This window comes from Pyrus communis, chromosome 6 (assembly GCF_963583255.1).
Source record: "Pyrus communis chromosome 6, drPyrComm1.1, whole genome shotgun sequence".
NCBI lineage: Eukaryota > Viridiplantae > Streptophyta > Magnoliopsida > Rosales > Rosaceae > Pyrus > Pyrus communis.
Window position 1 is genome coordinate 27,543,525 of NC_084808.1, and position 141,533 is coordinate 27,685,057.

The following is a 141,533-nucleotide window of genomic DNA, read 5'->3' on the forward strand; positions in this document are numbered from 1 at the left end:
TCTCTCCTCCCCAAAAGTGCAGATGAGCTGCCTTCGCTGTTTTGATGCTCTGTAAAAGCGCCGGTTGTGGGGCACGCACTCACGCCCCAATTATTTCTTGCGCTTTTCACTTATATAAAAGTGCATTTTTATCGGATAGTTGCTACTCTCGAATTCGCACTATTTAAATTTACTTTCTCAGAAAAAGCTTTTGGGATTTCAGATTTTGTTTCGAATTTTGTTTTCTTCGATGAATTCTAGCAAGAGAGTGGCAAACGCCGTCGGCGGTAAAACTGCCCGGGTGTGTGACAGCTGCATTAAAAAGAGAGCTCGTTGGTACTGCGCTGCCGACGACGCTTTCTTATGCCAAGCCTGCGACTCCGCTGTGCACTCCGCCAACCAGTTGGCCCATCGGCACAAAAGGGTTCTCTTGAAGACGGCGTCGTCGCTCAAACCTAGCAACAAGGATGATCGAGCTGTGCAATAACTCTGGTAATTCTAAAAAATTATATACATAAGACAAATATATATAACAAAATTATAGATTATCACCATGGCAAATTTCAAGAAAGGTTTAATGTACCCTTCCAAAGAGGGAAAATGGAGGAGAAATAAATATAAGATACTTTTATCCGATTGGTTGAAAAAAAATATATTATAATATAAGGTCTTGAGAAGTATTAAGAAGGTTCTCTCAAGGTGGTAATTGTCACATCTCGACCCGGGGAGACCATTTTCCAAGCCCGCTCCACCACCGTAACACGATATTGTCCGCTTTGGGCCCCGATCACGCCCTCACAGTTTTGTTTCTGGGAACTCACACGAGAACTTCCTGATGGGTCACCCATCCTGGGAGTGCTCTCGCACGCTACTCGCTTAACTTCGGAGTTTCCATGGAACCTGAAGCCAGTGAGCTCCCAAAAGGGCTCGTGCTAGGTAGAGATGGGAATATACATATAAGGATCACTCCCCTGGAGCGATGTGGGATGTCACAATCCACCCCCCTTAGGGGCCCGACGTCCTCGTCGGCACACCACGACCAGGGTTAGGCTCTGATACCAAATTGTCACATCCCTGCCCAGGGGGACCACTTCCCGGGCCCGCTCCACCACCGTAGCACGATATTATCCGCTTTGGACCCCGACCACGCCCTCACGGTTTTGTTTCTGGGAACTCACACGAGAACTTCCCGATGGGTCACCCATCCTGGAAGTGCTCTCGCGCGCTACTCGCTTAACTTTAGAGTTCCATGGAACCCGAAGCCAGTAAGCTCCCAAAATGTCTCGTGCTAGGTAGAGATGAGAATATACATATAAGAATCACTCGTCTGGCGCGATGTGGGATGTCACAGTAATCTTCATGGACTCTCTACCAACATTATAAAACATTCCGCTGAAAACATGAGATGACATATGATTTATAAAGAATCTCACTTTTGAAAGTTTCCTTCGCATTTCTTGTAAGTCTTTTATTCCTTCTAAAATTGTTTTTTAATTCAAATAAATAACAACTAACAACCACATTAATTAGGAACCGGAAATTAATTTCCGTAACTATAATGGCTGACTCAAGTTGACTTCATTTTCAATATTTTTTTTTTTTTGTTCCGAATTTTATATATACTTTTAGGCATATGGTTTGAAGTCAAATTCATAACATCATCGTCATGTAGTTGAGAATACACATCAAATTAAATTCTGTTTAGTTTGTATACCTAAACCACCCCTTAATATGACACAACCAAAAATTTCTCTTTTCGTTTTGTATGATCGTATCAATAAATTAGATTATAAAGATTGCACATATGAAACTAATTATTTAGTTTCAAATAAAACATATGTGGTAATGCATTTAAAACAATTTTCACAATAAGTGAAAATAGCATGAGGCCGATTATAACTAAAACACAAACGGTCTCAAGCTATTATGAAACGAGTCGTACAATAACATGGCCAGACACCTCTTTTTTTTTTTTTTTTTTTTTTTTTTTTTTCTTAAAGAGGGGATTCACAACATATAATTATATATTTATCTCTGTAACATTATCCAACTTGTTAATGTTTGACAAATTACAGGTGGGGAAGCTCATGATTAGTGGAACCAAAAAAGAAACATGTGCATGTAAAGTTTTAAAGCCCAAAACTGGTAGTAGCTATAGCTATAGCTATATATGTTAGGGCATGGGTTTAGTTACACGTGGAAAAGAAATGTATGCGAAAAATATAATTAATACCAAAGTAAAGTGAGCGTTGAGTGACGTGAAGTTCCCCATTTAATCGCCATCTGCCACCTGCATTGCCCCGGTCCCGTTGCCTTTAAATCCCCACGCCCCCCTTCCCACCTAATACCACGCCCCCTCAACTCTCACCACCATTACTGCTCGTCATCTCTTCTCAACTCTCTCCTTCTTTGCCGAAAACCTAGCATCCAACCATGCCTCCAATCTTGCCGGACTTCTCCAACTCCGTCAAGCTCAAGTATGTCAAGCTCGGCTACCAGTACCTCGTCAACCACATTCTTACCCTCACTCTCATCCCCATCATGGCCGGAATCCTACTGGAGGTCCTCCGCCTCGGCCCCGACGAGCTTCTCAAGCTCTGGGACTCACTCCACTTCGACCTCGTCCAAATCCTCTGCTCCTCATTCCTCATCATTTTCATCGCCACCGTCTACTTTATGTCCAAACCCCGATCCGTCTACCTCGTCGACTACGCCTGTTTCAAGCCTCCGGTCACCTGCCGCGTCCCCTTCTCCACCTTCATGGAGCACTCCCGCCTCAACCTCAGCAACAACCCCAAGAGCGTCGAGTTCCAGATGAGGATCCTCGAGCGCTCGGGCCTCGGGGAGGAGACCTGCCTCCCTCCGGCGATTCACTACATTCCGCCCAACCCCACCATGGAGACCGCTAGGGGCGAGGCGGAGCTCGTCATCTTCTCCGCCATGGACTCTCTGTTGGAGAAGACTGGGCTCAAGCCCAAAGACATCGATATTCTCATTGTTAACTGTAGCCTCTTCTCGCCGACGCCGTCGCTCTCGGCGATGGTGGTCAACAAGTACAAGCTCCGAAGCAACATCAAGAGCTTCAACCTCTCCGGCATGGGCTGCAGCGCCGGCCTCATTTCGATCGATTTGGCGCGCGACCTCCTCCAGGTGCATCCCAACTCTAACGCGGTGGTCGTCAGCACCGAGATCATCACCCCGAACTATTACCAAGGCAACGAGAGGGCGATGCTCCTCCCCAACTGCCTCTTCCGGATGGGTGGCGCCGCCTTGCTTTTATCAAACAGGAAGTCCGAGCACCGCCGCGCAAAATACCGATTGGTCCACGTTGTAAGGACACACAAGGGAGCCGATGACAAGGCGTATAGGTGCGTGTTCGAGGAAGAAGACAAGGAAGGCAAAGTTGGAATTTCACTCTCTAAAGATCTGATGGCGATTGCCGGGGAAGCGTTGAAATCGAACATCACGACGATCGGCCCGCTGGTGCTGCCGGCGTCGGAGCAGTTGCTGTTTCTCTTCACGCTGATCGGCCGGAAAATCTTGAACCCGAAATGGAAGCCGTACATTCCTGATTTCCGAGAGGCGTTCGAGCACTTCTGCATCCACGCGGGCGGAAGGGCGGTGATCGACGAGCTGCAGAAGAATTTACAGCTGTCGGCGGAGCACTGCGAGGCGTCGAGGATGACACTGCACAGGTTCGGCAATACGTCGTCGTCGTCGCTGTGGTACGAGTTGGGGTACATCGAGGCGAAGGGTAGGATGAAAAAAGGTGATAGGGTTTGGCAGATTGCGTTCGGGAGCGGGTTTAAGTGCAACAGCGCCGTCTGGAAGTGCAATCGGACCATCACAATAACGTCGGATGGGCCCTGGGCTGATTGCATCGATAAGTACCCGGTTCATATTCCTGAGGTGGTCAAGCTCTAAAGTCAAAGCAAACAACAAACAAACAAAGCTGAGAATGAAATGGTGAATGGGATTGGTGGTTGCTTTTTTTTTGGTGGTGCCTTTTCTTTGATCCAGTTAAAAACTATAACTAATTGAGTAATGCTATTGATACCATGTTTTTATACCACAGCCACATCATTTGAAAGATTTGCAAAACTCAAGAAAATAAAGGAGAAATACTGTATAAGTGCAAAAATCATTTCAAGCTGTTTAAATATGTGTCATAGCAAAACCCTATTTTCTTTTCTTTATCTTTATTGGCATATCTTCTTTCTATATGAATTTGTAACCTTGGCTCGAGTATGGTTTTGATCGATGTAATACTGTCTTTCATGTAAGGAAAACACAATACAACTTATTGTTACCGGATTTTTAAATTATTAACAGATTACAGATCTCAACTCAGTTAACATCGCTAAATTTTAGGGTAACTTTTATATACAAAATTAACATGAGATGGTTTTGATATGATTGATTATACACCGAAAGAAATGTTAGGAAGGAAGTGGTATCGTATCCTCAATTATTAATGATTTTTTCTTCTTTTGTAAATGTACGAGATCAAATCTTCAGCATTGCAGTCTTCACCGTTGATTGACATGTTAAGTTTATGAAAATAGAGTTAAGGAAGCTTAATTTTATTAACACATGTCAATCACTAATAAAGGTCACAGTGAAGCCACAAACAGAATAGGTGCAGAAGATGTGAACTCTAAATATATAGGATTCATCGATCTGTAAGTACAGCGGGATTGTTTTGATTGATTGCCACGGCTTTAAATTTAGGTTTCCAGCATGTGATGCATTGATTTTGGTTCGTCTTTGTTAGGCTTTACTTTGCATATATACATATTGTAGCTATAAACTCAATAGACCATCGACTGATGACGATACACAACATTAACTCAACATTCCAAACTTTCATCTATACGTGATTGTCACACTTGACCAGTACGTGCTGCCATTTTATTTTAATTTGGTATCATACATTAATGAATTGGCGCCATCGATGGCCTAATACGTGTCTGCCGTGTCTACCCGAGAGCGGTCTAGAACCCGAACCAAATTAAGCGACATTTGATTTGGTTTTAAATTGTAAAGATATGACGTAACAAGAAACGGGATAGGATGATCGTCAAAGATGAAGTGATAGCTAGCTAGGCTGGATTTGCAGATACCACGCATTGGTTGTTTTCTGAAAATAAATGGAGGACAACTAACTCCGCCGCTGATATTGATGCAAAACTAACACAGTTGTTCAAGGTACCGTTTGACTGGAATAGATATTACATCTGTCGAAATCATTTTTATCCTCCTCGAAGTGAAAACTTGTCCCGATCATAAATGAACCTTGAGGCAGATGACCACTATGACGACGATGATGATAGAGAATAAGGTTAATTATACACCTTTCATTCATGGAAAAGTTTTTTCTGTTCACATTTGTATCAATAGAGGCAGAGAATAAGCATGTTTGAATTGAAGTGTGCTGGATACGATTTAGTTGTCTATTACTTTGACATCTGACGTAAATGTTTCTATTTGTATTTAACATTACCCGTCTAACGTTTTGAAGGGAAACAAAAAAAAAAAAAAAAAAAAAAAAAGAGATTGATCAGTGATATGTCACTTTATGTGATTCTTGATGGATATTAGTACTGATAGTGATACTAACTATAACGAAAAGCTTTTAATTAACTGAAACAAATTCTATATATACTAAAAGCCGGTGGATTGGCACTGTTCATTAACAGTGCCCATCCGGTTTTAACCCTCATTTTATTCATGGTTTTTGTACTTTGGTGGGATTGTGCAGTAAATGGTCTATTTTGCCCCTCTTTCATTTTTGTTTGCAGCTGTTGCTCCCGTTTGAAAGGTGCTTTTTGGTGTTTTTGGTTGAGCTTTGGCCACGTTGCGTTTTATAGGAAAGATGCCAGAAGCATCTTCTACTTTTTCTTTTCCTCTTCGTTTTTCTCTCAGTCGTTCCGTTTCTCTTTAGTTTTCCAGTCTGTCTTTTGATTTCGGTTCCGATCGGATCTTCTCGAAGGTGTTTGGCGTTTTTTCCCCTGTTTTGCACAAACGAATTGCTCCCGTTCAGGTATGTTGATTCATGTGTTGGTTTATTTTCTGTTTGGTTAGGAAGAAAATTTTATGATTGATTGTTGTGAATATGGGCTATTCGGCTTTTTTGCCCAGCGTTTTCTTTGTTTTTTCGTGCTCTATGTCTGGTTGGTATCTCTGATTTTGCATTTCGGTTGCAGGAAACATTTTTCTTCAAGTTTTAGGGTTTTATTCTTCCTAGCTTTTTCTGGGTCAGGTATATAATTTATCTCTTTGGTGTTATTTTTTTTTTGTTTGTGCTTTGATTTTTCCCTCAAACTTAAAAAAAAAAAAAGAAAAAAAAAAAGAGGAATACTGATGATTAATTTTTGGGTTTTGCTTTGTATGTTTCGGTTTTGTACTGTGAGTGAGGAATTTTTTATTTTGGTGTTTTAATTAAGGGCTAAACATTTCCAGCTATACAAATGGATGATCATGATTAATTTTTGGGTTTAATTTAGCTGTTGATTATTGTGGATGAGTTGCGAAACTTCTTTTCGATTATGTGATCTGTGCCTGTTATGTTTTTTTTAATTATTTTTGCGTTTTAACTAAAATTGAAAGATTGCCGACGAATGGATATGGCTATGGTTATATAATTTATCTTTAACCTTTTTTTCATTTTTTTGTGTTTTAATTAAAATTTAAAAATTGTTGAGGAAGGATATGGCTGCGGTTTAAGGTTTAGACTAATTAATTTTATTGTTGTTCAGGTTTTTTTTGGGGAAATTTTTGGGTTTGGTTGTTCTAATTATCTGTGGTTTGATTTTTGTCCGGAATTTAAAAGAAGAAAAATGGCCATGATTAACTTTTGGGTTTTCTTTGTCTGTTCTGCATTTTAAAGTTTGAATTATGGATTTTTTTTGTATGTCAATCTTTAAATGATCACTGTATGGATTTTTTTTGTGTTTCGGCATATGCCCTTATTGGAATTTTGTGATTTGAGAATTGAGTTAGTAGCAATTCAAAACCCGTTAAATGGCATGAGAATTAGAGTGATTTGAAATCGGCGAGCAAGTTCTATATATACTAAAGCTCAGCGGATTGGCACTGTTCATTAACAGTGCCAATCCGGTTTTGCTCCTGATCTAACGCACAATTTTCAGCCCTTTAAAAGATGCTACATGAATTGGCGATTTTGCCCCTTGGTAGAGTGAGTCTACATATGGGAAGGTGCTCGAACCCTCTCTCATTTTCTTCCGTTGCTTTTGGCTTTCGCCTGCTCTCTGTTTCTCTGCTTTTTTCCATGTTCGATCTTCGTGTTTCCTTGCTTCTCTGTTCATGTTGATCGTCTGCCGTCTGAAGAGGTGGGTTTTCTGGCTGATTGCGGTGTTTTAGGTGGTTTGTCTATTTTATTCTTTTTCTTTTTTCTTTGATTAGGAAGAAAATTTGTAGATCGATTGGTTGGTTGGTGTAATATTGAAGTTTTTTTGTATTGCATTGACTGTTTCGTTGATTTTTTACTGTATTCAATGCCGTTGTCTAATGTGAATCGGTTTTTTCTTGCAGGAAATATTGGTGTTTGAAGAAATTAAGGCTTAGCAAAGTGTGACTACCTATGCTTGAATTAATGTTGAAGTTTTGAGCTCAATTAGATTAAAGTGCATAGAACATCCATAGAAGTGGTAAAAGTTCTTCCCTCAATCAGCTTAATAGTAGTTAACATGTATGCTTACTTTTCAATTATTAAGAAATTGTACCTTCCAGTTGTATGAATCTCTAATGCATCAACATCATTTCTTCTGAGAAGTTCAGAGGTTGCATAAGCATCTCTTATGTACGAGCACACTCTGCTATTATGAATTGGAGTGGTTCTTATTGTCTTTAAGTGATTCTTATCACAACAATTAGGGAAGAAATCCCTTTCTTTTAAATTGGATTATCCCAACCTGCATAAAATTGAGAGTCATGTTGATAAAATCTTTATCTTTATTATGCTGTTATTAAAAGTAGCCTTGAAATATTTTAAATTCGTTTTATATTTATTTGAGAAGTAATTATTTCTTTGTTTGCAATCATCTGCAGATTAATTTTGGTTGAAAAAAAAAAAACATCTTTGCTGCATCTCAGTTCCTATTCTAATTTTAACTGCCAAGTTAGCTTTCAGCTGTCAAGTTTACAGACAATTGATTGTGTTTGTAAGTGCTTTTCACTTTGTTAATATTGTGTTCAAGATTATATTTCTTCCTTTTGTTTGACAATTGTCTGATTGTAGTTAATACTGTGGCTCTAAATTGTATATCAAATCATTCTTTTCAAATATTTCTTTACTTAAGTTATAATGTTGAGCTACTTTATGTTATAATTTTATAACTAGATAGTACATTATCATAAAAATAGAATGTTTTGTTTTTTTTTATCAATGTTATCTATGCAGTATAGTCTTTTTGTTTTTTTTTTCCTTTACTCTGTATATTACCTTTTTATCTGAGAAGTTACTTTTAATTTTAGCTTATACATTTTAAACCCATCGGTTCCACGTTGTGTTAATCATGATTCTTGGAACCATAGATAGTTTTTATTTTTGTAGTTAACTGTGTTATCGTTTTTAGTAAAACTGTGAATATCATAGATAAATTATATGTAAAATGCTTTTTTATAGTCATATACTGTGTTATTAAAAAAGTTAGATGTTTGCAACAACTGTCAATATCACGGAGTGATATTACAATTTTCTATTGTGATAACAATTTTTGTTTTAGTTAACATATACATTTCTTTGAACATGTGTATTTGTTAATTCTGTGTCACCCATTGTTTAAAAAAGTTTTAGGGCTCCCATTTTCTCACGATATATTTGATAATCTAGCCATCAATTTATATAATTCATGTATTAGTAAAAATCAATTGGCTTTTTTTATTTTTTGTAATTTGTGTTTCATTGAGAATAAACATTGTTAATACTGTTGATCTTTGCAGTTTCCACTCAGCGTGGATAAGACAAGTAAGAAGTGATACTCCCATTGAAAACTTATCTGCAAAATAAATTTTGCTTTGTGGTTACATGGTGCATTAGTGCATAGTTTCACAACTGAACTATAAGAAGTAAGAATGTAGTTATCTTATTACTTTGTTAATTTTTAAATTTTTTTAAGTTCTATTTATTATTTGTTTGATATTTTGTGTCTTGCCATTTGTTGCTGAACTAAATTCTATTGTCCATTGTAATAATTGTTTGTTGTTTGCCTTTTTGAACAGATTGGCTATTGTATTTTCTAAAATTTCAATTGTTAAAGGTGAGCAATTTTAAAATTTAAATTATTTAGTTTTAAACTTTACTTTTTTTAATCTTCTTTTTTTTTTTTATAACTTTTTTTTTCCAGTCGCATTTTAAAATTTGGGTGATCTATTCTTTTTAATCATTATAGTATATATTTGTTTAATCTTCACATTATGTGTTTGTTGATACTTCTTTTTTTCATTTTTTTGTCTTTTTCAGCGTGGTTTGCACTAATTTGTTTTCAAATTTGTATTACAATTTGATTCCATCATGTCAAAAAGACTTGCAAATGCTTTAACAATTAATGATACAGAACACGAGAAAGAGTTTGTCAATAATCAATCCTATGTTGTATCTGACTATGACAGACAATTTAAAAGAGTGTGTAGAATAAGTTGTATACAAAACTATGTCGATGTTTTCTTATCTAAGAGTAGTCCAATTATTCAAGAAAACTCAGCCATTGACTACCAAGATGGTACTAGCACATCTTCTGTTCAACAAGATGTTGAAAACATAAGTTCTTCCAATATCAATGAATCACATTGCATGACTGTTGTTGAAAAAAATGTTCTCTTAAGAGATAAAAAGGGAAAAAAGGTTGTCAATGTATTAGACCAATCTACAAAAAATACTCAACAAACCCTTGATGATCAGAATAATAATCTTATGAACAAGGGTCAAGCATTTTTTCAAAAGAATAGAAAAGGTTAGTTCTTAATTTATGCATCTATTAATTTGATATATCATGAATATCAATTTTCTAATTGCCTAAATAATATTACGCTCATTTTGTTTTGTTTTTGTATCTTTTTTTGTAGGAGTTGTTAAAGAATATGCGGACTTAGGAGATAAAAGTTATAAGTGTGTTCATTGTGGTGCTTATTTTTGGCTAAAAGAGTCTCTTAAACCGAAGTGTAAAAACGATCTACCTGTTTTCACTCTTTGTTGCCAACAAGGAAAAATTAAGTTTCCAAATCCAAAACCAGCACCACCATTTTTAGATTACTTGCTTGATCCAACTAAAGGGCAAAAAAATTTATCATTTCGACAAAATATTAGAACTTATAACTCAATGTTTGCATTCACTTCAATGGGAGCCAAAGTTGATAACTCAATTAACAATGGATCAAGCTCTTATATTTTCAAAATCAGTGGTCAAGTTTGTCATTTAATGGGATCTCTTTTGCCTGTTGATAATGAGTCTCCAAAATTTGCTCAACTGTATGTCTATGATACATATAATGAGGTGGAAAATCGACTTAAAGTTTTTAATTCCAATGGAAACAATCAAAGCCTAGATCCAACAATTGTAGAAGGGTTAATCAAAATGTTTGATGCATCAAATGAATTGGTTAAACTTTTTCGAATGGCAAGAGATAAATTTGAAAACGATGCTCTTTCTTCATTAAAAATGACTTTGCTAGGCAGGCAATTAAATGATAGCAAACAATATGAGCAACCTACAACTGATGAAATAGGTGGTTTGATAGTTGGAGATATAGGATTGTATGATTCTAATCGAGATATTATTATAGAGTCTAAAAGTCACGAATTAAAACGTGTAACAAAGTTGAATCCTAAATTTATATCTCTGCAATATCCAATTCTTTTTCCATATGGTGAAGATGGTTATAGACCAGATTTAAAATGGAATGAAAATTATAAAGGTAAAAAAACTAAAAGACAAAGAATACCAATGAGAGCTTTCATTGCTTATCAAATTCAAGAACGAGAACCACCATTAAGTACATTGTTAAGAGGAGGAAGACTTTTTCAACAATATTTGGTCGATTCTTTTGCAACACTTGAAGAAGATAGATTAGATTATATTAGACAAAATCAAAAAAATTTGAGAAGTGAAGTTTATAAAGGAATATATGATGCATTCTCAAAAGGTGATACTGATGCAAATAATTTGGGACAAAAAATTGTATTACCTGCTTCATATACTGGAAGTCCTAGATATGTGATAAATAATTATCAAGATGTTATGGCTATTTGTAAAGAATACGGACATCCTGATTTGTTTATAACATTTACATGTAATGTTAAATGACCAGAAATCACAAGAGAGTTTGAGAATAAGCCAGGATTCAAACCTGAAGATAGACCTGATATAATTTCTAGAATCTTCAAAATGAAGCTTGATCATATGATTGATTTCATCAAGTCCGGGAAGCCTTTTGGAGAAATTCAAGCAAGTAAATTACTAAAACTCATTCTAGCACTTATTTCAAGCTTTTTAGTTTTCTTATTTATTATAAAATTTACTTTTATTCTTTTCTTTGTTTTCATTTTTTCTTCATGAACAGATGTTTGCACAGTTGAGTTTCAAAAAAGAGGTTTACCTCATTCTCATATGTTAATATGGCTGAAACCAAATGTGAAATGTTTTTGCGCATCAGATATAGACTCAATTATTTCTGCTGAATTACCTGATAAAAATTTGCATCCACAACTTTATGAAACTGTTAATCAGTTTATGATTCATGGTCCATGTGGTTGTATTAATCCAAAATCACCTTGCATGCAAGAAAATAAATGTTCTAAAAACTTTCCTAAGCCATATAAAAGCGAAACAATTTTTGACACAAATGGTTTTGCTGTTTATAAACGTCGTGAAGATGAAGAAAAAATTTGTGATTAAAAACGGCATAAAAGTTGATAATAGATTTGTTGTTCCTTACAATGCAGAGTTATTACTAAAATATAATGCACATATAAATGTTGAATCCTGTTGTCAATCAATGTTATAAAATATTTATTCAAATATGTAAATAAAGGTTCAGATAGAGCACGTTTAGTTTTTCAAGAAAATTTGAATGATGAGATTTTAGCATACCTCAATTGTAGATATATATATCACCTTATGAGGCTGTTTGGAGACTATTTCAATATTTCATACATCATAGAGAGCCTTCTGTAGAGCGATTACCAGTTCATTTACCATTAGAACAAAATGTTGTTTTTACAGCTGATCAATCACTACAGTCAATCATTAATCAAAAAGCTTTTGAAAACACAATGTTAACAAGTTGGTTTGAATTGAACAAAAATTTTCCTAACGCACGTGAACTAACTTATGCACAAATTCCCACAAAATTTTTGTATGATGTAAAGAAAAAAACTTGGAAGCCAAGAAAATATAAAGCATCAATTTGCAGAATAACATATGTACATCCTGCATCTGGCGAATTATATTATTTGAGAATGCTTTTGAATTTAATAAAAGGCGCCATTAGTTTTGAGGATTTAAAAACAATTAATGGTGTTGTACATTCTTCCTACCATTCTGCATGCAAATCATTAGGACTATTAGGTGATGATAAAGAATGGATTGAGGCTTTATCAAGTGCTGCACATATTGCATCATCTGCTCAATTGAGACAATTGTTTGTCACAATAATTTTATTTTGTGATGTAGCAAATCCTCAAAATCTTTTTGATAGTCATTGGCAAAACATGTATGATGACATTTTATATAAATTGCGAAAAATTTTTGCAATTCCAGATATGATTGTGCCAGAACATGAATTAAAAGATTCAGTGCTATTTGAATTAGAATTACTTTTTAATAATGCATCTACCTCTTTGAAAAAATATCATCTTCCCATGCCTAATGCAGAAAAAATGTTAGAAATTCAAAATAGGCTTTTGAGAGAAGAATTAAATTATGATTGTGAAGAACTTTATAAGAAACATGCACTTTTGAAATCACAGCTTAACCAAGGTCAAAAACATGTTTATGATTGTGTTTTAAATGCTGTGAATGCAAAAAAAGGAGGTCTATTCTTTGTTTATGGTCATGGAGGCACTGGAAAAACATTTTTATGGGATACAATTACAAGTAAGCTTAGATCAGACGGTAAAATTGTTCTAGCTGTTGCATCATCAGGAATAGCATCATTATTATTACCAGGTGGTAGAACAGCCCATTCTAGATTTAAAATCCCTTTGATTATTACTGATTCTTCAATTTGTTCAATAAAGAAAAAAACTCATCTTGCAGGATTAATTGAAAAAACAGATTTAATTATATGGGATGAAGCACCTATGAATCATAAATATTGTTTTGAAGCATTAGATAAATCATTTTCAGATATTTTGTCAAATTCACAAGCTTTCGATAAAAATGTTCCATTTGGTGGAAAAACTCTTTTATTGGGTGGTGATTTTCGACAAATATTGCCTGTTATTCCTCAAGGAACTAAAGAGGATATAATAAATGTTTCATTGAATAGTTCTTATTTATGGCCATATTTTAAAATTTTTCATTTGAAAGAAAATATGAGATTGTCAAAAAATGGATTGAGTATTGAAGAAAAAAATAAAATTAGTTCTTTTGCAAATTGGATTCTACAAATTGGTGATGGACAAATTAATGATGCAAACAATGTGAATAATTCAATTGATAGGGATTCATCTTTGATTCAAATACCACAAGATTTGATAATTGATTGTTCTACAAATGTTATCCATTCAATTCTGCAACATACCCGAGTTTTGAAACTTTTTTTGACAATTTTGCTTATTTAAGGGAAAGAGCTATTATAACACCTCGAAATACAACTGTTACAGATGTGAATAATTATATAATTAATTTATTACCTGGACAACAACAAACATTTTTGAGTTATGATTCTTTATGTTTTTCAAATGCAAATGTTGAAAATCTTGAAATAATGTACCCCACATAATTTTTAAACAAGCTTGAATTCAATGGTTTACCTGCACATAATTTGGTATTAAAAATAGGAATGCCTATTATGCTACTAGGAAACTTAAATCAGTCTTCAGGTTTGTGTAATGGAACTAGATTAGTTGTTACTCAATTATTTGATAGAATTATTGAAGCTAAAATTCTTACTGGTACTAATATTGGTCATAAAGTTTTTATACCAAGAATCACTCTTACAGCTACAGAAAATAAGTGGCCTTTCATCTTCAAAAGACGTCAATTTCCAATTAGAGCATGTTATGCAATGACAATCAATAAAAGTCAAGGAAAATCTCTTAAACAAGTTGGTTTATATCTTCCAGAACCTGTTTTTACACATGGCCAATTATATGTAGCATTATCAAGAGTGACATCAAGAGAAGGTTTAAAAATTTTAATAGAAAATGTAGAGAGTAGTGTTAAAAACTGTACTTTGAATATTGTTTTTAAAGATGTGTTACAAAATTTACAAGAAAATTAACCCAGTTCAGAGACTCTGCATCTCTCACTTTCTCATCTCACAAATCACTTCTCTCTCTTCCATCTCTCCCAATGTCTTCGTCTCTCGGCTTTCTTGCTCAATCTCTGTCGACTGAAATTTCGAGGTGATTTTCCAACCCTAAATTAATATATTCCATACCTTGATTTCATCTTAATTTATTGGGAATTGATCTACATATGTGTAGTATAGATAAATTTTTTCTTTAACTAATGTTATAGAATCCATGTCCTATTTAGAAATACTGAGATGGAAAAGGTTAAGGAAAAATTGCTTGGTAGAAATTCCATTATGAGTTCTCCGGCCGATTTGAGGTGAGTAGTACAAACTTTTATGTTAAATTGATTTGTTTTGGTTTTTCGGGATGCTTAATTTCATCTGCAAACAAGGTTGACCATCCAAAAGTTTCAGTTTTGTACCCATTATTCAATACTAGCTCAATAATCATAATGTTTCCTCTGACTTTGTTTATAAATTTTGATATATACTCATATTTTAGAGTTAGAGTTTTCTATTGGGGAAACTTTAGGAACCGATTGTCCTACATCGAAAAAATAGCAGCAGCTGATCCTATTTAAAATGAATCTAATTGAAGACATTAAGGATTGGGCACCTTCTACAAACTACAGTAGTATTACTCTTGATGAGGTCTATTTCATTTCCTCTATGCTGTCTCAATCTTCATAACTCACATTTATGTGCATTTTTTGTCTGGTTCTTATTTAAAATGTATCTAATTGAATATTTATAACCAAAAGAATTAATTTTTCTAATTGCCCAACTTTATAGGTTTTGCATCATTGGAACATCAGGCCTATGTCATTGCTTTACCTAAGGTAGTTGAAATGTACTTACAATATCTTAGCTTTTAGTTTTTTTCTTCTTTGGCTGCTTAGAGATTATGTGTCATGAGCCTGGCCTTTAATAGTTTAGGAAAAATTTTGCATCTCTTTGAAAGCTACGAATTCAACTTTTGGGTTCCTTCAACTCAGAATTTATAGATGTAACATTTCAAGGCTCATGTTGGTATGAAATTGTAATTCCTCATCCGTCATTACATTTTTTTGACAGGGATTTCAGTTCATAAAACAATAAACTGCATAAATTTGTAAAAGTCTACTTTTTTAGATGGTAAAATCTTAGATTGCCAATTGACGATATAATTGCAATTTGAATTCAATCTGCTTTCCGTGCACATGTGATATGTATGTGTGCACTAAAATCTCCAAGATATAAAATTCCAATTTCATTCTCTCCCTTAACAACGTTATTACTGAAGAAATTAAAGAATATTTTCAGTTCAGAGTATGAGTGCTATATGTGTTTGTTTCATTCCTAAAAATTATGGGACATAATTATGCAAAACTTAATTGATGATCGTATGAAAGCTATAAAACATCTCTCTGTACAATTCTTTAAATCTGGTTCAGTTTTGTCTTAGGTATCCATACAATCATTATTTGTGAGATAATTAGTTCCATGGTTCAATTATATTTTTTCCATGAGAATATTTCCATGTTGTAATAGAAGAATTGTCTAAAGTTCCTTAAACCTTTCATCTTTTATGTTTACCATAAAACAAATAACAATGCATCATAATGAATTACAAATTGTTTTTTATTTCTTACATTCAAATTTGGTTTTTATACTTTCTTCCTACGTATGACACCATTTTTCCATCGATGTCAACTAATTATTATATATTATAATTAATTGCCATAAAACTTTTTTTTTAACACTTTATTTTACAATTTTAGAAAGGAAAAAAAAATTGCTAATTCAGCAAGGAGCTTACAGTGCTGACAAATACATTTTCAAACAATGAAGAAGCAAACATTCAAAGGTATGTAAAATTGATTAATACTTTATTAATTTTGTTTTGTTAATGCTTTACGTTTAATTACAATTTTTACTAAGCTTTCTCTTCAGAGGAATTAGCTATTACTAATATATATACAAACCATCTTCTTTTCACATGATCTAAATACATGACAAATTACTTGCTTGCATATTGAAAGGCTAAATTGAACATCCAAAAGTATAAAAGTAGACATTTTCACTAGAGATATACCATGTCCACATATTTTAATCTAATATGTTCTTTCACATATTTACAAAATATGGACAGGATTTATCTTTAATGGAAGGATGTCTGTTTATACTTCCAAATGTTAGCCTTAAACCTTTTGCTAGACAAACAAATAATTAACCATGTATTCACAATAAGTTAGAAGAAGAAAGTATCTATATAAATTGGTAATAGTTAATTCCTCTGAAGAGAAAAGACGGAAATGATGATTCTTACTCCATATAATTAAACCTAAGTTTACCAATTTACGTAAATCTGATCCGTCTTAGATCGCCAACATTTAACTTTGTTTTAAAAATTATAATATTGCCAAATAAACTACTATTTAATCATAGCATGATTTGCAATACTTTTCTAAGTCTTATATAACACTATCACTAAATATATTTTATTGCAAAAGACATCAATTTTCATTTTTGTTGTACTAAATTCCAACAAACTTATATTTTCTGAAACATTATTCAAATTCTCATCCCAGGTATGCATCCAATTTCACTTACTCTTTATTTGTATAAATTAAAAAATTACCACATGCAATGGATAGTCGGGGGGGCTAAGAATTCACAGTGTTAGTCTTTTTTTTTTCATCTAAGGTTGTCTTTCAATTTTTATTTTAGATTTTTCCTAATTTGGATAAAACCCTAATGATTTCGTTTTGCTGTCAGTATATACATGCTTATTTAGAATCAAATGACACAACTTTATATTTACAATTATATTTTGTTTCTAATAGCTTATATAAGTTTTTCTTCGTTTTCCTATAACATCGTATCGTAACATGGTCTAATCATATTCAATATAATTGAACAAACTGTTATCGACCGGTTAATGCCAATTTAAACACTTCTAATAAGTTACAGCTACATTTATTATCTCGAATTTCAACATCAAATGTAAATTTTTTTACTTCAAATATTTCGTTAATTATTAATAATCGTTTTGACGTGTTATATACTCACACTCATAAAAGCAGTTATCCTCTTATACATAATTCTTCACCACAAATTTATATCACTATTAAAACACTTCTAACCTTAATTTATAGTTACTGCAGTATGTTCTATGTGCACATCATTTTCTTCTTCAGTTTCTGCTGTTTTTTGTTCTCTGAGTTGTACATGTTACCGGTGTTCACAACTAAAATCAATTACACAGACTTGACTACAGGTATGCCGCAACTTACATCACTTTCTGCCAACACTCTACTTCTTTTTCTTATTATATTTTCTGTGTTTAAATAGCATGAACATACTAAAAACCTGTTAATTACAAACTATCCATTACAAGTTTGCATTGACTGTTTTCTTCTTTTATGTCCAATAGTTTTAAGACCCGCAGCAACGCGCGGGCACTATTACTAATATATACTAAATATAATAGTTAAACTCGACGATAGTTAATCTTAATTTTCAAAAGATATGTGTACCTGCTTATGTGATGTTAGATGCAATTTTTGTTCAACACGTAGTGTTAACTTACAAAATTGTCCTCAAGAATAATGTTCCTGTATCTTTTTGTTCCGTTTATTCCACAAGTTAACATGCCGGCCAATTAAGTAATAAACAAGGACTTTGAGGACCACCAAATTGGAAAGGATAAAATAAGAGGTCCTGGATTTAAGGCTATGAAGCTTCTGGCCCCGTGCATGCGTAGTAGCTAGAGTTGGTGGCGCCTGGCGGGTTATACGTGTATTCTACGGGTCTACAGGTCCAAAATATGAAAGGAAATCTTTCATAGGAGGGAAAAGCTAATTTCTGGGTTAGCTAACCCTAGCTACATGTAAACTAAGTGCGTGAAAGCATTTGAAGCCTGAACTTTCTGGTAAACAAATGCACATTAATAAATTAAAGTTAGATATGTGAGTGTATATATACATGCACACACACACACACACAGAAAGATCCATATCTCGTGACTGGATTAATAAGCAGATCCATGGAAGCGGCTAGCCCTCGAAATTTTCATCATCTACAAACGAGGTTAATGTGGATGCATGGTTAATTAATCTTTCTTGTCCAATTAAAGCTGTAAATTTCTAAAAATTTGGTATTTAATACTCTTGAAATGCTGTAGAAACTTAGTTAACATATATTGTGCCCTTACTTATTGCCAACAGATGATTATTTTCAGTAATTAACTGAATCATTGAAAATTAGGGTTGTTCTTCCCGAATGTGAAGCGCTGAAAATCAAGGATTATAACTTTATCAGTGTGTTCCCAGTTAATTTATGCAAACATTAATATATATATATATATATATATATATATTGGATTGATTATTGGCAATGCATGGGACCAGCAGACTGGTGACAGATGATCGATTAAGACATATATAAATTTGTATTAATATATATGGGTTTTTATCACAAATGGTCCTGAAGATTGGTCTTCACAATCAAGATGGTCCCTAAAATTAAAAATCAATCAATGTAGTTCCTGAAAATAGGTGTTGCAAATCAATTTGGTCCTAGGTGTCACAATTCTGTTAAAAATTATGTTAAGTGCTGATTTGACACATAAATGGACCTCATAAATCATTTTTTCTTACAAATGGTCATTGAAATTGACTCGGGACATCAAAATGGTCCCTGAAATTGACCAACGACATCAAAATTAATGATCACTGAAATTGAAAATTGATCAATGTAGTTCCGCAAGTGTCTCAAATCAATGTAGTCATTCCGTCACAATTTTGTCAAAAATTTTGTATGTGTTGATGTGACACATAAATGCGTCATACAAGTGTAATTAGATTTTAAAAATTACAAATACGCTTAATAATTTAGTAGTTAATAAAAAAATTGTCAATCCAAAAACCCAGTCCTGCAATCACCTATGATCCGAGTCCACATTTCTCTACCTTTCACCGAATTGAACCTGAATCTAGATCACTTTTGGTGACGGCGCAACTTTTAGAACATCACCGTTAACATTTAGGCGATCAACATCCTCACAACCTTAATCTTGAAGAGATTGTTCGGCGCTTCTATGGTAGTCTGGTGATGCAACATCAAGGTCTGCCTTGAGATAATGAGGTTATACCCGATATGCGTCTATTGTTGGTTGAAAACTATTTCCACACTCCCTCTTACCTTTGAGAATTTATGAAAGGGATCTTTCTTCAGAGTAGGCCCTAATATAAGGGAAAAAAAATTCCTTGTGTAAAAAGGTATTTAGACAACTATTTTAATTAATTATTAAACCCACATTAGCACATAACAATTTTTTTTATAAAATTATGGCGGAATGATCATATTGATTTGTGACATCTATTTTCAAGGATTATATTGATCGATTTTCAATTTCAGGGACCATCTTGATAGCGTGGCTCAATTTCAAGAACCATCTTGATGGTGCGGGTCAATTTCAATGACCATTTATGAAAAAAAACCCGTAAATCTTGTAAGGCCCATTTATGTGCCACATCAGCACTTAACTGAATTTTTAACAAAATTGTGACGGAATGACCACATTGATTTGACACATCTATTTTCAAGAACTACATTGATTGATTTTCAATTTCAAAGACCATTTGTGAAATAAAAAAAAACCCTACATATATATATATATATATGTGCGCGTGTTCATCTGTCCAATGTTTCAGGCTTCAGCTACAAATTTCTAATTTTTATATATAATATATATAGTGGGGATTTCATTGCTGCCATATTGGTCGTCTCTCTTTAATTTCGTTATCTGGCCAATTGAAACGCTGAGTGTATGCCTATGTATACTGGTGAATGACTTCATGGTTGTGGATGCAAGGGTGAAGAAGTTATTAAATAAATACGCAGAGTTGCACATGCCATTAATATTACAACAATTATACAGTGGCGAGCCAGCACTGGCCATTGCCAACGACGAGACTGGAACAATGATGGTATGCATGCCATGAACTGTCGTCCCCAATTAACTGTCGTATAAGAAAGACCTGGCTAGTAAACTGTAAAACAGTTAATTTGGGTGTCTGCAAACTTGCATGCAAAAATATCATCCACATTACCTCTAACATTTCCCTTTCAACTTTTTCTTTCTTCTTTTCTCTAACATAAATGGTCAGAAAAATAACTTTTGGCCTAGATTTTATTGATATTTTCCTTATCTTTTTTCTTTTAATTTAAAACAGAGCATGTTAGTACCGTCAACGATGGAGACAAAGTAGTGATTCATGGCAGATATATGGATCCAGCAGCAATGTTGCCGGCCCTACTGGGCCAATGGCAAATAATTAATTCCAAATTTCCACTGCACATATTGGGACATGGCATCCAATCTAGACCAAGAACTGGACTTAGCTGCTATTAATCACCAATCACGGTTGGACACATGTCCAAGTATTTGATTTTTTAATCAAATTTGACCACTTGTCCGACCGTGATTGGTGATCAGCAGCAGCTGCTGGTGATCTTTTCAGCAGCGAAGTTCTATTCCTAGACCACTAGTATGTTGGGCCTATTGGTCTTTTCAGCTGCTGCTGCTGATCTTTTCAGTTTCCCTGGAACTTCTATGAGCCAACACTTACAAATTCTACTATCCAACTAGTTTAAAGGGGTTTTGTTTGTCATAAATCAGTAATCATTCCAGAAGCAATCTAAAAACCCCCTTAAAATGATACTAATTTATCCATATTTACTTCCAATACGGACCCTAAGACACAACCCCGCTTTCCCTTTCACACATTTATCTTGCCTACTACTCACTTCCTAGTTACTACATCTCATCTTGTTGTAAGTAAAAAAAATAAATACATGGCCAAGATCTCTTTTCTTTTACCAATTCCAGAGCATTTGATATTCTTAGGACAACTTAATGCCGTGATCCACGCTTATCATAGGGTCCCCAACCAGTACTATGGCCGCTGCGATACGGACGACCTGAATATCTCATCTCGGGACTTCCATTCATCATTCCATAACCTCCACCACCTATACATAAACATGAGAGCAGTCAAAACAACTTGCCTGACGGAGTAAGAGGTCCATGAGCGCTAGAGTTCTCTGTGTTAGTGTGTGTGCGCACATGGGTGAGAAAGAGTGAGAGAGAGAGGAAGATTCACCTAGTCCTCGTGGCCTCCTGTCTGCATTCAGCTGCTCTGCTCTTAGCTTCTCTATTTCACGAGCCATGGAAACGAGGTTCTTTTCCATTGCTTGCTTTTGTTCAACTAGTTCTTCATTGGCTTTCCTCTCAAATTCATAAGCTCTCCTAAAAAAGTTGCATAGTCAATCCAAATATGCAGACAAAAGAGCAGCAGCTATCGTAATTGGAAATGCATTAAGCGTTTTCCTAATGTGTGCACCCATCTCCTAAAAAGGAAAAGAAGAGCAAGATACTATTTTGGCTATTAAACTAATTAAAAATGCTTTGTTAAAACCTGGTCTCGACAAGCTCGTTTCGCATCCCATCAATATCAGCCCTCATGGCAATTAGTTGCCGATGCTCTGCTTGCAACCGAGTAACGTCCTGTGTCAGACCTTGGACTTGGGAAGACAGTTCCTGCCGTAAATTATTTAATTTATGAACTTCAGCTCTTAACTGCACAACTTCTGCCTTTAAAGGCTCTGTAGCACGGAGATCGGCTTCTAGCTTCAAACCTCTCTCAATCAACTCCCTAGACTGCGCCTCTTTCTCAGCCTGGACTTTAGGTATGGCCTGCCCCAATTTATGAATTTCATCTTTCGCATCTGCCAGTTGCCTTTGAAGAAGGGTATTATCATCAATTACAAGCCGGTTCTCAGCAATAATTTGCTGCATTTCTCTATGCTGCACAGCAAGTTGTTCTTCCAAAGCTGCAAGGTGAATAGACAAGGGTCCCGGCCCTCTGTTCATAACAGGTCGTGGATCATCACGATAACCTTGATAACCGTTAGAATGGCGAGACACACGGTTTCTCCCTGACATCAGGAGATCCTGCATCATCAAACTAGTTCAGTATGATCAAGGGAGACATAAATTAGGACAGAAGATGAAACATCATCCTTTGTCCAGCTGTTCAAGGAACAGAGCAGCCGAAACAAAAGAATTGAATGGAAATATACGTAAAATCCTTGCTCTTCATTGATTCCATGCTTCCTCGATTGTTTTAATGACGCATTTAAGATGTACGGAGTACTACAATGGATTCCATTTCCATCAGATCACGGATCAAAACTTTAAAAGGTAACAAGTCTCAAACACGTCGGCTAAACATGATAATTAAATAACCTCAAATGATGAACTCCTATCTCTTTCTTTCAAAGAGAAATAAAAACCTCATATATCGGTGTCAAATTAGCTCCTCAAAGTAATTCAACACCAAGCACTTAAATACGCATCGATGTAGAGAATATTGCTTAATCATCCATATTTTTTCTAACTTAGGAGCGTAATCAATAATCTGAATTGATCTTGCGAGTCGCAAACAACACCTACAAAATAGAATCCCATCCTACTTGCAATGAACTAACTCTAATACATATATATAGAATCCCATCCTAGTAGAAAAAAGGACTATATATCCTCGAATTCCTCTTTATCGGCAAACCTATGGAACCATCTTCGGTGACAAAATGTGAACCCGAATTCCCTCTTTCGTTCAAAAACTGTAACGGAAGGTCTTTGACATCCTCCAAGTGCATAATTCACTCTGCATAATAACTTACCACCCTCGAATTCCTCTTTGAACTGCATCAATGGTTTCTGTGTTTTCGATTACATCAACTACAACTCTGCATTCCAATCTCTAAAACGTCCAAAACTTTCACTTAGAAGTATAATTCTTAAAGCTGGAAACATGCTTTTGCATAATTGCACTTGGGAGTTCCATAATCAGATATAATTAATGAACGAAAATTAGAATCGATACAAATTCCAACGTTAAAGTTTGATTAAGTAAAATTAAAGCTGTATCCATAATTTCATGCGAAAAAAATTAATGGCGAAGATAACATCTATCCATATATGCAGGTGAGCAAAATTACAGAGTGCGAAGAAAGTTGCAAAGCTTGCTGTAAATTGACAAATAACGACACCGTTTCAAGCAAAAACTTACAAAGGTTGAGCCTTTAGACCGAGCGCGAGCCTCTGATATTGGACGGGAACACTGGTTTGCCTCAGCAGCTCAGCAGAATACCAACCAACCCTACACCCAACAAGGCGATTGGATTTCTCAATGACGAAACTGCCCTTGTTGCCCCTTCAAAGTTCAAGATTAACGTTCTTCGGTTCTATGGTTAATGGGCCTTCTTGGCTGACCTTAAAATGTCACAAATCAATATGGGCCTTAGGCCCAGTGATTGACGTAAAGGTGGACTTCAACAATAGCTCAACATTATATTTTAAATTATGCACTTATTACTGTGGTCTAGTAGCATTCTTTTTCACCTATCAGTGTCTTAAGTTTGAATATCGTGAATGACGAGTTCAATATAATCTATTGTGATGGGTTCATTGCCTGACAACCCAAATTCTCCTCTCTCAGTGTAATACCACATCCGCACTCCTAATGTAAATATATAGTTGTATAGAAAAGATACTTTGAATTGTTGATATTATCTATTTGATTAGTTACGTACATCGTTTGGTTTTTCATTTCTTTCACAATTGAAGTTCTCTAACTCACTAGTTGATGAGTCCTATATTACTTCTCAAAGGGTAGTGTTATCCACACACTCTCAAATTTCAGCTGTCTGATTGAAGAAAATGATCAATGTCCAAAAAATAACAAGAATGTGTGGAATGTAAAAATGGGTTAGCAATATCCCTTCTTAAATTCATGTGGTGAGAAATATTTTTTGGAAAATCCAATAGAAGTCAATACATTTGTCATTGTTTTTCGTTATGTGGTAGAGAGGAGAAATGAAGTACGTAAGGGAAGGTAGATAAAGAAATGTAAGTGCAATGACACACAATATAAAATTTAAAAACTAAACACCGATAATAATTTTAAGTTGTTTTCACTTTCAGATTTTTGTTATGACATATTATCTTCCGTTTCTCCTACTCCTCCCTTAATCCTTCCTTCATCATTTTCTCCCATACGCATACCAATACCTAATATTACAAAATATGTTACCAAAACCTTATCCCATACATACATGTTGACTTGTTGTACAGTTGTAGACAAACATACACAAGTGAGTGAGATTCTAAAATTATTTTAGACAGAGATGGAGAGGGATGGGCTATTACTGTTAAGGTCCTACACACAGGGATAGCAACACACAAGTCCCTTTCAACATAACAAAAACAAGGAATAATAATACTATGTCGACATATTTTTCTCGGAGAAAAGTCTCAATTCTCAACGACCTTTTGGCCCTTGCGGTAATCTTCTGTAATTTATGCAATCTCCACATCACCTTTTATTCATACATAGTTATTACTCATCCTTTTATCTAATTAACTAGCTAGGAGCAAGGACGGAGCTAGTGTAGGCCTAGAGGGCGGATGCCCCCACTCATTTAAAAAAAAAATGTATGATTGCGTTCCAATTCTCATAACCAGCCCTAATTAAACTACAATTAAAAAAATTGGTAGGCAACTAAACTAGTCTACCGTTTTGGATCCCAAATGCTCTACCTGATGACAATTTAATTAACAATTAATTTAATTGTGCCTTCCCATTTTTCTAACCCTAGGTCGTTAATCCACACAAAACTCATCCCACCACGTACGGCAAAGCAATTCTAGTCCTCAACTTGTCCAGATTTTTCCTCCCCTTTTATTCAACCAAAACTCAAATGAATTTGGAGTGTTATAGACAGTTGGAGTTCCAGTAATCAATTATCAAAATTCAACACAAGAATTTTACTCCACAAGGTATTTTATACGACTTTACTTCATTAATTTGTTTTTGGCATTTCAATTTAGAATTTAGCTTTCTAATTTAGAGATCAATGGATGAATGATAACATGATTATTTTTATATAAAGAGATATTTAATGGTATTGGTAATGATATTGTTATGCAACGCTTTCAAAACATGAAAACGATTCGAGGAATAATGTAATATATTGTATGAAAAACTTTATAAATTAATATATTAGTGTTTTGTTCAATAAATTCTTGAGATTTTTAATTGTGACTTTGTTGTTTGAGGATGTCCTCGCTCATACAAATCTCTGGATTCGTCCCTGGCTAGGATATGTATGAATTCAAACCACTAATCATCAACGACCTCTCTTTTCAAACATTTTTTGTATGTCAAGGTCGTGCCTCAATTGGCTGTGTTCATATTCTTAATCCAACCCATCTATTTCTACTACTAGTCAAGAGTGACTTTTTATCCATCAACTTGAAAAAGAAAATAAAAGTTCGATAAATCACTTCCTACACAAACTTAACTTGTAATCTAAATGATAAAAGCGGCATAGAAATTGAGAGTTATATACGCAGCAATACCACAATTCACTGTTAGAGTTAGATCTATGTTTTAGGTAATACTAGAGAAACTAAATTTACATACAAAGTTTTGTAAACTAAATGACATGAAAATTGATGATTGGATTATGACTTTAAGCATCGAAAAACGTGCTCATTCTTATTTATGAACACCTTTTGATTTGCAAATTTTATCTACAAATTTAGTCTTTTTAACATTATCATATGTTTTTGTTTTAATGAGTACTACCTTTCTAGGGTGAAAAAAAATGATTTTTATGCAAGAGGACTGATATTAATTATTAGATGATTGCTCCTATCACGCTGCAAAGAGGATTTATAATGGAATGAGTATCCTCTCCGAATCATTTTTGTGAGGATCTTAGGAATTCTCAAATTATATCCGTTCATCGTACATTGTGCTGTCAGAAATCATTTTAAATACTTTGATTTAAAATTAAAAACGAATAATACCTGATGAAAACTGACGAAAACTGACTGCACGATGTACGATGAACAAACATGTTTTAAGAATCCCAAAATCCTCACAAAGAGGATCTACATTCTTTACGATGGATAGAAGCCAAGCCGTTTTTAGAGGACATGTGGATCGTGGGAGGACCACAATGCTGGAGGGAATGCAAAACTCTGAAATTTAAACTAGTACTGATGGACTGTATGGGGCAGGGATGAAAAACTAACAAAACGGTCTTTTTACAATTCGGATAAGAAGAAAGTGAGAGATGGGACCCGTATCTACTACGAAACAAGAAATCTGTCGATGAGGAGAACTAGCCAATGGGAAGCTGGGGATTCGGATCGAATTTGTAAACTCGACCAATTGGGAAACAGATAAGCCTCTCTGCGGGCCCGAAAGTACAGTCCTCTCTCTCTCCTCCCCAAAAGTGCGGATCCAAGAGCTGGCCTTCGCTGTTTTATGCTGCGTAAAAGCGCCGGTTGTGGGGCACTCGAGCCCTAATTATTTCTTGCGCTCTTCACTTATATAAAAGTGCATTTTATCAGACAGTTGCTACTCTCGAATTCGCACTATTTAACTGTACTCTCTCAGAAAAAGCTTTTGGGATTTCAAATTTTGTGTCGAATTTTGTTTTCTTTGATGAATTCTATCAAGAAAGTGGCACACGCAGTCGGCGGAAAAACTGCCCGGGCGTGTGACAGCTGCATAAAAAAGAGAGCTCGTTGGTACTGCGCTGCCGACGACGGTTTCTTATGCCAAGCCTGCGACTCCGCCGTGCACTCCGCCAACCAGTTGGCCCATCGGCACAAAAGGGTTCTCTTGAAGACGGCGTCGTCGCTCAAACCTAGCAACAAAGATGATCGAGCGAGCGCTGTTTCGGAGACCTCAGCTGCACCGTCTTGGCACCGCGGGTTCACGCGGAAGGCACGGACACCGCGGGGCGGTAAGTCCATGACACATCATGGAAAATCCGAGGAAGGCGTTCGGAACCTGTTTCCGCAGGTTCCGGAAGTTGGGGGAGATGATATTAACTCGTACGATGAAGAAAATAAAGAGGACCAACAGCTGCTTTATAGGGTTCCGATATTCGATCCGTTTGTTGCGGAGCTGTGCAATAACTCTGGTAATTCTAACGAAGATGCAGTTGCTAATTATGAAGCTAACAATCTTAGTACTGTTTCTGATCATGTCGGAAGCGAATCAAAAGCAGTTTCGTCGTTGCCGAATTTTAATTGCCACGATGGATTTCCGCTTCCGAGCGACATGGATCTTGCGGAGTTCGCGGCTGACGTGGATAGTTTGCTGGGGAGAGGCGTTGATGATGATGAGTGTTTTGGGATGGAAAGGTTAGGGTTTATGGATTGTAAAAAAAAGGAATCGAATGGTAGAGTGAAGCTTGAGGAGGATGATGATCAAGAGGGAACAGACAACGTTGATTTTATGGGGTGCCAATTAGGGGAGAGCGAGATTGACATGATGAGGGAGCCGTTTGCTTTGAATTTTGAAGATTACGATGACTCGCCTGCATCGTGCGGCGAGCAGGATGATAAACTGAGAGTGGGAATCTATAGTAAGTGTAGTACAGAAGATCATGAACGTGAGGATGCGGACGACGATGCAAGAGATAACAGCAAGAAGAGGAAGATGATTTTGAGGCTGGATTACGAGGCGGTGATTACAGCCTGGGATGGCTCCCCGTGGACCTCCGGTGACCGCCCGGATTTCGACTCCGAATGCTTGCCTGACTACATGGTTTGTACTTACTGCCCTAAATCTTCAATACTTTTCCTTTCGTATAAAGTAAAAGTCATATGGATATGAGGTTCAATTTCAGTTCAAATCTCATATGTAAGTGAAAGAAATTTTATGTTCAAATTCGATAATTGATCGTTTGTTCAAAAAATAAAATTTCGATAATTGATTATGTACGTGGAGGGATACAATAAATAGAACAATTAATATCTGTTTAATTAACTCATATGTTTGTGAACCTTGCAGGGTGCATGTGGAGCTGAACTTCATTATCCTTATGGGGATATGAACGGGCTTGGAGTTCACCCGGCAATGGTGGACGGAGGGAGGGAGGCGAGGGTGTCGAGATATAGAGAAAAGAGGAGGACACGGCTGTTCTCGAAGAAAATAAGGTACGAAGTTCGGAAACTGAATGCCGAGAAGAGGCCAAGAATGAAAGGGAGGTTTGTCAAGAGAGCATCCTTTGCAGGATCTGCTTTTCCCGTGCTTGCCAAATGAACGTCCCTCCGGCCCGGTGGTCGAGTCCATAAGTTTACCTCATAGTAAACTTGAGTTTGTGTATACATGCACAAGCATGTACATCAATTATTATTTAAATAAATCTTTTTGACTCAGTTGAATATATATATATATATATATATATATATATATATATATAGCTCATGGGTCTGAATTTTATGGAATGAGAATCCTCTCATAATTCTCTTTGTGAGGATCCTGGAGATCCTCAAATCGTGTTCATTTATCGTAAATCGTGCGGTTATAAATCATTTTAAATATTTTTATCTAAAATTAAATATGAATAGTATCGGACAAAAACTGACCTCACGATATACGACAAACGGATACTATTTGAGGATCCCCAGGATCCTCATAAAGAGGATCCGGAGAGGCAATTTTACGGATGTAGGCTCTGCTTGTTTTGTTGTTAGTAACTGTAACAATTTTCATACCCAAAAAAAAAAAAAAAAAGCAATTATTTGCATCCAATAATTTGGATGCGAATTCACTCCGTGGTAGCCTTAGAGCAGTTCCACCGTCGGCAATAGCCCGGTGGACTGGCTCTCAAGCAGGGCGAGAAAGCCCGAGCAACTTGGTCCAGCGTGTGTTGGCGATGGAGCCTGAGCAGGCCCGAGGGAAAGGCCCAGCAGGAGTTGCCAACCCAAGAGCCTGAAGGGCATGTGACACAAAGCTGACGTCTAGGCGACATCAGCCACGTGGTGGACGGGCCTGGACAGCTCTTCGCGGAGGTCGATCTTGATGCCGATATCCCGGAGACGGAGGGCGAGCTTCTCACCGACGCCAATGACTCCACCATACCCCCAAGCCTTCCCATTTCTTTATTCTCTCTCATTTTCTTCCCAAAACAATACAATGTCTTCAAGTTCACATAGGGGGGAGAGAGAGAGATGGTGCGGATAATTTTCATGGTGTCTTCAATTAGACCCTCGCTATCCACGCTGAGGTTTGCCTGAGCTTCTCGCCTGGGCTTTTCCTTCGTTTCCTTCACTCCTTCCCGGCGACTCACTTGCTTCCAACTCGACTTCAATGGTGGTTTACACCATGATGGTCCGATGACGTATGCAACGGTATAGCTAGGATCCTTTAGTCCTAGAGATTAAGGTTTCATGGTTTAGGAGTTTGATTTGTTTAATTTTCGAATAGGAAAGTGGGTGAGAGCTCTCGGAAAGGGAAAACAATGAGGAAGAGGGGAGTGAGAGAGTGGGAAGGAAGAAGAAAACAAAAATGGTAGAAGTTTTGCGAAGAGATTAGAAAAGATAAATTAATAATATAATATTAATTATAAATATAAAAAAAAAACTAAAATTTTATTGCCTATTGCCAGGGCTATTGAAGTGTAACTGTGGAGATGCAAAAGGCGGTTACTGTTCATTAAAGGCAGTTACTGTTCACTGAGTGGATAATATAGTGTATTGCCTGGGGGGAGGATTCCCACACTGGAACTACTCTTATAGCCTTTAGGGGTTTATATATTTGATGATTGCAATGCATGTTTCTTCTATTTTGGCTAATTAAGTTGGGTCTACGAAGGAGAGGGGGTGTTATATAGGGGGTTGGCTCTCTCCAATTCTTGAAACCGAGGGAAAGGTAGCTAGGCCTTGATAGAACTTTGGTTCTGCATAAGTTTTGCATGTATAAGTTCAGCACTTCAGCTTGTCTAATCTGGAAGAAATAATCTGACTTTTCACAAACGAAAAATATGAACTCATACTCAACTTCAATAGTAAGTTTCTCTTCTTTAACAGAAATAATATGCTGACCTACAAGGTCTAAATCCAATAATGAGCTCTTTTTTTTTTTTTTTTTTCGTGAGAGCACTGATCACTATTTATATTGAAACAATCATTCTAATTCTTCTATATAAATCCATGTAGAAAATTGACACACAATTCCAATTAAACTATGAGTGCAAAGTATCAGGATTCATTTAAAGTTTTAATCCCAAACTGATTAGGACAATTTTAAACTCTTGGGTGAAGTGCCAATTTAATCCTTGAACTATCATCTCAGTGAAAATTAGGTCTCTGATTTTATTTTATTTTGGTAAAATAAGTCCCTAAATTCATTAAAAATTGCTAATTTCGTCTCTACTATTATATTCAAAGCTATTTTATCTAATTTTTCTTTAACTTAAGTCACTTCACATACTTTAGAGTGTAATACTATCATTTCCTCACCTATAAGCCCTTAACATTTCATATAGGTTGCGAATCTAACGTCCAATTCACCCTCCAAAGTTAACTCCGTACACTATTTCTTTATGAAAAAATTATCAATCTACCCTCCAATGTATATCACATGCAAGTAATATGACTTAAATTGACGAAAAATTGAATATAGTAGCTTCGAATCTAATATTGGGCATGTAATTGGCAGATTTTTTATAATTCAATGATTGATTTTTCTAAAAAATAATTTAGGTACTAATTTTTACTCAAGTGATAATTCAGAGGCTAAACTGATAATTCACCCTAAACTCTTTAATAAGACATTTCCATACCAATTTAAAATACACTAACCAATTCTAACATTTCCATATCAATTTAAAACACACTGACCGATTCTAACTCCCATCATACTCAAATTCTACCATTATTCTCTCGTTCTTCAAACATTTCCTAACCGTTTTCAAGATTGTAATGTTATATCGATTTTAATCAAAATAAAAAGGAAAAAACATTTGCTAATCCAGTTGTCATTCCCACAACCATCCACATCTTGATAATAAATTAATTAATTAACATTGGTTGGAAGAGGTAACCCAAGACCAAGAGTTACTCCAGCTCCAACCCTACCGCTCCATCTCGATCATCAGCAGCTTGCTGATTTCCGCTAGACCCGTATCCTTGCGGACTCGGGTACAAGTCATCCGGGTCGGGAACATTGCAGATTGGTGCCAAATTATTGATGTTTGACCCGATTGCAAAATCTGGTTGGATTTTGGGCCGGTTCATGGACCTTTTCAACTTGTTCCGGGTTCTTGCTTTGTTATGAGACGAACCGCCCGAGTTTGTGTCCGTAGACACGTGGCGTATGTCCCCGTATTTGTGAGGAGGATCCAGGTTCGGATTTGTGTTCTGCTGCAGCGCATCCGCATCAATTCCTGTGATGGGCGATCATTCAAGAACTGCATCAACGGCTGTCTGGCATTGGTCCAAGCTCCCGGACCACATCAAGCCCACCGGGCCGTACGTTGGGTTCACGATTCATGAACAAGCCACATATAATAACGACTTGAAAATAGCTATAAAAAATCAAACTCGAGTTTTAGAAAATTCGAAGTTGTATTTCTAGAAGAAAAATAGTACAAATTAATTGAATGGGCGATATTTATTTTTCTAGAAATGATTTTTCAGCATTTTTTTTTTCATTTTGCACACTCAACACATTTCTAGTTAATTTTGTCTTTCAATTTATTCAACTCAAATTTAGAAATAAACAGGATGGCTTGACGCAAGAAAAATGTGTGAAAAACCACTTCAAATCATTTTTGGAAGGGAGATCTAATCCACAAATATTGATTCATGGTTGTGATGTTTCTAGCCAACTAACTTAACTCACATGTATATAGTAATTTTTTTTTTTTTTTAACAAGCAATAATGTGAGTTAAGTCAGAGGCGAAAATCAGCAGTTTTGTGTTTCCACTTTCCGGGTTAGTTTAAAAGGCATGCAGGGAAAAGTGGAAAAATTAGCCGACTGTTTTTGTGCTTTCCCCTTTGACTCTAACCATGCGTGCAATCTTATATTACCAACCTACCGTGGTAATAGAATATAAAACTAATATAATTTTATGGGGCTTTTGGATCTAGGTCCAAAAACATAGGTAGCTTTTGAGACTAAGTCTAGTTATTCAATTACATATTTTTTATATTAATTTTGCCCCTTCAGATAAAAATATTTAAATTCTTTAATTTTTTTTATCATTTATTCAGTTTTTAAATTTTGAATATTTAAATACTCAAACTAAAATATTATCTAATAACTACCTACTATTTATGAAGAAAACAAAACCGATATAATTTAGTAACTACCTACCTATTGTATAGTAAGAAAAATGTTTATACCTACAAAGCAGATATAATCTACCTGCAAAACAAAATAAACTACCTATTGTATTGGAAGAAAAATGCTGGGAACCTACATGGTGGAACATAGAAATATAAATATGATATAATATACCTCCATTAAATGAACGAATTTGGAGGGAATAACACAAAAATATCACCCATGAAAAGAAAAGACAAAAAAGAGGAGGATTGATAGAGGGAATTGTTTGGAATAAGGAAAAAAGGAGGGATGAAACGGACTGGGGGTTAAGGTGATTATATGGCTATAACTAATCCTACAATTAAGGGATTAGTTAAACGACAAATAATCCCATAATTAAGAAATTTTGTGTATTTACAACAATTCGTAAGTCTGATGGGTAAATACGGTACAAACCACAAATAAGCATACGTGGAGTCTCAATTATTGGACCTATTTCAATGAAGTGGACTAATTCTACTAATGACTCACAAAATTGGATCTATATCAAGTTATCCCTAATTTTATATGTGGGGTAAATTACATTTTATACCTTCAGATTTTTGTCTAATTTTAAATTGACCATTATGTGATGATGTGGAAGATGCATAGCCCATATTTTTAGGTAACTAACACTTTCGATAGCAAATTAAGTCAAAATATTAGACTTAACAACTAGTTCTAAAAAAAAAAGGATAAACTATAATTACAAAGACCTAGGCTGTGTTTTGTGTACCTATAATAAAAGCTGGTACACCACGTGGTACAACATAAGCAGATAAGAGTGTTGATATGTTCCACTTTTGAATATAGTTTTCAATGTCTCTCCACTTCTATTATGACATATGGTATACCACCTTGTGAATTTGTAGATAATGTAGCCCTAGTTTGGTACTAAGGTGATTTTGAAAAAAGTGGCTATCAGAAAAAGCTGGGAGCTTTTTTATGTTTGGTAAACATTCAACTTCAGCTTTTTTTCACAATTTTGGATGAAAAAAAACCAAAAACACAAAGCTGCAAAACCCAGCTTTTTGTTCACATCTGTTTTGCATAAAAGTTTATCAAACACTATAATACTGTTTTTTTTTTTTTTTTCAAAAACACTTTTACAAAAAAGTTTACCAAACACTCTGCTGCTTTATTTCACAGTTGCTTATTCTCACAACACAGCATAAACAGTTTTTTTTCAAAGCACAACAATACCAAACCAGCCCGTAGTCTTGTGTACTACCTTTTAGCATTTTGGTTGTTTTAGGCTGCACATGGATTATGCTAGATTTCGATGGGTTTCTTTTTTGTTATTTGTGTGGATTATGTCCGTTTTAGTTTAGCCATATTTTCATTAATTATTTTGCCATTATATTAAAAATTGTGATTTTGGTTGGTTTTTTTTGTTATTTGTGCAGATTTTGTCCGCTTTAGTTTTAACTGTATTTATTTAATACTTCTGCAGTTATATTAAGATTTGTATCTTGTGTACATTTTGAATATATTGTTAAACTTTATTAGCAAATTTTGGTCCCTTTCTAATTTTGCTTTACTATTGAGCATCATTTTAGTTTCTAAAGGAAAATCCATAAAATTGTATTCCCATTTATACGCAGAAATGTAATTTTAGACGCAATACAGGGGCAGAATGTGTGAAAACAAAGAAGAAGACAACCAATGAAATTAGGACAAGGAAGAAGGGCAAAATGATTACCTGGCACGTGACACGCACGAGCTCTGGACGGTCTCACGGTTGTACACTCCGGATTGGCAGGGCCCGAAACCAAGTTTGATGTATGGATTGCCTGGGCTTAATTCCTGGACTGGACATTGTGAGTGGCCCATTATTTTGGGCCAGTGGTTTTGCAAATCCTGATGACCCACCCCATTTTAACTAATTTCATTAATTACATTAATTTGTCACTGATTGCTTTCCATCTTTGGTTGGATTGCTACATTAAGTTTCTGGACTAAATGTTAAGGAGACCACGTCACCTCTTGTTTTTTGTACAATATTTTATAATATTAGCATATAAATTGTGCCAAAAACATGAGATGACAGAAAATCTCCTTAGCATTTCTCATAAATTAATAATTTCTTGATGCATAGTGTTTGTGATTCAACCATGAGGTGCATATGACATTTTATTGCAATGGTAGAAAACAATCATCTCTATGCACATTGGTGCAGGTTCGATTCCCTTCCCCTTAACAATTAACTATTTTTCTCCATATGCTTCGGATGCTTCGCCGTAGAATAGATCGATCCAATTCCTGTTCTTTTCCATAATATATTGCATTACTAAATTAAACACCACGCAACGATGAAACACGTTTCATATAAATTGTCCTTCAAACCGCATGATAGTTGGGTTTGACCCATTCATGATATTGATTTTGGTCCCAATTAAATAAAAAGGGTAATGGTAGGGACATCAAATTTGAAGGTAAAATTTGCAAACTAAATGATACGTTAACTATAGAATTGTCCATATTTATCAATGTTTAAGTAATTAACCAATCATTAACTTCTATGTCCTTGAGTTTTTTAAATTTAGTATCCTTAACATTACTCATACAAAAACTAGGCAAAGGACAAGGGAAGAGTAAAATATAAATAGGAGTGGCAGTGAATATTGCATAGGATGGTGGATTGGAGGGTCAAAATGTATTATAAATTAGTTGTATTCCACATCCAAAAGCTAGCAGACAAACGAGTCTGAAGTTTTACCATCCTTCGCCGCAGAAGACGTGGCGTTTCTCACATCGGCTTCTCTGCTGCCCTTCCTCTCTCTCTCTCTCTCTCTCTCTCGCTCTCTCTCTCTGAGTTTCAGTCTTCTCCTCCTCCACCCTCCTCCTCCCCTAAAACACCCAAAATACCAGAAAACGAGAACCCTTTTGTTTTGCTTGTTAACTTGACCATATCCATATCCAAACAACATGCACTATAAAATCGAAGAATTAATATCATAAAAATTATTAGTCAGCGAAATCTGTTTCCATGCACTTCTTTTGCAACCAGACAAAAGTGCTTTTCAAGAAAATCACAAAGTTGAATATCACAAACTTTCTGTGTTACGCTACTTTACAAACGCTAAAGTCCATCCAACATTACTACCCTTTTTCCACGTTTGCAAATCCCACTCAAACCCTAATTAATTAATCTTAATATTATACTTTTTTTCCTTTGATCAAAAGCACTTTTCCATGCATGGTTTTCAACTCCGGAAAACCGCTTTCTGAAAAACCTAAAAAGCGATGGCGAAATGTGATGTAGAAAAGCCAGGCTTGTTGGGGTTTGTAGTCTAAATTAATCCTGAAGTTTGAACTGTTTAATTGTTAAAAGACTACTACAAGAGAGTCAACGGCTCAGGCCCTCATGGCCTTAAAATATGTAGCCAGGTACAGCATCTATTCAGACTCCAAGATTAGAAATTGCGACCAATGTTACAACTTACACGAGATGACTTGAAAGGGCTTCAAATCATATATTATATCCAGTTTGAAAGGACAATACTTGCGTTTATTTTACGGATACAAAGAATCAAAGTTAACATAGTATCATCATATAATAATTATAACCGTTCATTTTCTTATTCATTATTTAAAAATTATTTGTAAGAATTCAATCAAATTAAAGATTATATACAATGGCGTAGCCACACCAAAGACTACGGTGGGCTGTAGTTTAAGGAGAGTTTGTGGCATATGTATGTATATTTTAGTGCATACTCTAATATAATAGACAAAAAAAAAAAATTGCAAGAAGAATTATTTTTTAATGAAACTAGCCCGGCGAGTATTTAGCACAACTAGAAATATAAAACTTATCATGAAAATTGTGATGCCGTTTCGTTCAAGATTATTCTGCTTTGATTTAGCAGGCTTTATATTTGTTTCAATCATTTTTTTTAAGATTGCTTTTACATCTACTTTCATTGTTTTGATTTGTGCTAGTAGTGTGATTGTAATTGAGATGTCAAGTTTTTTATCTTCTTCTTGTGTTTACATCTAAATATATGTAAATTTGATGATGTAATTTTTGCAATTTGCAAATGCGAAGCTTGTTGAGTTTATGCCAAGTAAATTTTTTAAGTATACAAATACAGAAGTTAAACTTAAATTTTTGCATACGATATGTATGTAGCAAAAAAAATATTATTTGATTTTAAGGTAACTTTTTTAGCTAGTCCATCCATAAAAAATTCTCTGGCTCCACCATTGATTATATAGTTGTATAGGTCCGTGTGTTATGCAAATCGATGATTTCAGTTTAATCACTATATTTGCAGAGATAGATATTTAACGATTAAAAAAAATAAAATGATTCCAATTATAGTATCAACAATTAAATACCATAATAAAAACATATGGACAAGTAGGTGCAACTACGCGATGAACACAACAATTGTCCATATTATAATATGGGGTGGTGTTGTAAAATTTAAAATTTATTGCTGTTTAAGCAGCTTTAAGCTTTCTGAAAGATGGAAGATTCAAACTTTTTTCTTTACCAATTTAAGAAATAAGACAGGAACGAAACCCTATACAGGTAAGCAGAGGAAAACCCTACCGGATACGCCAATCCGAGAGACTATAACATTTATTTATGATTTTTCATCGGAAAAGGCAAACAAAATCACAGACTCATTTAATAATCCCAGAATAATAGTATTTGATCGATCGATCGAGATCAGAAGAGCTAAAAGCTTTCACCAGAATGGACCATTCACTTTATTTCAGGGACTTGATAGGAAGCTGTTAGATTGATGATCCAAAATAGTATAACCAAGATCTAATTAAAAAAAAAAAAAAGAAGAAGTAGAAAATGCGTGTTTGTATTGTTGCTGTTGGAAAGCAAAGAATCTCTGTGTTTGTAATTTTGCAAAAATATTTTTCTGCTGCCAACACTCTTTCTCTGATTATGATATATATTCGATATTCTGAAGATCTCAAAAAGCAAAGCTAAAGGATCAAAAGATGTATAGGATCTTGGAAAACTAGTACATACGTACGGAGATTCTGCTGGTAGCTAGGAAAGAAATACGAGTACAAATTCCTAAACTTTTCTCTTTATACATCATGATTTGTGATCCATTAATCTTAAGAAATTAATTAAACAGATTAATCAACCAAAATACCCCCGGTTTTCTCACTTGATGAATTACAAAAAGAAACCATTAAAACTTGCCAAACGATATGAGAAAAACGTGGGTGTTTTGGTTTTAATTCCAGAAATTATTTCCCAAGAAAAAAGGAAGAAATTTGAACAGTTTTACTAGTTGTGGAGTTGATCTGGGCAACTGGGCACTCTTCTTTTGGATTCTTCATACCCTTTTTCTGTTTTGTTGAAGTTGGAACTGGAAGTGCTTCCGCCGATGTACTTATGGAATAGGGCTTCTGTGCTTGTCTTGCTCTTCTTCTGCATCATGTTCCTCTCTGCTTCCACCTGCACCTTTGATATTACATTACCTGTATTTCCCGGGAATACCCGTATTGCCCCTGCCTTGCAGTCGCAGCAGACCCAAATCTGTAACGCCGAAACGACCAGAATCACCACCAGGGAAGAATGCAGAAGCCTCCTACCGCCGGCGAACGACATTGCCGGAATATATATATATATCCAGCTACATAAATCACCAAAGCCCTCTCTCCCTCTCCCCTTTCTCTTCGTCTCTCTCTCTCTCTCTCTCTAATTTGTAAGAGAATTTGATGAGCTGTTTAAGCTAATGTTTGACTGTTGAGTTCTGAATTCTCTCTCTCTCTCTCTCTCTCTCGAGGCTATGACTTATGAGCAACGGATTGACGGCTATTATATGTATAAATTATAATGGAGCCTAGTATTCCCCCACACTGGTCCACGTGAAGAGAAAATAACAGCAGTCTACGTCTCTGCTCTCTGTATTTTATTTTTTAAATCCGGTTTTTCTTTTCTTCTGTTAAAATAAAATAAATTTCAACAGTTGCTTCACTATTAATCAATATCAGTACCATATGTCTTTAACTTAATTACTTACACCGTTAACATTTATACACTTTCGTTACAAAATGTTATATGAATGTAGTATTTTAGTTTGTCGGGTTCTCCGTTTGAATGATTAACTACTAATCAGCACACATATTGTTCTCAATTTAGTGACACGGGGCTTAAGTCCAATAGATGTGAGATTCTATTAAACATTTGATTCTATTAGTAGTAAAATTACTAGATATATATTGTATTTTATTTTGCCAATTTTTGATGAAAAATACTCACAATACGATATTATTCGACAACAAAATTGCAGCACTGGTCCCTCAATTATAACCCAATTGGAGTAATGGTTTCTCAACTAAAAATTCATGACCATTGGTCTCTTAACACATCAAAACGTGCATCGTTAACTTTGTCAACATGAGTCATGTTGAAAGAACCATTGCTATAATTAGATTAAAATTGAGGGACAATTGTTACAATTTTTCCCCTAAGTTATCATAATCAATAGTCACAAAATTTTAATTAATAGACTATTACCACAACCCCCCCCCCCCCCCTCTCCTCCTCCTCCCAAGTTAAAGTTATGGAAAGATGGTTTTTTTTTTCATCACTAATTTGCCAATCGTTGTGGTGAATCACTGTTACACTGCTGCTGCAGTTGCTGCAAATATCGGTGCAACTACGATTACCGATGCATTACGCTAGAATGCATGAGAGCCACACTTGAGCATGAGAGAGCGAGAGGCAAATTTTGAGAATTCAAGTTATTTAACCACGCAGGGAGGTGAACGGTGAAGTACACTCTCCAATTACGCGTCCTGTAAATGGTAAATAGTAAAGAGATAGAGTGTCGATTTAAAAAAGAAAGAAATGCATGGGATTGCGGAGGAGGAGGAGAACGGCCGGGAATCCCGCGGCGGTGTTGGCGACCAATATTTGGGTGAAGTAGGTTAAAAGTCTTAAGAGTCAAGAGTCGTACGTAAACATGGAAACGTGTATGCAAAAGTAATAGTTCTCTCTCGTACGTTCGACCTAATTAATTGTTAATTACTATTCTAAATTACTAGAATTAGGTGTCAACTTTGATGCAATCTAGTGAGCTACTTGAAGACACAATTGTCCTCATAAATCACTTGGGACATGTGATTAATAATGTGAGTTTTTCGTTGCTGTATTTGGTCAGATTTTTGGGTACGATGTTTTATATTTATTTTGTCACGATTCAAAATTGTCATTAGCTGGCATATGACGCTTTACTACAGCGACGGAGAACAATAATGTTTATGCAATTTGGTCGAGTGGGAGAGATTGAATAAGAAAGAAACAAGTCGAAAAGGAGAGATTGAGTGAGAGAGAGATAGAGACGCTGAGATAAAATCAAGGATATAAATTGAATATCAAATAATTTGGACAGCGAAAACAGTTCATACCCACCCTCGCCCCATGGGAACAAGACTTGTTTGACCAGCCCTACTTCGAACCACGTTGTTGATTAACACATTCTCATACATGTATGTGCTTTTTTTGTTTTATTTGTGTAAGAGTTGTCTTAATCATGTTAATCAAGTAAAGAAGTGGACCTCGAACCTACTCAAATAAATGGCCAGCTTGCATGTTATTAATCATTCTAAACAATAGCAATTTTATGATGCATGCCGACCACAATATTAGATCAATTATCTTAGATTCTATGATTTTAAGAAAATTATGGTCATACACAATTTGGTCTTAATTCAATAGTACGTGATCATTTAATTTTTGTTGTTGCACTTTCTCTTCAATCGTTGCATTAAGATCGAATGATGAGGGAACACAATTTTATTTGAGAATAAGATCTAGGATAATGAAACCCGTATTAGATCATGACATTATTAACTCATCAATTGGTGATGATGAAGCATGCACGAAATTTGGCATTCAAGAAAAATGAAAACAAGGAACAAAATTAAAAGAATTTGCGATTATCATATCGGATTTTCTCATAAGAAAATTCCATTTCTTGGTAATACAAATCCATTGTGTTCTTTTTTCTTAGAAATAGAAAGATAATTGTTATTAGCACTCTAAAAATCTTATTTGGCACTTCAAACTTTCTATAATTAGAAGAAAGAAATACATTTATAAATAATGTAAATAAAAATTTTGAAATGCTAATAAAATTTTCTAATGAAAAAGCGGAGAAAAGAAAGATAAAATATGGGAATCAATGTTCTTGGTGTATCGATGGGAAAGTTACGACTGGCATTCAGGAATGGTCACTTCCATGCATGTTCCTTGACTCTTGAGGAGATAGCGATGGCATTTAAACGTTTCAATGGACTTGGTACGGTTAAAACTTAAAACTGAATTATTTTTACTTTACTTTGGGAGAATTCAATCACACAGTACGGTTAAAACCGAACGTTTGACCCTCTATTTTTCAATGCAGGACAAACACTGAAACAGGATAAAAAAATTCTGTACTGTAGTCCAAAGTTGTAGAGCGCGTGAGAAACACGCTTTTAACATGGAAAGTTCAGAGTTCGTTTGGAAGTGTTTTTAAAATGATTAAAAACGTTTTTTATGAAAATGTTTTTGAAACCAATTTTTTGTAAAAATTCAAGTGAATTCTGAAAAAGCACTTTACGTGATTCCTGCAATAAGCACAAAAAAACACTTGAAGTGTTTTTGGAACCCAAAATCAATTACACCAAAAACACTTTCAATTATTTTAAAAACAATTCCGAACAAGCCCAAAATTACTGGAGGTGGTTGTGTTGTTTTGGGTTGGTCCTCGAAAGAGAGGAGGTTAAGAAAAGTAGGTTTTGTTTTGTGGCTGAAAGGAGAGACAATGAGGTAACTCGTAGTCTTAGAAAAGGAAAAGCCTATCTGATCTGATCTCCTCGTCCCTCTCCCCGTCCCCCACCGGGCCACCCCCACCCCCACCCCGCCACTCCTTCATCTGCATGCAATAAAGTTGACAAGTTTGAGCTTGTGGTTTGGACTTTTGTCAATCCTCTGCTATTCATTTTTGCTGTTTTCTTATCCCCTCTTTTATTGCATTTGCCATTTTCTTCTTGGCATCAACCCGCAACCACCTACTACTATTTATTTCCCCTATTTCCTCTCTCTCTAACACAAACATTCAAATTCCACCCGATTTTCTTTGCTTCTGAATAGGGGTGGGCAGATTCTGTTCGTTTCGCTTCACCCTCGAAAACATAAACCAAACCAAACAATACAAAGAGCGTGCTATCTATAAATTTTTTTTTACTTTCACATACTTTTTTTCAAATTTTAACCGTTGAATCAAATAAGATGAAGTAATAGTGTGTAGAAAGTAAAAAAAGGTGTCGATAGCACCACCCTACAATGATTCAAGTTCTGCGCGGTTGGTTTTGTTAAAAAAATATAGCGAGAGGAAAAGGGGAAAGAACAAAAGAGAGTTGCGGATGGAGAGCGAAGAGAAAAAGAATGGATATAAGTGGCAAAGCCAAGAGCTGAACAATTTGCAACCGGTTCATTTCGATCTAGTTCACTAGTTCAAATCTTTTTTTTTTTGGGGGAAAATTGTAAAAGGGAATTTCCCCTAAAATAGTCTGTTCTAAAATTAAAAGTATAGCAGATTTAAAATTAATTTGGAAAGTGAAAGCTGGTTTGGTATTGCTGTGTTTTGAAAAAAAATTATTTCTACTGTGCTATGAGAATAAGCTCAATTTTGCTGCTTCACATTTTCAGCTTTTTTTCACCCAAAACTGTGAAAATAAGCTATTTTTAAGTATTTATCAAACACATTTTTGAGTTCAGCTTTTTTTATACCCATTTTTTATAAAAGTACCTCAGTACCAACCCAGTACTGAGTCTTGTCAGCCACTAAAACTTAATAATTCTGCAACTTGCATTTGCAAGCATTCATGCAGGCACTTATATATTCACTAGATAAAACCAATGTAATAAATACACTGAAAAGTATGCCATCACAGAGGCATCCCATACCATAACATCAATGTGCAAACTTGAAAGCTAACTAGCACTACGAATTGATTCTATGCATACCCAGTCATCCCGACAGTTGAGCTCGAACGATTTGCTTTGTGAGCTGCCTGAGCAGCAGTTGCCTTGGTGAAGTACATGTAGTAATACACGTTGAGAATCATAGTCGCAACCACAAATACTGCTCCAGAAATGAAAACGCCTTTTCGCAATGCTTCACAGGAGAAGTTCTGAGCATATATCATTTCCCGGTACTTGGTGTGATACGCATTTTTTGTAGCACCGGCAATGAGACAAGCTTCCGCAACCAGGAAAGTTGTCCTGGAGATACAAAAAATGCAGCAAATTATAAAGGTGGAATCTGAATTACATGAGTTGACTGAAGAATAACATATTCAATCAACTCGTCCTAAGGCCAAATTGAAAGAGACTAAGCGGATACCCTATCACACGCTATGATTTCATATGATAATCGTTTATACCAGGTGCAGGCATACTACGATTTGCAACAGGTTGGCAATACACAAGTGTTTGGCAAACTTTTTAAAGAAAACAAAAGAAAAGGGAGCAAAATATGATGGGCAGGTTAAAGCAATCGGGGGGTCGATTTTATAATGTTGCCTTGTTCAAGATGGGGTTCCTTAAGAAACATAGGACTGCTCACCATGATGAAATAAAATATATAATGGACCAAGCTCGATTTCCACCAGGGGCCAAGGGTCTGCCAAAACACATGCATTTCGTGACACCCATGAGGAGTGATTCGCCTGAGAGAAGAAACAAGAAACCGCCTACTCCATAACCAGTTGCAACATCTGAATTATACACACAGTATGTTTCATTCGTTTGAACATCTGTACGTATTTCACCCTGCCAGGAAATGAAGTTTCTTTATAAATTGCTTTTACAAAATATGGACCATACGCACAAAAATCAACCCAAGATTCCAACAAGCCAATCGGTTACTCCAAAAGTAAGCAGGCATTCAAATGATAGAAATGGAAGTAATCAGAATGGTTTGATCAACCGAACTATGAAACATCACCAATCAGAGAAGAGAACTGACTAACCAAGTGGACCAAGGAAACAGTAGCCTGGATCCACACGTGCTTTTAAATTTGCAAGGCTTCTAACATTGCTATAAGATGAAGATATATTACACTTCACGAATGAAGCCTTATGCAATTGATGTACATCCCTACTTAAAACAAAAATCCAACCTTGCAATGCCAAGGGTTACAAACTTTTAAATTTTCTCTATTTCACACTTTTTAAATGTTTGAAAATTCATCATGACACACGAATATACAGACTAATAAACTCTAATCCAACTGACGCATGAATTGCCTCTTCTTATACGCCCACATGATAATGCATAATTCTTCATAAACAATTTCATCCCCTTAAAATAAAGAACGCAGTGATTGGTACAATAGGAGAAACAAAATCCAAAGACCAAGAAGGCATGGTACATTAACTTCACAAAAGAGAATGTTCAAAGGATAATTACTATTCTAACAGCAGTGAGAAAATCAAAATTCTTGCGGGCAACCCTGAATCTCGTTATTGTGCGATTCAGGATGATAGATCACCTATTCATTTGTAATTTTACTACCGTAATGATCATGCAACTAAATACCCATTTACTTCCAGCAACTTTTACACAATTTCAAATATAGACCCACGTTACTAATGAGCTGGGAAATGCTCATTCTTATTGTAAAAGTTTCATAAGATAATCTCTTTTCGCCAAGATCACAGATTGGCAATGGCAACAACTTAACCACGAAATGGAGAGGAATCGACTCCAACCACAGGCTTGTGGCAACGATTCCGCGAAAAAAAATGAAAATTAAATCATAAAGTAAATGAACTCAATCGCATATGGAAATGCCACCCTCAGAATCTTAGAGAATTTCAAAATGGGGGGTAATTAAGATAAATAACCATCAAAATTTCGTACTCTTTTTGGCACTGTTTTGGTAATTGAGTGAAAGAAAAACCCGAAACCAAAAAAACAGTCTCACCATCAACAAATTAACCCAAAAAATGTGAACAAACCCACTTTTCCAACGCACCAATTACCAATTCCACGACATCCTTAAAAACCCTTGTCTTTTACAGAGCACAAACAGTACAGAACAAACCACCAAAGTACAGAACACAGAATCATGAAAATTAAACACAAAAAACAGATCAAGATACAAAACAAAGACTTGTGGAAAATAACACATTCAAAAACCAAATTTAATTACATCTCGAACTGTTAAATTAGAAAGAAGACAAACGAGAAAGGAAAAGTAAAGACGGCTCACCACACTTCTTTGTCTCTCGGCAGCAATGGCGAACCCGAAGGCCACTAAGCTCAGAACCACCACCAGCAGGTGCACCAAAGTCGAACCCTTTCCTTCTCCCATGGCTTCCTTCCTCTCCGGTCTCCCCTCTCCCTCCCTCTCCCTCTGTCTGTGTAGGAAAGTTGAGTACAAAAGAGTGAGACTGAACAAAAAGTGACAACTTTCTTTGGACGCAGTGCGAGTTGCAAAGCAGTGGAAGCTGTTTTTACCAAAAGAAACCCCTCTTAGACCCACGCGATTATCTAAAAGCGTCAGAGACACGTCCCGGTCAAAGAGTCAAACTATCGTTGGCTGTATGGCCTCTAGGGAAGTGTAGTTCACGGCGGGAGAGAGTCGCAGGTCATGCGATTATCATGGAATACGAGGAGGCGGGTTCCTGTTTAAAGAGCTTCGAGATGCTTTTGGGGAGAGGAGGGACCGTTCCCACTTTTATTAATCGGGAATCTGTTTCTCTAGAAAATTCTACAAATGCTACAATTTTATCTACATCCTAAATCTTTTTTTAATTTCGATTAAAATCTAAATGAATTGATATATCTACTTTATTGTAAAAAATCATAATTTTCGTCGAAAGCAATTAATATCATTATATCCATTAATATTTTTATAGATTTGTATGTCGATATTTTCATAAATTTACGTATCAATATTTATGTCAGTATTGATATTTTATACATTGTTCGTCACTCATCAGTCCTGCTTTTTCCATGGCAAGTAGCCCAAACGGGTGGAGTTGTGTAACACATGGACATCTTTCCCTATAGATTGTTGACTGTTTGCATTGAATCCCACATAATATTAGCCCATTACCAATCCAAATGACCCAAAGCAGCCCAATAGTTGAAGGTCTCAGGTGGTCCAACATGATCCAACAGACAAATGAATTAGGTTATAAATATAGCATAAAATTAAAGGAAAATTAATAAAAATGATTTGAAAATTTTGAGTTTTAATAATAAGGACAAAATAAATGTAAATTGAAGAGTACCAAGATTAACTTTTTAATGTAAAAATGTGATTTTTCGTTAAAATAAACAGTACGATGAACTTTTCGTTAAAACTTGTTAAAATTAAACTGCAGGAAGGAGTTACAGTCATTTCTGTCACAGTCCAGGTTTTGAAAGACGCGAAGATTAGGAGTAAAAAAATTTATAAAAAAATCTAAGACTCGCAGACGAGAGGAGGAAAAAATCAAGGGCTGAGAAATAAAGTTACACATCATCATACATATAATTCAAGTAGTCATTCCGATAAGATATGGGTGTTTGCCACCTGTCACAACCTATGGAGTGCATAATGATAAGGCAAAGTTTTTTTTTCAGAAATATCAGTTTTACACCGTGAGATTTTTGGAAGTTTTAACAAAAAAATTACGGTATTATTTACTTTAATAAAAAAACTATATTTTTACACTAAAAAGTCAATCCTGGTATTATTCACTTTACCTTTTATTTTATCATTATCATTAAAACTCAAAGTTTTCAAACCATTTTCATTAGTTTTCCTTAGATTTTTAGGTTGCGGTAACACAGGCTAAATTTAGCAGCGAAGTTATTTTCTATATATACATACATGAAGGATGAAGCGACACTGTCAAGTCCCCTTAAGCTGATCACATCTACTTAGTTGTGATACTTTAACGAAGAAAGAGAGGAACTACGGCTTCCCCTAAGGTTTCTTCAGCCGCTGTTACCTCCGTCCAACGCACCAGGTCCCTAGCTCAGGTAGCATCATTGTTTGAACCTGTAACAATGAGATCATCAACGTATACCAGAACATAGAGTGAGTATGTAGAGGAATGGTAAATAAACAGGGATGCATCCAATTTGCTATGGGAAAAGCCGTGATTATATAAGAATGAGGCTAAACGCTGGAACCAAGCGCGAGGTGCTTGTTTGAGGCCATAAAGAGCTTTGTGAAGGCGACAAACATACTGGGAGTGGTTGGGATCAACAAAGCCAGGTGGTTGTTTCATATAAACTTCCTCGTGAGGAATACCATTCAGGAAAGCATTCCGAACGTCAAGTTGCTGCAATGACCAATTTTGTGAGACTGCTAAGGCAAGAATAGTAAGAATAGTACCTGGTTTAACAACAGGACTAAAGGTATCGTCGTAGTCAACCCCAACTTGTTGATTGAACCCCTTGGCGACAAGACGAGCCTTGTGGCGGTCAATGGAGCCGTCGGCCTTTCGTTTAACACGAAATAACCATTTGCATCCCACAATATTCATATGAGGAGTAACAGGAACAAGAGACCAAATGTGATTATGAAGAAGTGCATCATGTTCCTCTTTCATCGCTTGTTGCCAATGCAGGAATTTAGATGCTTGAGTGTAGCTAGTGGGCTCAATGGACATATGATCTTCAAGGGCTACAGTTAAACCGTGAGAAAGTGGATGTCGGGGCGAGTCGTAAGTGAGGGCATTGATACTCCCAAATTTGCGTGGAGGAGTAGAGTCTGGAGAAGTGACAGGTTGCGGTGAGGAAGCAATTGTGGTAGGTGAATGGGGTATAGGTGCTGCAATGGCCATGGATAGAGAGTGAGGCGTAGGAGGATCAGAAGCAGTTATTGGAATGTTGCTGGGGGACACAGGTGCTACTGCATGCGTCAGTGGTTGTAGTGCTTGTCGCTGGGATGCTGTTGTTGCGTGCTGAAGTGAGGCGGTGGGCCGAGAGACGGTGCAAGAAAGAATAGGGTCTGCGGCATGCATGAGTGGCTCCAAAAATAATGGTTGATGAAACTGCTCGGGAGGAGGAGAATCTGTCCTGCAGTCTTTATACGGAAAGGTGAGTTCATCAAATTGTACATTGCGAGAAATATACACCTTACCAGAAGCAACATCGAGACAAAGGTAGCCTTTGTAGTTGTTGTCGTAACCAATGAAGACACATGGGAGGGACTTAGGCATCAACTTATGTTTGTTGTAAGGAACCAAGTGAGGAAAGCATGTGCATCCAAAAGTCTTAAGAAAACGGTAATCGGGAACTTTGGCAAAGAGTTTTTCATAAGCAGAAACATTCCCAAGATTATGAAGAGGCAACCGGTTGATGAGAAATGCAGCAGTTGTGAAGGCCTCCACCCAAAATTTTTGCGGGAGATGAGATTGAGCAAGGAGACATAGACCCATTTCGGTAACATGGCGATGTTTGCGCTCAACTATACCATTTTTTTGTGGCGTATGTGGGTAAGAGAGTTGGTGTGTAATGCCATGATCACGAAGAAAATGTCGAAATGCAAGGCTAGTGAATTCACCACCACCATCTGTTTGTAATACTTTAATAGTGCGATTTAAACAATTTTCAATCATGCGTTTGAAAGTGACAAAGGTAGGCATGACATCGGACTTACAAACAAAAGGGAACAACCACAGAAATCGTGAATAATCATCCACCATAGATAAATAGTACTTATAGCCAAAATTAGACATTATAGGAGTGGGGCCCCATACATCAAGGTGTAAGATGTCTAAGGGATAGTGAGTGATGGACGTCCGAGAGGAAAATGGAAAGCGACATGCCTTGCCTATGGGACAAATATGACATTTTTTATTAGATGAAACTGCACCACTAATTGGGATATGGTATTTATTTGCCAAAACTTGAAAGATAGCAGTGGAGGGATGACCCAATCGAGCATGCCACACATCGCTAGTCGTCCGTTCACCATAAAACACAAGCTTGGGAGTAACATGAGGAGCAGCTCTAATATAGTAAAGTTCGCCATAGTTATGCCCAATCAGAAGGAGTTGGCCCGTTTTCTTGTCCTTTACACGAAAAGAACGATCATCCATCTCAAAAAAACAGTGATTGTCATAACAAAAACGACGAAGAGATAATAAGTTCTTCTTAATGGCAGGGACATATAACACATCTTTTAGCAACATAGGTCCATGTAAACTAGAGACGGAGGATTTACCGACATGAGATATAGGCAGGTGATTGTCGTTGCCCACAACAATAGTATCAGTACCTGTGTATGGGTGGATTTGTGTGAGAGCGGAAGGATCATTAGTCATGTGATTTGTGGCGCCGGAATCGACCACCCAAGGTGTTGACGAAGGAGAGTCCGCATTCGCTAAATAGGCAAAGTTTCCTCGGGTTGGACACTGGCGGGCTTTGTGACCATATTCTTCACAAAGTTGACAGTAGCCATCATATTCAAATGTCGGTGGCTTAGGTGGCAGTGACGGTGTGGGAAGAAGAGGTGGACGAGTGTCGGTCAATGAACTGGGGTTAGGACGAGAAGGATGCCAGTTGGTTTGACGGTTTTGATTGGAAGAACGCCAAGGTCGACCACGACCATTGCCTTGCCCAAAAGAGTGATGTGAGGAAGATGATTGGTGACTATTGTGGGCAGAATGAGACGAGCCATCACAGCGACGAGAGGCAGCAAAAGCAGCGTTACTGGACAAGGAGAGAGTTGACAGCTTTTGTATGAGATGTTCTTCTTGAAGAAGTAGGTCGTAACAGTCATCGTAAGAGAGAGGAGATCGAAGATGAACGGCTGTGGTAAACTCTTTATATTCAGGACCAAGACCGTCCAAGAGGCTGTCAATGAGGTCCTCGTCAGAAATAATGGAGCCAGCAACAGTAAGTGAATCTGCAAGGCTTTTGGCATGCAGCAAATAGTCAGACATGGACTTCTCGGAATCCTTTTTGAGAGTGCGGAGTTGTTCACGAAGGGTGCGGATGTGAGTCTTGGAGACAGGAGACAAACGCTTTTCGAGAAGAGACCAAACATCGAAGACATAGGTGCAAGGAAGCAGTATAGAACAGATAGAGGGTGAACAAGTAGACTTGATCCAACTGAGGAGAAGTTTGTCTCGAGAATAATTCGGATTAAGAGATTCATCATCAAGCTTCTTTGGAGGTTTGGTATTGAGGGTCACGACATCTTCCAGACCATGAATTTCAAGAATGTCGGAAAATTGGGATCGCCAACTGAGATAATTATTTCTGTCCATGGGAGTATTGATGGTGTGGGAGATGTTGAAGTTGGTGGGAAGGGAAGCAATAGATACGGCCATGGTTGAAGAATGAGAGAAATTAGAAGAGGCAGTAGAGATTGGGGTGGTGGAGGCGTATAGAGGATCGAACGTTGGGAAGCGTTAGCTTGTGAGAAAGGATGATACCATATAGAGAATTAGGTGGCGATAGACAGAGAAGAGTAGGGAGAAGCAGTTTGTATTTTAAATGAATTCCTTGATCTGCTTAACATATTGATACAAGATATATACAAGCCTATAGTTGACTTTGTGCAACATAAAAGGTAACTAATAACTCTTGATTATTTACATAAACAATATGGAGAGAATGGTGGGATCACGTTTTGACAACAGATGTGGTGGAGAGATTTGTGGTGGATTCAATACTCTCATCAGGTGGCACCCTTCAATGGGCTCAAGTCCTCCTCAGCCTTCCCTGTGACCCGCAAGGCCAACGATCTTACCTCCATTGCCAGCAACGGTGGAAGAGTCCAGTGTATGCAGGTAACCCTAGCCAATTAATTTACTTGTCTACGTTACTTTAGGGTTATTTTAATTTCTAAATTTGAATAAAAGTTACCTTAGAAAGAAAGTAAATTAATCTGCATATGGCTTTGATGTAAAAAATGCAGGCGTGACCACCAATTGGACTGAAGAAGTTTGAGACTCGCTTACCTTCCTCCCTTTTCTGCCGAGTCATTGGCAAAGGAAGTAGACTACCTTCTCCGCAACAACTGGGTTCCCACCTTGTAATTCGAGTTGGAGGTAATTAACATTCACAAATCACTCTTTAAGTTCGTGTAAATGCAACAAAAAAATGGAGGGTGTGAAAATCGTTATTCTTTACTTAAAACATAGTTTTTTTCGACTACCTTTAGTGATCCCAAAAACCCATAATTAAAATCTAATCTTATTTAATTTTTGATAAAATATGGGAATTTGGTAGTAAGCAAGCCATAAAAAGGTTTAGGGGTAAATAAGCATGTATCATTTCACCACTAAACTCGATTAATATGTCGAGTGATACTTATTGTCTCAACATTGAGTTGACATGTGTTTAATACATTTGGATGAATAAATGCAGAAACCATTCGTCTACCGTGAGAACGGCAACTCCCCTGGGTACTATGACGGACGCTACCGGACGATGTGGAAGCTTCCCCTCTTCGGATGCACTGATTCTTCCCAAGTTTTAAAGGAGTTCGAGGAGGCCAAGACCACCTAACCCCGAATCCTTCATCCGGATCATCGGATTCGACAAGATCCGCCAAACACAGTGCGTCAGTTTCATCGCTTACAAGCCCCCAGGCTCCTAAGTTCTTTATAAAAAAACGCCGCGGCAAACGGCGGCCAACAGGCTATGTTACTTCCCTTCACAATTTTAATTTCAAATTGACATGTTGGTAGTTTCTGTTTGTACCATTCGTTTTGTGGCTCCAAATTTTATTTTCTTTCTGTAATTTATCTCCTTGTAATTCTCCGTTTATTCTGTGATATTTGAATTCTATATCTAAACAGAGTTTGTGTTCGTCAACTTTGCATAAGCATGTTAGTTAACTTCTGAAATTCCAAGTGATTTTCGCGCATCCTTACAACGGCAATGATAGAGGAAAAGATAATTGCAGAAAATGACTATTTTGTTGTTGCTACAGAATCTTATACATAAACTGAACAATGTAAATACAAATCTTCTCTCCGTCTTTTTTCACGGATTTGGGATCTCTTTTGTGGTTCTTAATCCCCAAATGTCATCGTCCCAAATCACATCACTAAACAATCGGTAATGCGACTCTTCCATAAACTCAACATCCCAAAGTGGCAACCAAACGGACCCCCAGGACATTTGCTCATCCACCGCAACACCACCACCCAAATTCCCCCAGTAATTCCCATCCCCAGCCATAAGATTCGGATCAGCCGCCACCAAACCCAATTGCTGATCATCGCCGCCGTCGATCCTCGCCTCTTCCTTCACGCTCTTGTCGATAGTTTTCTTACCCTTCTTGCTCGCAGCCGCCGCTGTTTTTGTCGTTGTAACTTCAAAACTCGGAGCTTGATCAACGCCGGCGCCGCCTCCGCCACTACGTCTCCGCCTCTTCATTTCTCCCGGTGAATTTGATCTCTCCAAAAAAAAAAACAGAACACTGGGTTTGTTATATATAAGCAAAGCAGCGATCTAAACCCCAGTAAAAAGGAAAAACAAATTAGGAGCTGGTGAATGAGACTTGAAAAAGATACTGATGGTGGGTTGTGTTTATATAGGCAGAGATAGTAGGTTTGGAACTTGGAGTGCTCGTAATAGTTTCGTGGCTGTAGACAGCGACGGATCCAAGAAGTAATATTAGAGGGGTCAGTGCATCTGTCAGTGGCCGCACTGCAGGCCCTGCAGCTGTGAATTTATGTGTTCACGTGACTTTACCTTGTCTTTGTCGATGAGTTGCCCTCTTCCGAGCACCCAAAGGGGCAAGTTGTGATTGTACTTTTTTTATTTTTGTACTTCTGGACTCCCCCAAAGGGCAACTGGACAAGTTGATTGACAAGAATGCAAATCCAATTAAAAAACTAGTATATTTTGGTCAAACACGAGCTGCCGACTAAAAGTTTGGGGAGGAGATTCTTGTTTACGATTGTCTAATTAAAACGGTTTTCGTATCGAACAAAACTATCGTAAAGTGAGTAAGACTAATTAGTTTGTGATTGACTAGTGTCAACCTGTTTGCCCACACTTAAGAAAAATATACGGCAAATGACGTGATCAAATAAATCTACGGATGTATTTCGCTTGTTGAAAATAAGACGGATTTCAAAATATCTTTTAAGTTAGGGCAAAGGCACGATGCGCTGTCATATTTGACGGTTCGAAGAATTAGGTTAAGATGCATATGGTGTCACTGGAATAAAAAGTGTGGCTTGTGATAGTTGTTGGCAAAAAAAAAAAAGGGAGGGAAGGAACAAAGTGTTCCACGTGGTCTTGTGAATTGACAGCTTTGGAAGGGCCTTTGTCGGAGAGTGGTTGCTGTCTGGCTGACCGACTAGTCCCTTGGCCTAACCTAAAACTGCAAGTTGGGTGTCAAACGACTGAAATAACACGCACACTTTGGGTTAAAATGGTCTCTGTCTTTCTGTTCGTGACAGTGAAAACATCTCGTTGTCGTAGTGGCTTGCATTACATATCACATCCCCGATGCCACTGGCGTCGACTTATGCTTACCAAGTTGGAGAGGATGGAGGGGTTGAGTCGTTGAGACTTGAGAACGGTTTGAACTTGGACAATTGGATCCATCTTTCTTCTTTTAGCCAATTGATTTTTTTAGCTTTATTTGACACCGTTGCACGTAATCTAAGATTGGTAGGTATTTTGTGGAACAACCTACTTTTTGTTGGAGAGTGCAGCTGATATTTGAAAGTTGGTTGCTTAGTTTGGAGGGAAAAAATATCTAAGGAAAGACAAAAAGAGGAAGAAGGGTTACATCCATGTTGTATATATGTATATGGGAGATATTGTTATTTAAAAATGAGTAGAAATTTCTATTCAAAATTATTCGTGTTTGAATTACAGAGTTTTGTATTTATTATTAGAATCATTCATATTATGTATTACTTTGTAAGATCATCTACGCAATAAATAAATTAAAAATTATGATTGTTTAGTCAATCTATTTTAACGAATACATAAACTCTTTGTAATGCTTGTACCAATTTTGTTCATCTGTTTTCATAAAGACCAATGAATAAAGGACCTTATTTTTAATTAATTTTTTACATAAGTGAACGGTTTTAATCATAAAAGAGTTCTATAAATTGACAACATAACGTTTTGAGTGTAAAATTTTATCTATTCTTTGAATACTCAAATATTATTCATATTATATGTTATGGTATGGGGAAAGGATCCTCTACGGATCCCTTCCTCTTAATCCATCAAATTCGGAGATCCGGACTGTTGAAATTTGATTCAACGGTTAAAGTTATTATAATTTTTAAAGTTGGTCCCCGTTTGTAGCTGTTGAATCAAATTTCAATAATTCAGATCTTTGAACTTAATGAATTAGAAATAAGAGATCCAAAGATGATTTCTTTTCGTGGTATGGTATCTTTTCAGAGTAGGGCTTTGCCGGTACACGTAGAGGACAGCAGCTATTTGATGATGCAGGAGGTGGAAGTGGGCTGACTCATGCACTTGCGGAAGGGATGCCGACAGCAGCTATATTTGTAGGAAATGTTTTGCTTCACAACACACTGGTTCAATTCTAGCTTTATAATCTCCTGCAATTTTTCAATTATTAGTTAAGCATGGCATAGGTTTTGAATTGAATTGGTGATGGGTAAAATGGAAGATGAAGACATCAATACACACTTGAATCACTGGCGAAAGATCTCGAATTTTAGAAATCTGCAAGGAACAAAGAAATTGAAGAGTGAAAAATCAAACCGGATTTGGGGATTTTCCCTAGCTCTGTAGATGGCTAATCTCTTTTAACAACACAAAATAGTCTATCGATTGACTCTTGTCTTTAGATTTTAGTTTGAGTGGCTTCCATTGTATGGTTAATTATTTCTCTTCCTTCTTCCATATTTTCCGTGTGAAACAAACTTCAAAACTGATTTCACAAATAAAAAAGAAAAACTAATAAAAAAAAGTTTGAAAACTTTGAGTTTTAATGATAAGGACAAAATAAATGGTAAAGTGAATAGTACTATGATTGATTTTTTTGTGTAAAAATATGGTTTTTTGTTAAAATGAATAGTACAAAGAACTTTTCGTTAAAGTTCCTAAATAAAAAAGGTTCAAACTTTTAATTTCCCATAAATAAAAAATGAACATTTGTACTAAATTAATTAAAATTAATTCATGGATAGGAGGAAAAAATAATTAAACGAAGTTACCCAAAAGAATGAGACCACCAACTCATATGTTGAAAACACATCGATCACTGGGGATTCACCAATCAGCCTATATATTTGATCAAATATGGAGTTAATCATAAAAAGGAAAATTAAAAATAAATCAAACATCAAACTATCAAAGTAACATACTGAGAGTGAAGACGATTTAGTTTTTGCGGGAAAGGAATATAACCAATTGCAACTGCTAATTACAGTTTCAAAAGCCCAGAAAAATCCTGTAAACAAATCTACTCTTTCTGCCTTTACTTGCTCTACGTTTCTGCAGCGAACAAAAATATAAAAAATATAAAAATAAAAAATAAAAAAAAACCCCAAAATGAAATTAAACAATGCCAGTACTCGATGCATGTGTTCTTTATTCCTCTATCCTGTTCTTGGATTGTTGTGTGTGTCACATCCCGGCATAGTATTGTTTGCTTTGAGCCACATTCTCACGGATTTGTTCTTGGGCTTCCACCCAAAACGCGTCTTACTATAAGGAGGTGGACATGTATGTATAAGGCGTATCACCTCCCCTCCCCCTGACGATGTAGGATTTTATAGTGTGGACCATGATTGGGAGAGGCAGTTATGGGGTATCATTCGCTCCTAATAAATTGAGTTGGAAAAGAACCCCAATTGATGGAAAAATTTGTAGAACGTGGAGGATTAATTATTTGATTTTGAATCCCACGTTTAGCAGTTGTATCTCTTTTCTGCAAAACTTCTTCTCTTTATAGCTTAACCCACATGGCTTTAATCCATTTTTTTTTATATAATTTCAGTTTTTTTATAATTTTATGACAAAATTACCCTTGCAAATTTGTTTTTATTATTTTCGGTCAGTTTTGATTTTTTTTTTTGTTTGGGGGGGCTTTTTTGTTCAAAATTTTTTGATGACGTCTTGAGACACCAAACATTCCTTCTGGTTTTCTAATATTAAAGATTAAAGATGAATAACTATGAACCAGCCAGTTAGACCTTTTTACCTAAACACTTGCATCAAGAGTTTAGTGTTAAAATATCTTACATTGACAATGTTAAGTGCTCAATGAGACAGGCCAAAGGTAACTTACAACAAAACTGATATCGTTTCCAATTTGTGCAAGTGGTAAGTAATAAATTGAAAACAGTATCGATTTTGTCATAAGTTGCTTTTGACTTGTCTATTTAATAATTTAACATGGTAACAGATTTAAGAATAAATAGTGTAATCGATAATCTGCTTAATAATAACTTGACATAACAAAACTCGTTGGGACCCAATGTGGACCCCGCTCCCAGTGTCAGGTCCCATGCAACTAACCCCAACAGGATCCTCTCCGGATCCTTTTGGTGAGAATCCTGAGAATTCGTAAATTGTGTTCGTTCATCGTACATCGTGCGATCAGTTTTTGTTAGGTACTATTTGTATTTAATTTTAAATAAAAATATTTAAAATAATTTCTAATTGCACAATATACGATTAACATATATGATTCATGAATTTGAGATCCTCACAAAAAGAATCCGTCGGCAATCTGGATTCCAACTAACCTACCATTTCGACTTACTGATGGGAGTATTTTAATTTTTAATATAATATTTGGAATAAAATCCTGTCTCTGGAAGTGGGTCCCCTTCTTGTAACGAATTCAAGCAGACGCCAAGTCTTTCTACTCGTTTAATAAGATCTTTTTGTTGATTGTGTTTTGATGAGACTAGTTAAATTTTTTGTGTTAAATTATCATGATCAATGTCTTAATGGAGGATTTAAACAGGGTCAAATTAATAAAATGGATATCATTATCTCACCGCTAAACGATTTTAAACTCAAAGTTTCTTATGCAACAAGAAAGGAGAATTCGTTTGAATACATGATAATCATCTATTGGACGAAGGAAAGGAAGATACCAAGACTACGTCTTAATTGTAACGAGAGAATCTCTTCAATCAAAACCCCCAACTGGCTTCAACCACGCAAAACACGTTCACTCTGCAAGCTTCAACCACACAAAACATGTCCACTCTGCAAGCTTCAACCACACAAAAAGGTTCGCATCAAGATATAGATGCTCATCCCTTCGAATAAAGTTGTGTGGATCATAAGCTGAACGATTCTTCGAAGCTGTTTTTCTTCTTTCTTTAAAAATAGCATCGATGATCGATTTCCGATGATTCAAACATAGTTGTACGAATGAACACAAAAAACCATCACATAGCTGTTGAATTATGATCAGGGATAAAAAGCACAAGGATTCGGCAAAGCGCAATTCGGAGAGAATCACATAAACTCAATCGGAAAGTAAAAACACGAAGCAAGCAGTGAACAGCGGAAGATAACGAAAACACGAATGGTATATATACACTGTTAATGACTGTTTAGATCGACTCAACAACAGCTTCAATTTGTACAGATTTGCTTCATAAGCCGAACTCAAACACAATGAAAGGGCGGTGTGGTAGAAAACACAATCAATCTGTTCTCTACTAAATGCCACACCCCCTCAGGGACTTCTCCTAAACAAGAAGAACGAACTCCGCTCATTATTTGGTTAACATCTCACTTTACTTACACGACACATTTTATTAACACAAATCCCCTGAACATATTTACATTAGACAGAAAGATCGACTTCCTTCACTCTCCGAGAATTTCAAAATTTCCTCTCAATGCTATCAAGTGTAGAAAACTTTAGCTTAATGTTCTCCTATGTACCTTCGTTGATAAAAATCGGGCTCTTTATGCCAGGGTAGAGATGCTGCAGTTCCTTCGATCCGTGTCCAGGCAATCAAACCCCTCGACCCTCACTGCCGGTTTGCTCCCAAAATTGGTCCTTACACAGCCTCCTTTCCTCGTGGACGAGGAAGGAGATGATGATTGACCGGACGGGGCAGGTATTGGCGACAGTGATGAGGACGAGATGAGCTCCTCATCCCCAAATCGAGCGTCCTGAATTAATGGGTTAGCTACTCTGCTCGGTGGCGACCCGCAATAAAATGGGTGCTGCGAGGCCATTTCTGTACACGAAAATTGTTCAACACCAAAGGATCCCTACACAAATCAAACATCAAAAAATAAATTAAACATCACACACATTGAATTACTGACTCGATTACTACCATAATTGCCTAATTAGCATTCAGTTAATTGCAGATCGAGAAGTACCTTAGTGAGAATGTTGTCTAAAATATCAGACCCGGCATTTGAATCACAGAACTCCGCCTGGTGGCTGAAATTCAAATAGTTAAAAATCAAAACCAAACTAACAAAATTTCACAATTTGAATTTTGAAACGCTAAGGAAAGCACAAATAAAAATTCCAAAACAGAAAGAAATTCAAAAATTCGAATTACCCGAAATGCCATCGGAAAGATCTGACAGGATCGTTGAGGAGGCCGAGGCGGCGAGGTTTGGGGCAGACGACGGAGTCCCTGGAGCAAGACCTCATGTCTTCGCAAGCAGAGAGCGCATTGCCTTGCTGTATCCCACAGTGATTCATTTTCCGCTCGGTTTAAAACGACGACGTAAAACCTGGTCAAGCAAATCAATTAAACGACAAGTTAACAGATCTGATCTGGATAAATTGTAACAGAAAATGGATTTTAACTTGAGCGTAAAAGTTGAGGAAGGAGATCTGGAGAAGTCGGATTGTTTTCAAAAACGCCAGATCCGAAGACAGAGACTGGAATTACCGAAGATTTTGATGGAAACAAGAAAATTCATAATTTAAAAAATAAAAATAAACATAAATGTGAGTTTACCTTTTAAGTTTGAGTGAAGAAGTCAGCAGCTGCTTAGTTGCAGGTGGGAAAAACGGAATGGAAAATTAAGGGGGAAAGGGAAGGGGTTTGGTTGGAGAGGAAGGAAATGGGAAAGGAAAGAAGGTTGACAAAGGAAAGTCTCCATCGAATTTATAGAGCCAATGGCTTAACAGAAAACGAGAGCGAACATAGAATCGTGTGATTAATTAATAAAAAATTTGAGGAGAGAGAAGAGATTTTGGGAATGGGCGAGGGCAACGGGGAGATAGAGAGAGAAGTCAAGTGAGGAACGTGAGATGTGTGGGAACTTGGGACTTGGGAGGAGTACCTAACTTATATGATACGGATATGATATGATTGACGTGGTATTTTATGTTAATAGTATTATTTTTACGGCTTGAAATTTCGTTCAGGTTGAATTTTGTTGAGATTTACAGAGTCGAATTTATGTTTGTGTATCTCTTGACATGTAAGGCTTAAAAGTCTGGAATGTATCAAAAATTAGGATTAAAAAAGAGTAATATTGGAATGACTAAATTTTAAAATCAAATTATATGGATATTGCTGATTAGATTATTATTTTAGTGTTAATCTTCCTAGCATAATTTGAAAGAAAATTATAGAAGTATTTTTTCTTTTGAACATAAAAATTATAGAATTACTTAAACTACAAAAATTATACAAGTAGTTACAAAAGACAACACTTGCATGTGAGGGACGTCATATCATCTACTATTTTCGATTAATGTACTTTAATTGTACAAATTCGTTAGTAAAACTATTCATTTTCTTAATTGTTAATTTTTTATAAAAAAATCTGCAAAACAAGTGGACAATTGATCATCAATATGTCACTTAATACTAAGATCGTACATTTGTATGATACATATGTATTACTAAAATGTCTCAAATTAGATTGATATTTTCTAAAAATAGTGATTAAATGAGAATTAAGAAAATCTACACATTCGATTATGAAACTTTTGTCGTAAAAATACATTAGTTGCAAATGATGCTGGCCCTTCAAGAGAAAGGATCTCCAATTTTTATTAAAAATGAGATTAGTTGAGGACTCAGTCCATATTGAACTTCAACGATCTGAATTGTCTATTTTATAAGTCTTGATTCATAAATCATCCTTGCAAACATTCAATACAAAATGACACTATTTGCCTATTTAATTATCACGATAAAATTTTAATGTTTTTAAAGAACAAAATGTTCGTCAATTTCTTTAAACTCAATTAAATGTCTCAAATATTTTTGATTTGACTAATATTTTGCAAAGATAATTTATAAAGTGCAACTTGAAAATTGAACAGTTCAGATCGTTAAAGTTATGTTATGGACCGGAACTAATCCTCATTTTATAAAGAAATGAAAATCTCTTTCTTAATGACTTCCTTTAAATATATATTGTTACGAATAGCATTTTCATTGTTTAAAAGAAGTGTCATGTGACTTCATAACAAGGATCCTCTTAGGATTCTCTTTGTGAGGATTTAGAAGATTCATGTATCGTGTCCGTTCATGGTATATTGTGCAGTCAGAAATTATTTTAAATTTTATTATTTAAAATTGAACACAAACATTATATGATGAAAACTGACCGCATGATGTACGATAAATGAAAACGATTCACGGATCCTTAAGATCCTCACATAGAGGATCCGGATTCATGTCTTCATTGGTCCTTCATCGCCTTTGTCAGTGGTTGCTAGACGTGCATAGAACAAAGATCAACAGTATGGAAGAGGTCCAAGAGGATATCTCCGGATCCACTTTTTGGGGATCCTAAATATCTCCACATCCTGGCTGTTCATCGTATTTGTGTTTAATTTTTAAAAATCAAATGATTTATGATCGCACGATTCACGATGAATAACTAAGATGTGTGAATCCCTAAGATCCCACAATTTGGATCCAGATGAAATCTGAATCCCAGTTTTATAACACTATTAGCATGAAGATTATCTATTCCAAAGTAGGAACATACCATAAGTCTCTTTAAAAACTTAATTTTGTTTTTATAACAATTAGATAAATCTAAGGTGAATTGACGAAAAGATTACATTACCATAAAACAAATACGGCGGGCGATGATGAAACAATGTGTATTCAAAATATTTCGGGGCTGTTTGTTATCCTCCTAGGATTTATTTTTCAAATTTTGAACAACGTAGATCGCCCGCATAAAGGAGAAACCAAAAGTACAGAGATCATAGATGCTTGCCATTTCGAATAAAAGTTCCCAAGGAATGCAGATCATAGACCATACATCCTCGGCTTTAAAAAAGCATGTCCGTGGATTCCAGTGATACAAACCGAATATTTCACTAACGAAAACGAAACTCACCAGACGGACTACAAATCCGGCATCCCGGAATTCGGCGTCATGCTCAAGCGACGCGGGTTACAGAACACAAAACTATAACCAGATCAAGAAAGGGAAGTGCAAAGCAATTAAATGTATGTCGCACACAGCAGAAGACGAACTAAAACACAAATGCTTTATTTACACACTAAACGAATGTTTAGATCGACTCAACAGCAGCTTCAATTTATACAGATTCGCTTCACAAGCCGCTCTATGAAAATCCGAAACACCTAAATGGAAACACAACGAAAATTTTCCCACAATACTCTTTTACTTTTTACAATACAAGAGGGGGCGGTGTGTTACACCGTCCCCTCGTAACCAGTCCTAGACACGATCTATGAACCCGTTTATTATTTGGTTAACATCTCAATTACTTACATGACACAGACACATTTCATTTACACAAACCCCTCGTACGTATATACATAAGGTAGAAGGATCGTCGTAGTTCTCTTCTCCTGATGAAAATTTCAAAATTTCCCAGTGCTATCAAAGTAATGTGGTTGGCTATATCAAACTTTAAGCTCAGTCTTTTCCTATGTACCTTCATCAATTGAATTGTGATCTCATGCCAGGGTAGGGATACTGCAATTACGTCGATCCCTGTCCAGGCAATCGAACCCCTCGATCCTCACTGCTGGTTTGCTCCCGAAACTAGCCCGAGCATAGCCTCCTTTCCTAGCAGATGATGAAGGAGACGATGAAAGGCCCATTGGGGGAGCGGTTGGCGACAGTGGTGACAATGGGGTGAGTTTATCATCCCCAAATCTAGCATCCTGAATTAATGGGTTAGCTACTCTGCTCGGCGGTGACCCGCTGAAAAATGGGTGCGGCGAGGCTATTTCTGTACACAATAATTGTTCAACACCGAAAGATCCCTGCAGAAAATCCAACATGAACAAAATAATTACGAACCAGATGCTAATTATTAACCCATCTAAGAGCTTAATTCTTAATTTTTTTGTAATAAATAAAAACTGCAGATCCGGAAATTTTTTATATACCTTTGAGAGAATGTTGTCCAAAATTTCAGACCCTGCTTTCGAATCATAGAGCTCCGCTTGGTGGCTGAAATTCATTCAAACAAAGAATTAAAACCGATATTTAAAACAATAAAAAAATTGCATAATTTGAAACCCTAGACGAATGGTATCTTTTGGAGGAAAAAAAAACAGACAAATATATAATAAAAAATGAAAAATTGGGAAATTACCCGAGATGCCATCGGAGAGATCTGACGGGATCGTTCTGGTTAACGTTAAGGAGGCCAAAACGGCGAGGTTTGGGACAGACGACCGAGTCTCTGGAACAGGTCCTCATGTCGTCGCAAGCTGCGAGGGCGTTTCCTTGCTGAATCGCACAGTGATTCATTTCTTCCTCGCTTGCAAACGACGTCGTACAACCTAATCAAACAAATCGTTAATCAAAATTAATCGATCTAAAACAAGCTTAATTAGATGCGAACTGAACAGATCTGATCTAATCTGAAATTTTCCAGTCAATTGAGCAGAGAAAGATCAAAATTCATAACCTGATATCAAATCATTTCTCTACGATCAGAAGCACCAGATCGACGAACAAAATTGAAACAAAACAAAACAAAAAAAAAAAAAATCAGCAAAAAATAGATGTAAATACCTGAAGTTGGGGTGAAGAGTTGAGCTGCTTGGCTTGCCTGTGTAAGGAAACCCTAATTGCTAAAGAGACATCACAACAGAGAGGGAAAAAGGAAGCAAAAAGTAGGCGAGAGGTAGAAAACGGACGGGGAAGGAAACTAGGTTAACAGAAGGTAGCGTCCATCAGATTTATAGAGAAAAAAAATAATATTAAATAGAAATATTAAATTCGAATTAAATCGGAGACGGATGGAAATTAGGTTTAATAGAAAGAGGATCCTCTCTAGAAGCTCTTTGCGAGAATTCTAAAAATTCTTAAATCGTGTTCGTTCATGGTATATCGTACGATCAGAAATTATTTTAAATATTTTTATTTTAAATTAAATATAAATAATAAATGATAAAAACTAACCGTATAATATACAATTAACGAATACGATATGAAGATCCTTACAAAGAAGATCCGGAAAACTGCTCCCGGTAGGTATTGGGCAACAGATGACAAAGCTAGAGAGAGAAAGAAAGAGGAGGAGAGAGAAGACCGCCGGAGGCACTCCCTTATCTTTCCTCTCTGATTAAATACTGATATTTTGTTAATTTAATATTTTAATAAAAATTAAAATATATTTCTTTGGGATGTCAAGTTGTTAGGAAATGGTGGAATAATATTTTATTTGTTTCACGCAGGCGGTGCCTCCCGCGAGAACTCACATCGATTTCGGCACCCATGCCCATTGGAAGACCTAACCGTTGCCGGTTTTTTTAACTTTACTGTACCTGCAACCCCCACGTGTCACGTGCATCCAGCATCTAAGTTTATTTTTGTATATATCGATGCTTCAATCGCAAAATTATATTCTCTTTCACCCCTCGACAAAGTGGAAAGCTAAAAGAGAAATTTCTTCTCAAAGTATCGGTTACACAATCAATCATACCTAATAGATAGATAGGTCCAAGTACGTTTAATGTATTTAATTATTTATTTTTATACAATTTTATAATTAAATTATCTCGTATTTTATTACTTTTTATATAAATTATTTTATAATATAAATAATTCTGATCATAAATATAAAATTTTGTGAAATAATAACAAAGTTTCTCGAGGAGGAATTTTTCCTTATTCATTGAAGAGCCAAATTAAGTCCATTGATAGAATACAAGTACGGTTCATAAAATTTCAATTTTAAACATTTGTTGTTTAGTTGTTTGACTACTTAATGCATAGTTAAATTGATGATAAGATAAGTAGGGGACTCACTTTTTGCTTGACTTGAAAGCCACACCTGCATCTCATAGACTAATTAGTTATATGGCTTCGACTGTTCTTTAATTTATGTTTCGTATGTAGAAATGGCAACAAATCGTACGATTGGGATTTAATAATTAAAGTGTGTGACTTTTACATTACTACAAACATGCTTACATCTATCACGTCATAAATTAAGAATCATACGATTAAATATACGAAAACATAAACCGATACGATTTTACATTCTTTTATTCCCTACCTTTTAATATTTAGAAAACAAAGTATGCAAAATACATAACGAGAATTTTGAAGTGCTTACCAATAAAAACAAAAGTCCTTTTTTCTAACGAACATGATAAGGTGACATTTCTCATTTCCAATCTTGTTTTAAAGACTATGGACCAAAAAATTCTTGTTTAAGACAAATGTGGTGACGGCCACGATTTGGCCACCTTTTCTCTTTGACTTTGAAAATGGGCGGCAAAATAGCCGCATATCTAGCATCCCCTGCCCAGTTGGTATCTTCACTGGCGTTGAAACAAAATGAAACGGCCTAAAGCGAGACAGATGCCACTCAAACAAACATAACAATATTTTGAGTGCGTTGACGAAATACCAAGGAAACTGTTGCAGCTTGAATCGTGGCATATTCTGATGTTGTCACGGATCATGATCCGCGATGTGCGTGTAGAAATTGGTTTTTGCATGGTTGGACTTGCTGGTGGAACTAAAACCTAGCAAGTAGGAAGTGTCGTCCTGTACTAGTAGGTATGATTCGTGGTAAGCATGTGATGTGTTTCCTTTCGATGCTACAAGGCACGAACACTATGTCGACAATTGCGCAACTAAATTTGATTAGTACGTGCCCAACGTAGATAATGAATGGACATGAAAAGTATTTGGTAGGAGAAACCAAATAATGGTGGATGTGAAGTGAAGCTTATGTCTTTAGGCTACAAATGAAGAGATTCTTGTGTTCGTATGTTTGTGTAGAGCACCCAGGCAAATGAGGTCCGACTAACAGATGGACGAGACTAAAAAACAAGAAGATAGAGCGTTTTATGCTGATAATCCAACAACAATGTCATTTTTTTCATATGCACCCAAAAATTTGTTCGACTCGTGGCTAGACCTGGCAAACGAGTCGTGTTCATCATGTTCGTGTCGTTTTCGTGTCATGTTCATTATTTTAACGAGTAGTGTTGTGTCAAACTCGTTATCTTAATGAGTTTTTAACAAGTAACTTGATTCGTTATGGATCGTGTCGAGTTAACGAGTCATGCAAAAAATTATCACGTCTAACGTCTAGATATGATAAATAATATCTTATTGATTTTTTTCAGGTTATCCAGTAACGACCTGACTCGTTAATCGGTTGTGTAAGAAATTATCAGGCTTACTCATGACTTTCATTTATTTTAGGTTGGAGGCAGTTGTAGCTTGATTGGGCTTTTACATTTCTACTTTACCAGTCCACATAAGTAGTTGTAGTTGCAAAGATGTTGGGTTAGGTCATCACCAACTTTTACCCAAATTAAACCAAAACTCATAAATATTTGCAGCCATATGCAGTTTTTGTGACTGAAATGACGCATTTGGGCACGTTTCTAACGCGAAACATGAACACAGATCGATAATTTAGTAGTTAGGGGCATTGCCTTAACGTTACTTTCTGATAAAGTTGGAATTGTGAGAGTCTGGGAGGTGGAGCAATTTGACAGCTGCCTAATCATATTATGTAATAGCATTTGGACCCGCTATCAATTTCCTTGGATTTCGATCTCCGGGAAAAGAAAATTTTCATTATGACAGAAACACGGATGATGCATTACGTGTTTTTATGTAAATGGTGAGAAATTGTATTTTTTAAGTTATTAACTTTTTAATACACACATCTCAACATTTGTATAATGACACGTGATGTATCATCCATGTGCCGATCACACTGAAAAATCTCTCAGCTCCAGATATTAGAGAGAGAATTCTCCACCACTTTATTGTCCTCGTGCCATTTGGAAAAAAATTAAAATTGTTTCACGAGAAAGCACTTAATTGAAAAACACTTGCTAGATCTCTCAAAAATAACACTTGTTTTGTAACAGAAATTTTAATGTGTTTTTATAAAATTACTTCAAACAAACTCACTAATGAAAAAAATATAGGTAGAGAATTGTACGATTTTAGATATGAGGTCCACCGAACTTGACTTTTCATAAATTTTGGTATGTCTTAAAGAATCGGGTTTACATTATTTACAAGTTAATGCAATAATATAGTTTAGTACAACCCTTTTTGAGACAACATTTTGGGTTTAGGGTTTGGCGGTCCATTTCTTATCTTCCATTTCCAGATATGGCTGCGACAGAGTGGTTACTTAATCACCGGGCAACAGCCTAAAAGCCGGCTTGATCACTCCGAAAAGTAATCACCATCATTTTCCCTTAGGTCCCTCCCTGCCCTTGCCTTTTAGAGATAAAAAATCAAAATCTTTTGACAAATTAACGGAAAATTACTTGCGTCATGCCTATTTCTTATCATTCACCAAAACCGGGCATGACGTATATCATTCACCAAAAACAGGCAAATCAAGGGTGACACTGATCAATTTTATCAACGACTCACATAGATAATTTCCTAGTTAAGGATGCCAACAATTTGAACGTTTCTAAATTGAGGTGCAAAAGACCTATAGATCACTACGTTACGGCCAATTCAAGGGTTGATAAATATTACTTCTCACGTTATATGAAACAATTGCCAAAGTTAATCTGTAATCCCACAACAGGTACAATGATGATAACAGGAAAGAAGATTAACATGCCTAAAAAAATGTTACCGTGTACTACTTCACCTAGAGTCTCGTACAGGCTGATTATGAAGTCGTCTATGCAGACACAGAATCGGTTGCAGCAGCAGCAGCTCGTTTCTTGGCAAAGTATTCATCAGCACGTGCAAGGTTCTTGGCAACCGATGGCTTTACCCACTTCTTCCTACCCGGCAATACAGTGAGGTTGCAGCCAGCAGCCTCTAGTTTCTCCTTCGCCGCTGCTGAGAAGGCACGTGCCTTTATATCCAGCTTCACACTTAGCTCCCCATCACCAAGAATCTAGAAAAAAAGAGAGCAGGCAACTTTATTCTTTTGCTATGTAAAGATGTTTAACGAGCAGTGCACAGTGATAAATACCTAGGTTTTGTAACGTTCCCGTCAAGCTTAGGAATTATTGGGCCACATGAAGCTTGCAGTGGCCCTAATGCTTGTACCACATTTCTATTATTCTATAGTTTTTCCATTAAAATCTCAATGTATCATCCAGATACCTTAATCGTAAGGGACGTATTACAGCTGCTGAATAAGGTAAATAAGCCTACTTATACTCCATTTTTACAAAATTACAAAGAAAACCTAATATACTATCAATTGCATAAGTGCTGGATCATACATGTGGATTTGCCAAGCTTTGCCCAGAATGCATCGCAGTTGGGATGCTTTAACCAAAACATGAATTCTAGTAATTAGAAACCGACTAATCAAAAACTGATTCAAAATATCATCGCAGTAGGGGACTCATTAAATAAAAACAAAAGAAATTCATCGAGGCTGCAAGTTCTATACTATGATTCTCTTCCAGTTACACTATCATTAAAAACAAAAGAAACAACAATCTGAAGAAGGAATTTTCAGTTAAGAGTATCACTGTTTTGAATTTCCCAACGCTCGTTGTCTCATTTAGCAAGGCGCAGCGGCCCAACAGAGGTATAGAGGCCAGATTTACAGGGTTTAGGCATGATAAACAGGCAACATTAGTACGTTAACAAACGGAAAAGATGACTAAATACTAACACTAGGTGTAAGACTCAAGGTTTGATTTATCCATCCATACTTTAAAGTTTAAAGCAGCATATCATATTTGAGCATTCGAACATTTTACATTGTGTGGAGCAGACAATTTAAAGTATATACCTTCAAAGGGAGTTTCCGTTCTCTTCCGGATGGGTTGATCAAACCCTTGTTCTTCAAAGTTTGCAATGACACTTCTTCGCCTTCTTGAAACCCTGCGGCTTCTATGTCTTTCAAGTTAACAGGGACATACTTCGGTAGCCCCGCACTCATACCTTGTCAAGAAAACAAAACAAGATTTGAGCAATGCACGAACAAATGTCACTGAAACATTTTCACGAACACATGGCGTGCATTCGCAATCAAGAAATAAAAGATGAGATAATGTAACTACCTCCAGCAATTCCCTTAAGTTTGGGAAGTCGACGGTAAAGCGGCATCTGACCGCCTTCAAATCCAGGGCGGACGCCGGGTCCGGACCGAGACTTCTGTCCCCGCATACCGAACCCGCAGCTGTTCCCTTGCCCGGCTGCTATACCTCTTCCCTTTCTCTTGCCCTTCTTTCTGGACCCGGGCTGCGGGCCCAAATTGTCCAGCCTGAACCGCACATTGCCGACCGGAGCCCCGACTGTGGACGCCGCCGCCTTATTCAAAATCACCAGTGGTCTTCTTTCTGTAGCTCCGGTCACCTTGACGGAGGGAACGCTACACAGTTTTTGCCCCAAGTTTCTCGCATTTCCCTGTAAAGATTGAAACTATTAGCAGCTATTTAGCAAATCATATCAAATATTAGACAGAGAAAGCTCGAGAGAAAGAGAGTGCCTTGAAAGAGGAAGAAGGAAAGCTGAGAGGTGGAGCCGGAGGAAGAAAGAGCAGGGAGGTTGCCATGGATGACACAGAGCGGGAGCTAGCAGACTAGCAGCGTGTGGCAGTAACGGATAGGATAAGTTTCCTCTGCATCTTCTTCCTTCTTTTTATTGGTAAAATTGCACAAATGCCACTAGAGTTTTAAAGTTTTGTGCAATTACGGTGTGAACTAATTTTATCTGCAATGAATCCTCAAACTTCATAATGCGTTTCTGTACTCAAATTTCATAAAGGCCATTTTTAAATACGTATTCCACTCTCTTAGGGTCAAAAAGACTCACAAAAGTATTTTAGCATTTTCTATCTATCATTGTGTAATTCTTTAACATTAAGAATTGAACTCAAGACGTGCCGTAAGAAATACTCAATACCCATCATGTCACAAGCTCTTTGATGCTTATGCGTCGCAGTTTGCCGAGGACATGACAAACCTTTTGAATGTTAGGGCCAAAGAGCTTGTGCCTGGAGGAATGATGGTAATGATCTTGTCTGGAATCCCCAAAGGGAAGATTAGGATTCTCTCCCCTTATTTTTTTCATCCCCTTTCATCTCTTACTCTTACATTCTCTTCTTTTGTCTTTCTTTTGCTATAAAAAATTAATATAAAATGTTGACGTGACTTAACTGTGACTGTGACTGTTCAAATAGGAGGGAAGGAAAGGGGAAGGAAAAAAAGAGGAGAAAGAATCCTAATCCCCAAAGGGATGCCTCATTCTGAAATCCTAGCGGGAATGTTGTAAGAAAAATTAATGAAAATGTTTAAAAACTTTGAGTTTTAACGATAAGAACAAAATAAAGGGTAAAATAAATAGTACCATGATTGACTTTTTAATGTAAAAATGTAGTTTTTCGTTAAAATAAACCGTACCAATAGTTTTTTGTTAAAATTCCCTTATTTATAAGCTCCTATAATTTACATTGAAAATATTAAAATAACTTTGGTGTGTGTTAGAGGATATCACAAATAGACAAAAACAATGAAAGTAGAATTTCAAATGCCAGGCCTCTAAAAAGTGAAGAGAGGCCAGTAAGTGTTTTTACTGGAAAATATACGTTGATATAACTTTTTACAAATCTTTATGTAAAGAAAAAATTCACTAATTGAAATGTCCGTTTATTGTTTATTTAGTGTTCTCTAATAAAAAAAAAGTTTTTATTTTTAATATTTGAAGCATAACCATAGATTTTCCTTCTCTAATTTTTTTTTCTCAAAGAGGTGTTTTAGAAAATAAAATAATTGTTGACCCACAAACATAATAATTAAAAAGAACAACATAATTATATACAGTTAAAACAGAGATGACCAGAAAAGAACAATTGCATAAATTCATGTTGGAATATGTTGCGTTTCCTTTTCTTCCAAAGGGAATAATTGAAGAAGGTGAAGTGGATTCCTTCAACTTGCCATATTATGCAGCCTCGTTAGAGAGAATGGAGTCGTCAAACCCAGCAGCATGGCTGAAAGGTCGTCCAGTTGACATACCAACTTTGGTGAAACATGTAAGGGCTGCAGTGGAGGGGATGTTTGCCAGACACTTCGGAAGTGAGGTCATCGATGAAATGTTCGGAAGAGTGACCGATAAACTTCTAGACATTTCCGACCTCGTAAACTCACGACGCGACGAGAAAAGTCAGTCGGTTGCTGTTCTCAAACGCAAATGATTCTGACTAAATCTGGAATATTATTGCTTCATCATCTTATTCAAGAAAATAAAAGGGAGCAAAAGGAGAGAGATTTGGAATTCATCACCAAACGTAAGTGCTAGTGTGTACTTGATAAAGCCTTATCCCAATTATCATCAAGATACTTTTATTTATTTATTTTCCTTTTATCGGTATACATAAATCATCATTACAACAACAAATTCTTACTCCGCTAAATTCTGTAATCCAAGAATTTCAAATTAACTGTCATTATAGAATTTTCTATTTATTAATCGTCACTAAAATTCAAATCAACTCTTTAGGAAAAAAAAAAATTAAAATTGAGCATAGCCACATGATCAACAGTAATAGCTCCATTGTGACATCGTGATCTAATTCTATAGTTGGTGCTGGGGTATAATCCATCTGTTGGATTTGTCTCAGAGGAATCAATTCTTGATCCAACAGACAAAGTCGATATCTCCATCAAGATCACTTCCTGAACATTATTCATTTGGATGAGTTTAATCATGGAACCCAAATGCAGAACCATTTTTTACATGTGAGCTAACACTGAGAGTTTAATATGTTTAGTTTCCTCCAATATCTGTACCTAAATAAAGTAGCAAGGGTAGTGAAAAATTGCATGTCTTATGCAATATACTATGTGTTAAAGTTTTCCCATAATTTGATTGATATACATTTAGACATAATGCAATTTTTCATATCATCCTTTAAGACTCCTTTATAGAAATTCGATGAGAAAAAAGAAGGTTGAAATAATATTTAATACTTATTTTTAATGTTGTATGAGAAATGTGTGACTGTTTTAGGTAGACGACGTATAAAAAATTATGATTTTGCCGTTGAAATGCTTTGGGATGGGATATTTTATAAATTACTTCATAAAGCATCAATTTACAAAGCATTTCATAAATTGCAGGAGACTTTCCATAAAATATCAATTTACAAAGCAATTCATACATTGCAAGAAACTTGAAACTCAAATAATTACAAACATTTATCCTTACATATGATATCTTATGCTATCGCATACTTGCATCTCAATAAACGTTCTATCCAGAAACAAGAAACCAAAGATCAATCCATTATTATATTATACAATAAGCAAAATGCACTCAATTTTTACCATCAGCACAAGCAATTTACGAGCTTACCCCATCACCAAGAAACAAACATAAAAAACTTCCAACTTTCTCAACTCAAATGCAACCCATCCCAGAATTGGCGTCCTAGAGATGACATGTGTATACTTGCTTTATCCTTTTTGATGAGGACGAGCTTGTCATAAACGCACCATGGAAAGCTGATGAAATGGTCACGATTCAGCCCCTCGTTGTATGTACCAAAATAATCAGGATGATATGTGACATGGTACCAGGCTGAAGCTTTGGCATATACATCATCAGCTCCGGAATCTAAACCAGTTCCCTTCTCATTGAACCACGCCCTAGCTTCCTTCCTCAACGATCTCACAGCCGCCCTTACAGAATCTGCATCCCGCCTCTTAGTGAAAGATTTTGACATGCTCATAACACTCCCACTAAGTATTTCAGCCTCTGTCTTGATCCCATAATACTCCATCAGATTTCCCAACTTGTAATCATAATTGCCCTTGTAATAGATAGCATCTTCAATGTAATCCTCGAAGCCATCAACTTCCATGTCAGGGTCATATGACCGCTTCGCCACTCGACGAGTGAAGGATGTGATAGAGCCTTCATGAGGCGCAATGTCCTTCACCTCACGAAAAAGAGCTCCAATTACATTGGACGACTGATAGGTGGGTTTGTCAAGCTTTTCCATGAAATCTGGATATTCCTTGGCATATAGCTGTGGAGGTATTACAGCCGGCACACCAGTTTTTGGAAAGTCAACGGCAATTGAAAATAGTTTTGCAAGCTCTATACATTCTTCGCTCATTGCTTTTAAGGGATCTTTGTCTGCAAACACAGTGTGGGCATTGGCAATTATGCCCATGCTATCATTGACCATGTAGTTCACAAAATATTCTTCAACTTCCTGCACCAAAAGAAAATGAAGATCAAGTATGCTGGGTTTTGTTTCTTACGAAAACTGCCTTGTATGGCATGAGACAAAAGAAAAGGAAAGTGAATCGAAGCGTTAGAATCACTCAAGTGCAAATACATCAAAATAAATTAAAATTAAGTTTCCCTTTCAAGCAAACATCAAAGTCAAACAAAACAGAAGAACATCAAAGCTATCATCAAAACATTTTTTCCATTTGTGGGTCAAGAGAAACGATCAAATTCAATACTCGAAAAACACCACTAGAAATTAGCAAAGGCAGGTAGCCCCCCGTGCGATGCCGCTTAGTAGGTTTCTTATTGAAGAGTTTTACCTCAATTGTGACATCATGATCCAATTCTATAGTTGGTGCTGGGGTATAATCCATGGGTTTGATTTGCTTCCGAGGAATTAGTTCTTTGTCCCAACAAACATAGTAGATATCTCCATCAAGATCACTTCCTGAACATTCATTTGGATGAGGCCTAACAATATAAACAATATTTCAATCATTAAGTAATGTTTATCAGAAAGTTTTTGTACTCGACTATGCAGAAAAACCAAGGAAAAGTAGAACTTTGTAAGTAACTTAAGAATTTCTAAGAAATAGCATCTACAGATGAAACCAAGTCCAAATTTTGAAAAAAATGTTTGTACAAATAAAATGCAAAGCCGTACTGGTTTATCTCCAGCAGAAAAGGTATCCGCAGAAATTGCATTCCATGGACTCAAGTACATAACGGTTATATGCATGTTAACTGGAAGATGTGATGATATTTATTTTTTCAATCGAAATCAGTGTTCTTGATTTTTACATTATATAATCTACTGCAAACACATAGACACAGAATGGATATTTTGGACTAAATTCACGACCTCGTGATGCATTACACATTCTTACCTTGGTCCTTTTTGTGGAAAAACAACACAATCAACCATATGGTACAACTCTGGCACATCCACAGCCTTTAAAACACGTACATCGCCAGGATGCAAACAAGGGTTCTTCGCAACAACTACCTCCCCCTCAATAAAGAATCGCTGGTTTGATGCACTTACAGTATGCCTGTTACCAGAGAATTGCACAAACACCTCACCATATTCCAATTTTCTGGTTTCATCTAGACATCCCATCATTGCTCGTCCATCTGGAATAAAGATCCTTGTTTTCGTCCGCAACTCTAGCAACTTTGATGCCCGAAATGTTTGCAGCATCATTGAAATGAATGGTTCAACATCAGGTTTATAACCACATTTAAGCAATTCCTTCAAGCAGTTGGTAGTCTCCCCTGGAGACATCAAATCCAGAGCCTCTTGTGCTTTAAGCGGGTCAGTCAATATAGCATTCAATTGTTGTACAGCTGCCCTTTGTTTTTTCATGAAAACATGATCTGGAACCCCAAGGGTAGAGAAAAGAGTTATCAACTGGCGGTTCAGAAAACAAGGTTGAATCTTGCTACATGCTAAAACATCTAACTTTGTGTTTTCTGATTTATACTTGGACATGCTCGTCCTCAATGATAATTTCATTGATGAAGTTGGATCAATGGCCACGACACCTTTGTACCCACCATATCGAATCTGAAAGGCAGATGGAGTCCCATTAAAGCCACATTTTGAGGCCACCTTCTTAGCAAAACTGGCAGATATTTTCCCAATCCCATCGGAGAAGACGTATTTATTGTTTTTTACATCGGGAATAACTTCCATTTCATGTTTTCTAACATTTAAAGTTTCAGTGGACGAACCAAAGGATTGACCCAATCTGGCAGCATATTTTGCCACATTTTTTATACGACGAAAATCCCCCATCCACTCTCTTATATCAGCTGCAGTAAGTCCCTGTCTTGAAGCAAACATCCACATAGAATTCTCTCGCAATTGACTTGATGAGAATGCGAGAAACTCGAATTTCTTTGCACCAATTACCATGCCGTTTCTGAGAATAAAAAGAATCCGCTTGTAGATGTCAGTTTTCCCATCCTCATAGGCAGCAGAAGTACGTGGAAGCAAATCAGCAGAATAAACTCGATCCATCTCCTCGTCAACAAAGGAAACACGAATGAAGTTATCAATATCATCTGGATAATTGCGTAGTACACGATTTGAGACATTGACCTCAGGACCAAAAGAAAATACACGACATGGTGTAATTTGGACCCTGCGTACATATACCAACCCAGAATCTAAGGATATGACTGATGACTGTGGACGTCTCTTTGACGTGAGGTACTTCATGTACTGCTCATTAAGCCACTCTGAAGGTTTATAGCAGGTCTCTTTCAAATTATATAATTTATCTAGGGCATACTCTATACATGCACGATCAATTCTGCGCGGATCAACCATCTTATAAAATTTAACATCAAGTCTTGGCCCTGGAAGACACCCAAGCTGAAGCAGAGAATGTACTTTAAACAAGATATCATATGGCACATTGACACCTCGAGGAGGAACAACCATGGGACCCAGACTCGGGTTGCAAGAATAAGGGGGACCAACCTCCAAGACAAGGTTACCTTCAATCTTTTCATACCCAGGAAAGTTTTCTCGAAAATCTGGAAGTTTGAGACCACGAGGAAGCTCCAAGCTTAATGCAAAAGACTGCCCAATAGCACGTGATGGAGTGAAATCAGTTGTCCGGACCCACTGGTCATCACAGTCCATGAAATAGTTCAGACTACGATCTTCATATGCTTGTCCTGAAGAGCGTATGACCTTCTTAGAAATCCGAGGTGCTCCGTACATCTGATCATTGGAGACAAATTCATCAAACTTTTCAAGATTACTAATTTATAAAAGAGAAAGTATAATTTTTCGCCAACCGCAGTAGCAAGCATGAAATGATTCAAATATATGGCAATGAGGACCAAAACATGCTTGACAACAGTGAAACGAATCTGTAATGTCATCCTTTAAGTGATAAAGGGGTTATTTTTAATTTATATCACAACAACCTTGTACGATGTTAATAAAAATATTTCATTCATATATATATATTCTCAAATATGCCGAATTTTATACACTTCCCTCAACACCTCAAATTGTAGAAACTACAAATTTTTAAATTCCATCAAACGAAGAAAATTGATTTTCGCTCAAATCCAGACAAGGATTACCATGTTAACCCTTAAAGTGAACGAACCTCAATTCTCTAGATTGGTGATTTGACGCTCACCAATTTGCTAGAAATAGGAAAACAGAAAAAGGTCACATATATTTACAAGCAAATGCACCATGTAAATGATATAAAATTATTCAATCGTAAACAGAACAAGGATTAGGAGAAGAAAATCATTTGAATTTAACTGCTGATTAAAAATAGGTGAGGAACCTGAATCAGAAGATGCTTAGCAGCACGACCGCGTGGACGGTGCAACTCAATCTGCCAGATGTTTTCATAGGAAAGTTCGAGCATATACTCCAGAGCTTCATATTTCAGACGACAAACTAGTTTCTGCAATCCAATCCCAAAATCCACTGAAACATTGTTCATATTCCAGAAACTAAATAGCTTATTTGTTGCGATCTTGCAGCCAAAATCCAGCTTTATGATTTCAAAGGTATGCAAAGAGACTCTTGGGTTTGGTACAATATCATGAGCCACCTCCCAAGATTTCAGATAGGAAGCGCCATAGTACAAGTTTTCAGCTTTGGCCATGTAGTGAATAAGTTCAGCATTTGTGGTTGTGTCAAACTGAACAATAGCATAATATCTTCTCCCATCTTTGGCTTTTCTTAACCTCACAGCATAGACAGATCCGCCTCCTGTTTCGTTCTCCAGCAATCGCACAACTGCTTCTGCAGTCACACCGGAAGGGAATCCATACAACCTTATCGTCCTACTCATCTCTTATCATGTGAATTTATTCACTGCATTACGCTGCCAAACAATCCCATATGAGTAAAATGTACCAGCAAGGTTATATTGACTTCCGAAATTATGCGCTCATAAAATGACTAAAAGCGTATTTGAAAAAAATGTTTTGGGCTTATAAAAGCACTTAAACTGCTTCCTACAATAAATTTAAGTGTTCTTTCGTGATTTATTTGCATTTTTATTAAAGATTGGTTCCAGAAATATTTTTTCGCAAAAAACGCTTTCAGCTATTTTAAAAGTAGTTCCAAACGAATCATAAGAACCAGAAAGTCTGGATGAATCCAAGAAAAGTTAAGCGAAGAACAAATATGAACCTCATAACCCAAAGCTGTAGAAATATCAAGAACAGAGCTTCAAGGTCATTAATGGTGACTAAGTATTTAAGGAAGACGAAGAGAGAGAGAGAAAGGGATATAGAGTGAGAGAGAATTTCTGATATATTTCTTAACAACTTTAATACAAGCATATTATCTTATTTTATACTGCCTAATCTATTGACACATGGCGGTATCTTGACGCTTATCATCCTTACAAAAGCCACCCAAAAGCAAAACATGTAACAACCTAACAAGTATATCCAAGCGGAAGAGAAAGCACAAGAGAGAGAGACTTACCCTCTAATACAGAAAGTTTGGAATTTAGAATGAAATTTTTGGAATGTTAATAACAATTCTCAATATCCTTAAAAAATATTATGATGATGACGTGTGCAACTAACGTTGGAGTTACCTATGCCATTGGCCATTGCCACGAAGGAACCTGCAGGACCAGGATCCTCTGCATTTTTTATAGGTGTAATACCATGCAAGCGTCTTAATATCCACCGTTCAGAAAAATCCAAAGGTTAACATCCGTCGATTTTATCCAATGGTGGCGTGAAAACGCTTATCAAATAAGAATCAATTTCACTTTTAGTGTTTAATTTTGCTTTTTCGGTGAATAATGTAGTTCACAAGGGACCGGTCTCAACGTGATGATTCTTGTCGTCTTGTGCATACCATTTTCTATGTTTTGGAGTGGTGGATTGACTCCATGAAGACGACAGAAAATGAACTTCCTCAGCAAGCATGAACTATAACACAATCGTATCCTATTGGATAGTGCTAGCCGCACACTCGTTTTTATTTTCTCACAAATTTTTCAAATTTTGATCGTCGGATCGAATGAATTGAAAAATATTAATAGTAAAAAATTAACAAGAATAACTCCTAAGTATTAATTAGGGTGCTCGTATTGCAACTGCGTGACCTAGAGCGATTACCAGGGGGAGAGAACCTCCGTTGTGTTTGTGAGGAAAACTGGATGTGGGTGTCGTCACCATAGAAGTAGTATTATTGATATTGTTATGCGAGGGCTGCTTGTGTTGGCCTGAGATGGGAAAACTTGAGTGTTCGATTTTAAAGAGTGACAAGATCAACGAAGAGCCTAAAAATGTACTCAGCAATCTCCTTTGACTCGTATTCAGCAAATGCGTAACCTTTAGGTCGTTCAGTTTCTTTGTCCCAAGGAATGTGCATGTCTACCACCCTCCTTGCCTGAATTAATTTATCGTAAAAAGCTCTATCGCTCACTCGCTCCTCCAAATTACTTATTTAAATGCAGAACCTGGATTTTGACTTGGCGGTGGTGGACATGAGAGCATTTTCAGTGTGGGAAGGCCCCCATGCAACTGCCTATTAAATCCCCTCCAATGAATAATAACCGCATTTAATGAAGAGTAATTATCTTTTGCATCTCTATCCCTAAATTGAATAGTCATGGCAATAGACAATAAAATATTAATATTTTTTATTTTATAAAATAATAAAAAATAATTTTATTTGTAATTTCGGATAGGATTTTTAATCGGTCTCGTTGCGCTAGGTGTTACTAAATAAGAAACTACAAGTATTTGTAAAAATATAAAATTGTGGTGTAAGGTGGAAGATAATGATAAGAAATTTATAGAAAAAATAAATCAAATTTTTTTAATTTAAAAAAAAAATTCAAAAAATTTATTAATTTTTACATTTTTATTTACATTTTTTTTATTAATTTTATAACGTGGCTGACGTCAGCCTTGCATCAGTGCCTTCAAGTGCTTAGGCCGTTGATTCGTACCTCCCCTTTCACGCAGGCCTCCCTCGAGCCCAATTGCCCGCATGGGCATAAGAAAGGGAGGGAGGCAATTGGATTGAAATGGTCCCCGGTCCACCAAGCAATGGGCACCGCTAGACTTGCTTTGATCACTGAACCCTAGCTAACTCAAACCGACAAAGTATTCTATTAGGAAACTACATCTTTTTTTCCTCTTTAGAGCAATTCCACAGTGTCTAAGGCCCCATAGGGCTATCCACTATGCTATCCACCTAGTGAACAGTAACTGCTTGCCTTTTGCATCTCCACCCCTACACTACATAGCCCTAGCAATAAACAATAAAATATTTTTTTTTAAAATAATACAAAATAATTTTATTTATAATTTTGGATAAGATTTTTAATCGGTCTCGTTGTACCACTTTCTATTAAAAAAATTAATTAATTAAATATTAAAAAAGACAAAAAACCAAAATAAAACACCCACACCCAGATTTTCAACCCGTGTCTTCCCCCCCCCCCCCAACGCACCCAAACCCTCCTCGCCTCTCTTCCTCCATCTTCACCATCCCACCCACCTCAGCCTCCATCAACGATCCCGATCTTCCCTGCTCCCTAACCAAACTCTCTCTCTACCAAAAACAAATCTCAAATCGTGCGATCTGGGCGTGCCAGTGGAAGGAGAGGGTTCGCGAATGCATGGGGGCGAAGGTGGTGTGGGGTGCGGCGGCAACTGCGACTGAGGAAGGATTGGATCTCTGCCATTTGCCTATGGGTGTTCATCAGCCTCGGCGATGAACTCCGACGAAAACTGTTGAGTTCGAAACCTGCTGGGTTTTACAATTTTTTTAATTTTTTTAATTTTACTTTTTTTTTATTAATATTTTATATTTTTATTAATTTTATATTGTGGTTTACATCGTTGTGACGTTAGCCCACTTGACGTTGCCTTCGAGCTCTTGGGTTGGCAACTCGTGCCAGGCCTTTCCCTTGGGCTCGCTCGGGCTCTATCGCGAGCACACGCTAGACCAAGTCCCTCGGGCTATCTGGCCCTGTTCCAACGCCAGTCCATTGGGCAATAACCCAAGGTGGAACTGCTCTTAATGGTAAATAAAAATTAGGGGTGTGCTATCCACACACCCTATTTTACTTCTCACACACCCCTTGATAATTTATATTCGTTGATCTTCTTCAATTCATTCGATCCGACAGCTGAAAATTAAAAAAATATGTGAGAAGTAAAATGAGGTGTGTGAATATCATATCCCTAAAAATTACTAGTTAGTTGAGAATCAACTCTACTTTTCTTTTACCCTTTACATTATGTATTTTTGGCTAACATTTAGTCTTGGGGAACCACAGGGAGTGGGGGGCGGTGGATACTTTTTCTTTTTGGCCTACGTTGAAGTGATAGATTGACTCGGTGAGGTGACCTCAAAAAAAAAGACGACATGCTGAACTTCCCCGGCAAGGACTTCCAAGGAGCAATTCTGTGTGCAGCTCCCCACTAGACGAGCATTATTGATGCGTTCTAATACAATAATAATAATTACCTATCATGGCTGTGTCCAGCATGAAATATCTGACTTACACATGGCGAAAAATACTGTTATACAATAGTGCTAACTGAAACTATAGATGCATTGTTGAAGTATATAAGCGCAAGACATGTATATTTTGTAAGTAAAGTGGTATTCTAAACTAGTTTAATCAATAGAGATGGTGACCGGACTTGGGTTCAAAAATGGATTCACTGTTGCAACACAAACGAGCCAGATTCCTTTTTGAACCAAATGGGCCAATCCTCGGCCGGAATCTTTCCATGTATTTGCCGTCAAAATCTAGCTCCAATCTACCGAAGCACGAATAGCCTAAAATCGCAAGAGCATGCAACGCTTAACTGAAGATTTATACTCTCAGCATGTGTCCGCATGACAGGAACTCGTATACATGTGGCAGTTAACTCGACATCATTGTTACCCTGAGGAAATGGACAGCGATTAAATGATCCATATTAACATCTGCAAACTTACATTACTTCAACCCGAAACCGAAAAAAGATCTGCAGGAGTTGAGCACTTGAAAATTTTCGAGAGTTAAATGAATTCGACTCAGCAAAAAGGAAGCTTACAACGTTTACACGATTGTGAATAACAAACGTAGATGAAAATTTAGAAATGCTGATGAATGTAATTTTACAATCAGTCAGAAAGTAACTAAAATAAACCGAGGCAAATGACAAGGGAATTAGCACCCTTGATAGCCGTACTTACATGAACTTTAACAGCTTAAACAAACATAACAAATTACAAATCATAATCACAGCGGAAAACACATGCTTCGGAATTTGTCAAGCATGACGCCGCTTTGATCGGACATATGAAAAGAATTCCTCAGACTTGTTTTCTCCCTCTTGATCTGGATGAGCTTGTCAAAAACACACCACGGAAAGCTGAGGAAATGATCCCTTTCCATTCCCTTGTTGCAGCGACCCCAGTAACGAGGATGATATGTAACGTAGTACCAAGCTGACGCTTTTGTTGCGGATACATCATCGACATCGGTGCTGGAATCTGACTGATTCGCATGAAACCAGGTCCTAGCTTCCTTTTTAAGTGACCTCAGAGCGTGATTAATGGTCTCCAAGTCCCTTCTCTTATTGAAAAATTTCGACACACTGGTGATGTTCCCAGCTAGTATATCTGCTTCAGTTTTGATGCCGTAGTAATCCATCAGGTTTCCCAGCTTGTAGTCATACTCCCTTTTGCAGTTGATGGCATCATCGATGTAAGCTTCGAATCCGTCTACCTCCATGTCAGGATCATAGAACTTCCTAGCCACTTCCACGGTGAAGGATTTAATTGAGCTTGAATGTGAATGTGATCCAAGCTCAACATTTTTCACCTGTCGGAAAAGCTTCCCAATCACACGTCTGGACTCATACGTAGGTTTCTCAACCTTTTCCATGAAATCCGGATATTCTTTGGCACGCAGACTACGCGGCACTTCCACTACCACGCCAGTTTTTGGAGAGTCGACAGCATAGGAACAGAGCTTGGCGAGCTCTATACATTGAGCACTCATGGCCTTCTGTGGTTCTGTGTCTGCAAAGACAGCATGTGCATTTGAAATGATCCCCAACATGTCGTTCACTATGTAGTTTGTAAACGACTCTGCAACTTCCTGCAACAAACAGCATAGAACACCAAATGTTGAATGAATAGGGCAGAAACACGACTGTAGAATATGTTTTGAAGTAACGATAAGCGGCTACATTGTACTTAATAAATTGAGTAATACCTCCATTGTAACGTCATGATCCAATTCAATAGTTGGTGCTGGGGTATAATTCATCGGTCGAACTTTCCAAGGTGGAATTAGATCTGAGTCCCAACTAACAAAGTAAAAATCTCCATCTAAATCTCCTCCTGAGCATTCATCAGGATGTGGTCTAATTCAGCGAGAAAAAAATAATGTGAGTACGTACACAATTGAAGGCAACAAATTATTGTAAGACAGAGTAACGCTAATATGCAGATGCAATCCAAAACGAATTTGAAATTTCATCAGCTACAAGATTTGAGAAAGTTGACATACCTCTTTCCTTTTTGCGGGAAAACTACACAATCCACCATGTGGTGCAATGCCGGCATGTCCACAGCTGTGAGAACACGAACATCTCCCGGGTGTAAACATGGGTTTCTAGCAACTACAACATTCCCGTCCACAACAAACTTCTCTTCGCTCGAAGTAGTGTTGCTGTGAGCACTGCCAGTGGAAATCACGCGGTGAGAGCATTGCACAAATACCTGACCATATTCCAACGTTCCAGTTTCATCCAGACATCCCATCATTGATCTTCCACTCGAAACAAATATCCTTGTTTTTGTCCGCAGTTCCATGAGCTTGGATGCGCAGAATGCTTGTAGCGTCAATGACAGAAATGGTTCTGCATCCGGCTTGTAACCACACGAAAGCATTTCCTTCAAAACGTCTGTGACCTCCCCTTGAAATATCGTTTCGAGTGCTTCTTTTGCTCTTGATGGGTCAGTTAAAACGCCTTCCAGTTGATTCAAAGCCTGCGTTTGCTTCCTCTGAAAGACATGATCCGGGACTCTAAGGGTGGACAGAAGGGTGATCAGTTGACGATTGAGGAAACAAGGCTGGTACGTGCTCCATTTGAGAACATCAAGTGCTGTGTTGTTGGATTGGTACTTGCACATGCTCTCCCTCAGTGCCAAGTTCTTTGCCAATGTCGGATCTACTGCCACGACACCTTTATAGCCACCTCTACGAATTTGAAAAGCTGATGGAGTAGAACTTCTCCCGCACTTTCTTGCCACCCTTTCAGCAAATTCAGCAGATATCTTCCCAATTCCATCAGAGAAACAATATTTGACTCCACGCCTTTCGATTTTAACATCAGGAATGAGTTCGATTTCATCCCTATCAACATTAAAAGTCTCCCTGGAAGAGCTGAAAGCCTGGCCCAACCTAGCACCATACTTCGCCACATTTCTGATGTCTCTAAAGTCCCCCATCCTATTTCTAATGTCTTGTGCGCTGAGCTCACTTCTTGACGCAAACATCCACACTGAATGCTCGCGTAACTGACTTGATGAAAAGGCAAGAAACTCAAATTTCTTGTCACCAATGACAATGCCATTTCTTAGAGTAGAAAATATCCTTTCATAAACTCTCGTCCTCCTTTCCTCTTCTGCAGAAGTGTTACTTGTGCGCGGACGCGAACATAAATCTTTCGAATGTATCTTACCCAAGTCCTCATCCACGAAAGAAACACGAAGAAAATTATCAATATCTTGAGGATATTTTCGTAGAACACGGTTGGAAAGATTTACCTCCGGACCACAAAAATAAACTTTAGATGGTGTGACTTGAAGCCTGTGCACATACACCATTCCATCATCTAAAGAGATAGCAGGTGTTTCAGGAATTCGCGTGCACGACTTGTAATCTCTGTACTGCTCACAAAGCCAACTCACGGGATCATAGCAGCACGCTTTCAAGCGAAATAATTTGTCCAGGGCACACTCTATGTAGTCAATTCTTATTGTGCTAGGATCAACTAGCTTATAAAAAGTGACATCAAGTGCTTGCCCTGGAACACGTCCGTGCTGAACCAAGGAATTGATCTTGAACAGGATTTTATACGGCAAGTTAATGCCTTCGGGTGGACTGACAATAGGAACAAGATCTGAATTACAGGAGAAAGGGTTACCTATCTCCAAAGCGAAGTGTCCTTCAGTTTCTTGGTAATGAAGAAAATTATCACGTAGATTTGGAAGCACAGAACCATATGGAAGTTCCAAACATACAGCAGAAGATTGGCCAATGCAGCACGATGGAGTGAAGTCAACTTCTCGAACCCAGTCATTGTCAGATGTTTGCTTAAATATCCGAGGGGTGCCAAGTAACTAGCAAGAGAAAGAAGAAAGGTAGAGAAAAAATGTTAGTCATTTCCTCTGAGAGTCACACATTACACAGTAAATTATGCTATTTATAATAAAGATGACATATTGTATCATGATATTCAACGTGGGATCAGAAGTTACAATGAATCTTTTATGCAGGGTGAATTAAACTTTTGTATTAAACAACTTATAAACTTTGATCACTAACTGAAGTTAGAAGTTACAATCGTACATTTCATAGCAAATTGTAAAGTAATGGTTCACAAATTTCAGCTATATCATTGTACTAAAGAGAGGGAAAATTGAGAAAATGTGACTGACAAACCTGGATTAGAAGATACTTCCTAAGCTGATCACGCGCGATATGGAGCTCCATCTGGCTAATACTTTCCGTGAAGACCTCAAGCTTGTATACAGCAGAATCATAAGAGAACGAGAAGTAGATATTCTTAAATTCTGACCCAAACTTGACTTGAACATCCGGTGCTGTCCAAAGAACAGAAAACTGCTCCTCGGAAACCAGGCATCCGAAGTGCAGCTTTACACGTCCCATGCTGTGTTCAAAGTTATCAACCTTCCATTTCCTAGCTTTCAGGTAAGAGTCCCCGTACCACAAGCGACGATCATCAGCTAATGGGATTATTATTTCGGCAGATTCTGCATGTGTGAATTTAACTATGGCGGATGATCTTGATTTTCCATCATTTGGGGGACGAACCTTCACGTCAGAGACAGTTCCTTCTCCAGTGTATTCCTCCAGAAACGCCTTCACTGCTTCCGGTGATTCGACAGAGGAAAATCCATACAACTGAATTGTAGTCTTAACCATGTTGATACTATTGATGGCAGCTGCTGTTTCACAAGTACAAATTGAAATTAAAAACTATGAACTCTTTGCAATATCCCTATGCATAAAATACTTGGAAATACAATAAAATGATTGCTAATGCTGCAAATGAGAAAAGAATAACGATATTTACACGCACAAAATGACTAACTTGCTAACACAACCTAGTAAAAAGTTTCGGTTTTTGTATGTCTAAATAGAATTATCGACAAGAAAAAGGTTGGTACCTTGAATTTGAAATATGTATGAGCACTGAGATTATTACCCACAAAATTAACGCTGCTGTATTGTGAGGAGCAAAGCCAATGAAGCTCACCTTTGTATATATATAGGTCCATCATATGCACTGTAACTAACTTGTAGTTGCAGTTGTAGCAGAATAAACGAAGAAACCTTGTCACCCCAGTTATCCAAGGTACGCTTTCCCCCCTGTCTTCCTGTTAGGCGCCAAATATGTAGAATAACGAGTGTCATGATCTCCTGTTTCGCAGCGACAGCAAATCCTCATATTGTGAAGCTTACACATGGTGACACGTAGCAAGATCATGATGGATGGTTTTATTATTGTCATTTGTATAGTATTTCAATATTAGCGAGTGAGTGAAATAGTTAGTTATTAGAATGAAAGAAATCGATGGGGATCGCACTCACACCAAAAAGTATAGGCATAATTGATTTCTGTTATTCTATTTCTTTTAATCACAACTCAGCATAAGTAAATTTCAACTATATTAGTTTCGAACCTATAGCATATAAGTGGAAATTCAACACCGTATCTACTAGGATATTGGACCACATGCAATAAATTTCAACTGTATTACCATTGCATGTAACATAATTCGTATTTTTGTAAGTTTGAATTTTATAGTTTTGTACTTAAAAGTTCATAAATCAAATTGGTGTTATAGGGTGATTAACTCTTAATTGAGCTCCTAATGATGAATTGAACAATACGGCCAAGAACCTTCTGGAAGTTTTGGACCAATCCTAAGGTCAGCCCCAAGGAGAAGTTTTGGCCAATAACTTTCAAGAATCTCAAATGTGAGATGGACAAATACCTCCCATGAAGGGTACCCTTGGCGGGCAAGGTTGAGAGCATATACTTGACAGAGTGAGGATGTCTAAAAGTATTAGAATTTTTTTAGGGTACTTTTTGGAAAGTTGGTACCTGCTCCGAAAGGAGTCAATTACCTACTTTGGAGCATCACCAATTCTATGTGCCTGAGAAAGCAAGAGAACGCGGACATCGGTTGGGCCTGTTGGCTTGAGCAGTGTGTTTGATTCTTGCATCCGTGTTCAAATCTCTCTTTCTCTACATTATAGAGGTTTAGAAAATAGTTTTGTCCCAAAAAAAAAAAAAAAGCAAGAGAGTGAAATATTCTCTTAAAGTACAAGATCATTATAACAAAATTCCCCCTTGAAAATGAATTATTGATAAGCCTAATATCTTATTCTACGATAACAAAGTCGTATCCCACTAAGTAAGATCGGCTGCTAATATCTTATTTTACAAAAATAAACAATGAAACTGCCTTAATTTGCTCGATTTCAACTTCTGCCTACATCTGAAGACTAAAACAGAATCAACTCAAATCACTTCATCTCACCTCTCAAATAGATTTATATAGAAACATGTCGCCCTTGAATTTTAACTATATCAACATCTCGGCAATCTGAACAACATTAAGTGCAGCTCCCTCGCGTATTTGATCACCGCAGACAAAGATATCCAACCTGCGTAGAAAAATGCCAGTAGTGGCTTGTCGAAATATATACAGTTAGAAAGATAGCATTTTGTACCGTTACCCTTACCCATAGTTCCCCTCTTGGGACACATCACGGCGGATTCTGCTTGCTGCAACATCGTCTTTGTTTGACACCTCCAATGGTGTAGGGAAGTTATTCGCTGTCCGGTCATCAATAACCACCAGTCCAGGCGATCTCTTCAGAATTTCCCTTGCTGTGTCCTGGACAGTGAACAGATTTAGAACTCTAAGGAGAACGTGAAAAAAAAGAAGTAAATAAGTAGAAATTCATAAGACCGTCAGAAAATTCAGCAGAAATTCATCAAGTTGGTTCTCAAACTGAAGATTTATACTCTCAGCATGTGCCCGCGTGACAGGAACTCGTATACATGTGGCAGTTACCTTGACATCATTGTCACTCTGAGGAAATGGACAACGAATAAATGATACATACACCTATGTTATTAGAATCTCCAAACTTACAAGCTGCTTTCCAATTAAATTACTCTGACTGATGAAAATCGTAAAGAAATTAACCCATATTTTTCTTGTCTCCTTGACTAGTTTCATTTCCTCTTCATTGTATCCATTTGAAAGAACTGCCGAGTTGTGCGAAAACAAATTAAACGCATACTGCAACACGCAAAGGCAAGCGTACGGTTCAATGATGCATCATGGAAAAAAAAATTTAATTTCCACAACAAACTTGAATAATTCACAACAAATAGACCGACCTGCCGCGAGAATATCTTAGTGGTCGGCGGCTTCCCTTCCAGGACCTTTGTATAGAAATTAAATTACATTACTTAAAACGGAAACCGAAAAAAAGAAAAAAAAAAAAAGAAAAAAAAAGACAACCAAAATCATGAGAGTGATGAAGCAAATAAGAAACCTCCTTAGTTTGCAGCTCAAGCTCTCTCACGGCAGCAGCACCAGCTCCACTAGCAGCCTGATACGTGCTAACCACCATTCGTTTTACCTGAAAACGATTCATAAAGCATAACCCAATGTAACTCGATTAATTTCACAAAACCCCAATTAAAAATTCACATATAAAATCCAAATATAACTCCTAAGCAAACAACTTTGTAGCTCAAAGAAACAAACTCAAGAAAACCCGATTTCAAAACAAACCCGAAAAAAATGCACAAAAATCTCATAACAAAAGCAAAGCAATCAACTTTATAGCTCCACAACCAAAAACCCATTTCAAAAAGTTTCAAAACTTCCAAAATCACAAAAGATAAAAGGAAAAAAAATTGCCAACCTTAGAATGGCGATGGAGAGGGGTGACAGCCATTAAACAAATAATGGTGGAGCAATTTGGGTTAGCAATGAGCGCTCCCGGGCTAAGAAGACTTACAAAAGTATTTTAGCATTTTCTATCTCCTATTGTGTAATTCTTCAGCATTGAGAATTGAACTCAAGACGTGCCATAGAAATACTCAATACCCATCATTTATCGCAACTAATACAAACACAAAACCAAGGAGCTCAGTCCTTGAGTTAAATTTTCCCTTAATAGAGATCAAAATTAGTTGTTAATTTTTGTCCGTTACTCTTCTTCAATTTATCCGATCCGACAGCCGAAAACCAAAAAGGATATGAGAGAAGTAAAAAGGGATGTGTGGATATCATACCTCTCAAAATTTCTCATTTTCTCGATAAGTTATTGTATCGAGATTATAATCGAGTAAATGACGAGAATGACCTTTTAAAGGGAACAATGTTCTCGTCACATGTTACTATTTGATTGAAAAAAAAGGAGATGCAAATGGATATAGGTATCAAATTGTAACACCGTTTAAAGTGTGAATGTTGTTTACAGATCAAGTTTCATGGGCCATTTGGGCCTAATATTAATAACCAAAAGTTAACTTATTGGGCTTGAAGTATCCAACGGGCCAGTATGGGCCTCCGTGTGATGAGATACCATCCAGAAATCAGAGCGAATAAATTAAGGATGTGCTATCCACACATTATTTTTTACTTATTTCACATCTCTTGTTAATTCCTATCATTTGATATTCGTTAATTCATTTGATCTAAAGGCCGAAAATTAGAATGATGTGAGAGCAGTAAAATGAGGTGTGTGAATATCATCCCCATAAATTAAACCCAAAAGCACTTTTCAATGTTGACTTTCACAGTTTCCCTAACTTTTTAAAAGAAACTGCTTTCCTTTATTTTTGTGCCAAATTTTGTTTTTTCAATTAATAATTTGGTTTTTGATGGTCAATATTCATTATATTCAGGCCACCAGCCCCAAAAATGAATATAAAAAATTATAATAAATGGCCATGACAAATAAGCAGGAGTTGCAGATATCCCCTTCTGAAATTTGTTGATGCATTTGCTATTCTTTGACTATGTTTGACTGGAAATCACGATGAATATCCATTTTCCTAGGTTTTTAGAAAATGAAAGAGGATGTTTGATGTTTGGCAGAGCGGCGAGTGCATGCAGGACCACCTTATGTAATTATGGATATAATTTTGCAGTATTTGGATGCACGGCCGATGCATGCTTGTATGGCCGGACTTTACAAATTTGTATTACCAGTCCAAATGATCGATCCCCCTCAAGTCAAGACCTACACGGCCTAGTGTGCTCCATGAACCCACTTGAGTGTATATGTATGTATATATGTAACCCATAATATACATACATATAATTCATTACACACACACACACACACACACTAAAGTCGGTATATTATGGTGGCTGTTTTCATACTTCTCTTTAGCTATCTACACTCTCCGTCATATAATTTATAATTTTTTCTACACTTGGAATATCACGGATTATTTTGTAATCGTTTCAATAATTACACTGCATGCATGCAAGTGGATCCAATTTAATTTCATTTCTCTAAAACTTTCATCGTTAGATGATAATAAACAGGTTAAGGGCAACGATCTTCATACTTCTCTTTTAGCTATCGGCAGTTCAAATTATTTTTACTTATATATGCATTCGCTTGCACGGGGGGTGGAGGAAGTTTCGAAAAATCAGTACTAAAAGCACTATCCTACTTTCGTTAAAAAGGTTGAAACTTGATTAATTAGATTATACATTGTCATTAAGCTCATCTTCTTGTGATCATCGTTTAGTTTGTTAGACTGCATGCACGTAATTAAGTCTAAGTGGATCTCGTTCAGTTTTAGTTAGGCTTTAAGTAGATCATTTGTCTAAATTGTATGAACATTACCAGCTTTAGTTTCTTTTGTGTTTCCACGTTGCTCGAAAAAGAAGATGATCAACCAAACTAGATACTTTTAAAGAATAAAACAAGACATTGGGTGGAGTTGTGCCCATCCCTACTTGGATCATAAAAATACTGACATTAATCAGACACTGAAAGTAACACTTCCATGATCCATCGCAGTCCAAAGATATATACATATATATGCCCCCAGGAGAGGGATTTAATTAGCTACAAGTGGACCATATAATCTCTATGATGCTCTTCATGTTAATTAATTAACTGATACATATGACGAACATTCTGCTGATCAGGTACTTATGTAGGTAGAAGATGTGCACTTGTAGGCTAGCTTGCTTAACTATTTGATCTGCAGTGAGTATATGGTAAAATAACAATAATTGCAAATTTATGATTATATTAGGTTAAATGGTCTTCTATGTTTTTGTTGGTAAATAAAGTAAAATGGTCTTGGTCTTGTAGATCTACAGGAATATCATTCGTTATATAAGGACAAGATAATAGAAATTAAAAAGTTTTAAACTTTGAAAAATAAATGACATATGCATAACACTCATAAATTAAGCGAACATTTGATAACGATTTCATTTTTAATTTTTAGTTTATGTATATATTATACATTTTTATTAATTGAAAACATGTTTTATAACTGTTTTTTAGCTTTCCAAAAAAAAAAAAAAAAACTCGTATTGATAATTGTTTTCAAGTTTTAAAAATGAAAACTGAATGGGCCTCGAAGTCTACCATTTGTAGAAAAATTCAACTACCATTGTATCTAAATAAAGAGAGATTTTTCAGTGTACACGGAACATAGGGTGAGACACCACATGTAATTATACTATTGGGAAGACACTTGAAAAAAAAAAAAATTTCCACCAATCATGATAATATGTGGCAACTACTTCATGTTCTGAGCACACAAAAAGACTCTCCTAAATGTGTACTATAGAAAGCCTATTATAGCATAGATTAGTGAATATTTTAGATTTATAACCCTCTTGGCTAGGCTAGGTGTAATTTTTTAATTAATTTAATAAAATTCTATTATACAATTGAGTTGGTTTATTTATTTTCTTTTTATTTTTTGAACACATGATATTATCTACACTAATGGGGTGGGGGTAGGCTTAGCGTCACAATGAGCTAGCAATAATGTGGTTCAAATTCACATTCGGTGAGAATTAAACCTATAACCTTTCATTTACAAGTGAAGAAATACCACTAGACCGTAGTACCAAGTGTGTTTGTATTAAAGTTTAGGTATGTTTTTATTAGGGTTAAGGTATGTTTGTAAACATAAACCAAAGGAATATGTGGAGAGACAAATAGCAGAAGGGCACATTTAAGAGTGAAGGAACTACTTAAGAGCCTCGTCCTTCTTGTTGGAATTTTTGGATTGCCAGGCCCGCCTCACTCTAACGACACTAATACTGTTCCCAACTTTACCACCTGCCCAATTTGTCAGGTGTGGAATTTTACCACAAAATGCCTCGGTATTAGTTAGAGTGGGGTAATCATATTTAAACCCCTTGGTTTCCTTTCCCACCATCGATGTGGGACTTTAACACTCCACCTCACGTATAACCTCATTTATTGGTTCGCACATGGAGATCCACATTGGTAATTGAAACTCAGAGGTCAGCTCACATTGGGCCCACTTGTTTTTAATTGGAACTCAGCAATCGTCCCTATATTAAGAGCTTCCACTTGTTTCCTTCTTGGTGGTGACAAGCTCATTGGCTTGCACACAAGCTCGTGTGGGGTTTTACTACAAAAGACCTCAGTTTAAACCCCTTGGTTTCCTTTCCCACCACCGATGTAGGACTTTAACACTCTCCCTTACATGTAACCTCATTTAGTGGTTCACACGTGGAGATCCACATCGGTTATTGGAACTCAGCGGTCGTCTCTATATTAAGAGCTCCGACTTGCTTCCTTCCCGATGGTGACAAGCTCATTGGCTTGCACACAAGCTCGGCCCCCACCATCGATGTGGAACTTTAACACTCCCCCTTTTGTGTAACCTCATTTAGTGGTTCACACGTGGAGATCCACATTGTAATTGAAACTCAGAGGTAACTCAGCAGTCGTCTCTATGTTAAGAGCTCCCATTTGTTTCCTTCCCGATGGTGACAAGCTCATTGGCTTGCACACAAGCTCGTGTGGGGTTTTACCACAAAAGACCTCAGTATTAGTTAGAGTGGGGGTAATCATATTTAAACCCCTTGATTTCCTTTCCCACCACCGATGTAGGACTTTAACACTCCCTATTACGTGTAACCTCATTTAGAGGTTCACACATGGAGATCCACATCGGTAATTGAAATTCAGAGGTCGGCTCACGTTGGGCCCACTTGTTTTCAATTGGAACTCAGCGATCGTCTCTATATTAAGAGCTCCAACTTGTTCCCTTCCCAGTGGTGACAAGCTCATTAGCTTGCACACAAGCTCGACCCTCACCATCGATGTGGGACTTTAACACTCCCCCTTATGTGTAACCTTATTTAGTGGTTCACACGTGGAGATCCACTTTGGTAATTGAAACTCAGAGGTAACTCAGTTGTTGTCTCTATATTAAAAGTTTCCACTTGTTTCCTTCCCGGTGGTGACAAGCTCATTGGCTTGCACACAAGCTCGTGTGGGATTTTACCACAAAAGACCTCATTATTAGTTAGAATGGAGTTAATCATATTTAAACCCCTTGGTTTCCTTTCCCACCACTGATGTGGGACTTTGACACTCCCCATTACGTGTAACCTCATTTAGTGGTTCACACGTGGAGATCCACATCGGTAATTGAAACTCAGAGGTCGGCTCACGTTGGGCCCACTTGTTTTCAATTGAAACTTAGCGGTCGTCTCTATATTAAGAGCTCCAACTTGTTTCCTTCCCGGTGGTGACAAGCTCATTGGCTTGCACACAAGCTCGGCCCCCACCATCGATGTGGGACTTTAACACTTCCCCTAATGTGTAACCTCATTTAGTGGTTCACACGTGGAGATCCACATTGGTAATTGAAACTCAACGGTCGTCTCTATATTAAGAGCTCAGACTTATTTCCTTCCCGGTGGTAACTCAGCGGTAGTCTCTATATTAAGAGTTCAGACTTGTAACCTCATTTAGTGGTTCACACGTGGAGATCCACATTGGTAATTGAAACTTAAAGGTAACTCAGCGGATAGTTTCTATATTAAGAGCTCAGACTTGCTTCCTTCCCGGTGGTGACAAGCTCATTGGCTTGCTCACAAGCTCGTTGGCTTGCACGGGCCCGCAACCGTGGGCTCTGATACCATGTTGGCATTTTTGGATTGCCAGGCCCGCCCCACTCTAACGACACCGATACTGTTCCTAACTTTACCACTTGCCCAATCCGTCATGTGTGAGATTTTACCACAAAAAACCTCAGTATTAGTTAGAGTGGGGTAATCATATTTAAACCCCTTGATTTCTTTTTCCACCACCGACGTGGGACTTTAACACTTCTCAAGTCTCAACCTAACCAAATGATACTTAGACGATACCCTAAAGCCTAATGCCCTCTCTCCTATCTCCATTCCGCCACAGTACCTCCTCCTTTTTTAAGTCACGAGACCCAGTACTACTGTCTCAGCTAGCTTTGTGCTTTCATTTTTATTATAATTTTATTACGAGAGAGAGAGAGAGAGAGAAGATATAGATGAGTCCAAAGGGGTTTGGCAGAGAAACTGATAGAGAACTTTCAAAGCTCTTTTTCTTCCACCATCACTCAACTAGCCTCTATATTGCTGTCTCAAACTGAAAGTCTTATAATTTTCTAAAAGCTTTAGTTATCCGTCTTCCCATCTGCGAGAGAGAGATATATATATATATATATATATATATATATACACTTCTTCGCCTCACATTCACATTTTCATTTCTGTCTTTCTCTGTCGGTACCATGTAGGTCTTCCCCCACACTTTTCTCACCTGCTGCTTGCTTCTCTTCCCCTTCCCTTTAATTTTCCTCCTGCCCTTTTTTCTATACTACTACTTTGTGTGTGTATATATATCATTTTTAAAGTTAAACAGCAGTACTATTATTGGTTTTTTTATAAGAATCTTTTATATATTTATGGATTTGCAGGCGACCTGACGAAGGAAACCCACTAGACCTCAACAACTTGCCTGAGGATCATTTCGGCAGGGATGGCAAACAAGTTGCCGACGACAGCTCCTCCGGTACTATTCAATTTTCTGATATCCTACTTCAATTCCCCAAACTAAACCAAGGCAAAACCAAATAACCCTTAAATTTGTATTATTGTCTAAGGGTGCATTTTTCTTGTTTTGTTTTTCTCTTCAAGTCCCGCCACCCACCCCCCCCCCCCCCCCCCCCCCAAAAAAAAAAAAAACTAGATTATGGGCTTGAATTAATTGATGAGCTTAAAATTTATTCATGGTGATTGTTGGTTAATTAATAAATTAGGTAGGGTTTGAACTGATTAGGTTGTGTCTTATCGAAGTTGCTTTTGTTTTGTTTGTTGATTGGGGGTTTCACATAGTTGCAGGCAGCTACAGAAAAAAGAAAAGCAGTACAAAAGATGGAAAAGACGAGAGCGGGAAGGTCTACGAGTGTAGGTTTTGCTCCCTCAAGTTCTGCAAATCTCAGGCCCTCGGGGGACACATGAACCGCCACCGTCAAGGTACTCTCTCCTCGTTTCTCTTAATAAATTCAATTTTTACTAGAAATTCAAAAGCAGCTTTTCAGCGAAGCATAAATTATAGAGAATTTTAACGCAAAGATTATAATACTGTTCATTTTAATGAAAAATCATATTTTTACACTAAAAAGTCAATATTGGTATTATTCATTTTATCTTTTATTTTGCCCTTATCGTTAAAACTTAAAATTTTTAAATATTTTTCATTAGTTTTCTTTAAATTTTATATTGACATCAAAGATTCCAGCCATGAAGTGTCTTCGGTCATTTCATTATCTTTGAGGAAAAGAAAGTTTGTGATTTGATTTGATCGTTTGTTTTCTTTTGCTGATATGCTTGCTTGGTCATTTAAGGTTCATCTGCTTATTATTTATTTATTTATTTTTGGTTCTGGATTCGTAGCTATATATATAATATTTATTAATTTGTGATTTGATTTGTGTGTTGGAATGGTCATCAGAAAGGGAGACAGAACAACTAAACCGGGCTCGTCAGTTGGTTTTCAATAACGATAACCTAGCCGCCCCTCCTCCTCACCTAGGGTATGTAATTTTATGCTTTAATTTCTCTTCCTTTTCTTTTAACAAATTAGTTGGTAATGCAAGGCAGTGTCCTCTCCCTCCGCACTTAAAGATCGAATCTTCGTCAGATTATTTTGGTATAAAATATGTTTTTGTATAAAAGTAAATAAAATAGTTGGTTATATACTAATTTATTCAGTGTGATTTGATTTGTGTGCTGGGTTTGATATTATTATAGATGCTGCCATCCGATTCCCCAAGGAGGGTATCATCATCCGGCTGCTGCAGGCAACAACAATGGTGGTGTTGATCCAACATTACCTCTCAGATTCCCACCAAGAATTTTTTCTGGTTCTTCATCAAACACCCTTATACCGCCACCACCGGTACCGGCACCGCAGGGAGGCGTACAAGTACAACCGCCTCAACCCTACTTATATCCGTCTCCGTCGCGGCCCATGTCCTTCCCTTCTTCTTCCCATTTCCCTCATCATCAAGTCAATGACTATTACGTTGGACATGTTCTTAGCAACAACACTACTGGCACTCCTTCATACGGCAACCCAAATGTAAACTACGGAGTGGCACCGGCGGAGTCCACCAACTACACTTGCATTGGGGCGCCTGTGGGACCAGGAGGCGGTGGAGGTAGTGGTGGTGGTGGTGGTCGTAGAGACGGATCGCTGCACGTGAATCAGGAAGAAGGATTGAATTGGAGCAGGAGCTACGCAGGGACTCCTTCGATCAATCGATTTCAACATGGCTTCTAATATTAATTAAAATACTTCTTTTTTTCTCTTCTTTTTTTGGGTTTTTGTTTTTTTGTTGAGTGAGCGATAGTCTGAAGCATTATTATTAGGGTCCCTGCCTTGACACGCCACCCAGAACGGACAGAGAGAAAGAGAGAGACTTTACAAGCTGACAAATGGGGTCATGAGACAGAGGAAGGAGATGAGTGAGAGGTTTTTTGGTATTTTTCTACAGGGGGGGGGGGGGACTGGGACAGCTTTTGAGCTCATCGACACCCTCAGCAACTTTGGCTTCGAGTGGAAATTAAGAAAATGTTGTTGTAACTTGTTGAAGGATTTCAACATTGAAAATCTGAGTGTGTATACTCCACACCAAAAGTCTGAAAAGGGGAACTAGAAAAATGGATTGTGGGACAACAAGTTAGATTTGAACTGAAAGTTGCCAACCCCCTTTTAACGTTTCGTGTTCATTTTGCATGCCAATCAATTTCCTTTCCTTTAGCTTTCTTTTTCTTTTGCTTCCTTCCATTGCCTTTTCCTAGAGCATTTAATTTATATGGTTTCAGCGATTTGACCAAAGGAAATTAGGGTGGCTGTTTCTCTCTCTAGATTTCTTGGTGTGGTGTGTCATCTCTGATCCACCCCAAAAATTAGGGTCTTCTGGTTTCTGGGTCATATGTGGTCACAGTGTCACACCATGCTTGCAATCTAGGGGGCAATATGACCTGTTGAGAAACTCGCAATTCCACCTTGTTTTTGGCTGCAACTTCCCTCACCAGAAACAATCACATTTCTTGTCTCTTAAACTATACCCCTCCAAACTCCAAAGCATAATCCAGATCCCCACTTTTAGCATATATCCATGTATGATCAGTTGATTGCATGTAACTCGGAGAACATTAGTCTTGTTTTTTGGTATTTCCCCGATCTTGGGTACATTAGTCATGTGTTAACACATATCTTAAGAAAAATGGTCATAGTTGAAAATACTTACTATGCATAAAATGAACAACATCACTACCAGGAAGGTTATGGGCAAGGTTATGGGCGTGGCAAGTATTGAACACTATACCACTTAAGTCCTTAGATACACAATCCAAAGACTTCCCAATTTTCTTTGACAGTCGTTAGATTTGATCCAAGTCCTTTTGTGGCGGAATATTTTTACTTCAGTATAATTCCTAGATATTTAATTTTCTCATGAAACAAATAACCAATTACAATCTTTTTGATATAGTTTTATGTGGCTTCGCTATTTTGAGCGATGACCGGTGTTGTCACCAATTTGGATTCGTTGCATCTATCGTGTTGTGGAGTAGATTTATATTGGTGTTGTTTGTAGTTTTGTTCATGCGAAAGCTGTTTAGGGATTTACTCTTCTCGTTTGTCTGTGCAATCCACTCCACAATAATTTTTTGGTCACTAGAGCTATGTATTGACACCTCTATATTTGTTTACGGTGATCAATTAAATTCCACTGTAACATTTCTTGTCAAGTATAAAAGTCCATCTAACCTTATTTTCCACATTACATGGATAAATTACTGTATGAAAATATCACACATTTTCAAATTCAATAATACAAAGCATCCTAACGCAAGTACAGTACTTTTTTCTACTCAAACTTAAATTTCTTCCACAGTCACTCTGCTCTCTCTCGAAAGTTATAACTTTTCCCATGTGAAAACATTACCCTACCATTGTGTTGAAATATTTACTAATTATATATATAGATAGATATATATTTGTCCGCAATAATTTATATGTTTGTAGGATAAGCGACTTTGAAATAATATAAAAATGCGGATTCTTTAATTTTGACCTAATATATAGAATGTTATCACATTGATTTTAAGAGAAAAACAAATAAGACTTGTGCAATCTGAGACATGGACTGATGACTTTAGAAAAAATTTGAACCTGAAACCAATTAAATAATCATGGTGGGTGCATATTGTCTCTTAAATTCCGGATTGATTGAGAATCTCGTTAAATGAAAGCCACAGGGCCATGAAGAACACAGAACACTTTACTGCAGCGCTAACCCTAGCTATGGTGTGAGTATGGAGGAAGAATCAGCTGGCTTAAATATGTGGATAGAGCAACCTATTTTTCGGCCAACTGCTGAGGCTGAAGATTGAAGGCGATTAGGGGTTCAGGTGCTTAAAAGTGCAACTTGAAGTGACTGATGAAGATTGGTAATTTAGTAGGGAGGAGGGTGGGGCACCAGGAGCTACATAAGAGACAGATAGTCGAAGATAGAAGACACCAAAAAGAGCAGCCCTAGCCCTAGCTATATATATAGCTAACCCTAGTTTGTTGCAGACTAAACCTGCACACACACACACGCACAGACGTATCTATATACATATATAGATGTATATAATATATTATGTTTATGTAAAAGGTTAAGCTGGACTGCAACCATCTACACTACCGCTAGTTGTTTTTGCAGATAAGAAATCACATTGTTAACTATCGGAACTACATCTGAGGCCCATACTGGGTACTGCTAGCAAGCTAGTGTTCAACCTGATTTGGTTAGCAGCTAAAACCTAGGTGGACCCACAAGAACATATTTATACAACTGAAGATCCTTCTAGTTATTTACTTTTTGTTATATTATTTCTATTGCAAGGTTCTGGATCCTAATTAATTAGTTTGATTGTAATTTATCAATCTTCCTTAGCATGGATTTCTCTTTCAAAGTTTACAAATGATAGAGATTAATTCGAACTTGGATGGGAGAACACATTGTTTTAATAAACTTGACTACACTCATATGCTTCTTCGTGAACATGGTGAAACTTAACTTGCTAATTAGTGAATAACTACCGATAGTGCCATGACGAAGCTAGAACTTTGTCCCGACGAGACCCCACGTATTCTCCTTTACTTTTGAAACCTCTCAAAGACATTTCACCACCTCAAAATCTTCACTTGCAGAACAAATCACAAACCAGAGCAGAGCTATAGCTAGGTCAGACTGGATGTTCTAGCACATTCAATTACTGATCATAAGTAGAGGCTGGCGCCCTACCCTAAATGTTACAATAAAGATATAAAGTTAAGTAACATTTGATTATCTAATTTGTAGGTATCTTTCATTGGATATGGTATTTGTTTTAAATAATTTACTGACAACTAACTGCTATATATGCAGCAGCAGTGATATCAACTAAAAACGACAAATGATAAAAACAAACCTATATTTCGTTTCTTTTAAGAACTTAAAATACAAGATATAATAACGGAAAAAGAAAAAAAAATACCAAAAAAAAAAAACAGGATCAATCAACTGTACTATATATAAATGCAGTCTATGAACAGAGTTTAGGGTTCCCCTAGTGGTATGCATGCAGCGAGTCTATTCCTCAAAATTGGTGCGACCCCAAGAGATGAATATCTCTAATGAAGAAAGGTACGAGACTGTATAGGTTGACAAAGATCCGGGCACAGAGAGAGAGAGAGATGGATCACGGATAATTGGATGTTTCACATGGACTACCACGATATTTTATAACCAGAGAAGGCCAATAATTAGGAAAGCACTTTACATGGCTCGGGTGTATCATTAACTTGGTGTATTGTGTTAATGATATATACAACGTCATGTCAACAAAAACTTACACATGTTTTGGTAAAATTTATACGGAAGCTAAAGTGACAAAGTATCCAACAAGAAACTACACTCCTAAAAGTCATTCCAACAAGAAACTACACTTCTATAAGTTGCTAAATCTAATAATAATATTGTATAACTTAATACTCGAGAGAGAGATCAGAGGCTGGAACTGAAAATATGGGAGAGAGGTGGAGCGTGCATGCATAAACTACTAAATAGCCTCAGTAATAGTAGACGGGCTAATCGGAGATAGAGTAGACCAGCTTTGCTTATGCACGCAATATACATATGTACATACGTACATACAATTTTGAGAGAATGTTTAAAGCTGTTTTGAAAATTTTATCAGCTTTTACAGTGAATTATTTGATCTCTGTGACTATAGGTATAGCTAATAAGTTAACTGATAAATCATGACTCTATCAGTTTCTGTATCTTTATTATCTCTTTCACTTATTTGGTTTGCTAATGGTTCCTGATCATATGATCTGATATGGTCTGAGATATCTCCGTCTCTGTGTGTGCGTGCGAGTATTGTGTGTACTCTGGTACTGTGCGAGGGAAAGAAAGTAGCTAGTAAGGTTTTTTCTCTTTCTTTCAAGTACCAAAATACTTTAACTCGACACTGCCCCGGCCCATTCAACGTGCGTGAATTAATGGTTTCATCAGTGTTTACAAAGAAGAAAGCGACTGTAGCAGCTAGCTAGGCAAACCAATTGGACCATTGGAAATTTCTCTTGTTTTTTCTTTTTTGGCAATTCTAAACCTAGCAACAGCTAGCAATACATAATCTCCATCTCCAGGACAATAAACTCCTAATAATGTTTGGCAAGTGTAGTTTTTCTTACTACCAGCTGTGACAGAAAGAAAGTATTAATTAAATGACATCCAGAAAGCACAAGTAAAAGAACCTAATAGGTGGTATATATAATGCCTCTTACTATAAGCTCTACACTTTCTAGGAGTTCAAATAGTAAACGAAGTAAACAAATAGCAAAAATACCGAAAACGTCCTAAAATCTTAGAATGATGATAAAACATGGTAAACAATAGAATTCAGCTAAAAATGCACATTTTACGGTAGCCGTGAGTTAGGCTTGTGACCCGTTTGATCTACACCTTTCCATTTGATCTGTGATCCATTCCTCAAATTGCATTCTCCATGATGCTGATTTATTACGCTTTTTGTTTCGATCTTCAATCAATTCGGCCGTCTTGTGTACATTAAGAAAAAAGAAGTATAATTTTGCATCCACATTATAAAAACATCTACTTAATCTTCAAGGTTGATTAATGTAATTCTTCCCGTTTTTTCCCTTTCATAGGTCAGATTAGCTGGGTTGAACTCGTATTCAGTAATTTGGTTAGAATATGGATTTTTTTTCTCACTTAGTATCAATGTAATCCGAATTTCCAATCAATATTTATATGGGGCTTTTAGATCTAGGTCCAAAAACATAGATGGTTTTTAGGAGTGAGTCCAATTATCTAATTACATGTTTTTATTTCTTTTATACTCATTTCATATTTTTTTTTAATATTAAAAATCAATTAAAATCTTCTAATATTATGCATTTTTCAACTCCAAAAAATCTAATTAATATCTTACAACCAAAAAAAAAAAACTAATATACTGACATAAATTATCTACAAAACATTGTACCTTAACTCAAGTAACAAATATATGATATATATTATACTTGTAAGCAAGATATGAAACCTAACTAAAAGGTAGGAAAAAACATAATATACCTATAAGCAAGACACATGAAATTGTGACACGTTGATTATAAAAAAGAATCTGTAATATAGATACATAAAAATAAATTAACATATGATATAGGTTGATTATAAAAATTAAAAATAAAATCTATAAATGGGGTTTAAAGCAGGAGGAAGAACAAAAAATAACAAAAAATAAAAATAAAAAGAAATAATCAAAGAGATAATTAGGAAGAATTTTGATTTTTATAATAAATTTTATCATTGAATAGATAATTATTGATAATAAAATAATTAAATTTAAGAAATTTGACTTATTTTAATAAATTGGACTATTCCTACTATTGGCTAAAAAAATTGAACTTATATCAAGTTTTCCCTATTTATTTATATATACATTCATTTAAAAATCCCTAATTAACGGTACAAAAAATATTTTAGAATACTTGGTGGATTGCCATGCTTGGATTATTCACGATAAATTTAGCTACTTGTTTTTTTTTTGTTTTTTTTTTTTCCTTCTCTTTTTATACGTTTTGGCATTTGCTCCATTATTTGTTGGAGAAAAGGCAACACAGCTGCAATTGATTTGACTTGTTAGAGCTATCTACAAATTAAGATAATCACATGAAATAGTGACATGTGAACATCTTCCCGTTCAATTGTGAGCTACAGGAAACTATAGGACATGCGTATGCAAGCTTTTCAAATGATGATAGTACTAGAGGTACTGCTGTAATTTAAATTTTCTTTGTTTTTAATTTCTCATGAGGATCCTGTTCATTCTTTGTTAATCCAATTGTACTCATGTATGGCAGGAAATTTGTGAGTACAATTCCATAAATCGTGGATTGCAACAGTATACCCACAGAGGAGGTACCACTGCCCGACCCATTTGTACAATTTGCTGTAGAAAAAGCTCGGGTACGTAAAAGTTATTTCATCATTGTTTTTGGATATGGGTCAGCCGCAATGGACATAAACATGCTCTCATATGCGTAATGTCAATGAACGTTTCTGAAATCTTAACAGTAAAAAATAAAAAATAGTTGGAGATTATTAACATTCGATATATGCATAGAGGATTCTATTGGTTCTCTTATTTATTTGCTTAATTGTTGTTTTACTGATCTGGATGAAGAATTACAGTTCCTGAAGTCATAAAAAAAAAAAATGCAACATTTTACTTCTTTTAACTCCTACTTTCATAGTCTTAGCAGGAAGCTTTATACTTTGTAATTATTATTATTATTATTTTTTTTTTTTTGCCGAGAGACTCATGAAAATAAGTGAAAAACAAAGTTGCTAACTATTGTTCCTTTTCTTTTCTAAAAATGGATGGCAAACTCCCATCTTTCGTAGGAAAAGATGAAGAAGCAGCGCGGTGAGAAAAATGTTGCAGCTGACTCAAGGAACCCTCCGAACAACCGATCAAAACAAACTAATGCTAGAGAGATTAAATTTGGAAACTAAACCAACATTTTTATTCTATACATTTAAATAATTAAATGATCTCCGATTGAAATGATTTTGAATGGGTGATCTTCAAATAAGAATTAAGAAATTAAATAATTCTAATTTTGAAATTTGTACGATTAATATACGTTATTTGCAAGGGAAAATGAGCTCATCCCTAAAAAAAGAAATTCAAACCGATCAGTTCTTCTGGGGAGTTCCCTACTCAGTTAATAAAGTCCCGATTAACTGAATGGATCCTAATTTAACCACCTTTCACTCCAGTTACTAGCCTTGCCTTCGTCATCCCCCCCCCCCCCCCCTAGACATACTGAAAACCATGTCTTTTGAACCAAACGCAATGTCCATCTTCCAAATCTAAACGCTTCACTTTATATTGAAAAAGCCAATTAATGGTTAAATCCGATACTATCTTAAATCGAGTCAATGTAGAAGAAATATTAGTATCCATGTATAATGCGGATATAATCAAATAGTAAAGTTTCTCATCTTTGCTTTATTTACAAATTTCACCTTCAACAAACGTAGATTCATTTCAATAATTTTTTTCATTAATGAAATTATCTTGTTATACAGTATTTCTTTACAAATATATACACATAAATATCTTCATATTATAACTAACTAAATTTAAAATATATGGATAAACACAACACATGCAAAAGTACGACTTACAACTATCCTGGCCCCTAGCCTATATGTACGTGTGGACTAACGAGGGCTAGGTGTTTGATGATTGCGAAGTAACCAAACAAAGCAGTTCTGGTTTGGTTGTAGCTATAGCTCACTTTGGACTATAGTTAGAACCATCTTTAGTTTTTAGTTGGCCAAATTGGTTAATGGTTCTGGTAATAGAGTATTCAGAATATACTCTGTACGGTAGAAAAATTATGATTTAAACTCTCGTAGTGAAGACGGTTAATAAATCTTAAAAATAAAGTTTCTATTCAATATCTGTTAAATGCAGAAATAAATATGTATTTTTGTTCAACCCCACGCTCTCTTTGTTCACGTTCGTCTCTATTCTCTCTCTAATCTGTATCTCCACCAACATTTTCAGATGAATATATAATGAATAATGAATCAGCCCATCAACATAAAAAATAAATCAGCCAAACCAACATATTTTTTTTCTGAAAAAAATATTAAAATTGTAGAAAATTATTTGAAAATGAATCAGTCTCATCCAAGAGAGATTTTTAGGTTTCAGATGGATAGTTTTCGAGTAATGCTAGAGGGACTAAATTTGTAAACTAAATGATGTGTTACCCATAGAAATGAGCATATCTATCAACGTTTAAGTAATAAATCAATTATTAACTTCCATATCCTTCAGATGAGGTACGAAGTAACATATAGAACCGTTCATTTATTTGATACATTTAGGTGATTGAAAAATCTCCAATTCAAATTATTTTTTTGTACATATGATCTTAAATAAAGATTAATAAATTAAATGGCTCTGATTATTAATTTTATATGATCAAGATACATTAAAGGGAATATGTGTATCCCCACATGGGGATGCAATGATTATTCATAGTGGAAGGTACAGCTGGGAGGTCTAAAGCAAGCAACCAATGGAGAATTAGGGTTTTAAAACGAAATTCAAGACGAAAACGACTGTTCAGTTCCGCAATATCAATGTGGGTTGTTGCTGAAGATCACTTGGTTGAGCACCACCACCACCTCTTATGGCATGTTATGATTCAAACCAGGTGTTCTTTTTTTGGTGCGATATATATTACCTCATATATATAGCTGTCTAATTATAACTCTCTCTCTCTCTCTCTCTCTCTCTCTCTCTCTCTCTCTCATGCATGCTGCTAAATGCTAACCCAACAATGTTACATCTTTGTCACGACGCAGACAGAGACACAGTGAATATAAACGTACGGCTAATTGTTGTATGTGTGCCCTTCAGAAGTGTTTGCTGAAGTTTCATGCATGAGTACTTAATTAAAGAGTACTGTTGTCTTTTGAGAAATCGACGTGGGTTTTGTGTTTGCATGAGGGAGTAGAATTCTCTCCCTTTTTTTTCTCCTCTTCTTTCCTCTCATTCTATTTGAACGGTCACGGTTAAGCCTTATTAACATTTTATATTAATTTTATATAGAAAGAGAAAGACAAAATAGGGAATGTGAGAAGAGGGAAGGAAATAGAAAGAGGAGGGGAGAGAATTCTAGTCCTTGCATGAGAGAAGCTTGACTCTCTATCTATGATATATATATATATATATATATGTACAACTAAATAGAGATCCCAGCCGGATCTTACCCACCAAATTCTAAGGATTTGGAGATCCGGATTCTTGAAATTTGATTCAACGGCTACAAATGACTTCCTATTTATAATCGTTAGATCAAATATTCAATGGTTCGGATTCTTAGGACTTGGTGGGAGAAGATCCGGCTGGGATCTCTGTCTTGTACAACCATACCCACCATCAGGTCATGTAAACTTTGTCTCTCCTTACCACTGCACTGTCACCTTTATCATTAGCCTAGCTGCTAGCTAGGTTAAATATATAACATTTATATTATATATGCAATAGTGCAGTCTTGTATAATTAGGTCTAGCCTCTAGGCTAGGGCACTAGGGTTCTCAGATCGAGGTTCATCAGGCTGTGGCAGCAGCTGTTATAGATAAATAGCAGTGTCGTTGTAGATCGGATCGGACTCTTTGGGAAAGCAAACAAGAATGTTTTGGTTTGTTCTGATCATCCATGTCAAACCTTTTTTCCTTTTGTACGGTTTAGGGTTTGGCTTTCATCTTCGTTTTTTTTTTTTTTTTCTTGTTGTTTTGCAACCAATCAATGTTTCCAAATTTCATGTTACCGTCGTTCTCCTCATACATATATACGGTTCTAGTTTCGGAAAAAATAAAGTAAACTACCAGGCGAGTTACTAGTGTAATAAGTCATCTATGTTTACTTTAAAGAGATTATATAAATGTTACATGATAAAATAAAGAATGTTTTGAGTCCTGACTAGATTAGAATTTCTCATATTTTACATGTGAAACAAATATTTCGAACATCGGTCCAACCACACATCAATCTCTTTTTCCGTTATTAAAACCCTAAACTAGGCAAAGGCCCGAGCATATGTATTATTAAAAAAGCCACATGTATAGAAGAAAAGAGGAACCTTATTGGCACAACAAGCGAATACATAGCATCCGGTGTTGTTGGAAGACATTAATTCTGTGTTTACTCATTCAGTGAGGGCTACAAACACCCGTTTTCGATCCAAATTTTGATGCGTGCATTGCAGCATTCCAGGTCTATATTATAATTATCAAGGACAATATCTGAATGTGATTAGTCTATATAATCAAACATTCCGAAAAAAAAAGAAGAAAAATCCACACAACTGACTTAATTCTAGTATGTAATCAGATGGCTTTGCACTCCCATCTGACGAGTGAAAATATGCAAATCACAAGCACAACTAATGGCTCACGGCTCATTGAGGGCTTAAGAATCTTGGGAATGATATAGAAAATATATTGTAGAAAAAGCGATTGCAACAATAACAATTGGTGAATGATGTAGAAAAACATTTGAGTTCTTCAGGTCACAAGATACAAATATACAAATCGTATTCATGAGTACGGTTAAAACCTCGGCACTTTCTTTGCAATTAGTAACGTATCCAAATGATTCACTTGAGCATTATAAGGACTTAACCAGCTCTGCAGCCTGACGGGCAGCAGCAGACGCATGCTCAGCAGAGGCAATGGCAGCTCGAGCTCTCTCGAGGATATCAGACGATTGTGGTCTTGTCTCCCCTTTGGTTTCACTAACTGGTCTTGCTTTATCATCATTCGCTGATGGTTGAATCTCATTAGTGAACGATGGTGTCTTGCTTAAAGATCTTGGAGCATGAAGGTATTGAGGTTCTTGTTTAATATCTGCAGGCACAATAGAATGTGCCCCATTAGCAGGCGGGGAACTAAATGTGATTTGTTTTGCGGGAGCTTGAGAAGGTGCAGCAGCACCACTTATGTGCTTCGGTCCACCCTACAAATAATGAGAAAAAGGCCAAAATTTTTGTAATCAGTGTAAATAAAATAAATATCTCCTAATAATATATGGTTTCATGATATGAGTCCAATTTCAAATGTTATTTGAAATGTATCCAATTCCCTATCAAACTACTAAATCCCATATAGAATAATAAAAAGGGTAATTGTTAACTAAGATCACAAATTAAGACCAAGAAATTCCTGTATCATGAATATGCTTGTGACTGAAAGCATAAGCAGCACAACAAGGAATTCACGTATCATGAGAAGTTGTATCCATTGACGATTACAAAGCTAAACTATATATGTCAAGGTGCCTAATCATGGTTTCAATGACACAAATAATATCAGAAGATTAAGCTATAACCGATCACTTTGGATAAGGAAAAAGAACTTAAGTTGGAATAGTACCAGCAGATCTTCATGCTTTTTACTGAACTCCGCTTCAGTGTCAGAAGAATCCCAATTCAGCTTGTACTCTTTTGCAATTTCCTTCAATACCTTGAGCCTTGCCTCTCCGGAGGGAGCACTAACTGAAAGCTTTTCAATTATCTGCCAAAATCATATAAAACGAATTGAAAATGTGGTATCAGTTTCTTTTTACAAATATGATGCTGTTCTTCAAAGACTCACAGTTACATATGCAATAAAACCACGTAACTGTTCTGTTGACACCGGAATCAGGACGAAGCTCAGACACAGCTGATGCAAATTCCTTCCCATATTTTGCTGTAAACAAATTTGTGATCTGCATTAAATCTGGAACATCTGAGCATCTTGGAGCAGCAAAAATTATGCTCGATATAGCTTCTCGTAATTCCGTTGGGCACTCCCTGTAATTAGATAATAAATATATTGATATAAATATGCGCAAAAATAACACAGATCCAATATGCCTGCTGGTTAAAGGAAACCGCAATGCTCATAGTATTCCAACTTGCATTAGTATTTCGTGTCTTTGTGTCCTACTGTTTAAAACAAACAACAATGACAGACTCCAAAGACATATTTAAAGTAATGCACCAAGTCTTTACATGTTCATATATAACAAGAGAGGCTAAGTATCAGAAGTTATCTAAAGCCGAAACTATTATCAGCAATTAATGAATTTACCTCTGACTTTCAATAATGGGAACCCGTGCCAGGACGAATTCACAGAACAGCTCCAATATCTCATAAGCAGCCCAAATGTTCTGCTCTCGTATAACATGCTCCACCTGACCATTATCAAATGTTCACCACAATTATCCGTAACAATTCAAACATGCAACAAACTCCAATCAAATAGGCATCGAAAATTTTTCGGTACAAATTTGAAAGCTGTACCCGAATTCGAGCTATTGCTTCTTGGCCAGCCTGCAAAAACTGTGCAATCTCCTTGCGCATATTTTTGAGCTGCACATCTCTCTTGTTTTGCAGTAATTTGATGCGTGAAATACCCAAATTCAAACATGTTTTGCTACAAAAAAAACCCGGCAAGGTTAAGGATTTAGACCCCTTATTACAACAGCATTGCAAAAGTTTATAAATTTGACTCCAAGTCTCCAAATTTTTACACCGGCAGAGTTAACAAACAACCAATTTACTAAAAACAATGAACATTTATTGCCAACAGCTAAGAAATGCAAAAAAAACAAAAAAACAAAAAAACAAAAAAACCGATCGAAGTATTTCCACAGGTATACTGATGAAATAATCAAAGAAACCCAGATGGTAATATGCTTTGTTGAATATTGGGTGCCTCACAAAATCAAGAATTCCGACAACATATTGATCAATTATTAAACTAAAATTTGACCAAAAGAACTAAAAAATTCTGGATAATTAGTTACGAAATTAAATCGTGATAAGCAAAGAACAAGGAGAACCAGATGATTAATATGACTAATTTAAACAAACACATAAAAGGATGGGATTCACCAACCATTTTGTGCCGAAAACGCCTCGGTTGAAGAGCTGGTTTAACAGAGACATGGATGCCTAACGAAGACAACGAGCCCCCTTGTGGAATGCCGATCGCTTAATAAACTCTTTAAGACTGCGATTTTTGGAGTCTCTGAGGGATAATCGCAGAGAATCAATGTCTTCAACTTCTGGGTCAGAGCTCTGGATCAGTGGTTCCCTACCGAACTAAAACATAAAATATGGTACAGTTTAGGGCTGGGCACGGGCCGGGCCGGGCCCAATTTTGAAGGGACCGGACCGGACCTAGGTTCAAAGGAAACGGGGCGGGCCGGGCCGGGGATTACATTTTTTAATATAAGAACCGAACAGTATCCGGCCCGGTTGAAACGGGCCGGTTCGGGCCGGGTCCACGGGTCCTTTTTTTTTTTTTTTTGGTTGTTTGAAAGAAAAAAAAAATTGTACAGATTCACAGATTGCAATCTGCACAAAAAACTGCACAGATTGCAATCTGCACAAAACTGCACAGATTCGAACTCGCAAGCTACAACAGAAAACAAAGAGTTACTTGATCTGTTTGCGTTGAAGATGTGGAGCATAGCTTACATAAAAAGATCATAATTGCAGAGAAAAAAGCTAAATCTGATTAACCATTCCTTTTGCGTACAGTTTAGTAAATCATAAAATATGATATCAAGTTTCATTAGGATCTTACACAAAATTCATAAGTGGACGAAACTCGAAACCCCTTAGAGCTACATAAAAAGACTCCACACTAGAGCTAATCCCACCACATAAAAACCGAGGGACAAAATGCTCATCCCTCCCACTCTAGTTCTTGAAAAACTCTTTCAAAATTCATCCACTAAAGAGCTCCCGATCCTAAGGTATCCCCTTAAGTTAACAGCTAACTAGACATTTTTTCACATCCAAATAATCGTCATGGAAGGAGCTCCTGATCAATCATCCCTGTGGTCGACAAATGTACAAAATTATATTGGCACTTCAAAATAATGGGTGCCATTGTAGGCAGCAACATTTTAACAGCTGGAGCAATACAAATTGAGCCCATAAATTGACCAAAATTGACCGAATGAAAGGATTAAGTATGTTAAAACACAATCTTTGTTTTCCAATTCGAAATAAAATACCTTCACTTTGGCCCTTAAAACCATGTATTAGGCAAGCACAAATCCATGGTCTTCCAGCACTAGATGCTTTTGCACCACCTTTGAGCTCGCCATTATGTTGTTTCAAACTGCATAAGAGTTATATAACAAGAGACTATAGTTACTGCTTGACCAAAAGATTACCAGAAATCACTGAGTCCGCAAACAAAAAACCAGATCATAAGAACACATAAGCATTTATTTTCAGGAGAATAATTAGAGGGACACCATCACCAAGTACAGCATAAGTAAATACACAAAAAGCTATAACAAAGTTGCTCTTAACTCCAGCGGCAAAACAAGAAACTGAATGCTAAAACAAAGTTCCTCTAAATTCCTACAACAACAATATAGCTAGCAAAGAAGGCAAATCCACCACAGGGAAAAAAATTTCAACATCTTTGCTCCCCACCCAGAAAACCTCACGAAACAATTCACCTTACATACTATTCATTCCTTAAACTGGCGGTTTTTTTCTTCTTCATAATTTGTAATCGAATCCAATGTATGTGCATAACACTGCTCATTGTTTCATTCCCTTAATTCTTTCAAAAGCCGAAAAGAAACATTACAGGAATCTAAGATACCAAAAGTATACTCCTTTGTGAAACTCAGGGGTTAGCTAGAACCAGAACTAACCTAATTATCACGGAGCCGTGCAGTGAGCACAGAGCCACCAACTTTAAGCTAAAAAATCAAAAAAATCCACCAAATCAGCAAGAACAAACATGAACATCCCAATATATTGAGCACAGATTACATACATCAGATCAGAGGTTAAAGAACCTATTAAAAAAAAAAAAAAAGAGGTTAAAGAATTCACCTGAACTGGCAACGGCGATGGAGTGTTGGTGATCGCGATGGCGGTGATGTCGTCGGGAAAGAGTGAACAAGAATCAGGAAGATGGGTTGTGCGGGTGCCTGGGTCTAGGATGAGATGTCAAGGAAAACAATCAAGAAGAAGATCGAGGTCGAGGTCGAGAGAGAGTAAAGACGGAGAGGTCGAGGTCGAGGAGAGGTCGAGGTCGAGGTGAGGTTGGACTTCAGAGACGGAGAGTTGAGGAGAACAATCAATTCAAGAAGAAAATCGAGGATGATCGAGAGAGAGCAAAGACCGAGAGGTCAGAGACGGAGACGGAGAGGTCGAGGTCGATCGAGAGAGAGCAAAGACTTTCACATCTCACTGAATCATTAGGGTAAAACCAACGGTCATGATTGGAAGGTATGTTTATTTTCAATCTGGGCCGTCCATTTCAATTACAAATGGGCCGGTTCGGGGCCCCGTTTTTCTATAAATCCGGAACCGGCCCGCCCCTAGAATGCCATTACCTAGGCCCGCCCCGCCCCGTTTCCCCTATTTAAAAACAGGACCCGCCCCGACCCGCCTATACCCGCCCCTACCCGCGGGCCCAGGACCCGTTTGCCCAACCCTAGTACAGTTTCTTTTGCTGATTTTTATTTAATTATTTTTTTTATTGAAAACTAATTTTCTTTAAAAAAAAAAAACTTAATTGTAGCAATCATCTCTAAATTTTACCCGTAATCTAATCTTTATTAATTGATGAAACCCTCTTTGTCAATTAAAAGAGGGTGAAAATACTACTTAGTCTTTTATCACACAAAAAAAATGATTGGTAATAATGTAATTTCACATGTCCAAATTTTACTGTTTTTTATTGAAGTCTCACCTACATGTGATGTTAAAATACCTCCAATATTTAAAAAAAAAAAGACAAAAACAAAAACCTCTCACTCCCCCCACGTTCTCTCTCTCCCCCTCTCTCCTTCTAATTTTCTAAAAAAATATGTTTATACACACAAAATTGTGTAGGCAAATGCTAGTTTATAATAAGATAAGATTAGGAAAATGTCATCAAGATAACAAAATAAAGATGGTGTTATTCACAAACTCTTATATTTTCTATATATTCTTGTTAATTTTTTATCACTGATATAGTATAACCCCCGTACAATAAAGATGTAAAAAATAGGCGTGTGGCCCTGAAATAAATACATTGACCATTATTATTTTTATATACACCTCTAAGTAATGGATTTAAGTCACTTGGTACTACAGCAACAACAGCTACATTTCTGAAGGGATATGAAGTGAATAACCAATTTCAGAAGGAAAATCAAGAACACACCTGAGCACGCTTGATAAAAAAAATACCCCTCGCATGTCGTGAGATGAGGCTAATGATCACAGTTCGTTAGACGGGTATAATGAGAGGTTGGTATGGTAAGATTCAACAGCGCTCATTGTTCTATTTCAAACGATTTGAGACAACTTGCATGTATGACGAATCTGTGATCACCATGTTGCAGACAACGAATGAGCTTACAATCCCATATTGTTTAAAATATAGATAAACTAACATATATGCAGTTTTTTACCAGAGATGGTAAAAAGAAAAACAAAACCAATGGATCAGAAGGTAGATTACACAGAATCAACGGGAACAGCTAGGTAGGGAAACACCGGGAATCGAGTCAAGTGATAATATCGTTAAGGACGGTAAAATTCTGTCGTCTGGTTCTCCTTCGAGAATGAAATGATAAACTTCCGGGTAGAGTTTTAGGGTTTTATCCTTGCTAGAGGTCTTCTCATAGAGAAACTGGCTCACCAGGGGATCAGTCACCTATTCTGCAGCTCCATGAAGAACTAGGAGCGGCGCTGAAACCTGAGATATCTCCAATTTTGTTAGTCCGTGACGTAACAACAAACGCATGAAGCAGCAAACGTAAGAATGGATGCACATCCGACACAAAATACAACTGAACCTGACCTTCTCCAGTTGCATCTCGATATCGTAAATAGCCTGTAGCGGTTCCACAGCAGTTTTTAACCACACGTTGTCGTTGTAACATATCACATTGTAGACTGCCTGATAAGGGATGAGCAAACATTGACTCGGTTATCTCCATTGGATACCAAAATTCGAATCCTCTGAAAGCATGCAGGTAAGGATGTTTTGATATTACACCAATCCGTATCCATCACATTTTTCATACAAGTGAATTCACGTGGACGGTGGATAGACGAAATGAAGGACGAACCATTTCCCTTTTTCGAAGGTCTCTGAAGGCCAGCTCCGCTAATTCATTCTGTGGGACAAGCTTTGCTTTCGGCATAACTTTTGACATGAGAGTTAATATCTTCAGCACGGCCGCTGGAGGTGTTACGTCCTCTGCAATCTTTCAGCAACTCAAGGTAAGAAAATTTTCCATAATGAAAAACAATGTTCTTGACAAAGTAAAATTTGGTTTTGCAACTTCGGGAATCAACTTATCGAAAATTCTGCACAAACTATATTCGAATGGATGCTTTCTTGATTTGTCAAGACAGTGCGATGTCTGCAAATCAGCAGAGGATTCATGTAAATTCCTAACGAGGTCTCGTATAAAAGCCTAATGAGGTCATCACAAGGAAAACAATGATTCTTAACAACGAGACTCAACCTTTTGCTCTCTACATGGAAGCCTTCAAATTCAACTGAGCTACAAGGTACGACAGAACTTCATGATAAAAGAAAGTTGAAATCGAAATGAATGAATCTTAGTTTGTAGTGAGGCTAATGTGTATACTGGAGCAACAACTGGCTTACTTTACACATTGATGCCACAAGAACTACTCCATCCCATGCATATGGTTCCTTTAAGTGCACCTTGAGAGTAACCACACCACGCAAGGACTGCCCCAGTATAAAGCGGGGAAACGCTTTCAACTCCGGTCTTAATTTCATTCATAATTTTAGGAAGAATTAATCAGTCTAAGATCCCTGATAATACTTATTTCCTGTCGAAATATGCAAAGCAAGACCTTTTCCAATTAATTAGCTAAAAGATAATAATGTAGGATTGTAGTATCTGATGATCAAGATGCTAATCAGTGTAACACCTTTAATCTTGGTGTATACTGTTCAATAACATCATCAGCTAATTGATCAAAGCTTGGGATGTAACCACATGCAATCCTTCTAAAAGACCAAAACCCGGATATATATCTAGTCCATGGCATATCCGGCTTCTGAATGGTAATTCAATCAATGAGATCAAAAATTAATAAACGCGTCATGTCTGACGAATAAAACAACGCATCGAGAATCAAGCCGTGTTACAATGTCATCAAGGACAGTGAAAATTCTGTCATCGGGCTCCCCTTGAAGAATGCAGTGAAAACCATCTGGATAGAGCTTCAAAGTGTTGCAATGTCACAAAAGCAAAAGCACTTTGCAGAAATGGCAAACTGACCTTATCCAACTGCGTTTCGATATCACTCGTGGCCTTCAGAAGTTCCACAGCTGCTCTTGATCGCATGTTGTTGTTGTAAGAAATCACATTGTAAACGACCTACGGAGAGAAATTTAGTCCTTTTCTGCTTTTGTGGATGTTTCATCTGAGAGATAGATTTCCGGCGAAACGGAGGAGGGCCGCGCGGTCGAAAATTCGGAGTTGGAGAAAGGATCATGGCTATGGATGAACTGGCTTTTGGAAAGTCGAGTGGATTCAACGTTTGATGTTCAAAAGTTTGTGCTTTTTGGTTAACAAGTGCATTTGTTTGCACGAGCCATCTCGTTGACCACGGGCAGTGCGTTGCTCTTTGATTTGCTTGTACCGAAGAAAACGAAAAGATCATAATCTTGCCTTAATTATCGATTTATGCTCTAAAATTCAACGTTTGCTCTAATTTGCCAATTGAAACTTAAAAATAATAACAGGTGTAACAACAGTAGATATGGTTGTATTGGATAAGCTACATAGGCAAGTTAGTTAGGATTGTTCTATATGTACTGTTGGTTTAGCACTATGTGCATTTTAATGAAAAACCGCTCAGTTTTGTTGTTCTCTCTCTAAACTTCTCTCTTTCTTTTCAATCCTTTCTCTGTGTTCATCAATGGTGTTAATTGATTCTTCTCAGTATTCACTCAATACTGTTATCAAAAAATAATTTACTTCAACTTTGCACTTTGTAACTCAATTTACTCTATGCTGCTGACTTTTACTTTATTCTTTGGAAGAAAGGCACCATGAAACTAAGAAATATATGACGTTTTCAAGGAGTTGATGAGAAAGTGCCATGATTGTCTAAATTTGTACCGGACATTCTAGAGCTTGGGCAGGGACCAAGGTGAAAATCGAAAAAATATTATATAGGACTATCTGACTATGGAATTTTCATATCGAGTGGGATTACATAGAGTCGGATGAGATATAAAATATATAGAGGTTTCATATTTTTGTGAGAAGTGCCCTAAAAAAAACATAATTTGATAAACTCAATACAAGCTTTTATCTTCGAATTAAAATACAGAAAACATTAATCTATTTTCATTAGCTCATAAATTCATTTTTCCTTTTAATGAGGTAAAAAAGAAGAGGAAATTGGAGCTCTACTTCCAATGGTTTATGGGTGTTGACTTCGTTAATCTATGGGTGTTGCTGGGTTACAAGAATTTAAGAGCATGTTTGATATTTTACTTGAATTCAACTTTTTAAACTCAAAAACAATTTTCAAGTTTTAGGCCTTAAAAACTTGTTTGTTATGACTATTTTCAAAAACTGAACTTAAGACTAACTCAACAAAAGGTGAGTTTTTAGAGTTTTTAAACTTAAATTCACTCATTTCTTTTCTCTCCTCCTCCCCTCTCACTCCAAAGCTATCTCTCTCTTTTCTTCTTTCTCTCTCCCCCCCCCTTTTTTTTTTGACCTTTTCGTCTCTCCTCTAATCCGCTCTCTTCATTCTCTCAATTCTTTCTCTCACTCATCTTCCTCTCTATTTCCTCCTATCCTCTTACTTCTTTCTCTTTCTTCCAAACATCTCTTACTTTCTTTCCGCATCTCTCCTCTTTCTCTCTCTAAGTTATAAGATTTAAAAATTTTAAATCGCACACTAAACAAGTTTTGAGTCTTAAAGAAAATTGTTTTAAAAATAATTCTTAAGAAATGCTTTGAAAAATGATAAAAAAATTCAAATATGATACCAAATAAGCCCTAAATCATCATAGCTATTGTGTAGATCATCTCACCTTGGGTCCATAAGACAGTTGTTTGGGCTTTCTGCCCAATTGGGTCACTGTGGGATTCAACTCCAACCGAATGGGCATTAGGCAGCTTATTGGGCTTAAAGACTAAAGCCCAATTGTCCCTTTCAAACTCGTATTTCTTTTCTATAGTTCTTTTTAATGTATTGTTATTGCTACTCACAAATGACTTGTTTGAGAAGTGTTATAAAATGTTGAAAGGATATTTAGAGAAAATATTTTGAAAACTAATTTTTAGTAAAAATGTAAGTTAATCTTGAAAAAGCACTATTTTTCAAAATTAATTTCTATAGAACGGTTTTCAATCATTTAAAAGCACTTCCCAAAACAGCCTAAAATATTATCATGCGCTTCTTATACGAACTTTCAATTGCCTTAGGATAAATTTGAAATACATAATGACTTTTTTGAAATGTCGTGAAGAACTCTCTTCTTGTTATGATATTATGTAATATGTGATTACAAATAAATCTTAATTAGTGATTAGAAATAGTGGCACTCTTTAACAATTGAAAAGCCATATTCCATTTGACTTCCATTTCAACAGCTCTCCAACTGGAAACCTGGGTTGTCCCCAAATATTTAAATATGAACAGTAAACCAAACCCATCTTCCAAACTCCATAAACTAACAATAATTCTTTGTTTGTATTATGTTTGTGTTTAAATAATGATTTAATCATCTAATCTTCTCTCAAAAGAAGAACTAAACACAACACTTCATCATGATAAGTGCGGCGACCATTCACTGTATATGTCTAGATGACCAATAAATGCAGTGTTAATCCGTATTAAGCCAAGCGGAGAAAAATAAAATACTCTAACTAAGTTTGTGTAATTAAAAAAAAACATAATCCGTGTCGTTCACCAGAAACAGTATAATCGTGTCGTTTTTCACTTTTTGTTTTTATCGTTAGTTTCTAGTATGTGTCTCTTTCATCTTGCTTGTGGATTTTTTGGTATACTTATTTAAGGGATGTGATTAGTAGTTAATGACCCTTTGGCATTTTTAAGTTGTAACTTGTGCCGCCCAAGAGTAATCTCTAAAAAAGACGGAGCTAGAAATTTATCGCAATGAGAGCGCACAAAATAGCTCCAAAAAATATGTTACTTTTCATTTGTAATTTTTTTCTATAGAATCTGTTATGGTGTAAGTCATATGATTCGTTTGGAAGATATGCATTATATCTAAAAGTCATTTTTCTCAATAAAAATTAAAGTATATTAATCATAATTAAATATTTTACCGCTCCCAAAAATGCATTTGACACGTTAAAAACCGGCAGTTGAGACATATATTTGTTAGGCATGTTTGAAAGGGACTTTAAAATGACTAAAAACGTTTTTGGTGAAAGTGTTTTGAGTTGAACAGCATCGGAAGTGCATATGTATTTCTTGCAAGAAGTACTTCAAATGCTCTTTCAGGATTCACTTGCATTTTTATCAGTAATTAATTCTAAGACTAATTTCATCAAAAGCACTTTCGATGATCATTTGAAAAACACTTCGAAACACATATGTTTACATATCAAATGCACTATAATTCAAATTTGTGTTGTTCCTAGTAATGTATCTAATGATTATTTACAAAAGAGATACGATCTGAATAGGTTTTTTGCCTTTCTTTGCATGAACATATCTTTCGTGTCAGCACCGAAATTCAGTGGGAAGAAAATCACCTCGTTGGGGTCATAGTCACCCATTGAACCTACCTTCCTTTGCTGCTATCTATTGATCTTTACTTTCTGTGTACAGTCTCTTATGAGTTACTCATTGTATATAATTATATCTCATGTGTCATATGATGAGAAATATAAGCACACAAGTGTTTACTACTTTACTTATGACATAACAGTATGACACATTAGTGCATTTCATTTTCTTGAATGTGAACACAAAACATTGATCATCTCGAAAGTTTACAAAGCTAATCCAAGCACATGAAAATTGTTTAAAAGACGGACTATTGAAATTTGATCCAACAGCTACAAGCAGATGTCCATTTTAAAGGTTATAATAACTTTAGTTGTTGGATCAAATTTTAATGATTCAGATACATGAATTTGATGGATTAGGATACATGGATCCGAAGAGAACCCATGTCCTTAAAAATAACGAACTCCAGTTTAAGTGACAGACATTTTACTTTGCGTGAAGAAGACAAGTATATGAATCGATTTGGTGAATTAGTTTTTCAACTAGAAAAAGCATTCAACGGTCAACAGTTCTAAATCGGTGGCATGATTTTCGTTTTATTTGCATTTAACTCTAATTTTAGTCAATTATTTTGAACTTTTGTAATTGATTAATTTTCTCTCTGTTAATTTATAATTGCAAAAAAGTAATTTTATTCTTAATATGGAGAACATATTGTGTTTTTTTTTCTTCTTCCCTTCTGCTATTAACTCCGTGCAATTTTTTGTTTGAATTTTAAGGTTTAGGGTTTAGGGAGGAAGTTAAAGTTTAAGGAGAAATGGACCAATTATAAAAGTTCATGGGCAATTTAACTAAAATTAAAATTCAAGAATTTTTTTTTAAAAAGCTGAATTTTTCTTATGAATTTCAATTTAATCGATTATTTATGAACTTTTATAATAAATCAGAAAATTTGGCCAATACCTAAGAATCATCCACAAGTGTGCGTGTATTCCTTGAACCACGCGTAACATGCGGCCCATTGGCTGCTTGATGAACTGCATGCCCGAAAGAAAATGAACTGAAACCCTACTTAATATTCAAATTAATCCTACTAATATGATTGATTATTGATTAAGCCCCAATGCATCGAATCTTAAAGGGGCCATAATCCAATTCCAGATGATTAATTTGAACTTGTAGTCAAAAGGATATTAAAATAGTACGTATTGCAAATCAAAGATAAAGACTGAGGCCGGTCGAAATGCCAAAGTCGTTATTTTCAGGATCTCTTCAAGCTTAAATTCTCTGCCTTTTTAGATTAAAGTTGCTGGGGTCAATTCCTTGCTGTCACAATCGTTCATATCTACCCACATTTTAGCATCAACATCGTGTCAATTATTAGAAAGATGGTAAGTAGCTCGTTATTAATTATATCGATATTGTTCATTAACTGCATAACATACACATGATGATTTAATTTATCACCACAAAAATTTTTGATGTCATCGTAAGTGAAATAAAAAATATAAGTCATTTAAAGAGTAAAAACACTCAATATAAATTATATTTAACTTTGTGAATTTACCGATTCAGAATTGTTGTATTCTTCAACAACAACCAGTCAATGTCATGGTTTCAGGGGTCCAGGAATTGCAGTTTAATTAGTTGGACATATTCATACCATGGTGGGTAATGGGAAGAGCTTTCAGTGTACTGGTAATGATGATGATGTTGATTATTTGAGCTTTAATCCCACCTTTTCAACACCGACTCTCTCAGTCATATCTTAATTTCAAGTTCTAAATCTTAGAAAACTTTAGGCACGATTTCAAAGAATTTCTAACCACCTTTCACAGTTTTCCACAGCACGAGTCATATAACTGTCTTGTCGTTCATCATCGTCGTCGCCGATCGACCTGCTTCTTAGAGCAACTCCACCGTGCTCTTTGGTCCGATGGACCGCCCATTCCACCAACCCAATAGCCAGAGCTACAAGCTCCAGCCCATGCAAGGCGTGTGGATGAAAGGGGGCCCAAGGGAGAGGCTCGACAAGAATCGCTGGCCTGAGAGCCTGAGGTGGAGATGATGCAAGGCTGACGTCAGGGCGACATCAGCCATGTTATTAAGGCATCCACCGGCCTTGACGCCACCACTTCTGATCTTCTCACCAACGTTGGCGTCTCTCCATCTCCTTTTTCTTTGTCTCCTTTTGCTTCTCCATCCTCCTCTATTTTGTCTCAAACAATCGCTCTCTCTCCAACTGAAATCGACGACACCGACTCTGATTTGAAGGCCTGCAAGATTTCGACCACCCGTGCGGTGGATCTGGTGAGAGATGGAGAAACAAACTGGAGAGACAAAAAAGGAGGACGAGGACAGAGAATGGAGGACAAACGGAGATTGGAATTAAAAATGGCGCCGGCAACGGAATATTGGCCAGAATTAGTGGAGACTCTGAGTAGGTGGTTGTGGATGGGTGCGGAATCAGTGTATTCTTACCAACGACGATTTACCTTATCCGAAATTATAAATAAAATTATTTTGTATTATTTTATAATAAAAAATACTAATATTTTATTGCCTATTGTCAAGTCTATTCAGTGTAGAGGTGGAGATGCAAAAGCCAGTTACTATTCATTAAAGACAGTTATGGTTCACTGGATGGATTCAATAGTGAATAGCCCTAAGGGGCCTTTGTAACGGTGGAGTTGCTCTTATTGGCTTTGGCTTTGCAACTGTCCTGGGCGAGGCAAACACCAACCTTGCTCAATGAGGGTAGGGACTCACCAACCTCAAAACAGCATTGAAATATGTCGCGTATATATGATATTCTTTCTATACAATTTTCAGTTTCCTACTAGACGTGCTCATTGGATAGTTGTGAGAACCAAGATTGGGTTTTCGTTACCAAATAGAATCTCTTCACAATATTATCCTGGAAGGCGATAAAGAAAATGCAACACTTGCAACGTACATAGCACAATTACTTTTTAGCAATCACGTACATAACCCAAGCTTTTAGTGATTGATGCATTTTTGGCAATCGTTATAAACAGTCGATGTACACATTTTAACTGATGTAGCTAATCACTAATAATGTGAATCCTAGGATGAGGTGGGTCAGATATCCCTGCCGCCGCATTTCTGTTATATATTATTTGTATTTGGATTTTGATCGTTTGATGTGACAATAAGCTTTTGAATTTTCTTTTTCTTTTGCTTTTGGGTTTTCAATTTCATCCTGAATTCGTGTTTGAGTAAATGCCAATGTCACAAAAAGCATTAAATCTAAAGAACAGTCATCACCAACAAATCCCGATAGTCCGTGTCACAAAACGGGGCCCCAGCGTCGGCCGCCTAATCATGCTCAATTATATGACGCCATTCTGACCATGTACGGACGACATACAAAGCAATTGCATGGGTTTTTGAGGTATTGTGCCGATGATACAATAACGTATGGAAAAACATTTAATTAATATTGTATTCGTAACATGCAAATTCTTCTTCGCTAAACATCATTTTACTCTCAAAATAACTTGCATAGTGCATAATTCTTTTATATATTTTGTCACGAAAAACAGTAGAATAACTCTTTTTTTTGTGACCAATAACAAAACCCTTTTATAAAATACATGTATCGTGGACTATGCATGTAATTAATTAGCAACATATCCCTAATTATAAACAAGATCAATTAATGGAAACACAATTAGTGTTGCATTTAATTTGAACGGATGTTAGAATGCAAAACGGACAAATGAAACCAGGATCCAGACATACAAACCATCTACTGCCGATGATACTGCGATGTGAGAGAGACTACTCACAGACACCATCGCCGGCGCCAAAACTGAAGAGCAAGCTATCTATCCTTGATCATCGCCAGTTGGTCACCAATGACCAACCGCCACGCTTATCCTTAAGTGAAGCCAACGCTACGTTGACAAGCATGCACTTCTTATTTATGCAGGCAGGGCGTCACGGCATGGCCTTCAGCATTTTATTATGTTTCCCAATTAATGTTTATGTATATATATGTGTGCGCGCGCTTGTCCAATCTGTTTCCATGCTTAAGACGATAATTATCTAAGATGTAGGTATGATCTATATTAACATGTCGCTAAACAAGATTAATTAACGTTATTATACATTATCGTACCTACTTCCAGGTGTCGAAATTTATCCACATGTTGGTTGATGTTGGCGTCACTAAATTCAACTGGCCGGCAAACGTATTGGTACCAAACCAATTGCAAGCATGGAAGTGGAATAAAAATAAAATAAAATAAAATAACACAACTGGATATATCATATATACTAGTGTGAGTCTGTGACAGTGCAATTTGCCAATAATATACTTAAAAAATAGTTAGCAACCTAATAAAAATAAAGAGGAAGAAGAAAGCCAGACGAAAAGACTGCTGGAGGGTTTCGCAGCTGCTGCCTTTAGCTACATGTCACTGCTAACACATTATAATCTAATTTAAGCTAAGTTTTCCATATCTTTTTTAAGAGGATGCAGAAAACAATTTGGGGTCAACTTACTTGGCAAACACTAAACTGGTTATATATATGTATATATATATATATATGTGTGTGTGTGTGTGTGTGTGCACGTGACAATTGTTAGAGTAAATTATATTTTACACCTTCAAGTTTGGGCGCATTATAAGCTTGCTGGCCAAGTGAATTAACGGAAGTATTAACAGAATTTTTAGCAAAAGTATAACACTGTAATGAATTTGTAAGTTTGTGCATAATGTTACAATGTTTAAAAAATAAGGTATGAGTTTGTACTAGACCCGAACTTGAGAGTGTAAAATATAATTTACAGTACTAAATTTGAAACAAAATTCACCACCATAGAAGTCAACATGGAATTTGATTACAAGTTACTCTTGTCAAAATGAGGTCCTACTCTCTTAAAGACCTCATTTTGAGGATCTGTAAGGATCAAATGCATATTAGCCACAAAATTATATTAGTTTAGACCCAAATTCTTAAAATATTTTAAACTTAATAAAGCAAAACCAACTTAAAATTCATGAACCATTAGAAAACTCATTTTCTTGTTTTGCTTTAGTAAGTTGTCAAATATTTTAAGCTTTCAGATATATACTAATATAATCTTGAATCTAATATGCATTTGGTCATCACGGGTCTTCAAAATGAGGACCTTAAGGTATCGTTTGGTACGTGGGACGGGACGGAACAGAGTGGGACAAGGCGTTCTGTCCCACGTTTGGTGCTCTTAAAACGGGTGGAACGAGCTGTTCTATGGGACGAGTTTTGGGTGAATTTTCGTTCCACCTCAACCCCCTGGAACGACTCGTTCCACATCTGTGGAACACAAAATTATAACCAATCCGTCTCCTTCTTCTTCCTCCTTGTTTCCATCCGATGGTATCTTTGCTCCCGCTCCGTTCCGTTCCATCCTGTCCCGTCCCGTCCCGTCCCATTGCGTTCCGTCTCGTCCCGTTTGCATACCAAACGATACCTAAGAGAACAGGACTTTGGAAACCAAACCTAGGCAACCTGCTTATAAGCATAAAAGAACACTAGCAGACCGTAGTGCCAATGAGGACATTCATAAATTAAAATAATAATGAATATGTATAATTAACTCAACAAATAGAGGATTGAGTTTTCGTCATTGATCACATATGTTAGAAGGGGAGGAGTAGAATCTCAACTTTAATAAGAAACCATTTTGGCCAGCAGGTTTTGAACCCCGAATGGCATGCAATGTAAGAGCCCCTCTGTAATGTCGAATTGTGCTTCCAATAACTGGGATTTTAAAGGGTTTTGGGAGGATGCACCTGACCGTTAATGAAAAGTTGGATTATGCAATCTTAAATTAAAATAAAAGGACATGAGATAATTAATCATTACGATTGAAAGACTTACTTAAAATAAGAGAGTTAAGCAAGAGAAAGATGCATCTTGTACTGAATTCTCGTGACACTTTGAAAATAATAATGCATCGTATCCTAACTCACTCAGGACCAATATGCAAATTCATGCATCATCCAATTTCCTCTCCAACTTAATGGTTGAATCTGCGTTTTTAAACTTGGTTTGACTTTACAATATCAAAAATGACTCCAAGCCAATAAGGCTCTCTGTTTTGAAAGAGTCCTCGGGAGGTGAGAGAGAGGAACGTCTATTGTACTAACCATTACCCTTATTTTATAAAGAGACTATCCCAAAACCGGTACACTCTTCGGTCATAAAGGAACAACATTTCAGTTGCACCAAACTCGCCCTACATTTGACTTTACAATATGAGTGTATAAATATATAAATATATGTATATACGTACTAGAAACTCGAGTACACTTGACTTGTGGGTTTGAAAAAGGGTATTGGTTGAATGGGATACCTGGACCGTTGAACATGACAGAGAAATTGATGTGTGAAAGAGAGAACTAAAAAGCATTAAGAGAGCAATTGGTGTTTCTTTATGGTGTTTGTTTGGTGACCCAGTATAGGGTTTTCCCGTGGAATCATTAGAACATCTCCAACCGATGGCTGGTCAGAGGGCTCGTTTTAGCCCTCTGGCCCTCCAAGATTCTCCAAGATATTAATATTTTAATGAATAGTACAGGGTCATATTTACCTCCGTCTCCAATCGAGGGCCAGAGGGCCATAGGGCTCATTTTAGCCCTGTCATAAAAAACCGTCTCCAACCGAGGGCCATAGGGCCAAACATAATTTATTATTTAAATTTAAAAACTACAACAACTTAAATTCAAATCCAACAACATAAATTTAAAAACTACAACGATAACTAGCCCAAAAAACCAAAAAAATTAGAATTTAAATTTAATGAATGGTTTAGGTATTTATAAGAAGAAAAAAAATTAGAATTTTTAAGAATTTAAAAAAAAAAAAAATTGAATACAATGGCTAGCTGACTAACCGTTGCATTCAAATTTTTTATTTAAACAATCTTGTTGGTCATAATCGACAGGAATGCTATATTTTCTGGCCAGCCCTCTAGCCCTCTCTGATTCTGTGGGGCCCTCTCAGATTCCACAGCCCTCTGGCCTAGCCCTCGGTTGGAGACGATTTTCGAGCTATTTTCGGCCCTTTGGCCCTCTGGACCCTTCGGTTGGAGATGGCCTTAGAGGTCGAGTTATCAAGACCACAAGCCACTTATAAATGCTTTAGGCTCAATCATTTCAGATAACGCTTATACCTTATGTATTAAACGCAGTTATTGACACGCGTTTTCATCTGCTTATTGTCTCATTTGAGTTTCGTATGTTTAATTTCTACGATTTTTATTTTCAGAATTGGTCTAACCCTTGATGATTCTACGAAGTATAAAGTTACTCGGTTGTTATTGCTATGATATTATAATTGCTTCCTCTTCAAAAAAAAATAAATTCACCGCCCGTAAGTCTTCTAGCTCTACAGGACACTGTTCGTTAGGAGTATTTTTCCCATCGTAAAAAAGAATTCATGATCTAAAAGTAAATTTTCTGTTCTTTTGATGCATAGGACGTGTGAATAGTGAGGAGAGAGGGCGTAAATAGAGTTTGGTGAACTAGTTAAAACGTGACACCACTATTTCCATTAAATTTATTTATTTTTTAATAAGTAATGCTAGGTAAATTAATTTTTGTAAACCAAATTTTCAAACCATAAAATGTGTCACAACTGAAAAATAAGCACGTGTTTTTAATTTTTAAGAAGTATATATATACGAGTAATGTTATTCATACCATGTTTTTGTACCACATTTTCATACCACCTTAGGTGACATTTGATATGGATAGCCATATCATTTGAATTAATCAGATTTTTAAATTTAGTTCATTATTTAATAAACTAATAATTAAGAAAAATTAGTTTATTAAATGATAATTGTGGTATACGAGGAATCTTTCTCTTTCATTTTCTTGGATATTGCAAATTTTTCAAATGATGTGACTGTCCACATTAGATATTATCTAAGGTGGTATAGAAATATGTATAAAAATGAATAATATTACTCTATATATAAAAGAAAATGAGGGATGATGGGAGGAGAGCCAATAACAACCAGAGCGCCAGAAACAAATAAACAAGCGACCAACAGAGAGAGAGAGACAGAGCAGAGCACGGAGCATGAACAAAAAACTAGGAAACGAGCATGACGATGTATATAATAGTCCAGCATTAGCCAACAGCTCCAGGACAAAAACACCCCATTGCCGTTTCCTTCATTCTCCTCCGTCGCATCGGGTCTCTTCCTCCACCACAACCACCACCACCACAAAAACTGCCGGTTTTTGTTTTTGTTTTGCTCATCATACCTATCGTATTGTACTATCATCCAGCTAGCTGTCCTCCCACTCTCTCTCTCCTCTCTCCCTCCCCCCACCTCTCTCACTCTCTCTCTCTCTCTCTCTCTCTCTCTCTCTCTCTCTCTCTATTCCGTTGGACAGTCCGTACATGTGCGTGCGGTGTGTGCGCAGCGACCTGATCACATATTCCCAGCTCAACAAAATTACCAGCCTGTCCTTCTCTCTTTCATCCTATGACACTTCATCCCTTCCCAACTCACTCCCGTTATTATTCTAATCTCAATTTCAATACGAATTATATCTCCCACTGCTTCCACTTGTTCCCGCCGCTCTACCACCTCTACAACCACCCCACTCCTCCGCTTCACCTCCCCCAAAGGCCCCGCCTCTCGGCCCACATGGCCACCGGGCCCACCTCCTCGGGCCCACGTCGAAAAGACAAGCTCCTCGTCATCATGGGGGCCACCGGCGCCGGCAAGTCCCGCCTCTCCCTCGACCTCGCCACCCGCTTCCCCTTCTTCGAAATCGTCAACTCCGACAAAATGCAACTCTACCGCGGCCTAGACATCACCACCAACAAGCTCCCCCTACCGGAACGACTCGGCGTCTCCCACCACCTCCTCGGCGAGTTCGACCCCCTAGACGGCGACTTCACCCCCGCCGATTTTCGCGCCGTCGCCGGTCAGGTTGTTTCCTGCATTACCAATCGGAGGAAGGTGCCGATGCTCGTCGGCGGGTCAAACTCCTTCATTCACGCGCTGGTCGCGGAAAGGTTCGAACCGGGCTCCAGTGTCTTCGAACCGGGTTTCGACGCCTCCGTCTCGGCCGAGCTCAGATACAATTGCTGTTTTCTTTGGGTGGACGTGTCGATGGCGGTGTTGACGGAGTATTTATCAAAGCGAGTCGACGAAATGCTCGACTCGGGAATGTTCGACGAGTTGGCCAAGTTTTGCGACCCGGATCGCCAGGACAAGCACGACCCAGCTGCGGTTCCGACAGGGTTGAGAAAGGCGATTGGAGTGCCCGAGTTCACCCGGTATTTTAAAAAATACCCACAAAGTAAAAGAGACGAGGACGACGACCTGGAGCGGAGAGGAGCGTACGAAGAGGCGGTGAGGGCGATCAAGGACAACACGTGTCAGCTCGCGAAGAGGCAGATAGGGAAGATCCTACGGTTAAGAGGGGGAGGGTGGGACTTACGAAGACTAGACGCCACGGACGCGTTTAGGGCGGTGGTTGCGACGTCGACGTCGGAAAATGACGGAGGAGAGCGGTGGTCAGAGATATGGGAGAGGCAGGTGGTGGAACCAAGCGCGAAGATTGTGAAGCGCTTCTTGGAGGAGTAGGTCTTCCAGCTTTTTCCAGCTATACATTTCCTTTTTTTTCTTTTTTCTTTTTTTAAATTCTCCTCCAAATGTTGAGTTCGTTAAGAATTTTGGGGAAAATTCTTCTGTGCCTCTGCTTCCCAATTCCTGTATGCACCGGAGAAAAAAAAAGGGAAAAATCGAAGGGTGGGAGTGGACTTGGAAGACCGAGACCAGAATGCGACAAGTTTTGGATTTTGGGAGGGAAATGCAAAAAACACGAAATACAGGAAATTTAGAAGGAAAAAAAGAAAAAGAAAAAAATTATTTTGGCAAGTGAGCAAAAGAGTTTTGTGAAATTTTCGCAACTTAAATAGGGAAATTCTGTGAATTTTGTTCTCTCAAATGTAATTGAGCAGGGACTCTTTTAATCACAAATTTAGTGTGTTAGCAATGAGCAAATCACTCACTAAACTCTTCTTAGTTCCTTCCTAATACAACATCAGCCTTTATTGTTCAGGTAATATTATTTAGTACACAAAATCGAATTTTTTTAGTACATGTGAGGTCCAAATACAATAGTATTGCCTGTCTTTCTCTAATAAAGAGTATTTATGTAAATTTAGCTTTGCAGTCTACCGCGCGGAAATATTTTTAAGTAAAAGATTATGTATTGTGCTTATATCTCACATCATATCAGAGTCCTTATCCAAGGAGATCTCAATTTTTTTTTATAAATATGGGGACTAGTTGTGGGGTGCACACTACATTAAACTTCAACAATCCGTACCGTTTATTTTTCAAGTATTCATTCATAGATCATCCTTGTAAAAAGTCAGTTCAATCCATAACTATTTACCCATTTGATTGTCTTGATAAAATTTCAATGTTTGTTAGAAGATAGTGTTCGTCGATTTCTTTGAACTCAATTAGATACCTCAAACATTTTCGATTTAGCTAATATTTTGTAAGGAAGATCTATGAAGTGAAACGGTGAAAAATAGACGGTTCGAATCGTTGAAATTCGATGTGAAGTGAGCCCGCCAATTAGTCCCAATTTCTATCGAAAAATGAATATCCCTTTAGATAAAGGGGCTGCACATCACGTAAGGTATACTAAAATTGACTTTTTGTAGTATCTGCTGACGATACAAGTGATTTTCCGATCGAAAAAGGGAAGAAAATCTAGTAAAAGTGTGCTTTTATGCGAAATCCCAGATTAGAAAGGGAGTTGGAGATTTGGCAATTTTACTAGATTTTGTTGTAGATCTTGTTAAATGCCAAATTGTTCCGTGATCTTGTTTCTAGATACACTAACTACGTACACACGTTCTAATAAATTAGTCTCCTTCGACCTTCTGTGTTTATTCTTTGATGATATATATTATCATAATTGTATGCTTATCAGCTGATCAAATTCAGGGTTAATAAATCAGAAATCCATTTTTTTAAACTAAGAAAACTTGCATTTTTCTTATGGACCGTGGATGGGACCACGTAGCTTGAGTCCGACGTAAAGCGTGACATTGATCGTTGCTAAATGAGTTTCTTGTTTAGTCCTCTGTGTTTTAGAAGTTTTCTCTATTTCTACATTTGTTTCTTCCTCACATTCCCCTTTTCGTTTGTTTACGAGGTTTCTTTCAATTTCTTAGCAACAATATGTGACGTAGTCATTTAAATTGTATAGTAATTAATTAAAGTCACGCTAATTTAACAATAATTAATCAATAACAAGAAAAAATGCAACTCAAATCCGACGAATTATTTTGTGTATAATTAAGGATGTGGGTTGTGGCTTGGGAATTCGTGAGGGAATTTTGGAAAAATGTTTAATTTCATGTCCCAAGTAGTTTTAATAATATTAATGTAGAGTTGCGAATATTAGGGATTCTATATGTAGGACATGATATCAAGCGAAGGCTAGGGTGATACTTTCTTTCCATTCTCAACCAACAATGCACGTCCTCAAAGTGCTTTTCCTTCAAGCGCTTCTGCTGCATAAAACATAATTGCAGACATCTGATTTGGAGAACGACTTCAGGTCAATTGTAGTTGCAAGATTTAATTGGAATTTGAAACTTCACATGGAGGTCACGACTAGTCAATTTTGTGCCAGCAGAGTTACAAACTTCAGAGGAACAAGGGAACATCAATTGAGTTTACCATTTCAAGTGGAATAAAACTGTTCAAATTTCCAAATGGTCAGCAGTATTGTTAGAAAGCATGAAACTTGAAACTTCCCACCCTTTCATCCGAGAACGACTTGCCTACATCCGTCAAGATTCCACCACCGCCGATCAACAATACAATGTCAAACGTAAATTAGTTTGAAATATCATCGTAGTCTCCAAAGAGTGTAGGAAAATTGTCACAATTTTTAGCCGCAGATAACAAGGTTATGAATGTTCTGAAGCAATTATAGAACCTTCTGTGATGTGATTTGGTGATGTGAGGTTTCAGAATGAGATTATCCATTTGAGGTCGTTATCCAAATTAAGGCTTCAAAATGTTTTCCCTGGAATTCCCAGATTATGTGACTTCGATTTGGCATGACATATATTCGTGGGGACCAACTATGTGCACGTACATCCTCAATTGGGTCCGCAACATATTGAGGCGCAGACCAAATTGTTAAATCGATGCATTTTAAGGAATAATTATGTGTTTGGTGCTAATCAAATTTTTTATTAGGAGTGTGCTAATTGTAGTATAATTTTTAAAGGATGCTACTTTATCTTACCCTAATTTGAATTACGGAAATAAAGATTAAAACTCGAATACAATAAGTACACCGATTTTAATTGATATGATTACGCTCACGTATACTGAATGTGGTAAGTGTTTTTTAGGAAGGATTTTTAATAAAGGATGCAAATTGGCTGACAGTGGCATGGGGATATAACAAGTGAAGTGTGGGGCGTGGCATGGCATGGTGGAATGGGAGGGACGGTTCTGCCAGCAATGGTGCCACACAAGAGGGGGAGACATTATTTCGGGGACATCAAATTTTAAATTATTTGAATTATCAACAACTGATGTCAAATTTTAAACATCAAAATAATAGTTAATAACTTATGTGGCAATTTGATATTTTGTACAATATTTTACTCCACCCGATATGTTAAATAATAATGTCATTTAATATATATATATATATATATATATATATATATATATATATATATATATTTTATCTTTTGTGTAGTTCAATGATTAAGGCAACCAATCAAATATTTCAAAAACATAACAACATTTATTATATATTATATTAATCTATTAAAAAATCATTTAATAAATTTGACAGCAAAAGGTTTTGCCTTCAAATGACATAGCCATGTAAGAAATTGAAGGCTCAGTTGGAGAGAGTATGCTGCCATTTTTTACTGTTGTATGCTTACGTGACAATTTTGACATCTCCTTTAAGACCAATTACTCATCAATTTTAGAGGTTAAGTTCTCTGAACTGGAACAATATTTAGTTAAGATGCAATTACAATTTATAGAGATAGTTAATTATCGCGAGGATAAATGCTAATGGAACTTTCTCAAAAGTTGACTCTCTATAGACTATTTGCCACTTTGTGCATTTGATATGATATTTTATAATATTAACAAAGGAGTTAATGTTAAAATGTGAGGCGGCTGAGTTTTTTTTTTTAACTCATACTTTTGAGAGAGTCTTTAAAATTCTTGATATGGTGAAATGTGTTAGGGCGCAGCATGTGCAATGCAATGCGCATAAAATAGCACGTACAAATGGAAAATTGAGAAAATTAGTAATTTAATAAGGGGACCATGAATTATGAGTTCTAGCTAGCTGATCATCTCGTAACTAACACAAACAAACATGCGTGTATATATCCATTATTATTACACATTGCTGAGTATGTTTGTTTTGTTGTGTTATTCAAGAATCAATGAAATTACAAAACAAACAATATTATATAATGTAATTTATATATATAGAGGTTTGATCCACCAAGATCTAGCTATGCATGGAGGGAAATGGATTGTCAAAAACATCGCTCGCATTCGCATTTGCATTTGCCTTCATAAAAACTTTCATGTACACATGTAATGTCATGCTTACAGGATTCAAAAATCAATCACGTATTGTTACGCGAGGAAGTTAAAAAAAATACAATTGGCATTCTAGGTGTATGAAAGTTGTTCTAATCAATATGACATGTCTAGGCAGTTGAGATAGAAAGAGAACAGATAATTAAGTTGGGACGTGGATTTGCTCATATTGTGGCGCTTGAAAATTGAAATTTACGTGTTGGAGGAGCTAGCAATGGTTGAACGTGGTGACTTTGAAGCTGTCCCAGTGTGAATATTGCTTGAAAAATACAAAATAAAAACACACAAATAAAGAACCAATAAATCAATGGCAGAAGAAAGGGAATGCCTAAAAGGGTGAACGGGAGATCCAAGGACGAGTGATCGAAAGAGTGAAAGACAAAAGCATCGAGAAGTGAGTGATCAGTCAGGCAGTCGGCTAATGTTCTGAAACATATTTTTATTTATAATGTATAAAATATGCGTGTGTGTGTGTGTGATCAGTAGGGAGAAGCATGATGGTTTTATTGCAAAAACCACGAAGAAGAAGAAGGAAGAGAGAGGCCTTCTCTCCTCCCCTCTTCAACTGCAACTGCTTAATTCTGCTACCACTTTCTGATGATATACACAATATAGAGACTGGAGACGAATGGCAGAGAAATGCAGTGCGCGTGCGATTGCTTTGCGCATGATCCTATAACTAAGAACTAAAAACCCTAATAAAATAACAACAACTATATAATTTTTAATTTACCAAACAAATTGATATTTAAATATCATGTATTTTAATGCAATATTATTCTCGACTTGTGGTAATATTATTAGTCATTGTTTGAGGAGCACTTCATAGAAGAGTTACTGAGTGCTGCTCTGACCCCCTTCGCGTTTTCCAAGCACGATGACGGCCATGTGGACATGGGGTTTGCAATGGTGAGGAGTCACACCATTTTACTGCTCCATTAGCCCATCTAGAAGCTCATCTACTTTGACTGTTTTTGGTCCACCTTCTGAGTTTCTTTTCTTTTCCCTTAGGAAGATAATACGTGACTTCGAGTGTATACCGCTATTAGGAATGCATATATAAACATATATGGGAGCTGACTTTATAATTATTTTTAGCTTCTCACACATTTCTTTTTATTTCTAATCATGAAATTAAATAAATCAAATAAAAATAATAAACACGATTCTACAAGAGTGTGTAGGATGAAAAAGAAAATTAGTATGTATTGGGAATGAATCTCATAGTGATGAGAGGAGGGACCTTCATGTGCTTATAAGTATTTGAGTTACTCTTCATATTGTTAATTGATTTTATGATAAAACCCCAATTTTATTCATGGTATTCGAACAGGTTTTCTCATGTGGAAAGTCTAATGGCCACACGTGCTCCACGTTACCTGAGTTGTATTATCCACGTGCTAGTCTTGAAAATTACCACAAGCGAAGAGGCGTCTTGAGAATGAATCTCACATTGATGGGAGGAAAGACCTTGCATGTAAGAGATTTTTTAGTGTGACCGGAACACGGGGTGTTACACCACGTGTTATTATACAAATGGTGAGATATGTGTATTAAAAAGTTAATAGTTTAAAAAATAAAACTTTCCACCACTTATATCAAAACATGTGGTGTACCACCCGTGTTCCGATCACAAGAAAAAATTTCTCCTTGCATGTGCTTATATAGTTATATAGATAAGATACTCCTCATTGCCAACTTTATTCAACGTATGCCATTTTTCGTATGATACATCAAATACTGATCTTTTCTTTGTCGTACAATACAGACCCTGGGCATTGGACAGAAAATGGGCCGAATGCCCTAATCTGATAAAAGAGGCCCGGCCTTTTTGTTTACCAAAGAATCGAATCGAGAAAGCCCCTGTAATGCAGTGAAACAAAACATTTCCAAGGCCACAAAGTAAAAGCGTGATCAATGCTCTAAGCTTAAGCCGATTGATCAATATCATGCTTTCGTGAGACGCACTTAAAGGCCAGTTTAGAGATTTTTGAGGTTCGGGACGACGTCAAAAAATATATCCTCACTTTATATAAGAAAATTATTTATTTTCACACGTAAGACATCGATAAAATTATACTTAGAAAATCACTTCAAACTTAATAATTTAGAAATACAAAAAAACTAATTTATTTTGTATCGTGAGAAAAAAACAAAAAAACTCAGGTTTACAAGTAGTTAGATATGAGTTTTGTTTTCCATCTGAACTTTTAAAGTATTTTTGTATAAATTGTGAGGTATTTTTTCTTATTTACTAACGTTGTCAATATGGGGTTAAAAAAATAATGATGTTTTGAGTCTTTAATTGATATGTATAAGTAATAAATGAGTATTAAATTAAAATTTTTGATGACACGTCATATGATTTGCAAATTTGGTCAAGCATTACTCTTTATTGAAGATTAGACTTGAATTGGAACAAATGTTTAAAAATAAATTAACAACCAAACAAAAATTCGAAAAAATTGAAAAGAATAAACATGCACTTAACATTTCGAACTTAGGACATCTCGTTAATTTTAAACAACAAAAACCATTGATTCTAATTAAACTTCTTGATTATTTAGCCAAATTTTATATATTTATACTCATATGAAAATAAATTTGTAAAAATTAAAAGGTAAATAAGAACACATGTTGTTTTGAGCCCAAGACCTCCTTATTAATTTCAAACAACAAAACCACTAATTCTAGTTGAACTTCTTTGCCATTGAACCAAATTTTATAAATATATACTCTTATAAAAACATATATAAATATACCATCCGAATAATTTTGGTGCCCCTAATTATTTTGGACCCCGAACGGTCACCTGCCAGCACTGAGCCTGAACCGGGTCTAGACTTAATATATAGATAACATGGTTGGACAACCCTACACACGTTTTCCTCAAATAATAACATACTAACATAGGAGTTGGAAAATCGGGAGATTCGGAATTTTTTTTTTTTCAAACCTTATAATTTCCAATAAAGCAATATATCTGATGATGTTTATTTTTCGTCTCGGTTATAATGAACGATGAAAAATAAACCTATGAAATGTCAGAAGAAGGAAAATTGTTAAGGTTCGAACGCAGCACAACTTGACCTTTGAAACATAGAGACCAAGATTATATGAAGCTCCTGATACAAACATACAGATTTGCAATTGACAATGATTTCTCATGGTCAAGAAAACGTGTTTCATAAGTTGCTGCGGATGCCTAGGCTCATGTCTATTAACATTTGTTTCTAAAAAGCAAAGAAGATAAAGAATGGTTTCATTTATCCACTTCTTTTGAATCTTCAATGTTTTCCTTGATTTACTATTTAAACACATGTTTATATGTTTAGAAAATAATAAGAAATGTCAGGTAAGTGGAATAATTTAGAAAATAATAAGAAATGTCTGGTAAGTGGAATGATCGTTAATCTTCTTGTGAAGGAATCTCTAGCACTATGGTTTAATGGTATTTATCTTCATCTGTAAGTAAAGTATTTTAAATTTGAGTTTTACTATTGTTATGAAAATAAAATAAAAAATTCTTGTGAATCGTCTAATACGTTGTGCAGCACTACAAGAAATGTCTGGTAAGTTGGTAACTCTTTATTGTATCCAAATTTGAATAGTCTAATAAGTTGTGCAGCACCTGAAATCTTAGAAAGCCGTAGTCATCACACCATCTCCTAGATAAACCTGATGAAAAATATATCACCTCAATTTTCGTCATGGATTACGATCATGACGATGAAGGACGACAATGGAACAATGTCTTCCTCAGTTGCTGGTTATTGACTGTGTACGCAGTTGTTTGATAATATATTTTTAAGTTATAATTAACAAGGACAACGTGTGAGTTTCCAACTAACTAGTGTTGAGTCACTGGGCCAGAGGCTCACTCCACCCTCTGGTCCCTTTGCACTGGACCACTACGTAATATTAGACATGTAATTCTTCTTCAATCAAAATATGAAACTCAAAGGGCTCTTATTTTTATAGCCAAAAGCACTTTTAATTGCTTTTGATACTTATTTTTATAAGTTCGGTACTTAATTGTGGCTAGCACATGGATTTTTAATAAAAAAAATTAATTTATAATAAAACATCATTAGCGCAAGCACTTATAAATTTTTAAGAAGCGGCAAAAATGTGCACGTTACAAAGAATGATGTTTTCCAAAAATGTCACCACACAGAAATTATGTAGAGCAGTAGAACCGTAGAAGGGTGACTTTGACGGTGCGGCTAGCTAGATTGATCACTGCATGCACGTCAAAAGGGAGACTGAAGGATGGGGAGTTGACGGTCCTTCGATCATTTCTGCAATTACAAGCCAGGCTGAACGAATGAGGATAAATTTTCAATTGATTGACTTTGAAAACGCAGCAGTTCATGAAATATATAGCTGGATTGAATTGTGTCTTTGCCACCATGATAATATACTTGTCAAATGCTATGTTTTGACCAAAGACAAAAAATAAGTTAGTGAACAAGATAAACTACAAGAATTTGACTTTACTGATCTAGGTCAAGAGAATATGATGATATAACATTGAAGTTTATAAGAAAAAAATCGAATAAAAATACTATTCAAATTAGTCAAAGCTCCAAATTCAAGTTCTTCAAAAGTATAAAAAGTCTCAAGATATTTTATTAGAAAGTTTGACTATTCAGGCTGACAGAGGGGATTTGCCCTTGGCCCCAATTAATAGTCATTCCTCACCGTCAAACTGATTAAAATTTCACTTAATTATCTCCAATTAAAGATCAAGCAGTGAACACCATATGCATATGATGTACACACAGAAAATAAATAAATAACAATAAATCTGTAATTTTGCATATGTACTGGTAAATCTAAAGTCTTAAATAGTTAAATTGCCTTCCATTCACTGAACTCAAAAAGGGGAACTTCCCAACATTCACGCCCAACTCTGTTGAGGAAATAAGGTGGGAGCTCAACACAAGTGTCAAGAGCCGCGCAGGCTGTATAACTGAACTTCAAGCTGCTAATAAAACAGTGCTAATAACATGCTTTTTGTTTTATTTTTTACGATACAATATTTAAAACTAATTTAATCTAACAAAAAATATTTGAGGTGACCACTTAGCCTAATCAAGGTGCTCGAGCATTATGTTTATAACGTTCAAGTATGTTATACTTACTATCTAATTAGCGTCAGACTCTTAATATATTACAATTTCTCAAATATTATATGTGTGTGTGTGTGAACACCAAGGAGCTAGGCATGCAGAAGAGCCACAATTAATAAAATAGAAAAAAAATAAAAAATAGTTTTGCTTGACCGAGCGGCACCGACGTTGCGTGTGGCAGCCAACAAATGCGCCCAAGAGGACAACCAAACCTCAAACATAAGGCAAATGGCAATGGACGAATGGGATAGCAGTTTGCCAATATTCTTCCCATTTAATAGTATTATTCTTTTGTATAAAACTATGATAAATGTCAACAGTCAGAAATGTTGGCTTGGCTTCCATTCTTTCTTTCATACTCTCCTTCTATATATCACACATCTCTCTCCCTCTAATCAAATTAATGTCATCCTCTCTCTCTCTCTCTCTCTCTCTCTCTCTCTCTCTCTATTTGCTATTCGAAATCTTAATTAGTTTCTTGATTAACTGATCCTTTCATTTTGGAGCTACCTAATTACTATTAAGATCAGTTAGTTAGCTTAATTAGGTAACAGATCATTGAGCATGAACCCTGCAAAGTTCCAGCTGGATGATAATCGTCAAGTACAACATTCATCCATTAGGAGGGACCAGATGATGATCAACGGAAGCCGTCCCTCCCCGTTGAAGATCAACCGAAGCTCCCATCTCATCCACAAACCTACCAATAACTATCCCCGCATGGCCGCCGCCTACAAGACGGAGAAGCAACACCACCAGCACCAGCAGCAGCGGCAGCCGGTGATCATCTACACCCAATCTCCGAAAATCATCCACGCGCAGGCGCGCGATTTCATGGCCTTGGTCCAAAATCTCACCGGCCTCTCGCGCTCCGATAATACTCACGACGACGTCAACGACCAAAGCCAAGACACTGACACTACTCATGAAGATCATGCAAACGTGAAAGTTTCATCGTGTCAAGACGACCATATCGACAATACAGACATTACTAAATCTGCTATTAGCCGCAGCCGTGATGGAAACGAGTCGTGTTCGGATCTGACGGATGAGATTAATTGTGGTGGTGGGAATTACGATAATAATAGTGTGATTAATAATGTTCAACATCAAGTGGGGAGCTCATCATCTTCCGGATATTCTCCCAATGCCATGTTCAGCAACCCTAGCCCGTATTTTGCAGATATTCCATTGTTTACACCGACCTCAAATAATTCAGCGGATTTCTTCTGCCCGCCAAGGCCGCTTTACAGATTCTCCGATTCCTCATCGCATGCGTCTCCGAACTTCGGCGGTTCGATATCTCCATCAATGTTCAAGTTCATCAAAGGACTCCCAGAATATTGACTACATGATGAACAACTAATAAGCAACTAGACGATTATCCAATCGAGCTAGTTAGTTATTTGCTACCACTGTTAATTGATTCTTTATCTGTTTCTTTTATTCAGTTTTTTTGTATGTTGATAGAAAAAGTCCATTGCTTGTTCATAGCTTAATTCATTCATTAATTCATTCATGGTTCTTGTTTTGTTAATTAGTTTTTACTCCTTAACTTAAATGTGGGTATGGATTTCTGGGATTTTAAATCTCTACATTTAACCTCAATTGGGTTAGGGGATATATTGAGTTACCATTGGCAGCTGGAAACTAAATATATTGACCCTTCTGAAATTTCATAAGGTTTTGGGTACTTAGCATTATCAAACTTTATGACGCATATACGTTGACATGTTATATAATTCTGCACAACTACTGCATTAGAAACAGGAAGCCCTCTGTGCAACTTCCTGTACGCCTCAAGTCTTGACTTGACCACCAACCACAATTACACGAGTAGTCTGGAAAAACATGAATACTGGTTTGACGATGCCACACGTAGCCAGGCTAGTAGCTAATTGAATCTTGTTTTAGTTAAGATCCTGTTTGGACCCAAAATGACATTTTGGGGCGAGGGGATTATGGGCTCGGCCCGTATACAGGACATCAGGTATCTCAAAATATTTTCAAGAAAAACCCAGCCTAGTGAGGTTTGGTCGAATCCTATCAAAACACAATCTTATCTGAATAGAAGGGTCGGTCGAGTCCTAGTAGAACAAGGAGTCCTCAAAAGCTAGTTATGGTTCGAATAAGAAAATATGCCAAGAATCAAGGGTTAAACCTGGACGATAATAGGGTGGAATTCAGAATCTTACATGAACTAGGGTTGGCCGAAACCTATTTGGATTCGACCAAGGAATTATAGTTCAAGTGGGACTCTAAATCGACCATGCGGAACTACTACTATCAATAGAGAGGAGAGGGTATCATTCAAAGCCCCTTCAAATCAACACACAAATCTGCACTGCGCAAACTCTCACTTTATGTGAAACCTCTCAAACATCTTTAGATTTTTTATTTTACCCTTGTTCGCCAACACATCTTCAATTTGGATAAACAATATTAAGTCGTAGAATCAGCCGACCGATGATCACCTTCAATTTGGATAAACAACACTACTTCAAGACCAACTGGTTATCTATCCAAGCCTCAATCAGCAGGAATCTCTAAGTCCTTGTTGGAAGAGATCATCTCCTTGGCCTTCTCAACAAAGTGAGGTGTTACCAAGTTATGACATTCGACACACTGAAAATTGAATTTGATAGTAAACTTCGCAGAACTAGCAACGTTGTCTTCAGGTTCCAGAACTCGAAGGCCAAGAAGTATTCCTTCCTCGGCCGCCGTCGCAAATTTCAAAAGTCATCAGTACGCCCAATGCCACATCAACATTCATTCACTCTCCAGCTGAGCTCAGCCGACGAGTTGGCACGCCCTGCATTCAACCGAATGATGTAGGCTAGGCATTTTTTAGGGTCAACAGATCCACATGGTTTACATTGAATTTTGGGATTAATAATATGATTTACCACGTGTGTGGTTTACATTGAAATTTGGGATTAATAATATGATTTACAACGTGTGTGGTTTACAATGAAATTTGGGATTAATAATATGATTTACAACGTGTGTGGTTTACAAAATTAACCTTCAATTACTGTTTGTTTTTATTAATTTTTTTTTATTAGATGCGTACCGACTTGTAGAGATCTATAACTAGTGACCATATGCGATCAAAATGGCCGCGGAAACAATTAGGGAAGCGCATCCACTTTCGTTCACGACGGAGCATAAATAAGATAGAATGTGCAGAAGAACAGAAAAAGTGGGAAAATCATTTTTTAACCATTAAACATAGGCACAAAATTGGGCGATATACAGATGGTGCTTTATTGTAGTGACGAAAAACAATACCACCTATGCATCTTAGTACGAGTTCAATCTCTATCGATGATTCATAGGATGCGAGTTCGATCTCCACCGATCTTATTTCTTGCCTAACATTTAATAATTTAAAGTGCTAACGTTATCATTTGTCAAAAAATGGGGGTTACAATGTCTTCGGATCATCCTAGGCGCACCAAATATCCATTTTGAGTTAAAAGACAGACATGTGCTCCAAAATGGTTTGAGAAAAAGTCCGATCAACAAAAATGTTACTATGGTCCGTGGGTTTGCATGGGTTAGGCCCAAAGCTAAACAGCAATCACACATTTGACTCAAACCGTCGGGAGCCCCCTTTGACAACGTCTACAACATATTCTGGTACTAAAATAATCTGTGGGATTCCGGGAAACGACGTGCGTTTTCGTGGGAAGAAAATATAAAAATGGTCACGTAACTAGTTAGTTGTGCCCTGCAAGTTACCTCTGTGTTAATCATGGACCAAGTCTAGCATAAGATAAGCATGCGAAATCTGGACCTATCTGTCATTAGAAAATTAAACTTCCTGCTAAATGTGGAAATTTCAAAAAAACGTAGGATGTTCAAGTTGCATTTCTCTTATCCATAAGGCGGATTATATAAAAATAATACAAGAGTGCCATACAAGCTGCATTGAAGCTTCTTCTCTACAAACTCGTAGGAAGTGTGAAGAATAAGAAGCTAGATCTAGCCACTCTAACACTTCCAAGTTATATATATGTACTCGTATGTATATATATGGGTGATTGAGTAGTCCCGATTATGTTTCATTTTTTTGGAGGCAAACGGTTTATTGCTTAACCATAACATCTAAAAGATATGGATCTTTTTCTATCTATATAAATTTGTTGCCCCTCTCGGGATTCTCATGCTCCAGAAAGCTAGATAATGTGATGCTGATTAAAGGGAGAGCACAACATGTTATGTGAATTGTAGCATGATGTTGAACCCATTGCATTAGTGGCATTGCTACCTACTTTTATGAACCATGCTTCGCTGCTGAAACTTAATCACAAATAGACAAACATCTAATTATAGTTTTCAATTTTAATTATTCAGACACATGTTCATTTGTGATTTGACTTTTCAGTGGCGAAGCATAGTTCTACTTTTACAAGGCATGCCCCATGAACAATTGTACCTTCAAACAATGGCATCGCAGATTACATCCATCTTTCTGTTTTTTTTTTTTTTCACAAGCATACACAATTTATTTGGTTGGTGAGATTCTTTCCGGCCACATTCAACATTGAAGTTGTATAATACACAATTTATCTTTTATATTTGTTTAACAATTAACAACCAAAACACGCCGCAAAGAAGAAGATTATCGACTCAGCTATCGAGCCTTCGTCACCAGGAATTTAGGTCCTTTTCGGATCTCACAGTCCACGATAGAGTAATCCAAATTGTTCAAGATAGGAAGAGAGAGATCTGGACCATTGGTTTGTATAATGGATGAGTGAACGGATTAATAAGGTCATACAATTTAAAATGAGTGGTCTCGATTTTTTTTTATTGGCTTCAAACTGTGAGATCCAAAAATAATCTCGATTCCATCACTAGAGGAAGCTAGTAAGAAGCTTGTAATTTGCCATTTTTCTGTTGATTACAAGCTAAAGAAAAACAAATTGAAAGGTATAAAAAATGGTAAATAATATTAAAGGATATTTACAAAATAATGACCTTGCATTATTTGATTTCTGTTGTTTCGTACCAATAATTTACAGCAGATAAGACCTAACCGCGCTACAACACCGTATCACTGCCGAGTCACATCCACTCACGGCTGATTGGTCCGTCACAACAACGGCGTCGGCGTCCCACCACGTATCATCCACGTCAGCCTCCGTTACACTCCCTAACGGCGACGCCACTTTCCTCACGTCACCGACTGTAAAATTGCCGGTTACGCCATCCTTGACGTAGACTTTCTCCACGCCACCAGATGCCACTCCAACTATTCTTCCGATCTGTGGGCCCCACTCCGCGAGTATCGCCGGAATCCGGCATCCGACGCGCGCGTCCCAGACACCCATAGACACGAGCCCCGACGGGGCTGAGTCCGCGGACAAAAACGTGGTCGGCGACGATGCGTCCCAGAGTTTTACGACGCTATTGCCTGCCGTGAAGTCGGACCACGAGAATCGATGTCCTCCGAAGCTTCGGCGGCGGCGGAGTCCAAAATTATGATTCTGCACTCCATTTTCGCCGTAATAACCCGAGCCTTTGACGTGGAATTGTTCATCTCTCCCAATCGAATTACTTTCGTCGTCGAACGATATTTCGGGTTCCAAATCTTCATCGGATAAGGAGGACGCCGAAGAAGCAGAGCAGATATCGTCGTCGTCGCTGACGTCTGAATACTCGCCGTCGTGGAGCTGCTGATTAAGCTGCTGCGGGTCTAATATC

General features: G+C 36.7%; 17 protein-coding genes and 3 pseudogenes across 24 annotated transcripts in view; 7 read left to right on the forward strand and 13 right to left on the reverse strand.

The window, feature by feature from the left end:
* The first annotated feature begins 2,308 nt into the window (after positions 1-2,308).
* LOC137736964 (3-ketoacyl-CoA synthase 6-like) lies at positions 2,309-4,329 on the forward strand. Its single transcript, XM_068476292.1, has one exon. It carries the CDS (start codon positions 2,413-2,415, stop codon positions 3,901-3,903), a length of 1,491 nt encoding a protein of 496 aa, XP_068332393.1. The 5' UTR covers positions 2,309-2,412; the 3' UTR covers positions 3,904-4,329.
* Positions 4,330-5,723: 1,394 nt separating this feature from the next.
* On the forward strand, positions 5,724-16,992 carry LOC137738051 (uncharacterized). Of its 6 annotated transcripts, XM_068477655.1 has the most exons (10): positions 5,724-6,022; positions 7,534-7,649; positions 8,050-8,162; positions 8,944-9,069; positions 9,223-9,260; positions 9,464-9,953; positions 11,308-11,448; positions 11,560-11,589; positions 15,253-15,299; positions 16,221-16,992. In XM_068477655.1, exons 6-10 carry the CDS (start codon positions 9,515-9,517, stop codon positions 16,239-16,241), a joined length of 678 nt encoding a protein of 225 aa, XP_068333756.1. In that variant the 5' UTR covers positions 5,724-6,022; positions 7,534-7,649; positions 8,050-8,162; positions 8,944-9,069; positions 9,223-9,260; positions 9,464-9,514; the 3' UTR covers positions 16,242-16,992. The 6 variants fall into 6 exon arrangements, 1 of the variants encoding a protein (XP_068333756.1); XR_011068856.1 differs by lacking the exons at positions 9,464-9,953; positions 11,560-11,589 and having other exon boundaries at positions 15,253-15,302; positions 16,225-16,974; XR_011068857.1 differs by lacking the exons at positions 9,464-9,953; positions 11,560-11,589; positions 15,253-15,299 and having other exon boundaries at positions 16,221-16,974.
* Positions 16,993-21,091: 4,099 nt separating this feature from the next.
* LOC137738019 (protein FLX-like 3) lies at positions 21,092-23,698 on the reverse strand. 2 transcript variants are annotated; one of them, XM_068477620.1, is made up of 4 exons: positions 23,580-23,698; positions 21,924-22,459; positions 21,609-21,754; positions 21,092-21,477 (listed from the first exon to the last, which is right to left on the reverse strand). In XM_068477620.1, exons 2-4 carry the CDS (start codon positions 22,448-22,450, stop codon positions 21,359-21,361), a joined length of 792 nt encoding a protein of 263 aa, XP_068333721.1. In that variant the 5' UTR covers positions 22,451-22,459; positions 23,580-23,698; the 3' UTR covers positions 21,092-21,358. The 2 variants fall into 2 exon arrangements, with proteins under 2 accessions (XP_068333721.1, XP_068333719.1); XM_068477618.1 differs by lacking the exon at positions 23,580-23,698 and having other exon boundaries at positions 21,924-22,468.
* A 3,169-nt stretch (positions 23,699-26,867) lies between these two features.
* On the forward strand, positions 26,868-28,753 carry LOC137738180 (zinc finger protein CONSTANS-LIKE 6-like). Its single transcript, XM_068477806.1, has 2 exons — positions 26,868-28,139; positions 28,386-28,753. Exons 1-2 carry the CDS (start codon positions 27,027-27,029, stop codon positions 28,635-28,637), a joined length of 1,365 nt encoding a protein of 454 aa, XP_068333907.1. The 5' UTR covers positions 26,868-27,026; the 3' UTR covers positions 28,638-28,753.
* A 2,641-nt stretch (positions 28,754-31,394) lies between these two features.
* Positions 31,395-38,278, reverse strand: LOC137736358 (LOB domain-containing protein 39-like; annotated as a pseudogene).
* Positions 38,279-42,549: 4,271 nt separating this feature from the next.
* On the reverse strand, positions 42,550-45,346 carry LOC137738079 (uncharacterized). Its single transcript, XM_068477681.1, has 3 exons — positions 44,941-45,346; positions 43,290-43,495; positions 42,550-42,946 (listed from the first exon to the last, which is right to left on the reverse strand). The coding sequence occupies exons 1-3, from the start codon at positions 45,040-45,042 to the stop codon at positions 42,679-42,681; spliced, it is 576 nt and encodes a 191-aa protein (XP_068333782.1). The 5' UTR covers positions 45,043-45,346; the 3' UTR covers positions 42,550-42,678.
* A 1,384-nt stretch (positions 45,347-46,730) lies between these two features.
* On the forward strand, positions 46,731-51,438 carry LOC137736359 (ribulose bisphosphate carboxylase small subunit, chloroplastic-like; annotated as a pseudogene).
* A 131-nt stretch (positions 51,439-51,569) lies between these two features.
* LOC137738158 (uncharacterized) lies at positions 51,570-52,204 on the reverse strand. The gene has a single exon (XM_068477787.1). The coding sequence runs from the start codon at positions 52,065-52,067 to the stop codon at positions 51,672-51,674; it is 396 nt and encodes a 131-aa protein (XP_068333888.1). The 5' UTR covers positions 52,068-52,204; the 3' UTR covers positions 51,570-51,671.
* A 4,968-nt stretch (positions 52,205-57,172) lies between these two features.
* LOC137738141 (uncharacterized) lies at positions 57,173-58,860 on the reverse strand. Its single transcript, XM_068477769.1, has 4 exons — positions 58,598-58,860; positions 58,190-58,367; positions 58,002-58,065; positions 57,173-57,887 (listed from the first exon to the last, which is right to left on the reverse strand). The coding sequence occupies exons 2-4, from the start codon at positions 58,333-58,335 to the stop codon at positions 57,576-57,578; spliced, it is 522 nt and encodes a 173-aa protein (XP_068333870.1). The 5' UTR covers positions 58,336-58,367; positions 58,598-58,860; the 3' UTR covers positions 57,173-57,575.
* Positions 58,861-61,087: 2,227 nt separating this feature from the next.
* Positions 61,088-63,012, reverse strand: LOC137737485 (uncharacterized). Its single transcript, XM_068476978.1, has 4 exons — positions 62,616-63,012; positions 62,191-62,380; positions 61,982-62,045; positions 61,088-61,855 (listed from the first exon to the last, which is right to left on the reverse strand). The coding sequence occupies exons 2-4, from the start codon at positions 62,346-62,348 to the stop codon at positions 61,544-61,546; spliced, it is 534 nt and encodes a 177-aa protein (XP_068333079.1). The 5' UTR covers positions 62,349-62,380; positions 62,616-63,012; the 3' UTR covers positions 61,088-61,543.
* Positions 63,013-66,564: 3,552 nt separating this feature from the next.
* On the reverse strand, positions 66,565-68,667 carry LOC137737700 (large ribosomal subunit protein uL15c-like). Its single transcript, XM_068477245.1, has 4 exons — positions 68,506-68,667; positions 68,078-68,423; positions 67,807-67,958; positions 66,565-66,951 (listed from the first exon to the last, which is right to left on the reverse strand). The coding sequence occupies exons 1-4, from the start codon at positions 68,569-68,571 to the stop codon at positions 66,730-66,732; spliced, it is 786 nt and encodes a 261-aa protein (XP_068333346.1). The 5' UTR covers positions 68,572-68,667; the 3' UTR covers positions 66,565-66,729.
* Positions 68,668-71,079: 2,412 nt separating this feature from the next.
* Positions 71,080-76,556, reverse strand: LOC137737298 (probable RNA-dependent RNA polymerase 1). The gene is made up of 5 exons (XM_068476739.1): positions 76,438-76,556; positions 75,578-76,126; positions 73,145-74,991; positions 72,578-72,728; positions 71,080-72,237 (listed from the first exon to the last, which is right to left on the reverse strand). The coding sequence occupies exons 2-5, from the start codon at positions 76,091-76,093 to the stop codon at positions 71,413-71,415; spliced, it is 3,339 nt and encodes a 1,112-aa protein (XP_068332840.1). The 5' UTR covers positions 76,094-76,126; positions 76,438-76,556; the 3' UTR covers positions 71,080-71,412.
* A 3,774-nt stretch (positions 76,557-80,330) lies between these two features.
* Positions 80,331-84,526, reverse strand: LOC137738182 (probable RNA-dependent RNA polymerase 1). Its single transcript, XM_068477808.1, has 4 exons — positions 83,957-84,526; positions 81,797-83,634; positions 81,500-81,650; positions 80,331-81,382 (listed from the first exon to the last, which is right to left on the reverse strand). Exons 1-4 carry the CDS (start codon positions 84,458-84,460, stop codon positions 80,519-80,521), a joined length of 3,357 nt encoding a protein of 1,118 aa, XP_068333909.1. The 5' UTR covers positions 84,461-84,526; the 3' UTR covers positions 80,331-80,518.
* Positions 84,527-85,896: 1,370 nt separating this feature from the next.
* Positions 85,897-87,880, reverse strand: LOC137736360 (uncharacterized). Its single transcript, XM_068475641.1, has 8 exons — positions 87,864-87,880; positions 87,491-87,572; positions 87,116-87,202; positions 86,958-87,002; positions 86,761-86,856; positions 86,521-86,643; positions 86,291-86,445; positions 85,897-86,212 (listed from the first exon to the last, which is right to left on the reverse strand). Exons 1-8 carry the CDS (start codon positions 87,878-87,880, stop codon positions 86,131-86,133), a joined length of 687 nt encoding a protein of 228 aa, XP_068331742.1. The 3' UTR covers positions 85,897-86,130.
* Positions 87,881-92,989: 5,109 nt separating this feature from the next.
* LOC137738439 (zinc finger protein JAGGED-like) lies at positions 92,990-95,868 on the forward strand. 2 transcript variants are annotated; one of them, XM_068478073.1, is made up of 5 exons: positions 92,990-93,370; positions 93,555-93,649; positions 93,973-94,113; positions 94,592-94,673; positions 94,891-95,868. In XM_068478073.1, coding segments are annotated over exons 1-5 (852 nt in total). In that variant the 5' UTR covers positions 92,990-93,368; the 3' UTR covers positions 95,423-95,868. The 2 variants fall into 2 exon arrangements, with proteins under 2 accessions (XP_068334174.1, XP_068334175.1); XM_068478074.1 differs by having other exon boundaries at positions 93,979-94,113.
* A 9,850-nt stretch (positions 95,869-105,718) lies between these two features.
* LOC137737891 (uncharacterized) lies at positions 105,719-108,378 on the reverse strand. The gene is made up of 6 exons (XM_068477467.1): positions 108,178-108,378; positions 107,580-107,712; positions 107,367-107,470; positions 106,915-107,086; positions 106,665-106,805; positions 105,719-106,248 (listed from the first exon to the last, which is right to left on the reverse strand). The coding sequence occupies exons 1-6, from the start codon at positions 108,225-108,227 to the stop codon at positions 105,901-105,903; spliced, it is 948 nt and encodes a 315-aa protein (XP_068333568.1). The 5' UTR covers positions 108,228-108,378; the 3' UTR covers positions 105,719-105,900.
* Positions 108,379-111,790: 3,412 nt separating this feature from the next.
* LOC137736361 (caffeoylshikimate esterase-like) lies at positions 111,791-113,644 on the reverse strand (annotated as a pseudogene).
* Positions 113,645-125,535: 11,891 nt separating this feature from the next.
* LOC137736632 (adenylate isopentenyltransferase-like) lies at positions 125,536-126,648 on the forward strand. Its single transcript, XM_068475869.1, has one exon. The coding sequence runs from the start codon at positions 125,536-125,538 to the stop codon at positions 126,646-126,648; it is 1,113 nt and encodes a 370-aa protein (XP_068331970.1).
* A 9,893-nt stretch (positions 126,649-136,541) lies between these two features.
* On the forward strand, positions 136,542-137,168 carry LOC137736362 (VQ motif-containing protein 20-like). The gene has a single exon (XM_068475643.1). It carries the CDS (start codon positions 136,542-136,544, stop codon positions 137,166-137,168), a length of 627 nt encoding a protein of 208 aa, XP_068331744.1.
* Positions 137,169-140,760: 3,592 nt separating this feature from the next.
* LOC137737919 (uncharacterized) overlaps positions 140,761-141,533 on the reverse strand; it is a 1,208-nt gene continuing 435 nt past the window's right edge. The window contains exon 1 of the mRNA XM_068477503.1: positions 140,761-141,533. This exon is cut by the window's right edge and continues 435 nt beyond it. Within this exon, the coding sequence (XP_068333604.1) occupies positions 140,846-141,533 (688 nt within the window). The 3' untranslated portion in view covers positions 140,761-140,845.

Excerpts from the sequence above, each read along its gene's own strand:
- LOC137736964 (XM_068476292.1), top strand. The coding sequence starts at position 2,413 with ATGCCTCCAATCTTGCCGGACTTCTCCAACTCCGTCAAGCTCAAGTAT.
- LOC137738051 (XM_068477655.1), top strand. The coding sequence starts at position 9,515 with ATGTCAAAAAGACTTGCAAATGCTTTAACAATTAATGATACAGAACAC. Across the intron at positions 11,449-11,559 it reads TTTTGGAGAAATTCAAGCAA|ATGTTTGCACAGTTGAGTTT; the intron begins GTAAATTACTAA and ends CTTCATGAACAG. Across the intron at positions 15,300-16,220 it reads ATGTCATTGCTTTACCTAAG|AAAGGAAAAAAAAATTGCTA; the intron begins GTAGTTGAAATG and ends TTACAATTTTAG.
- LOC137738019 (XM_068477618.1), bottom strand. The coding sequence starts at position 22,468 with ATGATGCAGGATCTCCTGATGTCAGGGAGAAACCGTGTGTCTCGCCAT. Across the intron at positions 21,755-21,923 it reads AACGAGCTTGTCGAGACCAG|GAGAGCTTATGAATTTGAGA; the intron begins GTTTTAACAAAG and ends CAACTTTTTTAG. Across the intron at positions 21,478-21,608 it reads CAGGAGGCCACGAGGACTAG|GTGGTGGAGGTTATGGAATG; the intron begins GTGAATCTTCCT and ends GTTTATGTATAG.
- LOC137738180 (XM_068477806.1), top strand. The coding sequence starts at position 27,027 with ATGAATTCTATCAAGAAAGTGGCACACGCAGTCGGCGGAAAAACTGCC. Across the intron at positions 28,140-28,385 it reads AATGCTTGCCTGACTACATG|GGTGCATGTGGAGCTGAACT; the intron begins GTTTGTACTTAC and ends TGAACCTTGCAG.
- LOC137738079 (XM_068477681.1), bottom strand. The coding sequence starts at position 45,042 with ATGGGAGAAGGAAAGGGTTCGACTTTGGTGCACCTGCTGGTGGTGGTT. Across the intron at positions 43,496-44,940 it reads CCGAGAGACAAAGAAGTGTG|GGTGAAATACGTACAGATGT; the intron begins GTGAGCCGTCTT and ends ATTTCCTGGCAG. Across the intron at positions 42,947-43,289 it reads ATATATTTTATTTCATCATG|GACAACTTTCCTGGTTGCGG; the intron begins GTGAGCAGTCCT and ends TTGTATCTCCAG.
- LOC137738158 (XM_068477787.1), bottom strand. The coding sequence starts at position 52,067 with ATGAAGAGGCGGAGACGTAGTGGCGGAGGCGGCGCCGGCGTTGATCAA.
- LOC137738141 (XM_068477769.1), bottom strand. The coding sequence starts at position 58,335 with ATGAATCACTGTGGGATACAGCAAGGCAATGCGCTCTCTGCTTGCGAA. Across the intron at positions 58,066-58,189 it reads TCTTTCCGATGGCATTTCGG|CCACCAGGCGGAGTTCTGTG; the intron begins GTAATTCGAATT and ends TTTGAATTTCAG. Across the intron at positions 57,888-58,001 it reads TAGACAACATTCTCACTAAG|GGATCCTTTGGTGTTGAACA; the intron begins GTACTTCTCGAT and ends TGATTTGTGTAG.
- LOC137737485 (XM_068476978.1), bottom strand. The coding sequence starts at position 62,348 with ATGAATCACTGTGCGATTCAGCAAGGAAACGCCCTCGCAGCTTGCGAC. Across the intron at positions 62,046-62,190 it reads TCTCTCCGATGGCATCTCGG|CCACCAAGCGGAGCTCTATG; the intron begins GTAATTTCCCAA and ends AATGAATTTCAG. Across the intron at positions 61,856-61,981 it reads TGGACAACATTCTCTCAAAG|GGATCTTTCGGTGTTGAACA; the intron begins GTATATAAAAAA and ends GATTTTCTGCAG.
- LOC137737700 (XM_068477245.1), bottom strand. The coding sequence starts at position 68,571 with ATGGCAACCTCCCTGCTCTTTCTTCCTCCGGCTCCACCTCTCAGCTTT. Across the intron at positions 68,424-68,505 it reads TTCCTTCTTCCTCTTTCAAG|GGAAATGCGAGAAACTTGGG; the intron begins GCACTCTCTTTC and ends CAATCTTTACAG. Across the intron at positions 67,959-68,077 it reads ACTTAAGGGAATTGCTGGAG|GTATGAGTGCGGGGCTACCG; the intron begins GTAGTTACATTA and ends TTTCTTGACAAG.
- LOC137737298 (XM_068476739.1), bottom strand. The coding sequence starts at position 76,093 with ATGAGTAGGACGATAAGGTTGTATGGATTCCCTTCCGGTGTGACTGCA. Across the intron at positions 74,992-75,577 it reads CTAAGCATCTTCTGATTCAG|ATGTACGGAGCACCTCGGAT; the intron begins GTTCCTCACCTA and ends TCCAATGATCAG. Across the intron at positions 72,729-73,144 it reads TTTCCACAAAAAGGACCAAG|GCCTCATCCAAATGAATGTT; the intron begins GTAAGAATGTGT and ends TTATATTGTTAG.
- LOC137738182 (XM_068477808.1), bottom strand. The coding sequence starts at position 84,460 with ATGGTTAAGACTACAATTCAGTTGTATGGATTTTCCTCTGTCGAATCA. Across the intron at positions 81,651-81,796 it reads TTCCCGCAAAAAGGAAAGAG|ACCACATCCTGATGAATGCT; the intron begins GTATGTCAACTT and ends TCGCTGAATTAG. Across the intron at positions 81,383-81,499 it reads ATCATGACGTTACAATGGAG|GAAGTTGCAGAGTCGTTTAC; the intron begins GTATTACTCAAT and ends TGTTTGTTGCAG.
- LOC137736360 (XM_068475641.1), bottom strand. Across the intron at positions 87,203-87,490 it reads CTCTCCATCGCCATTCTAAG|GTAAAACGAATGGTGGTTAG; the intron begins GTTGGCAATTTT and ends AATCGTTTTCAG. Across the intron at positions 86,213-86,290 it reads TCCCAAGAGGGGAACTATGG|GTTGGATATCTTTGTCTGCG; the intron begins GTAAGGGTAACG and ends TTTTCTACGCAG.
- LOC137738439 (XM_068478073.1), top strand. Across the intron at positions 93,650-93,972 it reads TGCCGACGACAGCTCCTCCG|TTGCAGGCAGCTACAGAAAA; the intron begins GTACTATTCAAT and ends GGTTTCACATAG. Across the intron at positions 94,114-94,591 it reads CATGAACCGCCACCGTCAAG|AAAGGGAGACAGAACAACTA; the intron begins GTACTCTCTCCT and ends AATGGTCATCAG.
- LOC137737891 (XM_068477467.1), bottom strand. The coding sequence starts at position 108,227 with ATGTCTCTGTTAAACCAGCTCTTCAACCGAGGCGTTTTCGGCACAAAA. Across the intron at positions 107,471-107,579 it reads AAGCAATAGCTCGAATTCGG|GTGGAGCATGTTATACGAGA; the intron begins GTACAGCTTTCA and ends GATAATGGTCAG. Across the intron at positions 107,087-107,366 it reads CCCATTATTGAAAGTCAGAG|GGAGTGCCCAACGGAATTAC; the intron begins GTAAATTCATTA and ends ATCTAATTACAG.
- LOC137736632 (XM_068475869.1), top strand. The coding sequence starts at position 125,536 with ATGACACTTCATCCCTTCCCAACTCACTCCCGTTATTATTCTAATCTC.
- LOC137736362 (XM_068475643.1), top strand. The coding sequence starts at position 136,542 with ATGGCCGCCGCCTACAAGACGGAGAAGCAACACCACCAGCACCAGCAG.